The sequence below is a fragment of the Stegostoma tigrinum genome, chromosome 13 (assembly GCF_030684315.1).
Source record: "Stegostoma tigrinum isolate sSteTig4 chromosome 13, sSteTig4.hap1, whole genome shotgun sequence".
Taxonomy (NCBI): domain Eukaryota; kingdom Metazoa; phylum Chordata; class Chondrichthyes; order Orectolobiformes; family Stegostomatidae; genus Stegostoma; species Stegostoma tigrinum.
In genome coordinates this window covers 46048339-46192517 of record NC_081366.1, presented here as the reverse complement: position 1 = coordinate 46192517, position 144179 = coordinate 46048339, and the positions used below count along the sequence as shown (strand labels likewise).

At 42.3% G+C, this 144179-nt stretch overlaps 3 protein-coding genes across 7 annotated transcripts; 1 reads left to right on the top strand and 2 right to left on the bottom strand.

Moving 5' to 3' along the window:
• Positions 1–9151: 9151 nt before the first annotated feature.
• On the bottom strand, positions 9152–23701 carry thoc3 (THO complex 3). The gene is made up of 6 exons (XM_048542934.2): positions 23504–23701; positions 21973–22129; positions 15643–15847; positions 14419–14580; positions 13653–13753; positions 9152–9591 (listed from the first exon to the last, which is right to left on the bottom strand). Exons 1-6 carry the CDS (start codon positions 23684–23686, stop codon positions 9428–9430), a joined length of 972 nt encoding a protein of 323 aa, XP_048398891.1. The 5' UTR covers positions 23687–23701; the 3' UTR covers positions 9152–9427.
• A 13558-nt stretch (positions 23702–37259) lies between these two features.
• On the top strand, positions 37260–118448 carry simc1 (SUMO interacting motifs containing 1). 5 transcript variants are annotated; one of them, XM_048543815.2, is made up of 12 exons: positions 37260–37295; positions 38215–38286; positions 55779–55828; positions 86907–87923; positions 90320–90585; positions 95061–95130; positions 97267–97427; positions 110360–110476; positions 111327–111455; positions 111574–111730; positions 116328–116415; positions 118158–118448. In XM_048543815.2, the coding sequence occupies exons 3-12, from the start codon at positions 55826–55828 to the stop codon at positions 118379–118381; spliced, it is 2232 nt and encodes a 743-aa protein (XP_048399772.1). In that variant the 5' UTR covers positions 37260–37295; positions 38215–38286; positions 55779–55825; the 3' UTR covers positions 118382–118448. The 5 variants fall into 5 exon arrangements, with proteins under 5 accessions (XP_048399772.1, XP_059506707.1, XP_048399770.1 ...); XM_059650724.1 differs by lacking the exon at positions 37260–37295 and having other exon boundaries at positions 38168–38286; positions 86912–87923; XM_048543813.1 differs by lacking the exon at positions 37260–37295 and having other exon boundaries at positions 38168–38286.
• Positions 118449–130561: 12113 nt separating this feature from the next.
• Positions 130562–141724, bottom strand: kiaa1191 (KIAA1191 ortholog). The gene is made up of 8 exons (XM_048543789.2): positions 141469–141724; positions 141236–141318; positions 140523–140710; positions 138162–138279; positions 135943–136067; positions 135076–135185; positions 134045–134190; positions 130562–131929 (listed from the first exon to the last, which is right to left on the bottom strand). The coding sequence occupies exons 2-8, from the start codon at positions 141258–141260 to the stop codon at positions 131712–131714; spliced, it is 930 nt and encodes a 309-aa protein (XP_048399746.2). The 5' UTR covers positions 141261–141318; positions 141469–141724; the 3' UTR covers positions 130562–131711.
• Positions 141725–144179: the final 2455 nt, after the last annotated feature.

The following is a 144179-nucleotide window of genomic DNA, read 5'->3' as shown; positions in this document are numbered from 1 at the left end:
GCCGACGGAACCCCGCCCACGGCCGACGGAACCCCGCCCACGGCCGACGCCGGAGAAACCCCGCCCACGGCCGACGGAACCCCGCCCACGGCCGACGGTACCCCGCCCACAGCCGACGACCTCATCGCTCCGCCCACAACCTCCACAGCCAGCAACCCCAGAGGAGACAGCCACACTGAGCCCTGCCGCATCTTCACCATCCCCCCAGACCTCCCACTGACTGAGGACGAACGGTCAGTCCTTAGCAAGGGGCTCACCTTTGTCCCCCTACAACCACACATCAACGAATACCAGTCACGGTCGGACATAGAGCAGTTTTTCCGCCGTCTTCGCCTCCATGCCTACTTCTTCAACCGGGAACCTAACCCTCCTTCCACTGACCCCTTCACCCACTTCCAACACAAGTCCTCCTCCTGGACACCACCCCCAGGCCTCCTACCCTCCCTCGACCTCTTCATCTCCAACTGCCGTCGAGACATTAACCGCCTCAACCTCTCCACCCCTCTCACCCACTCCAACCTCTCCCCCGCAGAACGGGCAGCCCTCCGCTCCCTCCGCTCCAACCCCAACCTCACCATCAAACCCGCAGACAAGGGTGGCGCAGTGGTAGTATGGCGCACTGACCTCTACATCGCCGAGGCCAGACGCCAACTCTCCGACACCACCTCCTACCGCCTCCTCGATCATGACCCCACACCCGAGCACCAAACCATCATCTCCAACACCATTCACGACCTCATCACCTCAGGGGACCTCCCACCCACAGCCTCCAACCTCATTGTTCCCCAACCCCGCACTGCCCTCTGATGAAGGGTCCAGGCCCGAAACGTCAGCTTTTGTGCTCCTGAGATGCTGCTTGGCCTGCTGTGTTCATCCAGCTCCACACTTTGTTATCTTGGAATTCTCCAGCATCTGCAGTTCCCATTATTTCTGGCAGGTCAAACCTCTTTTTCAAAATATCATACCCATTTAACAGTGTTTATAGATAGTTTCTAATTAACCTGTTCAGTGATTGTTGTTACACAGCTCTGGCACAGGTAGGACTTGAATCCAAGCCTCCCAGTTCAAACATTGGCCCACAGAACACAGCATAATTATGATGCAGAAGGTGGCCATTCAGAACATTGTGCCTGCATTGGCTCCTCAAACAAGGATTATTACCAAGGTGCCAGTGTCCTGCATTTCCCCTATACCCTTGCACCCTACTCTATCTAAATGATCCTGCAATGCCCTCTAGAATGACTCAATTGACATTATCACTGTATCAGAGATAATAGGAACTGCAGCTGCTGGAGAATCCGAGATTCTGAAGTTTCTGATGAAGGGTCTAGGCCTGAAACATCAGCCTTCCTGATGGGCTTGCTGTGTTCATCCAGCTCTACACCCTGTTATCTCTGACATTACCACTGCGCCCACATGAGCCCCTCACAGTAAGGGTTATGTTCTTAATCAACTTTGTTAGTAGGAAAATAAATTGAAGAAATAGAAATCTTTGCTCTATCCAGCTCCATTATTGTTTTATCGACCTTGTGAAATAACTTGAAATATTAAAGTAGCATGGCGTGTCTCTTAACACATAATGGTTAATAGGCTAAGGAAAATGGCAGTAAATTGGGTATATAGTCTGTAGCAAGTAGTAACATTGTTATTATACATCCAGAGGACTAGGCTAAGGATTCAGTGACAGGATATTCGGAGAATTTAAATTCAATTAATTAAATTTGCAACAAAAAGCAAGTTTCACTAATTATGATCATGATTTGATCATCTTCACCTCTGCTTTCTGTGCAAAAAGCAAGTTTCACTAATTATGATCATGACACTGCTGATTGTCATTAAGATGCATCCAGCTTTGTCATCTGCAGCTAGTGGTAACATGGCTGATACTTAACTGAACTCGGAAATGACTTCTTGAGTCACTCAGCCATATAAAACTGCAACAGGAAAATAGAAGTCTGAACTTAGCAAAGAATCTAAAATCGATATGGGCACCAGAAGGGGCAGCAGTATTCTCTGCCAAATCTACCCTCCAAACATCTTTCTTACTAAAATCTGGGGATTTCAGCCAAAATTAAGAGAACTGTCCCATCATCAAGACACACCATGATATAATTATACTTAGTTGATCATACCTTCCAACCAATGACTCAGATTCCTCTATTATCACTCCTGCGTCAATTTGTTGTCACAGAGACAGGACAAACCCCAAGGTGCTGACACAATGCTGTCCGTTGAGATCGCTCAAGTTGAACTGAAGAGTCAGTTTCCATGCTGTACGACACTGTGACTCAAGTTTTACACTGGACACCATGTTATCTGGTCTGACAATGGCTAGGAAATTATCTGATGATTAGGAGCATAAAAAGTAAAAGCAGGAGTAGACAAGACAACTCTTGAGCCTGTTTTTCAATCAATACTATGCTGGCTATTCATCTGCCTCAATTCTATTTTCCCACTTGCTTGCCATTGCCATTGATTCTCTGAGAGATGATAAACAAGGAAAGCAAGTGCACTATTGCCACGTTTATGATGACACAAAAATTGATGGGAAGGCAAGTGCTAACCATGACACAGAGTCTACGGAGGGATGTAGACAAGTTTAGCAAGTGAGCAAAACGTTGGCAGATGGAATATATTGTGGGAAATTTTTAGGCTATGTACTTTGGCAGGAAGAAGAGGAACTGTATCATTTAAAAGGAGAATGACTGCAGAAAGCCACAGCATTGAGGGATTTGTGAGTCCTTATGCATAAAACATAAAAAGCTAGCATACAGGTTCAGCAAGTAGAAGGGAAGGCAAATGAAATGTTGCCCTTTATTTTAAAGGGAATGGAATATAAAAGTATGAATAATTTGCTAAAACTATACATGGCACAAGTCAGACCATAGCTGGAATACTGTGGTCAGTTTTAAACCTCATATCTAAGGAATGATGTACTGGCATTGGAGGCAATTTCGAGAAGATACGCTAGGCTGATCTCAGATATGAAGGGACTATCTTATGAGGAGAGGTTCAGTAGGTTGGCCAGTACTTACTGGAGCTTACAAGAATGAGAGATGACTGGCTTGAAACATTTCTCATAGGACATGAGACAGCAGATGAGGAAAAGTTCTTTTTCCCCAGTCACCCATTTACAACTGAGACGGAAGTATTTCTTCTCTCATTGTGGAGTGTATCTGTGGAATTCTTTACACAGAGCTTTCAAAGCTTGGTCATTAAGTGCACTCAATGCTGACATAGATTTTTTTAATTACAGTAGTAACAGAATCAAGGAATATGGGGAAAAGGCAGGAAAGCAGAGGTGAAGATGATCAGATCAAATGGTGAAGCAGGCTCAGTGGGCTGAAAAGTCTACTTCTGCTCCTATATCTTATAGTCCACAGCCTATAGATAAACATGTCAAACGTGGAGCTTGTTTTTGCCAAGTGATCGACAATGTCATCACTCAATATGGTGCTGTTCGAAAGGATGCATCCATAGCAACAGAACTTCAGTATTGAGTCAAAGGGTGTATTGCTGATGTTGTATGGGATCCTGAGTTTTATGGCCAAAGCAAATTGGTACAAAATTCAGAGAAAACACCGTGTGGAGCTGGAGGAACACAGCAAGCCAGGCAGCATCAGAGGAGCAGGAAAGCTGACATTTGGAGTTGGGACCCTTCTTCAGAAATGGACCCCAAACATCAATTTTCCTGCTCCTCTGATGCTGCCTGGCCTGCTGTGTTCCTCCGGCTCCACACTTATCTCTAGCTCCAGTATTTGCTGTCTTTACTATCTCTTGGTACAAAGTCTGTCTTTTTCATATTTACAATAAGCGTAAGGCTTTCTGAGGTTTAAACAACAAGCGGTTGGATGTTGTCCAGGAGTATGTGAGCCAATCGCACCATTATCAGAAAACAAGGGTTCACTTAATAGCTGATGTAATGGTAACCATCAGCATTTTGGACTGGACAAAGATACACAGTAAGGTCCTCTAGGAGTCAATGTTAAGACAGTGCTTATCTTAACTTGTGTTAAAGGCCGAGACTTTGATGCATAGAGCACAATTTCTAACACTGCAGGTGGCAAACTTAGAAGTATATTGAACTCTGTATATGAGAGCATTGGACATGGAGGATTAGTGGAGTAGAAAGCTATGTGGCAGACAAAACTTAATACAGAGAAGTGTGAAGAGGTTCTTTTTTTGAGGAAGCAGAAGCAATATACAATTCTAAAATTCTAGGAACAAAAAGGCCTAGGGATCGGTGCATACAAATCATAAAAGGCAAAAGGGAAGGTTGAGAAAGTGGTTAACAAATAAGTCATATACACTATGTTTAAGAGACAGAACAAAAAAGGAAGGTATGGCAAATCTTTATAAAGTACTGACTCTGTCTTAAATGGAATATTGTCCAACTCTGAGCATTATATTTTAGGAAGATGTAGAGAATCAGACAGGGTGCAAAAAAGATTTATGAGAATGTTTCCAGAGGAAGTTCCCAGGAAGGATCACTCGACCTGAAATGTTAACTCGATTTTTCTCCAAAGATGTTGCCAAATCTGCTGAGCTTTTTCTAGCAATTTCTGTTCTTGTCTGAGATAGTCAAGTGAGTTAGTGCAGTGGTAATGCCACAGCATTTGTAATTCAGACCCTAAAGTAATGGTTTGGCTGATGGTGCAATTTGAATTCAACTAAAAGTTGGTCCAATGGCAATCATTTGCCAACTGTTGTAAAAATAGCCTTAAACTTTCATCACCAAGTCATGTGGTACCTCATCAAATGCCTTCTGGAAATTCATATTTGCAGAATATCCACCCATTGCCTTTAGTTTTATGCTATACTATGCTCTCTTTAACAATTCACTGGTTTAAAGCCACAGGAATATCAACCGCTAGTCTGTCTTTAATTGATTTTAGCCCCACTGCAAAGCCTCTTCTAAGGATGCTTACCTTGAACAAGTTACCCTCCTCCCTCTTTTCCACCTACCCACTCCTTTATCCATCTTCCATCCGCCTCCCCTACTCTCTACTTATTTCAGAATCACATTCCCCTTCCCCATTTCTGAAGAAGAGTCCAGACACAAAACGTCAGCTTTCCTGATCTTTTGATGCTGCTTGGCCTGTTGTGTTCATTCAACTCTACACCTTGTTATCTCAGATTCTCCAGCACCAGCAGTTCCTACTGTCTCTGTCTTTCCAAGTTCTCTTTAATACTTTTGAAATATTTTCTTTCTTATAACCAATCTTAAACATGTGCCTGCTTAAAACCCATTTATCCTGGAGTTCCAAACTTTGGCATACATGCATGCTCCCAGTTGGCACATATTTCACATGCACCTCTGATAGCATCTTTACATAGTCCCATTCAGCTGGGGTGATATTATTCCAACAAATTCATTTGTGTACAGTCCACTTTGCTTTCAGTAAAATAAGTCGAAATCCAGACACTTCCATTGTTCAATGGGAGTATACCACATCATGAGTTCAGCTTAACCAAAGCTCAGAGTTTACAATCATCAAACACATTTTGGTAAGTAGACTCAAAGTCACCAAAAAGCACTATAACTGAATTTAACTAAAATTTAGCTCAAGCAACTCTGTAAACATTATTTAACCCAAAAATAACTAATAAACCAAATACCTACAAGTAAACTCATATCTATAAATAAAACAAATGGAAAGGAAAGAGAGTTTGAGGTTTTTGTCTTAAGTGTGGTATGATGTATGCGTCAGCCAATATCTCCAATAGAGTCCAATGCAACTAATAAACAGTTATTTAGTAGTCCAGAACTTGAACATTTTTGCAAAGCTTTTTATCTTATACTGATCAGGACAATTCATAAAACTATCAATTTAAGGGGAAATACATTTATACTGTATGATAGTGCATTGATTTGGTTGGCTAGTGGGCATGCAGACATGAAGAATGCACCAGTTAATAATGGCTGACAATTAACTGTAAGGCTTTATCTAAATTTTAAACCAAACACGTTGAGTCAGATTGGTCAAGGCACTGCACTTGAAAATGAACAGAAAAAAAATGGCTGTCACCTATTTTGTTCAGGTGGAACAGGTGCAGTGTGTGTACATGTTGTGTCTACAAAGATCAGGGCCCACTACGCAAGCAGTTTTTACTACACAGAAGTGTACCACTTCAATCCAGCCCAACAACATTGGTTCTCAGCATAGCTGTTTGCACACTCAGAATTATCCAATAAATGTTACCAAGCTGCAGAATATTTAATATTGAACACTTACCATTATGGGCTAGCTGGCTATGGTCAGTATCTTAATAAAGGCAAAATACTGTAGATGCTGAAGACCTGAAACAAACAGTTCTTAAGAGTCATATCTTCTTTGGAAAGATTTTCAAACATTAACTCTGTTTCCCTCCCCATAGATGCTGTGACTGTTGAATTTCTCCAGCATTGTTTGTGCGATGGTCAGTGCCTTCCTTGCTGGGAAGAGCCAAGAGAATATGTTTATACTGTTTGATGTAATCCACCAGACTTTGAGATGTATGGTTTTACCTGATATAACACCAGCATGGAAGTGCATATTTCACATTACTTACTTTTGTGATAGGCAGAATGCAGTTTTGGATTCATGGCAGCGTCCTGTTAGCAGCACACACCATTCAAGTTACTATTAAAGTGTGAAACAATTAGCTTCACCTTTTGGTGAGACATTCGAGATATATTAGCCTGGATGGATAAAGTACAGTTAGACATTTTGCAGAATCAAAATTGATGCTCTTTGAGTCATATCAATTTGTGCAAAATACAGTGAGAAATAATCTGATCAGGGTAGCTTTAATTTCAGCATCAAGCTTTTATGGAGCCAACGGCTTGGGCCAAAGTTGCCAGTCTTATAATGCATGCATTGGTACAAATCCAATGTTTTTGTTGACCAGGTTTACTGTATTGAACTGTTCTTAAAATTTGCATATCTAATTTATCCAGATGTTACATGTACAGGAAGTTCAAACCAAAAATCCAATGATGTTCTGTTGAAGTCTAAATTACTTTTCCATTCCCTTTACATACAAGATTAATGGATTTTTTAAAATGCAGTAACTTTCCCTCAGCCAGCACATTGAACCAATGCACAAGGTGCAAATGAGATTGTCATTTTGCACTTAACTTTTGAACTTCTGTGATTCACTGCATCAGGTGGAATGTAGCATTTAACTTTGAAACTTGTTAACAACAAGTTTTGACCTTAGTTACGGCTGATAAGTAATGCAATTAAATTTTCAAAATTTGAGAAAGCTAATAGGCTTAGAAACTCCCCAACACTGATTATAGATAGGGCATGTGCAAAGAAAGTATGTTTATTTAATGGTTAACAGCTGTCAGAATTTCCAAATTGATTATCCAAGTGACAGTGTTGAACAATTCCTTCTACACTGTGCAGAATTCAGACACTGTAAGCAAACATTATAAATTTCAAAATGTTCTTAACATCATAAAAGGTTCATGCAACATAAGGGTCAAATATGCACACATCTAGGCGTTTGAACACAATTGTGATCCAACTTCAATGACTCATAATGCAGAAGCCTGTTTTGCAGAAGCCTGTTTTGTGAAGATAAGGTAAAAATCTGACATTTCTTTTGTACAGGACATAGCTGGTCATGGGCTCCCCACACTACCAATGTCACAGTTTCGTTAAAAAAGTCAAATCAAGGCCTTTTTTTTGCATTTATAATGTTCAACTCCACTTGATACATAATAGAGATTGTGGTTGTTAAGCAGGTTTATGAAAACCTTGTCTTTCACATCACTTCATTTTTAATTGCTTCGGAACTTTTTAAAAAATGTTGTGCAATGTGGTTATTTTTGAAGATTAGGGAACAAACTGAGATAAAACAATCATAAGCCTGGTTCGGCCACATCTGAAGTATTGTGTCCAGTTCTGGTTATCTCATTACAGGAAAGATGTGGAAGCATAGGAAAAGGTGCAGAGGAGATTTACCAGGATGTTGCCTGGAATGGTGGGAAGATCTTATGAGGAAAGGTTGCGAAAGCTAGGGCTTTTCTCTTTAGAGCGACGAAGGATGAGAGGTAACGTGATTGAGGCGTACAAAATGATCAGAGGTATAGGTAGAATAGACAGTCAGAGACTTTTTCCGAGGGTGGAGGTAGTTATTATGAGGAGAAATAGTTTTGAAGTGAGTGGAGGGAGATATAAGGGAGACATCACAAGTAGGTTCTTTACTCAGAGTGTGGTAGGGGCGTGGAATGCATTTCCAGACAGGGTAGTGGAGTTGGCCTCATTAGGGGCATTTAAGCGGCTATAAGATAGGCATATGGATGATAGTATAAAGGTAGGGGTGGAGGTTAAAAAATAGACCTTAGGATTAGGATAAAAGTTCGGCACAACGTTGTGGGCCGAAAGCCTATACTGTTCTAAGGCACAACATTTACCTTTAATGATGAGTCATGCCTGAAACTGCATTTGTTTGGCAATGATTCAAAAACTCTTGGCTTCTTAGGCCTACCATTCTAAGACATCTTAAGCAAAAAGCCCAAAATTATCACATCTGTAACTTTTACTTGCTATGCTGCTGATCTTGACATCATTGGCCATATTGTTTTTTTATTTCCCTTAAAATCTTGCTCACTTCTAAAGCTTGTGTCAATGCTCAAAATTTAAATTTTATTTCCCAAAAGAGGGGAGGCTTAAATTTACCCAAAATTAAAATAGCAAAAATGAACTAGGGATACAGATTCAGATAGAGAGACTCATTAATGACCTGAATCTGTTTCATAAAATAATTTAGATGCAAATACCTTGATTTCACGTTAAACAACTACAGTGAGACAAGACGTCATAAGTGCCAACTATTTTTTAGGTAAGTACAATACTGATGTCAGAAGCAATTCTTCCCAGTCAACAATATCTAGAATGGTCTCCTATGTAACAAAATATAAAACTGTGTAGTGACTTAACATACAGCTCCATACACTGTTCCATACACAGAGGAACCCATTGTGTTAAAAACTGATAAGTTAGGAGGACCAAAGCCTGTACATACGTTTTTATGAAATTACTGTTTAGATATAAAAGTATTTGACAATTAAATATGAAACTTATAAATCAATTACATATTAAAGGCATGTATTACGCATATGCAAGTATCATTCCAAATGGAATAAACATTAAATAAGTAATCCCAAATTTCAAGCCTTTTTATTAATCAAATGCAAAACCTGTAGAGGTTACATTCATACAATGTTTGTCTAAATATATTTTTAAACAAAACATTTCAAATTTAATTGATTAGCTGGTTTCGGTTTTCCATCAGTTGAAGTTCAAATTACAGGGTACAAATGTAAAAATAATTTCCTACAAAGGATCTCTAAGAATGGAATTCATACTGTCTTGGTCCATAACGAAAGCCATTGTTAATGCACACTGCAGCTGAACATACTTTCCGTCTCATATTAAGAGTCATTAGGAAGACCAAAGAGTTTAACTGTTCCAGCTTCCCGACTGCTATCATACTTGCCATCTTTATCATCACAAGCAAAAGCTAAGAGTGGTCGTTTCGGATGCCATGCTACAGTGAAAGTAGGTGAGTCACACTGCACCTCCCATAGTTTCTCACCTATGAGAAGAAAAATAACAAAATAAGCAACAAAACAAAATGAAATACAGTTTTACTTTTTGTAAATGAGACATTATTGGTGGAACAAGTAATCCAGAGAAAAATAATTAGCCAATTATCTACTACCGTTATGACCATATACTAAAACAAAGGATTTGCAAGAAACCAAAGTGTAATCTACACACCAAAGGACATTCAAAACTGAATAACCTGTACACATGAGAATCCTTTAATTGTAGATGAAGTGCACCTTCACATCCCCACCCTATGGCTAAATTCATTTCTTAAAAGAAAGTGACTGGTTGAAGTTTAAAAACTAAAATTCTTTGTAATCGTTATTTTGGACATACAATATGCATTTAATTCCAATTAACAATGATCCAGTAAAAGCAAAATGTGATTCATATGGCTAAGATTTATATCATCAACCTAAATAAAGCTAAAAACAAGATGAAATTTAAAATAAATTGGAGAGGTATTTCTGCAAAATCTTTATCCACACAGTACAAGATGTTCTAAAGCCTATGATTTCAATTTTTCCATTTTCACAATTCTTCCATAAAAAAGTTACTGCTGATAAGTTTATAGTATTTTTAAAAAGTACTATGATTCATTACCAAAGTTTGAACACTAATCAGCCTCCTATGCCAAAAGCCTGAAATTTATTAAGTCCTTCCGAGAGAAGCAAACCAACAAGCTAAAGATGTTCAAACATCTAACTGAGGAAAAGCAGAGGCCACAAAGATTATTGTTTTGTCTTACATCAGTCAAGAAAGCGCGAGACAAACATTACTGAGATGATAGATGAAACACGAAGATAAATCCCCTTAGAGAAGTACGAATCAAGAGGAAAGAAAAGTTTCTGATGTGTAAGCTGGCCAGAAAGTTCTCATGACACCATGAATCATAATTTCAACTATATACCTACCAAAAAAGGAGGTTGCTTCAGAAAGAGTTCAACATGAAAATATATGCCCTTTCACTTTGGCCAGAAATTAAGAGTGAATTGGACCATGAACCAGAGACAGAAAGATACCAGTTAGAAGACAAAGACAACAAAAAGGCTCACCAAAATTAAACAACTTCAGAAAGTACCAGGAAGTTAAATAGAAGTTTATAAACCCCCAATCCCAATCCAACAGTTTTGAAGAAGCAGTTGTTGAAGAGTAAAAGATCCAAGATTAAGAGTTGTTAACAGAAACTTTGAGCTGCAACACCATGGTCATGAATTACTCGAGATAGAACATACAGATGAAGTAATACAAAAATAACATACTTGCAAGATTAGTTTTGAGTGCAGACTTTAGCTTTGCTAAAACAAGAATGAAACATATTTTGCCCGCATTGAAATCAATAGCACTACTTCAGCTCTTCAAGCTGAAAACAAAATCTTGTCTGTTCCTGTAACTTAGTTGAGGTATTGTTTCAGAGGTTAGGCAATGCATTATCACATTGCCCTTAAAAACATTTTACAGCCTGGCTTTAGACTTTCATCCAGGCAAAAGGAATAAAGTAATAAAATGTGAGGCTGGATGAACACAGCAGGCCAAGCAGCATCTCAGGAGCACAAAAGCTGACGTTTCGGGCCTAGACCCTTCATCAGAGAGGGGGATGGGGAGAGGGAACTGGAATAAATAGGGAGAGAGGGGGAGGCGGACCGAAGATGGAGAGTAAAGAAGATAGGTGGAGAGAGTATAGGTGGGGAGGTAGGGAGGGGATAGGTCAGTCCAGGGAAGACGGACAGGTCAAGGAGGTGGGATGAGGTTAGTAGGTAGCTGGGGGTGCAGCTTGGTGTGGGAGGAAGGGATGGGTGAGAGGAAGAACCGGTTATGGAGGCAGAGACAGGTTGGACTGGTTTTGGGATGCAGTGGGTGGGGGGGGAAGAGCTGGGCTGGTTGTGTGGTGCAGTGGGGGGAGGGGACGAACTGGGCTGGTTTTGGGATGCAGTAGGGGAAGGGGAGATTTTGAAACTGGTGAAGTCCACATTGATACCATATGGCTTCAGGGTTCCCAGGCGGAATATGAGTTGCTGTTCCTGCAACCTTCGGGTGGCATCATTGTGGCAGTGCAGGAGGCCCATGATGGACATGTCATCTAGAGAATGGGAGGGGGAGTGGAAATGGTTTGCGACTGGGAGGTGCAGTTGTTTGTTGCGAACTGAGCGGAGGTGTTCTGCAAAGTGGTCCCCAAGCCTCCGCTTGGTTTCCCCAATGTAGAGGAAGCTGCACCGGGTACAGTGGATGCAGTATACCACATTGGCAGATGTGCAGGTGAACCTCTGCTTAATGTGAAATGTCATCTTGGGGCCTGGGATAGGGGTGAGGGAGGAGGTGTGGGGACAAGTGTAGCATTTCCTGCGGTTGCAGGGGAAGGTGCCGGGTGTGGTGGGGTTGGAGGGCAGTGTGGAGCGAACAAGGGAGTCACGGAGAGAGTGGTCTCTCCGGAAAGCAGACAGGGGTGGGGATGGATAAATGTCTTGGGTGGTGGGGTCGGATTGTAAATGGCGGAAGCGTCGGAGGATGATGCGTTGTATCCGGAGGTTGGTAGGGTGGTGTGTGAGAACGAGGGGGATCCTCTTAGGGCGGTTGTGGCGGGGGCGGGGTGTGAGGGATGTGTCGCGGGAAATACTGGAGACGCGGTCAAGGGCGTTCTCGATCACTGTGGGGGGAAAGTTGCGGTCCTTAAAGAACTTGGACATCTGGGATGTGCGGAAGTGGAATGTCTTATCGTGGGAGCAGATGCGGCGGAGGCGGAAGAATTGGGAATAGGGGATGGAATAGTTTCCTTGTGTTGGAGGTAAGGGCTCCACATAAGATGGATTTATCATGTCAACTTAGTTAATAGCGAACAATGAAACAAAACAAAATTAAATACACACTAAAATGAGCAATTTCACTCAAAGATTGAAAAATACACATAAATGCGAGAGTGGTTATTTCTAATTGCAGCAAACTTTGTTCTACACCTGCTGTATTGTACTTGGTCTAAGTCTTCTTCACATTAACAATCTAAAGTGGGTTATTTCTAAATATTGGTTGCACATCAACTTGGGCATACCATCCCCACCAGACCATGCGTTACATTCTCGCACCACCTAACAAAATCAGATCCTCTCGACCAGAGACACGTGCATGCATACTGCCTGGACGATTAAAACATTTTCTCTAAGGGACTGTATAAGACTTCCAATGAGTTAGACTGACCTATGATCAGCATTTAAATTGGCATAAAAAAATGACAGTGAAGTCTCCTCTATTTGCCGTGCACCCTATAGTACATGTGTCACAAAACCCAAAAGGACAACTTTTCAAAAATAGAAGGTCTCAAACATAAAACTGTTTCCCTGAGCTTAAATATCTGGGAAATGTTAAGACAAGTGCACAGGAAGTTTTAGTTTGTCAGGCCATTCAGCTCATCATTTGTGCACAAACTCTCCAAAAGAACAATTTTATTGACATTATACCAAACTGAAACTAAACAGCAAGCCACTCGCCTGAAAGAAACTTTGATCTTGCAAGATCTAAGTCAGTGTATGGGAATGGAGTGAAAAGAGAGATCGCACAGAGAAAAGTTGACCAAAGGATACGTAAAATCTTTATGTAAGCATGGCTCTGCACAGGAGTAAGTGAAGTTAGCCCAAAAGTGCAGCCAAGATCAGCTGACAGCCATTTTGCCTAAATATTTTCTCAACTTGAAACATTCACACTGCTTACCTCCCTGATGCTGCCTGTCCTGTTAAACAAAAAAATGTCAAGAATAAGAAGTGCTTCATTCCCTCCACCCCTAAGAATAATATTACTCAGCCCAAAGAGGAAACTAAACAAATTTTATGCATGCCAACACTTCACTCCAATTCAATTAGTTGGATTAGAATTTTACTGATGAAGGTTAACAAAGATATATATCTTGTGAACTGCCACTAGAACCTGAGTGTTGCGCAAATATTAATAAAGAAGTTTCCAAAGTCCTTCATTGCATTTAAGTGAAAATACTCAAGTTTACAGAAAGTTAAATGATTTGAGCAAAAGCAGTGACCACTAATTAAGATTGCATTTTCATACCAGTTTCTACTTCTGCAATGTCAATGAAGTGATCCTCTGAAGCAGATGCCAGCATTTTTCCATCATGGCTGAAGCTCAATGTTCTCACAGGCCAGTCAAGTCTGAAGAAAGCAGTGGACAAATGTAGACAAAATTTTACTACCCGATAACCGCAAAACTTCAACAGATCCCTATTTCTACCCTTCAACTGTTCCACTGAAACATGAGTAAAATTAATATTTTGGAAAATCTCTGCTTTCACTTTACTTGAAGAACAGTTATTTCATGTTTTTGTACATTTCATCTAATATGCCCATTTATCATTTCATTGTAGAACTCAGAATTCACATCACTGAAATCATTTTTATATCTAATTCTAAACTCATACAACATAAGATTTTGGTTTCATACAAGAATTTGAAATTTTTTTGACTTTATGAATTTTGAATTAACTTACTTAAATAGAATTAGAAATAAAAATTAATTTTAACTTAAATTTCAGCTAGATGCATCCAAAATAATGACTAACAAAATAACTTCAAGCAATCTGCAATAATAATTCTTTGTACGGTGCAAATACAAATGCACTGTGGATTCATGTATATGCGAAGTCAATAATGAACAGTAGTAACGAAAAATTTTGTCATTGGTAACCTAGTTTGAAATGTATTCAACATAACATGTGATCAGAAAATACAGTAATTATTTTGCACACTCAGCATCTTATCAATAGTCAAGAGTCTAAGCATGCCAATTCATAACACACAGTTCTTTTTTGGGCACGCACCTGGAGAAGCATCTTACACAGACGAGCTCATCCACACTCCAAAGACTAACCAGAGCATCAGCACTCCCTGTGGCAAAGTATTTGCCTGTTGGATCAAACTTAATACAGATGCAATTTGAAGGATGTGCGTTGATCGACTGAATCGGTTTCAACTCTGGATAACTAGAATGTAAATATAAAATGAAAGAAATACTCAGCAATTGCAACAAAAAAAATCACAATTTTACAATTGATGGCTACTGTATAAAGTTCACTACAGTGCTGTAGAGCATATCCACTGGGACAATAAACAGTTGTGGATAGCATTTTTATTCAACACCATGGATAAAGTTAAAATTACAAACAGCCCATTATTTGAGTTTATAATACAGAATGTACAACTTTGTAGAAAGATGCTGTGTATTCTGCATCTTATTCTTCTGACCTCAAATTTAACATAAGGTGACTTTCTCTGACCAACACTGAAAAAAAAAACACCGACATTATTTCCTTAATCCCAAACCCCAGCTTGGGCAATTCTCTCACTTTTGGGATTTTTCTCCTTGCCACAGGGTGGAAATTGGCATGTGAATAACAGTTCTTCATACATTACACACGTTACACATACACTATCTTTGGAACAGCATTTGGTCAGACCACAAAGTAATTGGATATTCTTTTGAAACCACAATTCCCAAGTAGTGAACTGTGCATCAAATGTGATTCCAGGAGAAATTGGAATTTCTGGTCTGTATTTATAATGGGGTATACCAAGTCATCCTGCTTATCTTTTGTACTTTGTAATACCAGAAAAAGTAGCAGTGAAACAAATATGGAATTTTTTGCGTAGTTACTCAGCCACAGAGGAAAAGGTTAGCCAGCTAGGAAGAAATAATTCAAGATTTGTAATTTTTTTTAAAAAACTAGTCAAAAATCCAACCAAAGCCAATAATGGGACTACATTCACGATTCTTAACTTTTTATAATGTCTAAGATAATGTCTACACCATAGATAATATTGAAATGAAGCCTCTCAAGCTAAGGCAAACAGCATTTTTTAAAATTAGCTGAGAATAAATTTTCCAATTTCTCAAACTCATTAAAACTAAGAAGATATACCTGTACATAAGAAATGTTCCATGTTTTGAAATAACTTATTGCAATAATGCTCTACCAAGTTAGGTACACATTTGTCTTCATTAGACCATCTTTAAGAAATTCAATGAACTTCAAAATATACACTACCTGAGTAAGTTGATGCAGCCATTGCCGTTGGTTAGAAAAAACATATCATTATCATTGTTCCAGGAGATCTCATTCACTTCAAACTTAAACTGTTCTTCAGCCTTTGATCGGTGTGATTTTGCATCAATAAAAGTCACCACATCATCTTTATTTCCCACAGCAATTGTTTGGCCATCAGGACTCCAGCATATATTAATGTTCTCACCTAAAAACAGACCAGTAACTATTTCTGTTTCAAGACCAAAAATAATGCACCCACTGCATTTTTTCATTATTATAAAAATGTAAAACGGGTATGGTAGAACAGTGACAAAGTTATTGGCTTCGTATCCAGGAACCTGTACCAGTGATTCAGACACAAGAGTTCAAACCTCACCTACAGCTGGAGATTTTAATTCAATTAAATGATACATACAGACTGCAGCAGTTCAAGAAGGCAGTTCACCACCACCTTCTCAAGGGCAACGAGGGACAGGCAATAAATGCTAGCCCAGCCTGTGACACCCACGTCCCACAAGTGAATAGAAGAAATGAAAAGGCTTTTGTCAGTAATGATAGCCATGAGATTACTGGATTGTTAGAAAAATTGGTTCTCTAAAGCATAGAGAAAGAAACCAGGCATTTACATCCACTCTGGTACATTCGGGGCTCTAGCACACAGCAATTTGACTGGCTCTACTGCTCTTTGAAATGGACTAACAGGATGCTTAATTGCATTGCTACAATTGAACTGTAGTTCAATGTGGCTCTCTACCATTTCAGTGGCAATTAAAGTTAAGCAATAGATACTGGTATTGCCAAGGACATCAAATTGTATGAATTATAAATAAGAAATTGAAATATCCCTAATATAAATTTGGTTCTTGTAGTATTTCAAATGATTTGTTACCAAAAATAAAAGGAAAATAAAAAGTTACATTATATAATATTTTCAATATAATTAATTGTCCCAAAAGACTTTACAGGGCTTTTTTCAGGCAAACTTGATCCACAGCATATGGTTATAAAAGTGAAGCAAAAGTTTGGTCAAAGAGATAGACTTCAAAGAGCGTCTGAAAGGAGACGACGCAGGTATAGAGATGAAGAAGCAATGAGAAGGAATTCTAAAACACTGAACCTTGGCAACTGAAGGCATAGCCCTCAACAATGGAGCAATTAAAATAGTCAATGTGCTAGAAGCCAGAATTGAAGGAACACAAAAACCCCGCAAGGTTGCAGGGCTGAAAAGGGAAGAGGTATTTGAAAAGATTTTTTTTTAAAATCAAAGCGTCACTAGACTGGAAGATTACGTTAGTAACCAACCACTGCGACTCAGCAAGACAGAAGATTAGGTGTGTTCATGTTCACATCAGAAGCAAAATGTGAGGCTGGCCAAGAAAATATAAGAACAGTCAAGTCTGGAGGTAGCAAAGGTAAAATGGTGATTTTAGCATGTGGGCCGGAGCAAGGAAGAGGTGGGGGCTGCTAGACTGTGAAAAGCAGGCAGTGTTGGGAAAGCAGGCAATTGGTCAAAAGTTCACATCAAGATTGAAGACAGCACCAAGACTGCAAGCAATCTGGTTCAACTTCAGACAGCTGACAAGAAGAAGGATGGAGTTAACAGTCACGGACTGAATTTTGACAGAGGCCAAAGGCAATGTTAGGTCTTCCCAATACCTAATTGAAGGAACACCATGCTGTTGGACAAACTGTGAAAAATATTAGCCAGTGAAGAGCAAGAGAGGTAGTGGGGCAGTAGAACTGGGTATCGTCAGTATGTTAGTAAAACATGATGCTGTATTTTTGGATTACGTTGCCAATGGACAACACACGGATGAGAAATTAGAGCAGGTCAAGTATAAATTCCTCTGGGAGCACAGAAGTAATATGGATGCAGGAACAAACACCATTGCTGATGATTCTCTGGTTATAACTTAAGAAAGAAGAATGAAACTAGGCCAGTCCCATCCAGCTGGACAAGGGACAACTGTCAGAAGAAGAATGATGTGAACAGTCATGTCAAAGACTACAAACAGGTTGAGGAGGATGAGTAAGGTGGTTTGCTTTTGTCACAGTCAAAGAATGCCACTTATGACTTTAACAGGCCTTTGAAACTCTGGGAGAGGTAGAAACCTGTTACATGTCAAAAATAGGGAAAGTGAGAACAGATTTTGAAGGCAATGTTATGTTCAAGAAATTTGAAAAGGAACGGTTGATTGGAGTTTAGATGCAAGGTTTGTAAGTACAGAAGAGTGAAGAATAGATTTTTATGGAGAAGGGTGAATATAGCAGATTTGAAGGGGATGGAACCACAACATTGGGGCCTGGAATAGAAGTTAAGTGGTTAACAGTTGATGGGAAATACAGTAACGGTGGGCATCATGAATAAAATAGTTTCAAGAAAACATGAGTGAAAATAGGAGAGAAACAACAGCAATTAGAAGTGGGCAAGAAATTGCACCTTGTTAATGATACCCACTTCAAGTGAAAGAATTCTGAACGAAAAAGAAAGAGGTCAAGGCCAGGGAAAATGAAGTCTGGCTTGCAGAAAGAAGGCAAGCAGCAGAGGCAGTTGATTAGATGTTCTCAACCTTAATAACCTACCTTAGGAAGCTCAAAAAAAAGAACATGGGCAAGGTATTTCAGACTCTTTCAAGGAGAATAGAAAAGATCATTGTTATATTATAGTATGATCAAGAATATATTATATTCTAGGATCATAGGATTATCTGGGAGAAGTAAGACGTTACATAGTCAATGATGCTATATAGGAGTTTCTGATCTTTGCACCCAATAATAAAGGAATGGCTAGAAATGCCCAATGCAGAATTGAACAACTTGGAATGAAGCTTAAAAGCTGATGGTGTTTTTGTGATATTACTGCTTAAGATTTTTGATGGTAGATTTTACTGGGCTAAGGGCATGATAAGTTCAAGAAGAATTTTTGCAGGACAGGATGTTGACTGTGCATTATACAGACCCAGTACAGGAGTGGTATTGAGAATAGCTATAAAATAATACAATCATTTCTACTGAACTAATTATACATTATCATAACATACCATACAAACTGAGGTTTTGAAAACAAATACCACATTTAGTCAACACGTGTGTAATACTCATCAGCAACACTGATCCCAACTTTCACCTGATTTACATATGATGTTCAAGCAGCTTGACACCATCCGAACTAAACTGCCCAACTGATTGGCAGTACTACTATAAAATTTAACTTCCCTATGCCAAAGTACACTACCAGTAACATGTACAATCTACACGATAAACTGAAGAAATTCACCAAGACTCCTTAGATAGTACCTTCAAACATTACCTCCAGAAGAACAAGGGCAGATTTATCAGAACACCACCTCTCCAAGTTCCTCTCCAAGCCATTCACCATCCTCACTTGGAAACATATTGCCATTCCATAAATGGAGTAAAATCCTGGAACTCCCACCCTAACAGCGTTGCAGGCGTACCTATACTAAATGAATAGCAGCAGTTCAAGACGACAGCTAACCATCACCTTTGGATGGCAATTAGATGTGGGCAATAAATACTAACCCAGCAGGTGAAGTCCACATCTCATGAATTAAAAGAATCCTCTTTGTTCCACCGTATTATCAGCCTATTCTGATGATGTAGGCCTTCACAACAAATATCTTTCCAATATGGTAGTAAACGGTGCTTCCTTTAAGCTGAGCAACAACTGAAAACGTCCACAGGCCACACACAAATCAACCTCATTTAGTTCCACACGTATGCAGTTGGGCAAAAGATTTTTCGAAAATCATGCAGTTAAATAAATTGCATGCCCATTCCAGAAAAAAAAAAGCACAAGGGTACCTTTGCAGCGATGTGACAACAATGTATACAAGGCTTCGCAGTGTGAAATATGAGCCAGCGGATGCGATTATTTAGATTTCCAGAGGCCTTCAGCAAGGCGTCGCGCAGAAGGCTTCTAAATAAGAAGAGCCCATGGTATTAGGGGTAAAATACTGGCATGGATAGAAGATTGGCTGACTGGGAGAGAATAGGAATAAAGGCATCTTTTTTCAGGATGGCAGCCCTCTGTGGAGTTCTGCAGGGTCCATGCTGGGACCACAGTTATTCACATTATACACTAATGAACTGGACAAAGGAACTGAGGTCATTGTTGCCAAAGTTTGCAGAGGACACAACAATAGGTGACATTGAGGAAGCAGGGAGGCTGCAGAAGGACTTGGACAGTAGTAATGAGAAGCAAAGAAATGGCAGTGGAACTGAATCGGTACTTTGCATCAGTTTTCATAGGTGGAAGATAGCAACAGCACACCAGAATCTCTAGAGAGAGTCAGGGGCAGAGAAGAGTTTGGTGGTCATTATTAGGGAGAAGGTGCTATGGAAGCTCAAAGGTCTGAAGGCAGATAAATCACCTAAACCAGATGGACTACAACACAAATAAGGTTTTGAATTAGATTTGTAGCTCAGGTTGGGGGTGTTGAGGTTGGTTGGCTCACCAAGCAGGTTTGTCGTTCCACAGATGTTTTGTTACCGTGATTGCTAACATCCTCAGTGCAGCCTCTGATGAAGCTTCAGTGTGTTTTCCCACCTGGCTTTTGAACTCAAGGGACCATTGTGATGGATTGCCTCACTTCCAAGTTTCCTCTGTAGTGGAATGTATATGAGGTTGAGTTCAATGTATTTATTAATAGCCTGCTTCATGGAGTGCCATGTTTCCAAGAATTCTCATGCTTTTTTCTGCCTAGCCTGTCCCAGGATCTTGGTGTTGTCCCAGTCGAAGTCGTGGTTCTCCATGTCCATGTGGATTGAGATGAGTGAGTATTGGTCGTGTCCTTTTGTAGCCAGTTGGTGTTCACGTACTCTTGTTGTTAGTTTCCTTCCTGTTTGTCTGATGTAGTGTTTCTCGCAGTTTCTGCAGGGGATCTTGTAGATGACATTGGTCCTATCTGTGGCAGGCAGTGGGTCTTTAGTTCGGGTGAGCACTTGTCATAGGATTGATGTGGGTTTGTGTGCCACTCTGATGCCCGGCGATCGTAGAAGTCTTGTGGTGAGTTCTGACGTGTTCCTGATGTAGGGTAGTGTGATGAGTGTGTCAGGGTGTGTAGAATCATTCTGATGCCGTTCCTGTAGGCATCTGCAATCCAACCCCACCAAAGACATTTTTCCCTCCCCACTCTTATATGCTTTCCAGAGGGACCACTCTGTCCGTGTCTCCCTTGTCCACTCCACACTCCCCTCCAGCCCCACCATCCCCGCACTTTTCCCTGCAACAGAAGCAAGTGCTACACCTGCCTCTATACGTCACCCTGGTCCCAGGCTCTCAGAAGACTTCTCACATATACTGTATCCGCTAATCCCTCTACATTGGGGAAACCAAACGGAGGCTTGGGGACTGCTTTGCGGAACACCTACGCTCTGTTCGCAACAAACAACTACACCTCCCAGTCGCGAACCATTTCAATTCCTCCCACCCCCCCGCCAACCCGACTCCTCAGACAACATGTCCATCCTGGGCCTCCTGCATTGCCACAAATGACGCTACCCGAAAGATGCAGGAACAGCATCTCATATTTCGCTTGGGAGCCCTGCAGCCGAAGGGTATCAATGTGGACTTCACAAGCTTCAAAATCTCCCCTCCCCCGACCACATGCCAAAACCAGCCCAGTTAGTCCCCGCCTCCCTAACCATTCCTCCCACCTCAAGCCCCACCCCCATCCCCTACCCACTAACCTCGTCCCGCTCCCACCATACCCCACCCGTCCATCCTTCCTGGACTGACCTATCCCCCCCTAACTCCCCACCTACATTTACCTTCATTGGCTCTAACCCCACCTCTTTGATCTGTCTATCTCCTCTCACCCAATCTTCTCCTTTATCCATCTTCTATCCGCCTCCCCCTGTTTCTCTCTGTTAACCTGTGGAACACGTTTGCTGTAGAGGGCTGTGGAGGCCAAGTTATTAAGTGTGCTTAAATAAGAGAAAGATTGGTTCTTGAATAGTAAGGGAATCGAGGGTTACAGGAAGAAGACAGGAGAATGCTGTTGAGAAACATATCAGCCATGATTGAATAGCACAGTAAACCTAATGGGTCAATTGGTCTAATTCTGCTCCTATATCTTACAGTCTTGAAATAACATACTAAGAAATGATAGTATATTTGTAGAGAACGATGATATGCAATCTTTGGTGACAAAAATCCTAAATATAGAGCATCTCAACTATTTAAGTTGGAAGCAGCATTTTCATACTGTAGTCAGTCAAGTCATTCCTAACCCTTCATTATATGAACAAAATTTTTATACATTAAGTCATATATTACAGTATCCAGGAAATTCCTCAATAACATACCTTTCGTGTTCACAGTAGCAACGCATTTTGCAGTTCGGACATCCCAGATTCTAACCGTTTTGTCACCAGAGGCAGTTACAAAGAGATCTGCATTGGTTGGGTGCCAACAAAGTTGATCCACACTGTCACCATGACCACGATAATTATTCTCCTTAACCTGAAATACGCAAAAATGTTACATAAAGAAATAAGTGAACTGAATGCGAAATAAAAATGTTATAGCTGTATGATCCACTTTCTGTAAAGAAAGGTGGACTATATTTGTTGGTGAGTGAGTAGCTTTCCTGGAAATGAGTGTCACATTGGTTATTTCCCTGTGATGATGGCAAGTACAGTTGAAAATTTCTTCAAAGCATAGAAAACCATTTCTCACTCAGCACATCAACAAAATAACTATGCAGTCACGGTTAGTAATGAACACAATTTTATATCATGCCTCAATGTGAGAAAGGCAAAAGTGCAAACATTACCTTGTTTCAAATAACTGGTAGACATACAAAAAATTTACAGTTCATTTGTGACTTCCGAAGGGTATCAATTGGCTGACCTCATTCTTCATGAAAATTAAGATTAAAAGAAAAAAAAAGTGAAAGTGTGTACCGAAAATTCTCAGGAGTTCAGTCTCTGCTGATCAATTTCAATTATATGAGGTTCCCAAAAATCATAGAATCTCTAAAGTCTGGAAAGAGACCATACAGCCCATCAAACGTGCACCACCCTCTGGAGAGCATCCCACTTTATCCATATAACTATGAATTGACTACAGCTAACCAACTTAGCCTGCACACCTTCGGGCTATGGGACAAAACCAGAGCACCCAGCAGAACCCCACACAGTCACCCAAGGTTGGCACCAAAACCGGTCCACTGGCACTGAGGCGGACGTGTTACCATGGAGCCAGCACTTACATCCATGTTAGGTGGATGGGCCATGCTAAATTACCCCATAGTATCCAGGGATGTGTAGGCTGGGTGGGTTAGTCATCGTAAATGTGGGATTACGGGGAACAAGTTTGGGGTCAAGGTGGGATTCCTTCAGAGGGCAGAATAGCCTTTTCCCGCAGTGTAGGGATTCCAGGAGTTAAGGTTACTAAGTAGTCATGACGGGGAGAGAGACAGAAGTCGTTGGAAAAGCTCAGCCGGTCTGGCAGCATCTGAGGAAGGGTCACCGGACCCGAAAAGTTAACTGATTTTTTTTTCTTCACAGATGTTGCCAGACCTGCTGAGTTTTTCTGTTTTGTTTCTGATTTACAACATCCGCAGCCCTTTCGGTTTTTATGACAGGGGGTGCGGGGGGAAAGTAGAAACAGAACACCGAACGAGCACGGGTACGGGTGTCGGGGGGAGTGGGAGCATTTTGGAGGGCTTGTATTGGGGGTACTTTATCAGGTGCTGGATACTTTAGTGACGGAGGCCGGACGGCTTGTGTGCTGTGTGTGTGTGTGTGTGTGTGTGTTGGGGCAAGAGGGAGATAAACCGAGTTGAAGGTTGATTCCCCTCTCATCCTCTCTCTGTTTCATCTCGCCACTGACCAGCCGATCCTTCTCTAGCACAAACACACTAGCTGTTTTGTCGAAGGAGCCAGACGCGAGCCTGCGTCCATCGCAGCTCCAAGCCACCGAGTGCACCTTGGCCGTATGGGCCGAGAATTCCTTGGTGCGGCCGTTATTTTTGAAATGCTCCTGGGATTCCAGCAAGTAACTGGCTGCCGCCATCTTGCCGGCTCGGTCCACTCCTCTCACAATCTGGATGGGGGAGGCGTGAGCGAATGGTCACAGGGATTACTTGGTGACTGCAGACCTCGGGCACAACTGATACTTATGTCGTTTTAAAAATCATGTTTTCTCTCTAAACATATTTGAAAATGCAACCAGTTTTCATTTTTGAAAAGTTTGTGCTCTAAAATCCATCCCTGGAAAGAAATGGTACGGTCAGATATCACTTACTACTGTCTTAAAGGGGTAATGACCCTTTCACTGCATCTCTGAGATAACAACGTGTGAAACTGGATGAACACAGCAGGCCGAGCAGCATCTCAGGAGCACAAAAGCTGACGTTTCGGGCCTAGACCCTTCATCAGAGAGGGGGATGGGGAGAGGGTTCTGGAATAGAGAGGGGGAGGCGGACCGAAGATGGGTAGAGGAGAAGATAGGTGGAGAGAAGAGTATAGGTGGGGATTTGCGTTCATCCAGCTACACACTTTGTTATCTTGGATTCTCCAGAATCTGCAGTTCCCATTATCTCTGTTCATGCATTTCTGTTTGGTTCTTTCACAGGAGAGGGCTGTACAATCCTCACTCATAGATTCATAGAGTCATACCGCACAGCAACAGACCCTTCGGTCTGACTCATCCATGCCGATCAGATATCCTAAACTGATCAAGTCCCATTTACCAGCATTTAGCCCATATCCCTCTAAACACTTCTTATTCATGTACACATCCAGATGTCTTTAAGATGTTGTAATTGTACCAGACTCCACCACCTCCTCTGGCAGTTCATTCCAAACATGCACCACCCTCTGTGTGAAAAAGTTACCCTTCAGGTCTGTTTTAAATCTTTCCTCTCTTACCTTAAACCTATGCCCTCTAGTTTTGGATAACAAAGTGTGTAGCTGGATGAACACAGCAGGCCAAGCAGCATCTCAGGAGCACAAAAACTGACATTTTGGCTCTAGTTTTGGTCTCTTCCACCCTGGGCAAAAGACCTTGGCTATCCACGCTATCATGATCTTATAAACCTCTATAAGGTTAGCTGTCAGCCTCTAATGCTCCAGGGTAAAGCTAGGTAGGGGAAACTAAACCAGGGTTTTCATTCACCAACATCTGCTGAAAGTACACAAGTGTATACTTTAGGTGAGAGTTATAAAATGTTTCAAGTACAGCAAATTTAGATTGAGTACTGGAGGATGTCTATAATCCATGGAACTTTATTCTAAAGAAAAGAGGGGGAAAGCAGGAAAAAAATAATGTTAATATCAAAATAATAAAGTAGAACCAGCCTTGGTCAGAAAGGTTTTTGACAGTATGGTAAGTTCCCCTTCAGCCGATCATACCATACTGGCCGTGAAACATCCATCTATTCTATACCATTTTCCAGCACTTGGCTCTTGGCTTCATATGCAATGGTGTTTCAAGTTCCCATCAAAATTGTTCTTAAATGTCTTGAGAGTTTCTACCTCTGACTGTACCTCTAGGCGGTGAGTCTGGATGTCCACAATTCTCTAACCCTCTGGGTGGTTGTTTTCTAACCCTCTGGGTGAATGTCAGATGTGTACATTTAGGGGCAAATGTAGGAGCAACAAGCACAGAGGACCCTAGATGACTAGGAATATTCAGTACAGGATAAGAAGGAAAAGAGAGACTTTTAACAGCTTCAAAGGGAGCATATGACCAGAAGCTTCATTGCCCTAGTGTAGGAAGCACAAAGGGGGGATCTTAAGAAAGTAATTGGGAAACTAAAGAAGGGGCATGAGAAAATACTGGCAAGTAAGATTAAGGAGAATCCCAAGATGCTCTATAAGTATATTAGGGGGCAGAGGATTACCATGGAAAATTCAAGCCTTGCGACGGACCAAGGGGGCAATCTATGTGTGGAGTCAGAGGACATCAAATGAGTTTATAATGTTAAACATGTTAAATGAGTACTTCACTTCTGTCTCCTGACTGATAGATCAGTCCATACTAATTTTAACGGATTGCAGAAGCAGTAACAAAAAATACAATGTGCCCCTACTGTTTTGGATATTTGTTTATGGTAGAGGAAAACAATGTTCATGAGTAAAATTTTGGAAATATGACGGGACAAATTGATAACACTAAGTTTTCAAAAAACTGTAGTTATATATCAGGTCCCAGATCATAAAATCATCGATGACAGCCTTCCACCCTTCAAGTCTGCACTGACAAAAAAACTACTGTCAATAATGATCCCACTTTCCAGCACATGGTCCATCGTTTTGAATTTTTTGGCAGTTCAAGTCCTCAACCAAGTATTTTTTTCAAGGTAATAAGGTTTCTGATTGATTTTTCGGAAAAGAGTCTGTAATGTTTTTGAGCAGTTTGGCATAGGGAGTGATGAGACATTAGAGATTTTGGGAAGCTTTAAAATGAAGATATCCCCAGGTCCAGATGATTTGTATCCCAGGCTGCTGTGGAAGACAAAAGAGGAAATTACATTAGCTCTGACCCAAATATTAATTCCTGTATGACCTCAGTAGAGGTGTCAGAGGATTAGAGAACAACTAATGAGGTTGCACTTTTCAGGATGAGTTGGAGAGATGAACCAGGGAATTATAGAACATTGAGTCTCACATTAATGGTAGGAAACTATTGGAAAAAATTCTGAAAGAGAGAATCAATGTCTACTTCAAAAGGCAAAGTTTGATCAGGGATAGTCGGCACTTTAGAGGGAGATTCATATCTAACAAAATTTGATTGAATTTTTCAAAGAGGTGACGAGATGTGCGGATAAGGGTAGTGCATTTGATGTTTATGTGGATTTTAGCAAAGGTTTTGACAAGGTACCATGTGGGAAATTAATAAAGAAAATGAAAGTACATGGAATACGGTGCCTCACGGGCGGCTGCTGAGCAAGGTGAGGGCCCATGGTGTTCGAGGTGAGCTACTGGCTTGGGTTGAGGATAGGCTGTCTTACAGAAGGCAGAGAGTTGGGATAAAAGGCTCTTTTTTGGAATGGCAACCGGTGATGAGTGGTGTCCCGCAGGGTTCAGTGTTGGGGCCACAGCTGTTCACCTTGTATATTAATGATCTGGATGAAGGGACTGGGGGCATTCTGGCGAAGTTTGCCGATGATACAAAGATAGGTGGACAGGCAGGTAGTACTGAGGAGGTGGGGAAGCTGCAGAAAGATTTAGACAGTTTAGGAGAGTGGTCCAGGAAATGGCTGATGAAATTCAATGTGAGTAAATGTGAGATTTTGCACTTTGGAAAAAAGAATACAGGCATGGACTATTTTCTAAATGGTGAGAAAATTCGTAAAGCAGAATTGCAAAGGGATCTGGGAGTGTTGGTCTAGGATTCTGTAAAGGTTAACTTGCAGGTGGAGTCCGTGATTAAGAAAGCGTATGTAATGTTTTTGTTTATCTCAAGAGGGTTGGAATATAAAAGCAGCGATGTGCTTCTGAGGCTTTATAAAGTTCTAGTTAGGCCTCATTTAGAATACTGTGTCCAATTTTGGGCCCCACACCTCAGGAAGGACATACTAGCCCTGGAGCGTGTCCAGCGGAGATTCACACACATGATCCCTGGAATGGTAGGTTTAACGTATGATGAACGGCTAAGGATCCTGGGATTGTACTCATTACAGTTTAGAAGGTTGAGGGGAGATCTAATAGAAATTTACAAGATAATGTATGGCTTAGAAGGGGTGGACGCTAGGAAGTTGTTTCTGTTAGGTGGGGAGACTAGGACCCGTGTGCACAGCCTTAAAATTAGAGGGGGTAAATTTAAAACTGAAATGAGACGACATTTCTTCAGCCAGAGAGTAGTGGGCTTGTGGAATTCATTGCCACGGAGTGCAGTGGAGGCCAAGACGTTAGATGCCTTCCAGGCAGAGATCGACAAATTCTTGATCTCACAGGGAATCAAGGGCTACGGGGAGAGTGCAGGGAAGTGGAGTTGAAATGCCCATCAGCCATGATTTAAATGGCGGAATGGACTTGATGGGCCGAACGGCCTTACTTTCACTCCTATGTCTTATGGTCTTATGGATCTATGTAACTTGGCAATTTGGATCCAAAATTGGCTCAGCGTTCGGAGACAGAGGATAATGGTAAAATGTTGTTTGTGTGTTTGGAGGCCAGTGTCCATAGGGATCAGTATGGATTCCTTATTGTTTGTTACATGTAGACATGAGAGAGGATAAATTGTGGAAGGGGTGATAAGTCAGTTGGCAGATGATATGTAGATTGGCCGGATAGTTGACAGTGAGGAAGCAGTTCTTCGGTTACAAGGGGATATAGATGTATTGGCCAGATGGTAAATCAGTGGAATATAAACTGGATATGTTTGAGGTGATGCCCTTTGGAAGGAAGTAACAAGACAAAGGAGTACTCAATGAATGGCAGCTCAGAAACAGGGTTTTTGGGGTGTTTTATCCACAGGTGGCAGGACAGGTTAGTAAGGTAGTTAAAGCAAGTGGGACAACAAAGTGTCGAGCTGAATGAACACAGCAGGCCAAGCAGTATCCTAGGAGCACAAAAGCTGCCACATTAGCTGAAACGTCAGCTTTTGTGCTCCTAAGATGCTGCTTGGCCTGCTGTGTTCATCCAGCTCTACACTTTATCTCGGATTCTCCAGCATCTGCAGTTCCCATTATCTCTGAAGCAAATGGGACTTGCCTTTATCAGTTGTGGCAAAGCATATAAAAGCAGGAAGATTATGTTAGAGCTGTGCAAAACTTTGGTTAGGCCACAGCTGGAGCACTGCGTGCAGTTCTGGTCACTGCACTATAGGAAGGTTGTGATTGATTTGGATGGGGTATAGAGGAGACTCACCAGGATGTTGCCTGAGATGGAACAGTTTGGCTATACTGAAAGGCTGGATAAGCTCGGGTTTCTTTCTTTACAGCAGAGAAGGCTGAGAAGGAACCTGCTATAGGTATGCAAGATTACGGGGGCATGAACAGGACAATTTGAAATCAGCTGTTCCCTTTAGTTGAAGAGTCAATAACAAGGGAACATAATTTTAGGGGGAAAAGCAGGAGGTTTAGAGAGGATTTTATGAAAATATTTTTTTCATCCAGAGTGAGGCAGAATTTGAGAAAATTTGTAGCTCAGGTTGAGTTTCTGGATGTGAGTTTGCTCGCTGAGCTGGAAGGTTAGTTTTCAGACATTTCGTCACCATTCTAGGTAACATCATCAGTGAGCCTTTCTATTTGAAAGCGGGACATAACACCAGCGCTTCATCGGAGGCTCACTGATGATGTTACCTAGAATGGTGACGAAACGTCTGAAAACTAACCTTCCAGCTCAGCGAGCAAACTCACATCCAGAGTGTGGCAGAAGTCTGAAATGCACTGCCTGGAAGGGAAGTTTAGGTCAGAAACCGTATAACCTTGAAAAAGTACTCGGTTGAGGACTTGAACTGCCAAAACATTCAAAGTTATGGACCAAGTGCTGGAAAGTGTGATTAATGTCAATTTAGTAGTTTTTTGTTAATACAGACTTGAGGAGTCAAAGGGCCTTGTCTGTACTGAATGATTCTATGATCTTGGAACTAATATATATAACTACAGTTACATAACCTGATCCATTTGTCCTGTCACATTTCCAACATTTTCAAAACTTTACTTTTGTGTTAAAGATCAATTTTACTCAGGACTATTGTTTTGCTCTGCTGCTTACCATAAACCAATATCTAAAACAGTATGGGCATATTGCATTTTTTGTTACTACTACTATAATCTGTTAAAATTAGTATGCACTTACAACAGAGATGTACAGCACAGAAACAGACCCTTGGGTCCAAGTTATGCATGCTGACCAGATAATCAGAATGTTTCACTGTAATGCTCAATAAATAGCTAATCTTACTTATGGGGTGGTTTTTCATAACACAACATGGCTACAATGCAGATCAGTGGGAGCAGAAGGGAAGGCCTGGATTGGGAGTGGGGTTGGGGGAGAGCTGAATTAGGAGCCTATGACTGCCACTTTGTATGACACATGGAACAGCCCCACTTCTGCTGCTACACTGGCCCCATCCCCCACCTCTTCCTCCATTGTATCAATGACTGCATCAGCACCGCCTCGTGCTCCCACGAGTAGCTCGAACAGTTCATCCACTTTACTAACACCTTCCAACCCAACCTTAAGTTCACCTGGACCAACTCCAATACCTCCTTCCTGGACCTCTGTTTCCATCTCCGGTAACCACTAGGAATCTGATGTCTATTTCAAGCCCACCGACTCCCATAGCTACCTAGACTACACCTCCTCTCACCAACCTTCCTGCAAGAATGTCATCCCCTATTCCCAATTCCTTCACCTCCACTGCATCAGTTCCCAAGATGAGGCATTCCACTCCTAGACATTCCAGATGTCCTCGTTTTTCAAGGACCACAATTTCCCTTCCACAGTGGTCGAAAACACCCTCAACTGCATCTCTCGCATTTCCCGCAACTCACATCCTCCCCACAATAACAACAAAGACGGAATTCCCCTCATCCTCACGTATCACCCCACCAAACTCCAGATTCAATGTATCATCCTCCATCACTTCCACCATCTACAATCTGACCCCACCACCAAGGACATTCTTCCCTCCCCACCCTTATCTGCCTTCCAGAGGGACCACTCTGCTGGTGGCTCCCTTGTCCGCTCCACACTCACCACTAGCCCCACCACCTCTGGCACTTTTCCCTGCAACCGCACAAAGTGCTACACCTGCCCCTACACCTCCTCCCTCACTCCCATTCCAGGCCCCAAGAAAGCCTTCCATATTAAACAGATGTTCACCTGCGCATCCACTAATGTGGTATATTGTATCCGCTGTTCCAATGTGGCCTCCTCTACATCGGGGAAACCAAGCAGAGGCTTGGAGACATCTTTGTGGAGCACCTATGCTTGGTTCATGACAAACAACTACACCTCCCAGTCACGATCCACTTCAACACCCCCTCCCACTCCTTAGACAACATGTCCATCCTAGGCCTCCTCCAGTGCCACAACAATGCCACGCAAAGGCTGGAGGAACAGCACCTCATATTTCGCTTGGAAACCCTGCAGCCCAATGGTCTCAATGTGGACTTCACAAGTTTCAAAATGTCCCCACCCCCAACCTCATCCCAAGACCAGCCCAACTCATCCTCGGCTCCTTGACATGTCCATCTTTTCTTCCACCTGTCCGCCTCTCCCACCTCACTGACCAACCCCCACCCCCACTTCCTACCTACTAGCCTCATTCCTGCCTCCTTGACCTGTCCATCTTCACTCCCACCTACCTACCATGCCCTCCCAACTGACCAACCTCCGTCCCAACTCCCAACCTACACTCACCTTTACTGACTCCATCCTCACTGCCTTGAACTGTCCATCTTCTCTCCACCTATCTGCTCCTGTATCCACCTCCCCCTCTCTATTTATTTCAGAGTCCCCTTCACCTCCCCCATTTCTGAAGAAGGGTCCTGACATCAGCTTTCCTGTTCCTCTGATCTGCCTGGCTTGCTGTGTTCATCCAGCTCTACACCTTGTTATCTCAAATTCCAGCATCAGCAGTTCTTACTATCTCTTAGGAGTTAGTTTCCTTTGTGCTTGGTAATGATGGTTGGGAGGCCTTTGGGAAATGGGAGAGAGAAGGATGCTGCGCAGATAAAATAAACTCCTTTTATTATCTCGTACAGCTACTTTATTTTGTATTCAGGCAGCACAATCATTAGATAGGCATCTGCTTCCATTGATTGAGGATGACCGATTTTCTTTGGTTTTTTGCAGCATTCGTGGAAATTCAGCCAATTATTCACCCTCACATCAGTACATTTCACAGTTACTAAGTGCAACCACAGCTACAATGCAGTTATTTTGTGTTTGTTCAAACGTGTTTGTGCACCATGTAGTGGGCAGAAGTGTCAGATACAAAATTTCAAAATTTTCAGTACAATTTCTGTGAAATGTCACACTTCATGAAAAGTTTTACTGGAATGTTATTGTTGACTCTGTAAAGACTGCTGTTGTAGATTTGAGATGCATACATTCTGTACAGTATCAAACACAGTTGCATTTCTGTTGCACATTAAATATACAAAATGGTGCTACATAGAAGAACAATTATAAAAGGAAATGAAGTGGAAAAATTTGTAGCGCTGTGAAGCAATGTCGAGTGAATGGACTAGTTTAATATCTCATTCAAATAGACATGATTGATAAACGTCCTCCTGAATGGCATTATTTTAAGAGACAAGGAATTAATCACAAGCATTAGAACAATTGTAAAATGAAGGAATGAAAACTTGGTGTGACCCCTCACCCCGATCCAAAATCCCTCATTCCAAACCTCCATTTCTGCCTAAGGTGTTAGAGCTCAATGAACACAGGAGGCCAAGCAGCATCACAGGACCAGGAAGGCTGACATTTCTGGCCAGACCCTTCTTCAGAAATGGGGGAGGAGAAGGATGTTCTGAAATAAATAGGGAGAGATGGAGAGGCAGATAGAAGATGGACAGAGGAGAAGATAGGTGGAGAAGAGACAGACAGGTCAAAGAGGCAGGGATGGAGCCAGTAGAGATGAGTGTAGGTGGGGAGGTAGGGAGGAGATAGGTCTGTCCAGGGAGGATGGACAGGTCAAGGGGGCAGGATGAGGTTAGTAGGTAGGAGATGAGGGTGGGGCTTGGGGTGGGAGGACGGGATAGGTGGGAGGAAGGACAGGTTAGGGAGGCAGGGACAAGCTGGGCTGGTTTTGGGATGCGGTAGGGGGAGGGGAGCTTTTGAGGCTTGTGAAGTCCACATTGATACCATTGGGCTGCAGGGTTCCCAAGCGGAATATGAGTTGCTGTTCCTGCAACCTTTGGGTAGCATCATTGTGGCACTGCAGGAGGCCCAGGATGGACATGTTGCCTGAGGAATGGGAGGGGGAGTTGAAATGGTTCGCGACTGGGAGGTGCAGTTGTTTTGTGCGAACCAAGCATAGATGCTCTGCAAAGCGCTCTCCAAGCCTCTGCCTGGTTTCGCCAATGCAGAGGAGGCCACAATAGGAACAGCGGATGCAGTATACCACATTAGTATGTGCAGGTGAACTTCTGCTTGATGTGGAAAGTCTTCTTCGTGCCTGGGGGTGGTGTAGGGGCAGGTGCAGCACTTCCTGTGGTTGCAGGGAAAAGTGTCGGGAATGGTGAGGCTGGAGGGGAGTGTGGAGTGGACAAAGGAGTCCCAGAGAGAGTGGACCCTCCAGAAAGCAGATAAGGGTGGGAGGGAAAAACGTCTTTCGTGGTGGGTTTGGATTGCAGATGACGGAAGTGTCAGAGGATGATGCATTGGATCGGAGGGTGGTGGGGTGGTACATGAGCATGAGGGGAATTCTGTTTTGGTTGTTATTGCTGGGAGACAGTGTTAGGGATGAGTTGCAGGAAATGCAGGAGACACAGTCGAGGGCGTTCTCGACCACTGAGGGGGGGAAGTTGCAGTCCTTGAAAAATGAGGACACCTGAGATGTACGGGAGTGGAATGCCTCATCCTGGGAGCAGATGCAGTGGAGGCGAAGGAATTGGGAATAGGGGATGGCATTCCGCCCACGGCCCCCACCCTCCCCCGCAGTGGTCAAGAGCACGAATACAATAAACCCACTTTCCTTTCCCAAGATGATAGCATGCATGTTCTCATCACTACTCATATTGTTGCTAGTCAATTAGCCAAACCAAATTTCCTACATTCATGCTGATGTGCAGTAGTCCAAAACTAACCTAGCAGGCTCTGAACAGTTTGAGAGGGTGCTGTAAGGTCAAGTGTAGACTCCATTCGTGAATCATAGCAGCATTCCATGAACTATTCTACCACACTGGGATAGACCTAGGAAATGTAAGCATACACGTTGGACAGACACTAAGATGGTACATAAGAATGAGTAGTTGATTTTTATATATGTATATCTGAAAGGATTTTTGGATAATGCCTTAATGTAGAGGTTTCTATTGGTGGCTTTTGTTGTTAGATGGCATTAAGGGAACGCTGAGTTGGGAAGTCTCCATTTCTTGTTCAAAAAGGGAAGTTGTATAACTGAAAACCAAGCCTGATGCTCAGCTCCTGACCATTCATCCAGTTACAAAGCATTCTGGTCACTTCCTCCCATCTGCATTCCATTCTTCCTCTTCCTCCCTTGTTGCAAATGTTCCCCTTTTTGCATTTGTTCTTGCTCTATTTATTGGTCCTGTTGCAAACCAAGAGGCACCACCCCCACATATCTTGGTCTAATATTCTTCTGTTCTTCCTGACTGTGGCACCAGCTCTCAGATAACAACTTCAAGACACTGCAGAGAATTTCCAGAACTTTGCAATAGCAGAGCTTCCTCACATTCACTTGTGAGCTGGATACCTAATTTTTTAAAAAAACAGTACTGCCAGGGCCTTCTTGTAGCTGAGAAATTGGTGCTTGGTGAGTACTTACAACACAGGTCCAGTTGACGAAATTGTATTAATTGGCTCAATTAGCTAGTTTTCTTTTAGTTTGTTGAAGGTGCATTGTGAATGAATGAATGATTTATAGTGCCACATGTATTTCATAGTGAGAAAAACAACAAAATACAGTGAAAAGCTTTTCTGTAGTCACCTATTCCTGCCCCATTTTGAATGTTGCAAAAAGATTATGATTTTTTTCAATGATTTCTAAACCAAAATATAAACATACACTGAATACTGGTTTAATAAAGTATTTTTACATTCTTCAGCTTTAACCAGGCTTGGGGCATTAGTAAAACTGCATCAATTGTTCATTGATGACTGTTCAGTGTTCAGCATCATTCATGACTCCTCAGATACTGGAGCAGCCCATGTTGAAATGCAACGATATCTGGACAATAGTAGGTTGACAAGTGGGAAGTATCATTAGTGCCACATAAATGACAGTCAATGACCATCTCCCATAAAAGGCAATCTAATCACCGCCTCTTGATCTTCAATGGTGTTGCAGCACTGAATCCCCAACTATCAACATCTTTAAGTTTACATTGACCAAAAACTCAACTAGATTCACCACATAAACACAATGGCCACACGAGCAGATCAGAGGCTAGAAATATTGCATTGAGTAACTTACCTTCTGACACCCCTAAGCCTGTACATCATCTACAAGGCACAAGTCAAGAGTGTTGTGGAATACTCTCCACTTGCCTGAATGGGTGCTGCTCCAATAACACTCAAGAAGATTAACACCACCCAGGAAAAAGCAAGCCCACTTAATTGGCACCAAATCCACAAACGTCCACTCCTTCCGACACTGTTACTTAGTAGCAGCTTTGTGTATTTTTGACACAATACACTGCAGACAGCACCTTCTAAACCCACAACCACTTCCATTGAGAAGGAAAAGGGCAGCAGATACATGGGAATAATGCCAAATGCAAATTCCCCTCCAAGCCACTCACCATTCTGACTCGGAAATATATCAGTGCTCCTTCACTGTTGTTGTGTCAAAATCCTGGAATTCCCTCCCTAACAGAATTGTGGGACTATCAACAGCACATGGACGACAGCGGTTCAAGAAAACAGCTCACCACCATCTTTCCAAGGGGCAACTAGACATAGGCAATAAATGCTGCCAGCTAGCAGTGCCCACGTCCCATAGTGAATTTAAAAGGTGCACTTGTAATGCCAAGGAATACAAAGCTATTGGCCAAGTGCTGGAAAATGGAATTAGAATAGGTAGTTGCTTGTTTTTGACCAGTGCAGATACAATGGGCTGAATGGCCTTTTTTCTGCACTGTAGATCTCTATGATTCAGTGAACCCAATTTGCAACATTCATCAAAACACTGTATAAGAATTAAAGGCCCATTGTTCTGTATATCAGAACCCACCGAAGTAACTTGAAACTAGCTTCTTATTATGTCATGGTGCTTTGCTTCTAAGCATGTAAGATTTGGAGCCATTCCCCTGTAAAAAATAATTATAGCACCTTTAAGAGATAGTAGGAACTGCTAATGTTGGAGAATCTGAGATATCAAGGTATAAAGCTGGATGAACACAGCAGGCCAAGCAGCATCGGAGGAGCAGGAAAGCTGACTTTTTGAGTCTGGACTCTTCTTCAGAAATGGGGGAGGGGAAGGGAATTCTGAAACAAATAGTGGGGGGAGGTGGATAGAAGTGGATAAAGGAGCAGATAGGTGGAGAGGACAGACAGGTCAAGGAGATGGAAGTTGGACAGGTCAAGGAGGTAGGGATGAGGCTGGTAGGTAGGAGGTGGGGATGGGGGATGAGATGGGAAGAGTGGATTGTTGGGAGAAAAGACAGACAGATCGGGGAGGCGGGGACATACCTAGCACCATCCAATCATCTCCGGAGACTGCACATTACTGGTTAAGAAGGCACAACCTGTCTGTATTATGGGGAATTTGCATAAACAGAATCAGTACGTTGTGAAACTAACAGCATAATCAGGAAGGTATAAATGAACATCAGAAAAACAGGAACAAACTGAACAAAACATTGTCTGTGCTTTGAATACTTCAACTAGTTTACATATTAAAAACAATATATCAAAGCACCTTTGTCAATGAGGCAGGCAAAGGGACACAGAATTTGGTTTTCAGTTAAATTAGATTTTATTAACAAAATATTCCTTAATAAAAACACCATATGAGTGTTTCCAAAATTCCCACACTGTATTTACTGTCTATCTAGCCTTATGTGTCTGAGAAACAATATTACCTGCAATGATCATGAGTTTGAGCTAGTCTGTTGGAATCACCTTCTCTTATGACATAGGGCTGGCTGTCTTTCATGAAGTTGGGTCTCGCAGGTCAGGGCAGATCTTCTCTAGAATCTTCTTGGGTTGACGCACAGTCTTCTGCCACAAGTCTTCACTGAGGGTTTGGCCTCCAAGTGTTGAGTTTTTATCCCCCTTTCAGAACCAGACATTTTACAATGTTCTGCAGCCTTTGGCAATGGGGTCATGAGCAGCATTCAAATCATACAATGGGGAGTGTGGCAACATTTCAGATCAGGACCCTTCTTCAGAAAAGCAAGTCAACTTTTCTGCTCCTCTGCTACCTAGCTCACTGCGTTCCTCCACCTCCAGCATCTGCAGTTCTTACTATCCCTCAGGCTGGTTGTAACCGGTTCCCTCTGAACCTTTATGACCTCTTTGACATTGTTTTCCATTGTTCTGTGTAGCTGACATCTGCTGGGTACTGTTTAATTTAGTTTGACCAGTTTTCTGTCAGTCCTAATTTCTCCGGCTGTGCGTCAAATTAGAATGTCCAAGTTTGGGCCCATGGTCATTTGACTATAATAAATCCAAGCTGAGGCATTTTTTTTTCGTACTGTCACAACTTATATAAGACCATAAGACATAGGAGTGGAAGTAAGGCCTTTCGGCCCATCGAGTCCACTTCGCCATTTAATCATGGCTGATGGGCATTTCAACTCCACTTCCCTGCACTCTCCCCAACATACCAAAAATTTTAGAAAGAACTTCTTGAAGTTCTGCCAATGAGGGGAGCTTGCTAATAAATAGTAGAGCTTCACTTAGTTTCCTGAGAATGATAACTTACTATTGCTTTGTTTTCTGCAGAAATACAACTCTGAAAGTTCTGCTGCAATGATAATTGATTCAAAAACCTGCTGTCAACCCATAAACCACTTCCTACATAACAGCAGGTAAATGTGTCTAACACAAACTGCACTGTTCCTGAGATAAATTAACCGAAATGTATTCTGAATTGTGTCTACTTGTCTTCCTCTCCCAGGGTAAGAACAACTAAAGAAACAGCCAAAGGAATTGTCAAGCCAAACAATCTGCTTTCTGTGTGATATAGTAACTGTCAGAAAGATTATCATGAAGAAAAGATTGAAGAATATTGGTCTTGCAATAAAATTGTAAAAGAACACCAACAGCAGGAAGTTATTTCTAACAGAAGTTTAAAGCAGAAAGCAAAAGAAAAAGACAAAAAAAAGTTACAATAGCAAATAATCAAAACATCTTTAAGAAGGAAATTCCCAGTAGCCAGATCAGCAAATCCCAGCAGAGCTTGTTCTTTGTGAGCACCAGTGGGAATTGGAGTTAGTGAGCAGATGATAAGGAATATTTGGAACTTTTATTTGCAAAGAGTTTTGTTTAATTTATAACTAATGAGGTTATTGAACTTCACACAAAAACAAGTTTTAAAAATCCTATTCAATGTGATTTCTGTGGATGTGCACTCTCGCCTGATTTTCAAAATCATTGAAACACAATCCAAAATGATTGTAGGGTGAAGTAAAACTGAATCAACTATGTCATCTACTTATTTAATTGTGCTAAATTTGTAATCAGTTTATACTTTATTTGAAGCAAAAGAATGTTTTATAGCTTGTTTTGTGTTTAGGGGTGAACTGCAGTCTAATGCCTTGAAAAGTAAAGCTTCTCTCATCACGGTTCGCTACATCCTGAACAAACATCCAAATTTAGTTGGTCATGTGACTAAGTACACATTTTCTTTCACTTTTGATGCTAGCTGAAAAACATCGTGTACTTGTTACAGGAAGTGGTAACAGTGGAGATGGTGAATTTAGTTTGTACTGTCTTGCATCATTGCAGATTTGCACCACGTCTGAACTGCAAGGTTGGGCCCCGAGCATCGTGCATTTGTCACCAATCTCCAGCACTAAGGTAATATTTTAAAATTATATTTATAAACTTTAGGAGACTTAGATACGTGCAGTGTATTAACAAAACACTGTTTATTAACTTCTGTCACACTGAGATACTGGTTGAAGTGGAAGGAATCACTGCTATTGGATTTTATGTTTCAAGCAATGCATGTGCAGACTTGAAGCAATGTCATAATTGGAAATACCTACTAAACTGAAAGTTAAAATGCTGTAGGCATAAATACAAACATGCATATATAAATATATATATAATGTTTCAGAATATTATACACTCCTGTTCTTTCTAATATTGTTTTGTTTTGCCTAATCTATCTGCCAACAAGTTTTGTTCTAGTTTTAGTTTTCAAAAGTTCTGGTATCAGATGCTTTAACTTGTTGAGTTAAAAATGTCTTTCTCTATGGACAGGATTATAAACATGCACCTCACAGAAAAATGTCACTTAATTACAACTTTACAAACTCGCTAAATCATTGACTACTTCTTTGAACAGATTATTATCTTATAGATTTTAGAGTTCTATTTAAACTGATTTGCAAATTGTCCTTTATTTAACCCTTCGCTGTTATCCCTATATCCATTAAGCAACACTCAAGCCTTCACCACCGATTAGGGCAATGTTTAGTAAAAGGGCTAAACAAGCAAATGAGCACATTATTTTCCTTCATGAATTTTATTTTGTCACTTTGTAACCAAACAATGCAAGAAGGGGAAATAATATTTTATTTACAGCATTAAATGTTAGGTTGAGCATCAATTAGTTTAGGTGATTTGTACAAAAGACAAAGCCTTTTGTTTTTCTCCAGGAGATAACCAAAAATGTAGACATCCTATAAAATGTAGAAAGCATCAGGGACAGTAGCTACAGTATTAAACCTCGGCACAGGCACAGTACCCTATTATAGAGCCATAGAGACCTTTCGGCCTATCTCATACATGCCAGCCAAGTTTCCCAGCTAAACCAGTCCCATTTATTTGTTTTTGGCCCATATCTGTCTCAGCCTTTCCTATTCATATAGCTATCCAAATGTCATAAAGTCATAGAGCCATACCTTTGGTTCAACCAGTCCATGCCAACATAATCCCAAACTAAACCAGCCCCACTTGCTTGCTCCTGGCCCATTCTCCTCCAAACCTTTCCTAATAATATATCCATCCAAATGTCTTTTAAACATTGTAATTGTGCCGTCATACACCACTTCATCAAGAAGTTCATTCCACATGCAAACTACCCTCTATGCAAAAGAATTGCCTCATGTCATACCTTTTATATGTTGTTATGGAACCTGTAACAGCCACTTCCTCCAGCATCTCATTCCACATACACACCACCTACTCTCTGAAAAAGTTGCCCCCATGTTCCCTTTTAAATCTTTCCCTCTCACCTTAAAATTATGCCTCCTAAGACAGTCATACCTAAATGGTAATGGCAGCAAAATGATAAGTATATTAAATATTTACATTGTCTCTATATTTATTAAGGAGAGTAATGTGGTTGACATGACTTTAAAAGAAATCAAAAATGGTAGAAAGGTATTTAAGATATATTGAGAGAAAATAATTTAAGAAGAGGAGATAATTTAAAATTTAGGGATGCTAAAATTCCTGGTCTGGATGAATTGAACCCAAGCTAGGACGGAGATGGCAAGGGCAGTATTACACATATACAAGTTTATCAGTTATGGGACTAATGCCAGGAATGATGCCAATGGCCCTCAAGGTGACTGCAATACTCAAACTTTCCATCAGTTATTGTCTCAACAGACTCCACAGGCAACATACATAATTTTCCAGTCTGCCAGACACAGGCGCTTAAAATAGGTGACCAATACCCTCTTCTGTTGTGGTAACAAATTCAATAATTAATCCAAAAATAAGGACAGCCAGGCAATGAATGTCATCATTCATTTCTCCAAAGTGCAAAGGGTTATCAACTGCACTAATATGATCATAACAGCTGCTAGGAACCAGCTTGCACCCTTTGAACACATGACATGTCTGCAATCACAGTCAGAGAATCATACATTTCTGTGCTCATTCTCCAGGAAGCTCTCATAACCCACCAGCTTTGCACAAATCATAATGTTCAGAGCTTTTTGACATTCCACTCCAGCTCGATAGGTGGATCCTGGGTGACAAGAGCAATTCTGCATCGTCCTTCCAAATGACATCAAGAGCAATCCCCCCAGCACAGTGGAAGAGTGGTACGATGTACCTCAAATATTCAACTGTGCTATCTTTCTTGAGACCACTGACTTTCTGATTAATGCGCTTCAGATCTCTTGATCATGTCTTCTTCTCTTTATTCATTACTGGGATGAGGGTGTCACTGGCTAGGCAGCATTTATTGCTCATCCCTAATTGCCAAAGGGCAGTGCAGAGTCAACCTAATTACTGTGGTTTTAGAGTCACATGTTGGCTAGACCAGGTAAGGATGGCAGTTTTCTTCCCTAAAGGACATTAGTGAACCAGATGGGTTTTTCTAACAATCAACATTGGATTCATCATCATCATTAGATTCTTAATTCCAGATATTTTATAGAATTCAAATTCCACCATCAGCTGTGGTGGGATTCGAACCTGGGTCTTCAAAGCCTTATCTGGGTCTCTGGATTAACAGCCCAGTGATAACATCTCTAGGCCATCACCTCCCCATTCTGAAGATGATCTGCATTATACATCACAGAGGGTATTACAAATAGCCAGTCTTCTGTGCACCGCACAACTTCATCAAGCTATGCAGACAACTATTGAAACAGATGACAGAGAGGAGGAGCACCTCTCCTCAGAGGAGAATAAATTGGATGGGCCTAGAGAAACCATGAATGTGCATGAACCTCTATCATCTGTAACTGATACCAGAAATGTTGCTTGGAAATGTTATCCTATATCAGTAACTGCCATGTAAACTAGATTGAATGAAAATTTGAGTTCAACATCAATATTTTGCAGCTGTTTACTTGATATTATTTTACATCTGTTTCCTGTGTAGAAGCTTCAATCATATTGCTCAGTGATTAGTGAACTGTAACTACATCTAAGATTATCAACGCAAGGAACTAAAGGAAACTTTAACAGGTCTTTTTTTCATGCCAAACAACCACAATGTCTGTTTGTACAATGCTTTTAAATTAGTAAAATATACTAAGTTACTGAATACAAGTAGAATGTTAGGATGTGGAATGCCTCCCTAGAAAGTGATGGAAGCCAAAGACATAAAACCTTTAAAATGAAAGTGGATAAATGTTTCAGAATGTATGAAAAACAAGTTAAGAGATGAATTTGACTATGGAGGGCAAAGCAATGAAAAGAGAACAAGCAGGAGCAGAGCAAGCAAATTTAGAGCAGAGGAATCAGGAGTAAGCAAGGTGAGAGCAAGCAGTCAAATAAAGTGGGAGTTCTGAGGCCTGAGGCCACAGGTCACAGTGTGCATGGGTGTTGCGGTTGGCATGGCTGAGGGCGAAGTGAGCCTTAAAGGGGAAAAAAAAAGAACAAAAGAGGGAAGAGGGACAAAGAGAGGACAGAGTGACAGAAAAGCGAGGAAAGTGGAATTGCAAAAGTGATTAGCTTGGCTGAAAATTCAAGAGACTTATTTTGAAGCTTTCAACAAAAGAATAATATATTGTATGAGCAATCTGCAACAAACACTGACAATTATGTCATTTAATACAAACAGTTTTATTTCATTAAAAATACACCCATGTATTATCACATCTCAGAGCATCGCACATACTATAAATTTCTTAAAATGCAGTCACTATGACTATGTTTAAGATGAATATGTAAATGACCCCCAAGTCTGTGGAAAGCATGTTTATCATGATAACTTTGTGAGTATTGGCATGTGTCAGTTTATTTTTGAATAATTTATGCTAAATTAAGCTGGTTATACTGTGCCAATTTAAATAACGCCGAGTCTTGAAATTAATGTATTCTTGTTTGTGCTATGTCTTTATGATTAATGGAGCAACGATGTTTGTTGAGGATATTGTTTAATTCTTCAAATTTTGCTTTTGTGTGAATCCAACTACCCATATGTCAAAGAAATACAGACAAAGGTTATCACATGACTGCATCACCTAATAAAGGAGCTGGTAAAAATGGATATCTAGCCATTGTGAAACAAAAATAGCCCTCAAGAAAATCTTAAGGAGTATCTAAAATATTTTGAACCCTGTCCCATGATTCACATACATGTTGGGAAATACTGATGCTTGGTTAGTGCAACTCAAATTAAATACTGAAAGTTCTCACTTCTGGTTTCAGGAGAAGATAGATCAAACAAGAAAGAAAGTGAATTTACACAGCAAGAGAATTCTAAGGTATTAGTCTAACCTACATAAATGGGAAACCTGACAAATCCTGACAAAGTGAAAGCATTGTTCCCTGCTGGGAGTGTAGGATTGTCCCTAACACATGAGCACTTCTGTGATGACAAATGCAATTTCCACACCTAGGTGGTTAGAGCAAGCAGAACACAAGGCAGAGATAATGGGAACTGCAGATGCTGGAGAATCCAAGATAACAAAATGTGAAGCTGGATGAACACAGCAGGCCAAGCAGCATCTTAGGAGCGCAAAAGCTGACGTTTCGGGCCTAGACCCTTCATCAGAGAACACAAGGCATATTGCCGTTGTATGCCTGAGCATTTTACAGCATATGCAAAAAAAATTATTTTTTGCCTCCCTAGCATCAATTCAAATGTATTCATCTTCAGGATTCAGAGAGCAGATTCTTACGGCTCAAGGTGGTAACAACCGTCTGTTTAGCTGGTGAGTCTGGTTCTGGACTCAGAAACCCATTTATAAAATACACTGAAGTGCTAGACTTCACCGCAGTGACTGTGATAACTCTATGGACATGTGCAGAGTAATCATAGAATCATACATGTTTCTGGTGAAGGCCACTCAACTCGATATGTCTGTGTCTACGCTTTGAGCATTCTGAAACCATACCATAGCCTTGCTCGCTGCCCACAGCCCTACACTTTTGTTACCATTTAACAAAAACCACAGAGAAAACAGATGTATAATAATGTCAAATAAATAGGTGTAAGTTGTTGTCGTTTACTTGGTAGTTACATATGATTACATTTCTGTACAATATCCTGGCTGAAAGTTGGAAAACGAGATAAACTAAAACAGTTTTGTTATCACTTCAATCCCTAAATGAAAATAGTTCTGCAGATTAAGTTGTGTGGGATGAAGCAAAGTAAATAAATGCCAATCCAAAACTTGCTTAATTTGGGTTTGAATGTATGGAAGCCAGAGCAGTAGATTAAGTATGTGAGACAAGAAGCCTACTGTCATGTTAAAGTATCCAAATCACTGAGAAATTCTATTGAATAGTTTCGTCTTTGCTTGATATAGACTGAATGGAAACACACCTTACTTACAAAGGAATTTTGGTGTGGTTTGCTGACAACAACGCCTCAGAAGTGAAGCTGGAATTTAACTAACTAAATACCATACGTTGGACGAAGGGTCTAGGCCCGAAATGTCAGCTTTTGTGCTCCTGAGATGCTGCTGGGCCTGCTGTGTTCATCCAGCCTCACATTTTATTGCCATATGTTGGACTATTGTTTTATAGTTTTTGTCTCCCTGTGATTTTTTTTCTCAGTGATCAGCACTAGTTTCAAAAATAACCTTATACTTTCCTATGAACCAAACCACAAACTTCTTTGCAAAATTCTAGACGGTAGCATGCCTGAAGTACATCTGTTGATAATTTCTAATCAACCTATTCAGAGATGTTAAATGAAAAACGAAAGAACTGCAGATGCTGTAAATCAGGAACAAACACAAAGTTACTGGAAAATCTCAGCAGGTGAAGGAGAAAACAGAGTTAACATTTCGGGTCCAGTGACCCTTCCTCAGAACCGTTTTGAGGAAGGGTTCTCGGAACCAAAACATTATCTCTGTTTTCTCTTTCACAGATGCTGCCAGACCTGCTGAGCTTTTCCAGCAACTTTGTTTTTATTCAGATGCTTATTGTACAACTCACATGGGACTTGAACACAGTCCTTCTGGCTTAGAGTTAGGGGCACTAAAACTACATAACAGGAGGGCCTAAAGTATGGACTGGAATATATCTTTATGTTTTGATAGCCTTACTGAACATAGAGTGAGCTACCTCACGTTCTGTAGCTGTTTAATATATTGGTAAATAAAGTGCTAACGGACAGTGTGATCATTTTTCTTGGCTGGTGACTACCAAGAGGTATGGTGTGCTGAACGTAACTGGCACAAATATCCACTGGCAAGTGGCACCAGGTGGAATGCATGCTTCTTGAAGGCTTTCATTAGAATGTTATTGTGCAAATGTGAAGGAGAATGATTAGGGACAGGACAGGATGTTAGGCCTGTCATAGAGGCTCAAAAACAGCACATTGAAGACAGGTATGGTAAAAAGCCCCATTCCAGAATTGGATAGACATATTTATTCTCTGCAGTCTATTGAAGCATTTTGTTTTAATAAGTACTTAGCTGCTTCTGAATAATTGGAAGTGTTACAGGCCATTATATCAACCAGACAAAAACTTCTGAAGATCAGGTAGCCCAGTGGCTCAGTTGGTTAGCACTGCAGCCTCACAGTGCCAGGGACGCAGGTTCGATTCCAGCCTCAGGTAACTGTTTGTGTGGAGTTTGCACATATTCCGCCCCTCCGCCGCGCAACCACCCCCCCGCCGTGTCTGCATGAGTTTCCCCCGGGTGCTCCAGTTTCCTCCCACAGTCCAAAGATGTGCAGGCTATGTGGATTGGCCATGCTAAATTGCCTGTGGTGTTCAGGGGTGTGTGGGTTATAGGGGGATGGGTCTGGGTGGGATGCTCCAAGGGGCAGTGTGGACTTGTTGGCCAAAGGGCCTGTTTCCACACTGTAGGGAATCTAACCTCTGCTGTTCCAGATTATCTTAATGTGCCTGGCTATGGTGTGAATACCTTCATGCTGTGATATCAAGTTGGGATGATGATACGATCACAAACATGAATTTGGCAACTGCCTTTTTGGAGGGAGCTAGTAAGAGGTTGGCTCTATAGTCCTGAGCAGTAAGTACAGGAACAAAGAAATTAAGTGCAGGTATAAAAAATGATGATGCCAGGCTAGGAGGAAAGTTTTGTTTTGCTTTGTGAGTTTTTTCAGTTCAGATGAAATGTAGTAGTTGTCTGAGGGAGGGAAGAGGGGATTTTACAGCTACAGGAGAATTGTTGAAACAGCAATTGAGAGGATTTCTAGTTGTCCTCTTCCTCTGCCTCAAACTAACTCACATTGCAACAAAGGGGTGTGTCCGTAAGGGTGGCTGTATCATTTATTTCTTCAAAAGTTAAAAATAATGAGCAGAATCTTACAGTGGACCAGACAATACAGACTACAGTGAGACATTTGACAGAATTTCACAAGAATCTAGTCAAGGCTTAGCTTGATTTTGGGAGCAACTCTCTGCATTGGACATTTGCCAAATTCTCAGGCTCCTCATGGCACCTTACTGAGCCACTAAGAAAGCACAAAGGAGGATTGCAGGGAGCATCACTTATTGGCATTTGAAAGTTGCTGCATGGGCATTTTCTGCAACGGAACAGGCACCCAGCTCACTGATTGGAGAAGCCTGTATTCTCGCTTACTCTTTTGGCACTCATCCACTTAGCCCCTGCCCTATCATACCCTGGGATCACTGCATAACTGGTTGGGAGATAAGATTGGGTGAAGGTATGTTTAGCAGTGGGGTCAAGTACAGTGATGGGTGTATCTCAAGGTACCTGTCGGGTAGGTGGTACTGCATCAAAGGCCATGGTTGGCTGTGGGTGGAGGGTCTGTTGGCAGAAACCTCTTCTGTGACTTCCACAGGAATAATGTACAGGACCATTGTGGGCATCATGAAGGTGTAATATCAGCAGTTTGTGATGAGGAATGACATTTGGAAACAAAATACCACATGATGGATCCCGACAAAGAAGAAATGAGTAGAAATGAGCTATTGGGGTAGTGCAAGGTTAAAAGGGACTTGGAGGCTTAGGTGGGAGAGGCAAGGAAAATGCATGAAGCAGACATTTGCAAACTCCGACCAGGTATCATTTGCATTCATTAGTTCACTCATTTAAAATATGTGCTGAGTGGATTGCTTAGAATTCAAATGCTGGTCAGAGGTGAGTTACACCACACCATTGATCCTTGAAATTTGAACATTACCATCTTAGTAATGCAGAAGTTAGCACCAATGACTTACAAAGACATGAAAGCTGGCCAAAAGCATCCTATCATCAGTGCAACCTTGAAGGGTGCTGTCGGAGGCAGGGAATATCACTTCATCATCATCTGTCATGTAGGTTTTACATGGTCTGTAGTGACTGCAGTGAAAAATTGAATGATTGATGTGGGTCTGAGATGGGAAAAGGGTCAGAGAACAGCAGGTACTCCTTTTTTGATGCAATGTGCCAGTTATGTGTCACCTTCACCAAGTTAGTGCTCATGCTGAGACTGAAGCTGAATAAATAATGGAGACATGGCCCTTGTTATAGGGTGCTTTATGTCTCATAACATGGAGGAGTGCAGCCCGCTATTGAAGGATTTGCTAGATCTAACTTTTCTGAGACTTAAGAACTGGTTTTGCTTCCTATGTTCCCAACATAGGTCATTTCTAGTAATTGTCTTGTGCCCAGGTGCTGGTGGGATACTGGCCAATGTAGCTGCCTTGCAAAGAAGGGAAGGTGGGTCAGGAGAACGAGAGCTGATGCAAAGCCCAGGGCAGGCCACCATGGAGGCTAAGGACAATACAGCTTAGGGAGAGGACGTAGTTGCAGGGCTCCTCAGTATGTGTGAAGTCCATAGAAGGACTAGTACTTTTCACCCCTTTCTCCATTTCCTAGGGATGAGCAAGACAAAGTGTCAATTGTGACTCTGTATGTCCTGGATACTGTTATAAAAACTATTTCAGATGCAAGCATGTGACCTGAGGGCTGTAACAGTGGGAGACCATCGTCTAAAGATGATAGTCATTCTGAAACTCTGTGCGACTGGCTATTTCCAGGGAATGACGGGTAACCTGTGTGGGATCTCTTAGTCGTGCACTCAGTGATTGATGCCATCTGCGCAAGATCACACAGGCCCATTTAATTTCCCAATGACAAGGTCAGTGCTGCAGCCCAGGCAGTAAGATTTGGCAATATAGCTAGCTTCCCCAGATGCAGAGTGCCATCAATTGCAGACACACACACACACACACACACACACACACATGACACTGACAGGGCTGTATCACACTGTAGGAGAACTTAGCAACAAGAAGGAGTTCCATCTGATTAATGTGCTGATGACCTGGGATCACTGCTACCACAACCTCAAGGTGTGTTCCCATTACCTTGACAGCTGCCGTGACTCCTACATCCTGGATCACTCTTGTGTTCCTGCTGCAATTGAGAGTCCAGGCACCTTAGAAGGCTGGCTACTGGAAGACATTGTGGCCACAGCTTTGGAAACCCTCTGACTGATTCAGAATGCAGATACAATGCTACTCATGCTTCAACCAGAGCTATAGTGGAGCAGACAAGCTGCTGATGATATTCTGCTTGGACTGTGATGGGTGTGCCTCTGGTATAGTCCAAACAGAGTGTACCACATCATCATGGCAAGCTGTGCTCTGCATAATTACAGTCGGCGATGGGATGATGTGATAAATACTGAGAAACTGGAGATTGTGAGCAATCTTCCTCTTCTGAGGAGGAAGCTATTCTTGCACTTGACAGAGCTCAACTGCATTGGAAATCACAAGGCAGACAGGATCTCCTTGGCACTCGCTTCCAGTAGATGAGAACTGGTTGCAGCAGACCCTCACAGAGTATGGAAGTCATTGGTCATAATAACAGCATTTGGTTTGTATTATAGGGCAAGCTGCAGCCTTCATTCATTTTGCTTGTATTCACTTTTGCTGGCTGTAAATAAAAGATCATCTTTGGATTTGTCTGCTTGTCTGTATGTAATATTACCTATTGAACAATGACAACCTGCATGTCTACAGTGGGGACAGAGTCGTGGTATGTTAGAAATGGTGTTTATATGATCCATCACTACAAACTGTGTGGTGCGGCAGTTAAACAGTGAAAGAATAGAATTATATGAGTAAGGGAGTGTGAGCCAAGAGCAACGTGTCTCTGAGGCTATTGTGCCATAATGTTGCTGGTAAGCATCACAGCCAGATTACCAACACTTGGCTGCAGGAATCAGACTTTCATTTGGAGCTGGTGCCAGGGATATCAGGCTTTCAGCAGATAACCACTGAGTGGCAAACTGTGCTGAGAACAGGATGTTATAAAGTGGGACTAGGATTAGATGAGGGGGACAACACAGGGGCAGATTGCATAGTGAGGAGAGTTTGGTAAGATACAGTGAGAAATCTTGTTAGACCTTGTGGAAAGATATCCTCCAGAATGACTCAGTACAACGGGCATTTAGTCAAAACATTCAGCCCAATTATATTTTCGCCAATTCCAGGCTACCCAAATGGCAATGCTGGAAGTAGTAACATCAATTTTCTTTTGCATTGGGCCAGCCTGTTCCTGATTTCAACATGTGCTACCAAAGACATTCATTTGTAAGTAATTGACATTGTTGTATCTTCTTCACATTTTATTAGGTCCTATTGGATTCCCATTGAAATCTGGGTTCCTAGGCAGAATCATAAATCAAGTAACTCAGAAAGGGTTTGGACTCCAAACAGTTTATAATTTACAGAAATAATGAATTGGGAGGCAACAGGATTACCACCATTGTAATATCACCAATGTGATAACCACATTGCTGTGGGTCAGAATCTTATGCAGGCAGGACCAGATAAGGATGGCAGTTTTCCACCTAAAGGGCGTTAGTGAACCAGATGGGTGTTTTCCTACAATCAACAACGGATTCATGATCATCATTAGACCCTTAATTCCAGACTTCCATTGAACTCAAATTCCACCATCTGCCATAGCAGTGTTCGAACGTGGGTTTCCTGGATTAACAGTCCAGCAATTATACGATCTTATGGCACGATGGTAATTATACCACATGAGGGGACCTGCAGGATAACCTGTGTGCAGTCTCTAATATTTTGAACTTGGGAGAACTCTAGGTTTGAAATATTTGGGTCCCATAGAGATGCTAACTGAAACCATCATGTTCACAATGATGATAATTGATCAAGCAGTCGAACTGTTGAAAATGTGGTCTGGTGCCTAAACTAGTCAGGTGATGCCCTGTGGTTCACTCCTGTAAGGATTTCATGTAAAGTGATGGTTTACTGTGCGCTCCACAACATGCCCCTTCAGAAAGGTATGAATTTTGAAGATAGTGAAGCCTGCAATGACACAACTAATTAAAGAAGGAGGAGGTTATGAGCAGGGTGAGGAAGGAGGAGGAAGATGCAGAGCAGCACGGTGAGGTTCTCCAATGTTGAGATGTCTGGATTCAATGCAGGACTCCAGGGTCTCATGGGAATGTCATCAACATTAGGTATCACCTGATCCAGGCAACTTGCAGATGAATCCTTCTGATGCGGGGTTGGTGGGGTGGGGTGGGGTGGGGTGGGGGGGGGGGGGGGATGGGGTGGGGGTCAAAGTCTTGAACTCATTTTGACCTGCCTGTGAGAACAGTTCCACTCAACTTTGGATAGATCGCTCTTAGTACATTTCTCTCCCAAAGTTGGGTGTCAATGTTTACATTTTGTTGAAAAACAGTAAAAAAGAGAAATTTCATATGAAACAAACACCAGCAACCAACTCAATATAATGACTGACAGTGGCCTCCAATTTCAGATACATCTGCAAACTTTCCCCAGCCCATCATTCCATCAGCCTCTCTAATGGTCTTGGATGAGGCAACCTGCTTACTTGTTTAAGTCAATGTACCTATTGGTCATCCAAATTATGAAGCTTCTAGTATAGCCATCTTCAGAGGCTGCTGCATCTACATAACTGCCTGTGTCTCTGCAACCTCAGTTAAAAGGAATAGCAAAAGCAATGGTTATGATGACATCCCAGAGTAGATGCCACCCTCACTCCTTTGACCACTGCCTCAGCCCTTCACTGGCACTCAGGATGTCTGAGGGGGAACCATCAATAGGGGCACAACTGGCATCATCTTCAAATATCCCTGCACCTTTAGTGCCATTGACTATACTATAGTGCAGAGTACGTCATGCATTCTGTGAATATCTGAGTGAGGATCCTAAATGCTGGCCATGGAGCTCATAACTCCAGATTGCCTCTGGGTACTCCAATATGACCAAGTTAACTTTTTGCTTCAGATCTCAGTAGGCCATCCTTTCTTGTAACTCTCAAGACTCTGCATCTGTGCCTAGCTAAGCATCATTGCCTTTTTCCTCGATCCTTCAACTGGGATTACTCATTATTGCATTTGCCTTCATCAACTACAACTCACCATATGTGATGTGCTCGTAGTAACTTGAACAAAGAATTATGAGTTTAAATGTGATGTGTCTAATGGATCAAACGTAAAATTTGTTTAGACCAGCTGAAGAATATAGTGACGAAGTGAAAAATTTAAAGAATATGCATGAACCCAAATGTTTGAACAATAAATTGGACAAGGGGACTTTCTCTTGTTCAAGAAAAACTTGTGGTTTGATTGTGTCTTCTATCTGGAATATTTTGCAGCTTTGGATCCTGTAGGGAGCTCTTCCTTTTCCAATGTTGCACTATTTTTCTTTCTAAACTAGTGATACTACAGGAGAGCCAATGGCATAATGATTATAAAATGTGAGGCTGGATGAACACAGCAGGCCGAGCTGCATCTCAGGAGCACAAAAGCTGACGTTTCGGGCCTAGACCCTTCATCAGAGAGGGGGATGGGGTGAGGGTTCTGGAATAAATAGGGACGGGGGGAGGCGGACCGAAGATGGAGAGAAAAGAAGATAGGTGGAGAGAGTATAGGTGGGGAGGTAGGGAGGGAATAGGTCAGTCTAGGGAAGACGGACAGGTCAAGGAGGTGGGATGAGGTTAGTAGGTAGATGGGGGTGCGGCTTGGGGTGGGAGGAAGGGATGGGTGAGAGGAAGAACAGGTTAGGGAGGCAGAGACAGGTTGGACTGGTTTTGGGATGCAGTGGGTGGAGGGGAAGAGCTGGGCTGGTTGTGTGGTGCAGTGGGGGGAGGGGACGAACTGGGCTGGTTTTGGGATGCAGTTGGGGAAGGGGAGATTTTGAAACTGGTGAAGTCCACATTGATACCATTAGGCTGCAGGGTTCCCAGGAGGAATATGAGTTGCTGTTCCTACAACCTACGGGTGGCATCATTGTGGCACTGCAGGAGGCCCATGATGGACATGTCATCTAAAGAATGGGAGGGGGAGTGGAAATGGTTTGCGACTGGGAGATGCAGTTGTTTGTTGCGAACTGAGCGGAGGTCCCCAAGCCTCCGCTTGGTTTCCCCAATGTAGAGGAAGCCACATCAGGTACAATGGATGCAGTATACCACATTGATGTGCAGATGTGCAGGTGAACCTCTGCTTAATATAGAAAGTCATCTTGGGGCCTGGGATAGGGGTGAGGGAGGAGGTGTGGGGGCAAGTGTAGCACTTCCTGCGGTTGCAGGGGAAGGTGCCGGGTGTGGTGGGGTTGGAGGGCAGTGTGGAGCGAACAATGGCCAACACCTGGGCCATCTCCAACACATCCCTCACCTTCCTGGACCTCTCAGTCTCCATCTCAGGCAACCAGCATGTAACTGATGTCCATTTCAAGCCCACCGACTCCCACAGCTACCTAGAATACACCTCCTCCCATCCACCCTCCTGCAAAAATTCCATCCTCTATTCCCAATTCCTCCGCCTCTGCCGCATCTGCTCCCAGGATGAGGCATTTCACTCCCGCACATCCCAGATGTTCAAGTTCTTCAAGGACCACAACTTTCCCCCCACAGTGGTCGAGAACGCCCTTGACCGCGTCTCCCGCATTTCCCACAACACATCCCTCACACCCCGCCCCCGCCACAACCGCCCAAAGAGGATCCCCCTCGTTCTCACACACCACCCCACCAACCTCCGGATACAACGCATCATCCTCCGACACTTCCGCCATCTACAATCCGACCCCACCACCCAAGACATTTTTCCATCCCCACCCTTGTCTGCTTTCCGGAGAGACCACTCTCTCCGTGACTCCCTTGTTCGCTCCCCACTGCCCTCCAACCCCACCACACCCGGCACCTTCCCCTGCAACCGCAGGAAGTGCTACACTTGCCCCCACACCTCCTCCCTCACCCCTATCCCAGGCCCAAGATGACTTTCCATATTAAGCAGAAGTTCACCTGCACATCTGCCAATGTGGTACACCTTCAATCTGCACTCTTTTTACCACTAATGCACAGTGTGTACTAGTTGAACAGAGGATGGCAGTGAGAAATGACCGAGGAGGACTCTGGGAAAAGTTGGCTCACTCACCACGACTGAGAAAGAGATTGCAGAGGACCCAATCTCAAAGAATGGTGATGCATCCTAGACGACTCAGCGAAGTAGATGAGCAAATTGCAGAGACATTGACAGAAGTTTTTTAGGCCTTTATGAGCATAGTGTTGTCCCAGGGACTGGACAATTGCAAATGTGATGCTGTTGTTTAACAAAGGGGCAAATGATAACCCAAGAAACTACAGACCTGACAGCTTGACAACAGTAGTAGGAAACTGATGAGGCCATAATATGGGTTAAGGTAAATATAAACTTACAGAAAAATAAGTTCATACCAGACAGTCAATATGGTTTTGTCAAGGGCAGGTTATATTTGACAAAATCTGATTGAATTCTTTGACAAGGTCACACAGACAATATGAAGGTAGTCCATGGATGTTGTATATTTTGACTTTAAGAAAGCATTTGATATGGTGCCACATGGCAGGTTGAATAGCAAATTAGAAATATTTGGGATTGATGGGTCCATGGCAGTTTGGATTAGATGTTGGTGAAAAGATAGGAAATAGTTGGTAGATATAGGTGGGCATTTCTCAGACTGGTGAAATTAGTGTTCCCCAGGGGTCAGTGTTGGGACCTGTGCTTTTTCTGATTTGGAGATATGTGTTGAAGGAGAAATCTCTAAATTTTCAGATGATAATAAACTAGGGGGAACAGTGAATTATGAGAATAACACTGAGCAACTTCAGAGGGATATTGCCAAGTTGGCCAAATGTGCAGACACCTGGCAGATTAAATTTAATGCAGGGAAATTTGAGGTAATGCATTTTGGTCGAAGAAGCATGAAGAGGCAAGACAGGCTGAATGCTACAGCATGGAGGGGAATGCAGGAACAGAGGGACCTCGGGGTTCAAGTGCATGATTTTCTGAAGGTAGCCAGGCAAGTCTTCTTCTGAATTTTGTTTCAATGGGTTTGTTATTACATATATTTTACAGTGAAATACAACAAAATATAAAATAGTAATAAAACAGTAAAACTGTGAAAAGCTTTCATTTGTTGCTATAATCCAGCACATTTTGATTGTTTAAAAATAAGAGGAAGTGAAAAGATATAGCTTAAAGAGAATCCCATCAATATATGAGTTCTGAGCTGGCTCATAACTATCACCACCTCACCAGACCCAATTAATATCAACATCGCCAATTCTCAAGCGCCATCTTTTGCTGCTGCGACAATTCACCTTTGCCACTGCTGGTGCCAGGTACACCGATGTTGCATGTGATCTCACGTGTGTGCCCTCACACCACTGCTTCACCACTGCCAGTGCCAGGCCCAGCCAGCAATGAAGTGGCCAATCCTCAGGCACCATCTTTTACTGCTTGACCAACCTCACTGAGATCAAATCAGGGCTCAATTTCCTGCGAGTTGGACTTGTTTTCTCCCTGTTGAAAACATTGTTAAGAAAGCTTATTGCATTCTTGGGTTTATAAATTGAGGCATAGATACCTCTTGCACGGCAAGTAGAGATGGTCAATTACACTGGTTTAATCAGCAACACCCACTTTTCAAGAAAGAATTTTTTTTAAACAACGTCAAATAAACGCCTGAGAATGAACTAAATGTAAATAATAACTAGAGTTTGTTGATCCCTAGAAAGACCAGTTCCTGTCTCACTGTGACCTACCTGGTTGAATATTTCTCCCCTCCCTTTCTACAACTCATTTAGTGACACTTGACCAACATGGGAAAAGGACACAGCATTAATAGTGGAACCGCAGGTCTATTACAGATAGGAAATTGTTGCCCTCTTTTCCAAACTATTTGTCTTTCAACACAAACACAATATTTTTTGTTTAGGATAATAAAATGTGAGGCTGGATGAACACAGCAGGCCAAGCAGCATCCCAGGAGCACAAAAGCTGACGTTTCGGGCCTAGACCCTTCATAAGAGTCTAGGCCCGAAACGTCAGCTTTTGTGCTCCTGGGATGCTGCTTGGCCTGCTGTGTTCATCCAGCCTCACATTTTATTATCTTGGAATTCTCCAGCATCTGCAGTTCCCATTATCTCTGATACAATATTTTTTGTGATGTGCTAAGTGTTTGAAAGCTTGGGTGTAGTAGTCTAATTTTTGATAAATATACAATTTAACAACAAAGATATCGCTTTGAAATCAGTGGTAACAAAAAATCATGGATGAATATCACAAAATATTATTTGCTATTCCGTCTGAAAGCATTGGTATTTGTGATGTAGTTACTTGTGCAATTAGGTTGGAAAATGCTTTTAAATTGGTCAAAACAGCTATTAATTATGTCATAAAATTTTTGGAACAAGCAAACTGTTTTAATTTACCATAGCTGCAGGGATTTATGATCCATCGATTTCAAGTATTTCAGTGAAAGATACACTGAAGTCAGCGGTGGGAAAAGGCATGAAACAAAGCACAGAAACCCAAAAAAAGAAAAATAATTTGTCTACAAGAAACATTGCCAAAACTATCAGTTTAGTGATATTTAGTTTTCCTGTGAGTCAAAATTTTTATGTTTGCTTCTCTTGTTAAAAAAAACTCACATATTTAAACAAATTTTAACAAAATTAAATATCAAACCATCAGCATATTCCTTGGGTACAAGTTACTGTGCAGGAAGTTTCAGCAACCTGTTCTGATCTGACTGTACTGAGGTAATGTCAGGACCTGCTGACTGCCATTATAAACTGTCAGGACTTGTTTTACACTAATGCAACATACTAAAGGATAAATGAAAGAGGCCATCAATGACTAGAAATTATTAGAGCTCTTGGACTGGATTTTGGACAGTGTCTAGTTTTGACCCCAAGTCTGGCAACATGTGAGTTGTATACACCTGCAACAAGAGACCTAAGAATGGAAAGAAGTTTGTCTATACGGCTCGTCAACATTCCGGCTGCAAATCCTGTGGAGGTTAGTAATCTATTTATGACTGCATTTAGAAAACAATTAAAGTGTTTACAATTTACAATGAAAAGATATTTGTCTTTAGAATGTGTGTCAAATATAAACTAACCTTGTGCATTGATACTTAAATGACTCATTAGTTGATATATACCACTTCCTTTTCAACATAGAACTCTGAAGAAGTGTGAACTTCAAAGCTGCAGCCTTTAAACATCCAATGGTGAGTGTATTTTATAATATCTAAAGCATGCAAATCTTTTTTAAATGCATCAAGCAATGAAGCAATTTTCATTTAAATTCTTCAAAGGCAATAACCATATTCTTGTTGTTCTTTGCAATAATAGTTTGCAGCACAGAATCAATTGTTAACTTTCAGGTTTTTGCAACATAGAATTACTCACGGAGTCCTGCAGCTAGGCGTAACAAAGAGCCCAGTGACTGTGGGGAGGGATCATTATTTTAGTTCATAACAACCTTAATCACTTCAAGCTTATTTTGATTTCTCTTTACTTTACCATGTGAATTGACATTGTTCCAAATGCCACACCATGAAATTTGAGCACCTAACACATTTATTTGAATAAAAATGTAGGAATGTCAAGCAAGTTACAAAAGACTGTTTTGTTTAGATGGAAAAGATAACCGCAGCAGAGTATTTCTGCACCTCCATTTTCTTCTCCACATTCTAAAATAATCTGCTGTAAAGTCAGACACTGCAACACTCCTGTTGTCAGCACACAGGTGCCTTGACTCATGAAAATGTTAGCCAACATCTGGCACAGCCTGCCCAACCACCATGCTTGGACATGCACTAACACGGAGATAGAATCATACGGCATGGAAACAGACCTTTCGGTCCGACCAGTCCATGTTGATCATAATCCCAAACTAATCTAGTCCCACTGGCCTGATCCTGGCCCATATCCCTCCAAACCTTTCCTACTGATGTACTTCATCCAAATATCTTGTAAAGGTTGTAATTGTACCCACATCTACCACTTCTCAGGAAGTTCCTTCCACATGCAAAGCACTCTGAGAGAAAAAAATTGCCCCTCATGTCTTTTTTAAATCTCTCTCCTGTCACCTTAAAAACGTGCCCCTAGTCTTGAAATCTGCCATCCAATGGAAAAGACAACCACTATTAACTCTATCTATGTTCCTCATCATTTTATGAACTTCTATAGGGTCACTTCTCAACTTCCTATGCTCCAGTGAAAAACAGTCCTAGCCTATTCAGCCTTTGGTGGACAAATATTTTATTCTGGTGTTGGGGATTGTAATTTGTATTTGTAGAGACTGTTCCTCAATTTCTGAACCTCTTCAGTCTCTCACAATTCTGACTGTTGGTGCCCATCTCTCCACTAGACCATAAGACTTAAGGAGCAAGGGTGGCCCATTCAGATCATTGCATGCTTCACCAGTCAACAAGATTACAGCTGACTTGAGAATCCTCAACTCCTCTTTCCTGCCTTTTCCTCATAACATAGAACATTACAGCACAGTACAGGCCCTTCGGGCCTCGATGTTGTGCTGACCTGTCGTACCGATCTCAAGCCCATCTAACCTACACTATTCCATGTAGGTCCATATGCTTATCCAATGACGACTTAAAAGTACCTAAAGTTGGCAAATCTACTACCGTTGCAGGCAAAGCATTCCATTCCCATTCTACTCTCTGAGTAAAGAAACTACCTCTGACATCTGTCCTATATCTTTCACCCCTCAATTTAAAGCTATGCCCCCTCATGCTCGCCGTCACCATCCTAGGAAAAAGGCTCTCCCTATCCACCCTATCTAACCCTCTGATTATTTTCTATGTTTCAATTAAGTAACCTTTGACTCCTTGATTGATCAAAAGTCTCTCTAACTTGGTCTGGGATATACTCAATAGCCCAGACTCAATAGTCCTCTCTAGCAAAGAACTCCACAAATTCACCACCCTCTGAGAGAATAAATTGCTCATTATCTCTGTCTGAAATGTGTGACACTTTCTGCTGAGATTATGTCCTCTTGCCCTAAACTCTCCCATAAGGGGAAACAAAATTTTCCATGTCTACCCTATCAAGTTCCCCAAGAATCTTGTATGTTTTAATAAGGTCTCCTTTTACTCCTCAATGTTCGAATGAGTACAGACCCAATCTGCTCCTTCTCTCCTCACAAAACAGTCTCTCCAAGTCTGGTATTAGCTTAGAGAACCTTCCCTGGAATACCTCCAATACCAGAAAACCTTTCCTAAGATAAGGGGCCCAAAACTGTTCATAGTATTCCAGCTGTGGTCTGTTAAAGACATCAATGTGGGATTTACAGTTCATGTTTTTATGACTTCTGCTGCCTCAGTAATTGTAGAAGTACAATGTTTAGAAAGAGTTTCCAAAGTTGTTTGAGTCAGAATGGAGTGGTGCTGTACTTCTCCAAGGAGTTCAGTGACTGTGAAGGCCTCTCAGTTGAAATGATATGTCACCAATGGGACAGTCCTTCTTGGGCCACAGCACACTAGGAATTTGCAGCACAAGCAATAAAGAAGGGAAGCAGAGGGAGGAGAGCTGTCAAAATAACCTTCTGCCTCGACTGGACCCAGATTTATATCGAGTCATGGCGACTCTGTATCTTAGCCAAAATAGCAACCCTGGATCTATATGTTCTGCTTCCATTTCCAACACCTGCTATTTTCATGGGGCAAGGAAATGGTAAGAAAGGCATGGAAAGGGATTCAAGCAAGTGGGAAATGCAAACCCAGTAAGGTAATTTTAACAGTGCTGCTTTCATACAGACTCCACTTTGCTAAATAAAGGTCTGTTTTCCAGTATGTGTCTTAAGATGGGATATCTCCGAGGATCATCATTATTATATTATAACTACTTGACTGCTAGGAATTAGCTATCTTTGAAGTGGTGTTATGAATATGTTTTTATAAGATATTAATTGCTGAAGGGATTAAATGAGCTTTTATTACTTAGTGCTTTTGTAATATATTGATATTTGTAATAGATGCTTAGAAATTTATTTTATTTCATTTCAATCTAGCTCCTGCTTATTGCCCATGGTAGATGTTGGATGAGGTGGTACAGAAAATTTAAGGTTTAAAAATGGTAGTTTGGCAAGAGTGGTCATGTTTGGCAAATGTTGGCATTAGTTTGACATAGTGACAGTAAGGAGCCATGGAGATGAGTGATATGTGTCATGTGTGGCCTTGAATTGGCAATGGGGCAGATGAAGGGCAGGGTTGGCATGGATGGAATGTGAGATCATACAGTTGGAGGAAATGGATGAAGCTATGCGTTAGCATGGCTGGGCATGGAGAGAGTGAGTGGAGGGGATCAGGAACACATTTTTTTCCACTAGGACGAAGTCCAAGGAAGCTAAGCTGAATATTTTCGATAGACCACATCAGCATTCAACTGTACGTATTGCTGACTCCAACTGTTTCCAGCAATTACTCCAGCACACACTTGCTCTTAGAATCATAGAATCCCTACAGTGTGGAAGCAGGCCATTTGGCCTAATGAGTCCACACTGCCCCTCCAATGACCATCCCATCAAGACTCAGCTCCCTACCCTGTCCTTGCATTTTCCATGGCTAATCCATCTACCCTGCACACCCTGGACACTATGGGCAACTTAGCATGAACAATCCTGCACATCGTTGGAGTGTGGGTGGAAACCAGACTACCTGGAAGAAATCAATTCAGTCATGGGGAAAATGTGCAAACTCCACAAAGACAGTCACCTGAGGGTAGAATTGAACCTGGGTCTCTGGAACAGTGGTGCTACCCACTGAGCCACTGTGCCATCAATCTTCCACACTGAAGATCTTTCTTCCGAGGCACTGTATTGAGCCAGAAAAGTTCCTGATTCTGCATAATCACCTCAAAAGTAAAATTCCAGACCAATGTCTTCAGAGAATACTTCTACCTCCATCTCAGGGAAGAGCAGAATCTGAACTGGCTGCAGTTCCACCAGGACTCTTTAAACTATGCCACTTCCTCCAATTGAAACTGAAGATACAAAGTAAGGTAAATCAGAAACAAAAACAGAAATTGCTGGAAAAGGTCAGCTGGTCTGGCAGCATTTGTGAAGGGCAATCAGAGTTCACGTTTCGGATCTGGTGACCCTTCCTCAGAATGACGATGCTTCTGGCTGAGATTATCACTATGGCTGCAAACTGTGTTGTTCTTGATCTTTATTACCTGCTTCAAGATCCTTCAAATCAAAAATCAGTGATAGCAGCAACATTTTCACAGGTTGCTATGTATCAGTGAGGTACCGGAGCCTGTGTTTGCAAAAGAGGGAAATTTCTTGATCGCCTCTCTAACAACAGTAAAGCAGGATACATGAGCATGAATCTTTGCCAAGAAAGCAGGGTTCTGAACAGCTCAAGGACTTGTTTACTGCATTCATGTCATTGTGCAGACACTTCATCTCAATGGCATTGTGCCCTACCACAAATGGTGTCATTCTCTTGGCATGTAGTTAATGTGTAGCTGTGAACAGAGCATCATTCTGATGAATGCCAATTCTCCTGGAACAAGTTCTTATTCTGTCAGCCAATCCTGGCAGATATGAGCTGTACTAACAAACTGGGAATGGGAAGGCTTGGTATCAAGGGATATCCACTGCATACAAGTGACACCTCTGTGTTACCTGCCCACACATAGGCGGCATGTTTCCACCGAGAATAAAATGAAGCACTGCAGCCAGGCCTTTGGGACCACACTACTTACTTAGTTACTTGCACATGGCTACTTACTCTGATCCCCTTTGCTGTGTGCCTAGCATAGATTAATTACTTCTCAACTCCTTTCCACGTTCTGGACAAATCTTGCCATAGACCATGTTGCTCAGATCCCTGAATGAAAACTGAAAGAACCGCAGATGCTTTAAATTAAGCACAAAAACAGAAGTTGCTGGAAAAGCTCAGCAGGTCTGGCAGCATCAGTGAAAAAAAATCAGAATTAACATTTTGGGTCCAGTGATCCTTCCTCAGAACTGGTGGTAGCTAAGAAAATGTCAGTTTATATGCAGAAGATAAGTAGTAGGAGGGGTTGGGAGTAAACTATAGGTGGGGATAGATGCCAAAGAGAGAGAAGAGCATTTGGATGGATAAAGAGTTGATAACGATCTGGCTAGAAGGTTGAATAGCTGTTAATGGGGAATGTTAGCGACTAACAGTAGATAGTGTGTAACAGCAGGATATGTGACAACAATGCGTGCAGCGTGGGGTAGGGGCTAGGACATGGGAGACTTCGGGCACTAAAATTATTGAACTCAATATTGAGTCCAGAGGGCTGCAGGAAAATGAGGTGTTGTTCTCCCAGCTTGTGTTGAGCTTCACTGGAACACTGCAGCAAGCCTGAGACAGAGATGTTGGCTAGGAAACAGGATGGTGTGTTAAAGTGGCAGGCAACAGGTAGCTCATGGTCTTTTTTTGAGGGCAGAACATAGATATTCTGCGGAGCAGTTATCCGGTCTATGCTTCATTTTCCTAATGTAGAGGAGACCATGTTGTGAGCAGCGAATACAGTAGACTAGATTGTGAGAAGTGCAGGTGAAGTGTTGCTTCACCTGGAAGTTATGTTTAGGCCCTTGGACACTGGGGAGGGTGAACGTAAATGGGCAGGTGTTACACCTTCGCCGGTTGCAGGGGAAGGTGCCCTGGGGCTGTGGTGGGGGGGAGGGGTGGTGGTGGTTAGGAGGTTGGGAGTGAAGGATGAGTGGACCAGGATGACCCAAAGGGAACAGTCTCTGTGAAAGGCGGACAAGGGAAGGGAGGAGAATATGTGTCTGATGGTGGCATCTTGTTAGAGGTGGTGGAAATAGCGTCTGATGATCTTCGGGATTTAGATGCTCGTGGGATGGTAGGTAAGGACAAGGGGAATGCTATCGCTGTTACAGGTAGGAAGAGAGGGGTTGAGGGCAGAAGTGCAGGAGATGACTTGGGCCAGGTTGAGGGCCCTGTTGACAACGGTGCTGGGAAATCCTTGGTTGAGGAACAAGTTGGACATATTGGAGTCTCCTTTGTCCAAGTTAGCCTCATCTGAACATATACAATGGAGAAGGAGGAACTGAGAGAATGGAATGGAGTCTTTACAGGAATCAGGGTGCGAGGATGTATAGTCCAGGTAGCTGTGGGATTCACTGGGTTTATAGTAGATATTAGTGGCCAGTCTATCCCCAGAAATGGAAACAATGGGTGTTATCTCTGACTCCAGCATCTGTAGTTCTTACTATCTCTAGTATATTGTAATTATGTTTCTAATTGCTCGCTATGCCTACATGCTCATTTCATCTGAAATATGGGTGGACCCAAGCCTCTCTGAGTATCAACATTTACACATTACATATATTTATAAGAAATATTCTGCTTTTCTATTCTTACTCCTACAGTGAATAATCTCAGTTGCACAAATTATCCTTGATCTGCCAATTTGTTGCCCACTCCTTTAACCTGTTTATGTCTTCTTGCAGCTTCTCCTCGTCCTCCTTACAGCTATCAATCCCATCCAATGTTGCAGTGTCAGAAAACTCTCAGTCTCTTCACTTAAGCCATCAATATAAATTGTAAATAGCTGAGGCCTAGCATCGATCCTTGAGGCACTCCATTAGCTATAGTTGTTCAAATTGGAAATGTCCATTTTCCATGATATTTTACAGTTCTTTATTCAACTGGCTCAAAGATGTTGTTACATACCTCTAGAGCAAATGGGTTTTGAACCTAGGCCTCCTGGCTTAGAGATAGGAACACTACTGCTGCCCCACTAGATTTCAATTCTATTCTTGATACTATCTTACTCCAGTTTCATGATTTGAATTATGCTGGGCACGAATGGAAGGAAAGTATGTGGATTGACCTGTAAGTTAGGATGTTACATCATTAGCAGCACACTCACCTTTGCCTCATGGCAATTCTATGAGTGATGTTGGAAGCATCAGTGGTTCAATCGCCTGTGGTCCAATTGAGGCAACTGTGGTCCAATCATCCCACTGCTACTCTGATTTAATGGGCAGTGGGAGAATTTGGTGCTCAATATGCAGCCCAGCAAGTTGGCATGTGTAGATCGTTAGCCAACTAACTCCTTTCTCTCATATCAATGCTACCTTTCCAGTTCGCTGGAACTGTTCCAGAAACTAGGGAATTTTGAAAAATGTTTTACTTTATTTCTGCAGATACCACTTTTAAAACTTAGGGTGCAGGCTGTCTGATCCCTTAATTTTATTTCAGTATTTTATTCCTCTGCTGATTTTAATTATATCAGTTCCTTCATTCTTATTTTTTCCTAGGGTACTGCCAGTGTCCTGTATGCAATGTGAGTCTTCTACTGTGAAGACAGATATACTGTAAAATATTGTTTAACATCTCAGCCATTTCCTCAACCCTCATAATTTCTTTTGCCTCTAACAGACCAATGTTTACTTTAGCTACCCTTTTCCTTTTCATTTCCTTGTGAAAGGTCCAAAATCTGTTCTTATATCCTTGGCTAGTTTACTTTTATATTCTATGTTTGCCTTTTAAATCAACTTTTACTAGCTGATTTCTGGGTGGGAGCCTACAGCCCAATGGCCTAAGTGTGGATTTTACCCGTTTCAAAACCTTCCCACCCCCACAGCCTCATCCCACGAGCAACCCTCCCTGTCATCCCTGCCCCCTTGACCTGACACAACCTATCTATCCTCTCTCCCATGTATCGGCCCCTTTCATCTCACTGACCAATCCCCATCACTCCCTACCTGCAGTCCCCTATCACCATTCCACCCACCTTCCCCAGCCCCACCTCTCCTCTCTCTATTTATTTCTGAGCTCCCTTCCCCCTTCCCCCTATCTAAAGAAGGGTCCTAACCCAAAATGTCAACTTTCCTGCTCCTCTGATGCTGCCTGGCCTGCTGTGGTCCTCCAGCTCCACACTATATAATGTATTAGCCCTTATTGCAGTTGGATTGGAGTATAAAAATACAAGGTTTTGCTATGATTTTTCATGGCTTTGGTGAGAACTTTGGAAGACCTAGGACATAAGGCCCTAGTCTCAGACTAGAGGTCAGTCATTTAATTGATCTCTGATAAGATCAATTTCTTCATTCTAAGGGCTGTGAAGTTTTGGAATTCATTGGGTCTGGATGTTCCATCATTACATATATTAAGGTTGAAACAGTGAGATTTTTAGTCTCTTAGGATAGTTGTGAACAAGGATAAGGATGCACCAGTAATAACAGTTTTACACCAGGGAGAGGTTAAATTTACTCAGATAAGATACAATTTGCCCCAAGTAGACTGGAAGCAGCTACTTGGAGGTAAAACAGTATCAAAGCAGTGGGACACATTCAACGAGGAAATAGTGAGAATACATGGCAAATGTATGTTCCTATAAAGATGAAGGATGGGATCAAGACCAGTCAACCCTGGATGCCAAGGGATATAAAGGTTAAGATTAAGAAAAAAAGAAACGTTTATGACAGATATTGAGGGCTCAGTACAACACAGTGTATTGAGTAATCCTGTAACCCTTACCCCCAACCTCACCAGCTCATCCCCATCAGTCTAACCCAAAAAGCAACCATTAAACACCATATTTGGCTTTGTTTAATGGGGAGGGGGTGGGGCAGGGAAGACAACAGTACAACTGCACCTCCCAGTCGCGAACCATTTCAACTCCCCCTCCCATTCCTTAGACGACATGTCCATCCTGGGCCTCCTGCAGTGCCGTAATGATGCTACCTGTAGGTTGCAGGAGCAGGAACAGCAACTCATATTCCGCTTGGGAACCCTGCCGCCCAATGGTATCAATGTGGATTTCACCACCTTCAAAATCTCCCCTTCCCCCTCTGCATCCCAAAAACAGCCCAGCTCGTCCCAGCCTCCCTAACCTGTTCTTCCTCTCACCTATCCCCTCCTCCCACCTCAAGCTGAACCTCCGTTTCCTACCTACTAACCTCATCCAGTCCCCTTGACCTGTCCGTCCTCCCCGGACTGACCTATCCCCTCCCTACCTCCCCACCCATACTCTCCTCTCCACCTATCTTCTCCTCTATCCATCTTCAGTCCGCCTCCCCGTCTCTCCCTATTTATTTCAGAATCCTCTCCCCATCCCCTTTTTTCTGATGAATGGTCTTGGCCAGAAATGTCAGCTTTTGTGCTCCTAAGATGCTGCTTGGCCTGCTGTGTTCATCCAACTCCACATTTTGTTATCTCAGTGTTTAAACAATACTGTTGAAAGTTTTGTTTTACCATCTTTTTCTTAAGTGAAGTATTAGATTTTAATTGTCACTTTGAAACAATTAGATGAGTGACTTAATATTTGTATTGATCTTTCTTTGCTGTTTACCACAAGCTATTGTTGTCGATAAATCACCAAAAGATACGTTTAATTTGGCTACTTAAGAAATCTCACAATCAGGTACTGAAACAATAATTCAAACTTGATTACATGTAGCAGCTGAATACTAGACCCCTTAAGTAAGCAAATATAAGCCTGCAACCCAACTTAGCTATTACCCGATTAATGATAAAATCTGGCCAGGACTTCAATTAACAGTGATCTGTCTCTGGAAGTTCCCAGGGTTCAGTCCTTCTGCAGCATTATCCTTCGAAGTTCTGCTGTTGAGTTGTTATGGTGTTGTATTCTTATATTGTTTTTTGTCCTTTGGTCTCTGAGATGGCTTATTCATGACTCCTTTCATTCTTTCATCTGAAATACTGTAAGACTGCAGCTAGCTTTCTTAACAAAACTAATTTATTTATTTCTTGTTACATTTGGCATTGACTATCTTGTGGAGACATAGTTTTCCTGAGGTTAATTCCTTCAGTTCTTCTGCAGACCAATCCTTGTTCTTTGGGGCAATAAAGTATCCACTTTATCAAGCAAGTGTCAAAGCAGTTTTGTTTATGTAATCTTGCCAAGACGTAGCTTAACAGTTCTCGTTGTGTGTAATAAATTGTTGATTCATTCAGTCCATGAACAGTTACTAAAATTCTGGTCTACAATACCACGTGATTTATGTCCTATCACTGGCTAAAAATTGCTGTTTTTAGAGAAGGAAATGTGCTTTCTGAAATGGTTATTCTGCTGATATAACTCTCAGAATATATTCAATATATACAGAAATCATTGTAATACTGTGTAAAATGTGAGCGGTGCTGTGCAACCGCTACAACATTTTGTGTAATCTAGAACATTTCACGTAAGATGTGATGTTAAATCAGTATGCTGGTATTTTACTTCATTTACCTTTGAAATAAAAGGGGAATTGGAAAATTGATTAAGAAATGTTGCTCTATCCTGCAGTCTATTCAGTTGGCGGAGCTATGGAAAGATGAAGCAGCAGATTAAATTATTTCATTGGTCCCTATACTTTGCTTCAGGATTTCAGACGAATCCTGGAGAGGGCACATTTCTCGAATAAATGTATGAACAGTACAATCCTGAAAATAAGGTGCAAGTTGTCATTTCATTATGAGGAATGGCTACTTTTCCTGAGTCTTCTTTAAAAAAGTTAGACTTAAGCAATGCGCTTGATGCTCTCTCCGTCCAGAATCTAGAAGATTCAGTCTAGACAGCAAGGCATATTGGAGGCCTGCAAAACTAAGCTGTCCACGCTTTTCCAAACATTGGGCTTGGTTTGTCAGTCTCCAGCCATGCCTATCTTCTAATCCCTATCCCTACTCCCCTAATGGGTTTAGGCCTGCAGCAGAATTGCCACATACAAATCTATCAAATTCAGCCTGAATGTGTGTAGTGCTTATTACACTGCATCTCTGTTACATGCGTAGAATTTCCACGATTGTTCAATCTGGCAACTGAATATAAATTGTACTTGGAAATCCACTGATTTGACTACATTTCAATTTGCTGCTGAAATGACACAATGTAAACTATTCCACAAACCTGAGTAATTCGACAACATGATAGAACTTTTTTTTGCATTAGTGATATTCCTCGATGTACTTAAGTGATGACCTAGAAAAATTTTATTAATACAGTTGAATATTGAATTATCACAAAAAGTAAATATTTTTAATAGAACTACGTGAGTAACATTGCAGCTGGCTAAAATGAAATAACAACTAACTAGTTTCTTTGATAATGATTGTTCATAATCTACACTACGGCCAGTTCGGCATTCATGGAGAGATATTAAATGAAGACTTTTTTTCCACTGGTTTGGAAGGACATGACACTGTAATGGTACTGTCAGAAGAACAGGGGGTTCTTCCAGTGACCTCAACATTCCTTTCTCAACCATGTGAAGCACTTTATCTCTCAAATCTCTTTAGGTTCTTCATATCCTCAGGACATCACATTGCAACTGAAATATGTAGCTGTATTTTACCAGCCCTTTGACAGGAGGATATTATGGCATTTCTAGAGGTCATAAGGGAAACCCAGTGTCTTCCTGCCACAGCATAATTATAGCAAGGCCCCACTATTCACTCTCGCTGGCATTTTATTAGTGTCAGGTAGAGACTGTCAAGTAAACCCAGGCAGCTTTCCCAATTACATTACAGTCGTTCCATGGCCGACAGAGGGAGCTCTGGCAGCAATAACTGTCTTTGGGGCTTCAGCAGCACCATTGAAAAATGCACCTCTCTGGCCCACCAAGGTCTGCCTGCCTGATTCAAAGTTGGTAAATAAATAAAAATACATTGCCCTGTGGTTCGTCAGCATGTTGGAACCTCAGCAGTACCTTGTTAAGGGCAATTAGGAATGAGCAACGATTGTTGGGTCTATCTAGTGAAAGAATTCTTCAGAGAATATAGGCTCAACCTGCTTAACCTTTCCTCATAAGACAAACCTTTGACTAAAGAATCAATCTCGAGAAGCTTCTGTCAATTGGCTCCAATGAAAGTACATCTCTCCTTAAAGAAATGAAACCAAAGCTGTTCTCTAGCTGTCATTTTACCAAAACCCTGCACAGTTGTAGCAAGAATATTTTATACACTCCCTCTAATATACTCATATCCTTCCTAAAGATGTAATATTTCAGTTGAGGCTGAATGACAAACATAACATCACTGTTTCTAAACTCCAGGGCCCTGATATAAAATCCAGGATACAGTAAGTTTTTTTTTAAAACCATTCCTTCAACCTGTCTTGCCACCTTCAATGGCTTCTGCATGTGTTCTAAGTCCCTCTGCTCTGCCTTCTCTTTAAAATTGTTCGCTTCACTTAATACTGATATTTCCATTCCTTCTCCAATAATGAATCACTTCACCCTTCTCTACATTAAATTTAATTTCATCTGACTGTCTGACCATTTCACTGACCTTTTTAAATTTAATACTGTTATCCTCACAGTTCGTAATGCTTCCAAGATTCCTGTCATCTGCAAATTTTAAAATGGTGACCTGAACAACAAAGTCTAATATCAAGTAGACCAAATGGCCTAACACCATATTGCTGCAGCCTCAGCGGTGGCCCATTACCGATCCTGTTAGTGAACAAGCAGATCATGGAGGTGGGCCTCAATTGAGCAGCAGGCACGGAAGTCTTCTCTTCACTTGCCACCGTTAATAAATTGATACTCTGTTATGGCTAGATCAAACTCCCTCAAATATATTAAGAAGGTAGCCTAGACCCTAACTTTTTCTTATTTTAAAAGGTAAATATTAGATGCTGTGTTCCAAATGCAATTTGATTAGTCAAACTACTTGATGTTAAGTAAAACACAATTTATTCAAGCACTGTTGTTAAACTACAACGAAGGAAAGAAGAACATGGAATAACAACTCTGTTGGAAAACTTAATTAGTAATAGTTTGTGTATCTATTGCTCTGTTAACTTCCAATCAAGGAACATCCCATAAACATATTCTTGGAAAAAGACAAATTTAGAAAACAGATTGTCTCATGAACAGTTCCCCAATCCAGAAGGAAAGAACATCAGAAGACAATTCTGAGAGAAAACTCAGAGAGACAGAATATAGCAGCCAGGACAGATTCACTACCTTCAACCCTGCTGAGACCCTAGCACCAATGCCAAAAGCTAACTAAAACTCCTGACCACACCCACTCAGGCTGTTTCTATTGTTTCAGTTTTAAAAATAAAAACTCCAAGGCCTCACATGTTGTTTACCTTCTCAAAGACTGCTCAGAACCTGTCCCCCAGTCTCTCTCTAAAAGAAACGAGAACAAAACACACCTGGTATTGCCACAGCATCATCACAAAGATTCCAGCACCTGTCTGCATGGGATAAGATCCTGTTTATGGTCCCAATGTAGGGCAAATACTTTATCTTTGAAAGAATTCCAGTTATGGCTACTATTATAATACAGTAAATGCAACAGCCAATTAAACACAAATACTTTGCAGACAGTAGCAATAATGAACAAACAATTTGAGTGACAAATAGTATCAAGATATCAGTGGCAGATCTGAGCTGGGAGTCTGGAGCAGCAGCAGTGAGGTTTAAAGGAGTAGCAATGAGAGCAGTGAGGTCCCAGAGGCAGGCAGACTAGCTATGAGCTGCTTTGGCAAAATCAAAGCACGACCTCACAGGAGAGCAGAATTGGGGTTTCTTTCGTTCTTGCCTCTTGTGGCTGGGTATTGTTTTAAGGCTGTAAGTGTACCTTTAAAACCTTACACATATAAGTAATATTTTAGAACTTCAAAACTAAATTTTGCCACTTGATAGAGTTAAGGAATCTGGTTATAGAGTCATACAGCACAAAATCAGGCCCTTTGGGCCAATACGTCCAAGCCAACCAATTATCCCAAACTAAACTAGTCCCACATGCCTGCATTTGGCCCATATCCCTCCTACACTTTCCTATTCATGTACCTGTCCAAATATCTTTTAAATGTGGTAACTGTACCTGCATCTACCACTTTCCCCTGGGATTTCATTCCACATACGAACCATCCTTTGTGTGAAAAGTTTGTGCCTCAGGTCGCTTTTAAATCGTTCGCCTCTCACCTCAAAAATATGCCACCTAGGTTTTGAACTACCACACCCTAAAGAAAAGACCTTTGCTATTCACCTTATCTATGCCCCTCATGATTTTATAAACCTCAATAAGGTCACCTCTCAATCTCCTACACTCAACAATAGTAAGATTTTTCTAGTCTATACTGTAGGAGTAAGGGTACAATAAGAGTAAGAGTTTTCGTTAAGATATGTCTGGGCAACTGAGGCGTATGATTTGCTCTTTGTGGGAGATCCTAGATGCTCCTGGCAGTCTGGCTGACTATATACACTGGATATGCCTCTGACAGGAGCAACTCAAGCCGTGGGTTTTGGAGCAGAAGCGGCAGCTCGGAGCACTCCTGTGAAATCATGAAGCTTTCAGAACTGCAGGCAGGGAGGGACTGAGTGACCACCAACAGAAGAAGAGGACCACACAGGTAGTGAGGGGAACCCTGGAGGGCATTTTGCTTGCAAATTGTTTTATGACATTGGAAACCAGTCAGAGTGGAGTTTCCTGAACAGAATACAACCAAAGCCAGAGCAGACCACAAGGTTGGTCCAGCTGCTTAGCTTGGAGGGAGGGAGATGGGGTGGGAAGAAGTGTAATGTTGTAGGGGAGGGTGAACAGCCAGAGGTTATGGCTGAAACTAAATTTGCGGGGGAATGGAATCCTGAAAAATCATTCAGAAGAAAGAGAAATTGAGATGGAATTAAAGCTAGTAAAATGAGTCTAGAAGGCAGAGGAAATATAGATTAGATAAGAAAGGAATGAGATAAGCAAGGCTAAATGAAATATATTTGATTGCAAGGAACCTATGGAACCTAGCTGAGAGCACAGTTAGGCACCTGAGAGTGTGACATCATTTCTATAAGCAAGACTTGTCTGAAAAATATTCAGGATTGGCAATTCAATATTCCTGGATATAGGAGATATATATACAGACAAGAGAGTGGGGTAAATGGAAGAAGAGGGAAGTTGCAATACAGATCAAAGAATCAATTACAGCAGCGAGGAGGAAGCATCATGAAGCTACACGAATATGAGTAAAAAATACAAAAGGGGCATGCATACTGTTGGGTGCATACTAAAGGCCCACAACCAGAGCAAGATAGTGGATCCAACGTGAATTGCAATTTCAGAGAAGTGTAATGATATGCTTTAATAGTAGGGACATTCAACGAATCGAATATTAAGTAGAATTGTTTCAGTGGGCAAGGTAAGGAGGAAAGTTTTAAATTGCAGCCTGAGAACTTCTTTACTCAATAAGATCCAAAACAAATGGGCCGGGGTGCAATGCTCGACCTAATATTTGAAATGAACCCAAATGTGGTCAAAAGCATATCAGTAGGGGAGTAATTTGGAGATAGTGACTATAATTCAGTTAGATTTATGATAGTTCTGAAAGAATGGCCAGAAATTCAAGTTCTAAACTGGAGAAAGGCTAATTTTATTACAACAAGGCGTCACTTGGACTGGGATAAACTACTTTCAGATAAAAATGTGTCAAAGCAGTGGGAGGCGTTTGAGGAAGAAATAGCAAAGGTACAGGGCAAATATGCTCCCATAAAGACAAAGGCTGGGGCTAAGGACAAAGAACCCAGGATGACTGGCTCGTAAAGATTCTGTTTACGAAGAAAAGAAATATTATGGCAGATTCAAGGGCTCAAGATGGCAGAGCCCTTACAGAAGTACAAAAAGTGTAGGGGCAGCTTAAAAAGGAAAATCAGAAGGCTAAGAGTGTAATATGAATAGAATAAATGAAAATGCAAATTTTATTTTAAATGGAAAAACAGCAAGAGAATAATTAATAAAGGAGTAGGGCTCATTAGGAACCATAGAAGTAATCAGTGTGTGGCTCCAGAGGATGCAGGCACAGTTCTTAATGAGAACTTTGTGTGGGCGTTCACGATAGAAAAGGGCAACAAAGATATAGACATGAAGGTGGAGACTGGAAAATATTGGAAGAAATTAAAACAGACAGGAGACACTAGTGACTTTAGAAGCCTTACAAGAGTATAGATTCAGATGTCTGCATGAAGTATTTCCTCACCTGTTAAGGGTAGCAAGAGAGAACCTATCGGAGAGCTTCTCGGTAACTTTCAAATTTTCTCCGGCACGGATGAGGTACCACAGGACTGGAGAACTGCTAGCATTGTTCCATTACTTTAAAAAAAATGATCATGAATTTACAGACCATTCACTTTAACCTCGAATGGGGAAGTTATTAGAGAAAATTTTGACAAACGGAATGTATCTGTACTTGGAGACATGAATTAATCAGGGATAATCAGCATGTTTCTTTTAAGGAAAAGCCATGCTTCACAAATTTAATCAGAATTTTTGGGAAAGAGACGAAGAGCGTTGATGAGGGTAGTGCATTATATGTAGTCTAAATAGACTTTAAAAGAGCTGTTGATAAGGTCACTCATGGTTAACTGGTCCAGAAAGTAATAGCCCATGGGAACCCCAAGGCAAAGTGACACATAGGATCCAAAACTAGCTGAGAAGCAGAGAGCAGAGGTTGATGCTAGATGGATGTTTCTGCAACTGGAAGTCTGCTTCCAGTCGAATTTTTTGCATTCCTGGGCCCTTGATGTTTGTGGTGTACATTAATGATTTAGACTTAAATGTAGGAAGTATGATCAAGAAGTTCAGAGATGACACAAAAACTGATAGGGTGGTAAAAAGTGAAGAGGATAGCTGTAAACTGCAGAAGGATGTCAACAGATTGGTCAGGTGGGCAGATCAGAGCAAATGGAATTCGACCCAGAGAAGTGTGAGATATTGCGCATGAGGACTGCTAAGACAACGAATTAGACTATGAATGGTAAGAGGCTGGAAAATAATGAAGATCAGAGGGATGTTGGTGTGCATCTCAACAGAACACTGAAGATAGCAGGGGAGATAAACAAACTGGCTAGGAAGGCATTTGGGATTCTTACCAATATTAGCCAAGGCAAAGAATACAAGTACAAGGGCGTTAGCCTAGAACTTTATAAAATGCTGCGAATGCTACAACTGGAGAATTGTGTGCAGTTCTGTTCAGCAGATAATAGGAAGGACGGTTCTTGTGGCGTAGTGGTCTTTTTTTTTCCCTATTACTGAATCAGGAGACCTGGGTTCAAGTCCCATCTGTTCCAGAAATGTAATGAAAGTTGAGCGGGATCCTGATAGAGGGGTATAAAATTTATGAGAAACACATACAGGATTCTTTCCTGTTTATACAGGAGTCGATAACTATAGAGGGCAGAGACCGAAGGTAAGTGGTAGAAGGCTAGGAGGAGAGTTAACAATTTTATTTTGTCCAAGTGATAGAAGTCTGGAACTTACAATCTGAAAGGATGGGTTGAGCCAGAAATTCTTATAATATTAAAAGTATTCACTTGTATTGCCATAGCCTCCAGGGCAATGGGTCAAGAGAAGGAAAGTGGTAATAGTAAGATCTGTGTCAACATACATGGACACAGTCGGTTGAATGGCTGAATCTTTTGCGCTGTAAAGATCCGTGAGCCAATGCTGAAGAATGCCTTTGTTTAATATCTCATCCAGAAATGCGGATTTGGAATTTAGTGCAGATTATGATCAATCATTACCAGCTAGACTTGTAATTGTAAACTGTAAATCTTTGAATAATGCCTTGGAATGTCTCATATCCACCTGTGAAGGCAAATGTGATCTAAGGACAAAACAAAAGCAAAATATTGCAGGCACTGGAAATCCAAATTTAAAACAGAAAATGCTGAAAGTATTAAGTACTTGCAGCATTTGTGGACACAGTTATTGTTTCAGCTCAATGAATGATCGTTCATCTAATGATCTAAAACATTACTAGCACTTTCCGCAATTGCTGTCTGACCCAAGATGACATTCCACATCAAGCAGAGGTTCACCTGCACATCTACCAATGTGGTACCCAAGATGACATTCCACATCAAGCAGAGGTTCACCTGCACATCTACCAATGTGGTATACTGCATCCACTGTACCCGGTGCGGCTTCCTCTACATTGGGGAAACCAAGCGGAGGCTTGGGGACCGCTTTGCAGAACACCTCCGCTCAGTTCGCAAAAAACAACTGCACCTCCCAGTCGCAAACCATTTCCACTCCCCCTCCCATTCTCTTGATGACATGTCCATCATGGGCCTCCTGCACTGCCACAATGATGCCACCCGAAGGTTGCAGGAACAGCAACTCATATTCCGCCTGGGAACCCTGCAGCCATATGGTATCAATGTGGACTTCACCAGTTTCAAAATCTCCCCTTCCCCTACTGCATCCCTCAACCAGCCCAGTTCGTCCCCTCCCCCCACTGCACCACACAACCAGCCCAGCTTTTCCCCCCCACCCACTGCATCCCAAAACCAGTCCAACCTGTCTCTGCCTCCCTAACCGGTTCTTCCTCTCACCCATCCCTTCCTCCCACCCCAAGCCGCACCCCCCGCTACCTACTAACCTCATCCCACCTCCTTGACCTGTCCGTCTTCCCTGGACTGACCTATCCCCTCCCTACCTCCCCACCTACACTCTCTCCACCTATCTTCTTTACTCTCCATCTTCGGTCCGCCTCCCCCTCTCTCCCTATTTATTCCAGTTCCCTCCCCCCATCCCCGTCTCTGATGAGGGGTCTAGGCCCGAAACGTCAGCTTTTGTGCTCCTGAGATGCTGCTTGGCCTGCTGTGTTCATCCAGCCTCACATTTTATTATCTTGGAATCTCCAGCATCTGCAGTTCCCATTATCTCTGCTGTCTGACCAGGTCTGACCTTGTCTATCATCTGAAAGACAAGAGGCAATTTTTGTGATGGTAATAATGGTAAACTGTCAGTAGTTGTCAGTATCATTCAACAAAAACTCCAGAAGTGTGCTCATAGACAGATTTACGTGAAAATCCAGAGGTTGTTCTTAGTGATTCCTCGCTCCTCCAGAGGTAGTGTGACTATCTCTCAAACTACAATCAATAAAAAATCAATTGAATTGACAAGAATTTCCACTCAAATGATATTTGTTACGCTGTAAATACATGGTTCAATGAGATGTAGAAGGATCCTTAATGGTGTGCCAGATCCATAATCGCAACTAAGCACCTTCACCAGGCTAGAGAAGCTTAACTTAAATTTTCTACAAGCCAATATTCTTCACAATGAAACATTGTTTACATTTAGTTAAAGTCTAACTTAACCCATTCACAATTGATTTCACTTCCGAAAAGTTTATAAACCAGATCCCCTTGACTTGGTGCCAGACTCAGTCAGGAAAAGGGAAACTCACATCAAAGATGCTAGAGATAATGGGAACTGCAGGTGCTGGAGAATCCGAGATAACAAGTTGTGGAGCTGGATGAACACAGCAGGCCAAGCAGTATCTTAGGAGCACAAAACCTGATGTTTTGGGCTGAGACCCTTGTGCTGCTAGGCCTGCTGTGTTCATCCAGCTCCATACTTTGTTATCTCACAGATGCTAGATTAGATTCCCTTCAATGTGGAAACAGGCCCTTCAGCCCAACAAGTCCACACCGCCCCTTGAAGCATCCCACCCAGACCCATCACCCTATAACCCACACACCCCTGAACACTATGGGCAATTTAGCATGGCCAATCCACCTAGCCTGCACATCTTTGGACTGTGGGAGGAAACCGGAGCACCTGGAGGAAACCCACGCAGACATGGGCAAAATGTGCAAACTCCACACAGACAGTCGCCCGAGGCGGGAATTGAACCCGGGTCCCTGGTGCTGAGAGGCTGCAGTGGTAACCACTGAGCCACCGTGCCGGATCTAGCTTTCGTGAAAGACAAGACCACGTACCCAACTTTGATACAAAATCTGGGCCAATATTTTTAATATTGCCACTTCTGTTTTAGCCAAGAGAAAAAAAACAAAGAACACAGGGTATTGAAGGTGTTTGGTACACTTGCCTTTATTGGTCAGTATATTGAGTATAGGATTCAAGAGTGAAGACAGCATGCAGTAGCTGTACAGGACATTGGTTCAGCCACTTTGGAATACCGTGCTCAATTCTGGTCTCCCTGCAGTAGGAAATGTGTTGCTAAACTTGAAAGGGCTCAGAAAATATTGACAAGGATGTTGCCAGGGTTCCAAGGTTTGAGCTATTGGCAGAGGCTGAATAGACTAGGGCTATTTTCTCTGCAGTACTGAAGGCCTAGGCATGACCTTATAGAAGTTTATAAAGTCATGAGGGGCATGGGTAAGGTGAATAGTCAAGGTCTTTCCCCTAGGGCAGGCGAATCAAAAACTAGAGGGCATAGGTTTCAGGTGAGGGGGAAAGAATTAAAAGGGACAACCTTTTCACGTAGGGGATGGTGCATGAATGGAATGAACTGCCGGAGGAAGTGGTGGAGGCTGATGTAATTACAACTTTTAAAAGGCATCGGGATATGAAAAGGAAGGGTTTAGAGGAATATGGGTCAAATGCTGACAAATGGGACTAATTAATTTACGATATCTGGTCCGCATGGATGTGTTGGGCAAAAGTGTCTGTTTCCGTGCTGTACATCTCTAACTGTGGATGCTGGAAATCAGAAACAAAAAAACATACAGAAATTGCTGGAAAACTCAACAGGTCTGGCAACATTTGTGGAGAAAAAGTAGTTAGTGTTTCTTCCATTTTGAAGACTATCACTGGACCTGCAACGTTAACTCTGCTTTCTCTCCACAACTGCTGCCAGACATGCGGAGCTTTTCAAAACAATTTCTGTTTCTGTTTTAGCCGGGATTGTGTACTGAATTCTTTAGAGTGGTGCTGAAACACGCGAACTCACTGAAGGGAGATTGACCACTGGGTCAAGATGAACAATGAAGTCAAACATAGCTAACTCTTTGATAATGGGAACTGCAGATGCTGGAGAATTCCAAGATAATAAAATGTGAGGCTGGATGAACACAGCAGGCCAAGCAGCATCTCAGGAGCACAAAAGCTGACGTTTCGGGCCTAGACCCTTCATCATAGAGGGGGATGGGGTGAGGGTTCTGGAATAAATAGGGAGAGAGGGGGAGGCGGACCGAAGATGGAGAGTAAAGAAGATAGGTGGAGAGAGTATAGGTGGGGAGGTAGGGAGGGGATAGGTCAGTCCAGGGAAGACGGACAGGTCAAGGAGGTGGGATGAGGTTAGTAGGTAGCTGGGGGTGCGGCTTGGTGTGGGAGGAAGGGATGGGTGAGAGGAAGAACCGGTTAGGGAGGCAGAAACAGGTTGGACTGGTTTTGGGATGCAGTGGGTGGAGGGGAAGAGCTGGGCTGGTTGTGTGGTGCAGTGGGGGGAGGGGACGAACTAGGCTGGTTTAGGGATGCAGTAGGGGAAGGGGAGATTTTGAAACTGGTGAAGTCCACATTGATACCATATGGCTGCAGGGTTCCCAGGAGGAATATGAGTTGCTATTCCTGCAACCTTCGGGTGGCATCATTGTGGCAGTGCAGGAGGCCCATGATGGACATGTCATCTAGAGAATGGGAGGGCGAGTGGAAATGGTTTGCGACTGGGAGGTGCAGTTGTTTGTTGCGAACTGAGCGGAGGTGTTCTGCAAAGCGGTCCCCAAGCCTCCGCTTGGTTTCCCCAATGTAGAGGAAGCCACACGGGGTACAGTGGATGCAGTATACCACATTGGCGGATGTGCAGGTGAACCTCTGCTTAATGTGGAATGTCATCTTGGGGCCTGGGATAGGGGTGAGGGAGGAGGTGTAGGGACAAGTGTAGCATTTCCTGCGGTTGCAGGGGAAGGTGCCGGGTGTGGTGGGGTTGGAGGGCAGTGTAGAGCGAACAAGGGAGTCACGGGGAGAGTGATCTCTCCGGAAAGCAGACAGGGGAGGGGATGGAAAAATGTCTTGGGTGGTGGGGTCGGATTGTAAATGGCGGAAGTGTCGGAGGATGATGCGTTGTATCCGGAGGTTGGTAGGGTGGTGTGTGAGAACGAGGGGGATCCTCTTAGGGCGGTTGTGGCGGGGGCGGGGTGTGAGGGATGTGTTGCGGGAAATACGGGAGACGCGGTCAAGGGCGTTCTCGATCACTGTGGGGGGAAAGTTGCGGTCCTTAAAGAACTTGGACATCTGGGATGTGCGGGAGTGGAATGTCTTATCGTGGGAGCAGATGCGGCGGAGGCGGAGGCGGAGGAATTGGGAATAGGGGATGGAATTTTTGCAGGAGGGTGGGTGGGAGGAGGTGTATTCTAGGTAGCTGTGGGAGTCGGTGGGCTTGAAATGGACATCAGTTACAAGCTGGTTGCCTGAGATGGAGACTGAGAGGTCCAGGAAGGTGAGGGATGTGCTGGAGATGGCCCAGGTGAACTGAAGGTTGGGGTGGAAGGTGTTGGTGAAGTGGATGAACTGTTCGAGCTCCTCTGGGGAGCAAGAGGCGGCGCCGATACAGTCATCAATGTACCGGAGGAAGAGGTGGGGTTTGGGGCCTGTGTAGGTGCGGAAGAGGGACTGTTCCACGTAACCTACAAAGAGGCAGGCATATCTGGGGCCCATGCGGGTGCCCATACAGTCATCAATGTAGACTAAGGGGGTGGCCATGGGCACCTACACAGGCCCCAAACCCCATCTCTTCCTCTACATTGGGGAAACCAAGCGGAGGCTTGGGGACCGCTTTGCAGAACACCTCCGCTCAGTTCGCAACAAACAACTGCACCTCCCAGTCGCAAACCATTTCCACTCCCCTCGCATTCTCTAGATGACATGTCCATCATGGGCCTCCTGCACTGCCACGTTGATGCCACCCGAAGGTTGCAGGAACAGCAACTCATATTCCTCCTGGGAACCCTGCAGCCATATGGTATCAATGTGGACTTCACCAGTTTCAAAATCTCCCCTTCCCCTACTGCATCCCTAAACCAGCCCAGTTCGTCCCCTCCCCCCACTGCACCACACAACCAGCCCAGCTCTTCCCCTCCACCCACTGCATCCCAAAACCAGTCCAACCTGTTTCTGCCTCCCTAACCGGTTCTTCCTCTCACCCATCCCTTCCTCCCACACCAAGCTGCACCCCCAGCTACCTACTAACCTCATCCCACCTCCTTGACCTGTCCGTCTTCCCTGGACTGACCTATCCCCTCCCTACCTCCCCACCTATACTCTCTCCACCTATCTTCTTTACTCTCCATCTTCGGTCCGCCTCCCCCTCTCTCCCTATTTATTCCAGAACCCTCACCCCATCCCCCTCTATGATGAAGGGTCTAGGCCCGAAACGTCAGCTTTTGTGCTCCTGAGATGCTGCTTGGCCTGCTGTGTTCATCCAGCCTCACATTTTATTATCATAGCTAACTCTTTAACTGGTTATGGTGTGGAGTTGATGGTGAGTAGGACGGACTGGGGGCACCTCTTCACTGAGGTGCACCATAACGCCTGCTGCAGCAGGGGGCAGCACAGAGCGGCCATCACCCCGCGCTTGTGCCGTGCCAAAGATGGCGGCTGATACCTGGGTCGTTTGCGGCCGCGCTGCTGATTCCCTCCCCTTGAGACGGTCGTGGACGAACCGGGCAACCGGAGCCTTAACCGAGCCCCGTTAGGGAATATCTCGTAACGTCAAGGAAGCGGAGCCATGGCTGACGTGATCGAGATCACCTCAGAAGAGGAGTCAGACTCGGACGTTGAGTTTGTTGGAGAGACGGCAGCACCAGCGAGCCTTCGCTGCCAGGACTCCTGCTCGTCCTGTGCTCGCTATCAGCGGATCAAACGGATCCTGTTCTCTCACTGGGTGAGTGCGGGCAGCTTTTACAGCGCAGTGTTTTGATTATAAACAGGAAGTCGCGGATTGCGCAGGACCGTTGCAACGAAACGGGGGGGCTTTGCCACCATCTTTGATCCTGGCATTTGTCCCTTGTATGACGCCATAAAGATGCGTTCTTGTGGGTTGAAATGATAACTTTGGGAAATCTTCGACCGCCGTGGTTCCTGAGCCGAAAACAGCTTAGGCTCGTATCTTACTGACTTATCACTTCTTAGCTCTGAAGACATACATAGCATTCCCGCTTTCTTTAAATCACAATTCCTCCATTGTCACAACAGTTCCGGTCATTAGTGTAGAAAATAAATAAAGATTTCTTCTATTGGAATGAACTGAATCGTCTTTTCTCAGCATTTTTATAGCATCTAACTGCAACAACTCCACACAACCAGCCCAGCTCTTCCCCTCCACCCACTGCATCCCAATACCAGTCCAACCTGTCTCTGCTTCCCTAACCTGTTCTTCTTCTCCTCACCCATCCCTTCCTCCCACCCCAAGCCGCACCTCCATCTCCTACCTACTAACCTCATCCCACCTCCTTGACCTGTCCGTCTTCCCTGGACTGACCTATCCCCTCCCTACCTCCTCACCTATACCCTCCCTACCTCCTCACCTATACTCTCCTCTCCACCTATCTTCTTTTCTCTCCATCTTCGGTCCGCCTCCCCCTCTCTCCCTATTTATTCCAGAACCCTCACCCCATCCCCCTCTCTGACAAAGGGTCTAGGCCCAAAACATCAGCTTTTGTGCTCCTGAGCCTGCTGTGTTCATCCAGCCTCACATTTTATTGTCTAGCATCCTCAACACTGTTTCGACTCCAGGGCAAGCAGAGCCCCTGCCACATTTGTTTTTATCTGTCAGACAGGGCTCCCTGATTGGATGTGATTAACAGCCCAAATCAGTAAACGCTTTAAGGTCTACCTGCTGACTTCGTTACAATCACCACATCCCTCCCTCTCTGAGTCCCAAGAGCGTAGATTGCGTCATTTTCCTTTGCAGCTTCTCCTAGGGCGTTTTAGCACCTGGCCATGTGCTTGCAACTCTGCTTCTGATACGGGCAGTGTGTAACACACAGTAGCTCGCCTCTTGCAAAAAGACCATCTCAGAAAAAAATTCATTCTCTTCTTCAGGCAACAAAGGCATCAAGATGGTGACATCCGCCATATCCATTTCAGATTCCGAGGTATCTTCCTTGCTTGACAAAGAAGAAGAACCCACAGGTTGTAAAAGAGTCAGAAAGGCTGTTAAAGAGCCAGGCTCCCGCACCATTTGTGAATTTGCAGCTTTCATTTGGCCCACATGCTTGTTCAGGACTGTAACACCTTTCCAAACTTTATATGTCACTAGACCTGACCTCATATCAACCATGGCTATAGAAATATTGAAAGATAGAAAATAGGTACAGGACCAGAGTTGATCGTGCAATCTCAGCAAACCATTCCCACTTGCTCCCCATACCCCTCAATATCTTTCGCCTCAAGGGCCACGTCCAGCTCCCTCTTGAATATATCTAATGAACTGGTCCCAACTGTTTCCTGTGGCAGACAATTCCATAGGTTCATAACTCTGTAAATGAAAAAATTCTTCCTCATCTCAGTCCTGAATGGCTTACCCCTTATTCTTGGACTGTGACCTCTTGTTCTAGATTTCCCCAATATTAGTAACATTCTTCTCACATTTAGCCCATCCAGTGACATGAGGATTTTGTATGTTTCTGGGAGATCCCCTGTCATTCTTCTAAATTCTAGTGAAATCAAGCCCAGTCAATCTAATCTTTCCTCATCACACTCCTGCCATCCCTGGAATCAGTCTGGTGAACCCTCGCTGGACTCCCTCAATTGCAAGAATGTCCTTCCTCAGATTAGGAGACCAAAACTGAAAACAATACTCAAGATGTGACACCGCCAAGGCCCTTAATAGTTGCAGTTAGACATCTTTACTCCGATACTCAAATCCGCTCGCTATGAAGGCCAGCATGCCATTAGCTTTCCGCACTGCCTGCTGCAGCTGCATGCCAGCCTTCGGCGATAGTTCCACCATGACACCCAGATCTCATTGCACCTCACCTTTTCCTAAACTGCCAATATTCAGATAGTAATACACCTTCCTGTTTTTATAAGCAAAGTGGATAACCTCACATTTATCGACACTATATTGCATTTGCCAAGTATTTGTCCACTTAGCTAGTCTGTCCAAGTCACCCTGCAGCCTCTGAGCATCCTCCTCCCAGTATGCACTGCCACCATGCTTACTGTCATCTGCAAATTTGGACATATGGCATTCAGTTCCTTTTTCAGATTGTTAATACATATTGTGAACAGCTGAGGTCCCAACACTGAATCCTGCAGCACCCCACTCATCACTGCCTGCCATTCTGAAAAGACCCGTTTATTCAAACTGTCTACTTCCTGTCAATACATTACCTCTGAGTTTTAATTGTCTTGACTAATCTCTTGAGTAGAGCCTTGTCAAAAGCCTTTTGAAAATCCAGATACACAACATGTACTGATTCACCATTGTCTACACGACTGGTCGCATCCTCAAAAAATTCCAGAAGATTTGTCAAGCGTGATTTCCCTTTTGTAAATCCATGCTGACAATGACCGATTCTGTCACTGCTTTCCAAATGCTCAGTTATAACAACCTTAATGACTGACGCCAGCATTTTTCCCACCACCGATGTCAGGCTAACTGGCATATAATTCCCCATTTTCTCTCTTCCTCCTTTTTTAAAAGAGTGGAGTCCGGTTAATTGGAACTCTTCCAGAGTCTCCAGAATGCTGAAAAATGATCATCAATGCATCTGCTATTTCTAGGGTCACTTCCTTAAGCACTCTGGGATGGATAGCATCAGGCCCTGCAGAACTATTGACTTTTAATCCCATCAATTTCCCCAATGCCATTTCCTTACTAATAACAATTTCCTTCAGTTCCTCCTTGATGCCTGATCCTCTATCCCGTGGCACTTCCTGAAGATTATTTGTGTCCTCCTTAGTGAAGGCACCCATGGTATTTGTTCAGCTGGTCAGCCATATTTTGTTGTCCATTATGAATTCACCTAATTCTAACTGCAAGGGACCTACACTTGTCTTCACCAGTCTTTTTCTCTTCACGCAGCTGTAAATGCTTTTGCAGTCAGTTTATGTATTTTCCACAAGCTTATTTTCATATTCTATTTTCCCTTTCTGAATTAATTCCTTTGTCATCCTCTGCTGAATTTTAAATTTCTCACAGTCCTTGGGTTTTCGGCTTTTTCTAGCCAATTTATCACCTCCTATTTGGCTTTAATACTTTTCTTGATTTTCCTTGTTAGCCATGGCTGAGGCACTTTCCCTGTCTTACTCTTATGCTAGACGGATGTATAATTGTTGAAGTTCTTCCATGTGTTCTTTAAATGTCTTCCATTGCCTATCTACCATCAATTCCTTAAGTACCCCTGTCCAGATTATCCTAGCCAATGCATGCCTCATACCATCAAAGTTAGCTTTCATTTAAGTTCAGACTAAATAAAAATCAAAAGAACTGCAGATGCTGTAAATCAGGAACAAAAACAAAGTTGCTGGAAAAGCTCAGCAGGCCTGTCAGCATCTGTGAAGGAGAAAACAGAGTTAATGTTTTGGGTCCAGTGCCCCTTCCTCAAAAATGTTTCCTCCTTCACAGATGCTGCCAGATCTGCTGAGCTTTTCCAGAAACTTTGTTCTTTTAAATTCAGGACCAAGTGACCATTTAACCAGACGTTTATTTTGATTGGTTCTGATTTGGATGTTATTAAGCAATTTAACTGTTCCAAACTAGATGTAAGTGGATTTTCCAGAGTGGATACCAGCCTATGAATTTTCTTACTCCATTTAGGTCAAGGGTGCCTGGGTTGCTCTCTCGAGACTGCGTACCACCAGCAACTACAATGGCTTGCCAGCCTGATCCTGAAAATAATTTAAACCGTTTGGCCAGGGCTTGGCCTTGTTTTGGATTTTTGCTGTTGGCTAATCTAGAGTTCCTCTGTTCAGGATATGTCCTAAGTGGGGCTTCACTGAATTGGTGTTTCCCAAGCTCAGTTGGACTGGGGACTGGCAAGGGTATCAATATTCATTGAATACCCTGCCATTCATATGCTCCATTTGTGGCATTTTCCAACAACAAAGCCAGTTGTAGTGCCTGTTTTGAAGTCCAGTTGGGCTTTAGCTTGTCGATGCTTTTGCATGGTTTCCTCAGTAATCCTACATACCAAACAAGTCTCTCATCATCTCATTAAGGGTTGAACCAAAGTCACGTGTGTATGCCAGTCATCATAACCTAGTCAAAAATCCAGACACGGATTCCCTTGGTTCTCAAATTGCCGAGTAAATAGCAGAGGAAGCTTGTGGTTGTAATACACCTGAACTAAATCCTTCAACTGTTGAAAGATCTTAGTATCTGTTGCCTCAAGGAAAGCTAGGCTCCTAATAACTGAAAAAGCTGCGGATCCACAAGCTGTCAGGAGAATTACTACTGCTTTTCATCTGCCCCAATATCAATTGTCTGGAAAAAAAAACACATTCTTTCCACATACTGGGCCATGTCTTCGACACACGGTCAAATGAGTCAAGCTTCCCAAATAATGGCATGATACCAGAAATGCTTACCCCAACTTAAAACTGTCTGATGTGAGTGAATTTCTTCAAGAGCAGGCTTTTCTCTCATTTGCCACCTAAATAACTCAACAGAGGCTGATGTCCTCTTATTTACACATGGAGAGTCCTTGACACTGATCCAGCTCTCAGTGAGCAGAACCTCTGATGCTCCTGTTTATTAACTGTTGGCCAGGTGTCCCTGATTGGACCAGAGTAACAGCCCTAATCAGGAAACTCATTTTCTGTGGGTCCACCTGGCAAATCTAGTTACAGTCACTGTAGTGACCCTGCCTAAAAGTATCATTCACTGTATCATTTAGGTGGCATTATTCCTCCATCTTGTAGACTGGGCATTTGTTTGTGGTGAGTTGGCATTCTGCACCTGGTGTTACAGGAGTCATGTTTTCGATTGCCAGTGTTGTTTCACCACATAGTGACGTTTCTGGTGTTATTCATAATCTGTTCTATTTTTCCAGCTCATCTGTAGGTTGGTTATGGATTCTATTACTTCTCACATGCTAACTAGCTTTAGTCTCACTTAGCTTACATCAGCTTCAACAACAACTTTTGCTGGTTTCGGATTGCAATCTATACATTTATAGTTTGTCTTTCAAAACCTCAGGTAGGGATTTAGCTGTTTTTTATTCGTTTGCGGGATGTGGGTGGTACTGGCTGGGCCAACCTTTATTGCTTATCTGTAGTTGCCCTTGAGAATGTGGTAGTGAGCTACCTTCCTGAACGAGTGAATTCCACAATGCAGTAAACACACAAAGCCAGAAGAAGGGAGTTCTTGTTCAAATGGTGACCTCCTCTTTAGGGACTTATGGTGACAAAAGAGATAGGGTATCTAACAACATAATTTCTCTGAGGTGACTCTAATTGCATTCTGAAGAAGGGCCACTGGACTCAAAACTTTAATTCTGTTTTCTCTACCGACACTGCCAGTCCTGCTGAGTTTTTTCAGCAATTTCCATTTTTATATGTTTCAGATCTCCAGTGTCTGCAGTTCTTTGTTTTATTTTGTATAATTTCTCACCCTGGCTTGCATTTCAAGGTGAAATTGTAACTCTGAGGACTCAAGAATAACTCCAGTAATCTTCCTGGTGCTTTACCCAGATTCTTCTTGTACATCTGCTCTAGTGGGCAATGATCACTCCCCATGGTGAACTTTGTCACATAGATATATGTATGGAATGTCTTACCTCCACTGTCCACTTGACTGCCAAAAGCTCTCTTTCTATTTTGGGGTATCTGTTCTCAGCAGATAGTCACAGTTTTGACACGAATGCCATTGACTTTCTTGTTGCAGCAGGACTGCTTCCTTCCTTTTGTAGAAGCAACTACTTGCAAAGTGATAGGTTTCTTTACATTGTAGTGTGACAGATTTCTGCCCTTGCATATTAATATTTTGAGTTTGTTGAAACTCCAGTCAGCTGATTCTGACCACTTGTACCCTATGGCTTCTTTTGCTTCCCAATTCTGCCCTATGTGGTCTGAAGAAGCTCATTTATTGGATCAAGCCCAGGAAGCCCCTCAACGTTCTCTTATCTCTTGCTGTATTTGTGGCTTCCATCCCAGAAATAGCCATGATTCTTCTAGGATTTAGCTTCTTTCCATCCAGTGCATACCATTCTGACGAATTTCTTTTTCACCGGGATGAAGTTCACTCAATCTGTAAGGTCTGTGATCTGGCAATCATTTTTTCTTCCATCTCTTGGAACTCTCTTGCGAGCTTTTATTTTAGTTCTGTTGTTACTTTTTATTTACTTTCATTGCTAGATTAACAATGATATGATACTCAAAATCTTCAAAGCATCCAAACATTTCATTGAAACACTATGTACTTTTGCACGAGACCTTTATATCTGAAAGGAGAGCATCTCTCATTAGTTATATTGCCTTTGAGCCTCAGGGCAGCCTTAATGAACTTATAGTTTGCTGAAATGATCTGCAGTCCTCACATGCTCAATCTCAGTTGAGCACGATGTTAAAGTGACATATAACGTTCAGTCAACATCTTTTCTTTTCTGTGCCCCTCTGATTTGGGTTGTCCGAATCTCAGTTTCCATTGTATGCTGTTAACATGTCATGGTTTGATCTCACAACCCTAGATCACCGTTTTCTTCCAGGTTTCCAAAAAATATTGTCTGGTATAATCTGAGCTAGGTCATGTTTACTCTATGCTTTGCTAGCAATCATCACCTTCAGGTTTATCATTGTGGACTGTTTTCTCACAGGGATGGATCTTCTGACCTTTCCATTAAGACCCCACTTGCCCCATTCCAGCCTTTTGGACTAAGTTGAATTTGAATTTATTATTTCCCCAGTGGGTTTGGTGATATACTGGATCACCCATCAGCAGCAAAAACATTACAGGAAATCTTTTAATTTCCTCTCTTTGCTTCTTTCTAATCTTCCTCATTTATAATACCAGTCTGTTAAATTGCAATCCATGATGCTAATTCATGGAATTAATTCCTAAATTCTGTAGCCTGAATTCAAAACAGCTGCAGGGAAAATGGTTTATGTTCTGACAATCCAGGAAACCTGGCAGTGGAGCAAATGATTGTGTTTTCATGTAATTGGTACTGACTAATAACATCATGTAACGGATTCAAGGAATTCTTGCTCGTTTTACAACATAAAAATCATCCAATTTGCATGCAGGTATAGATTGAACATAGCTTTGAAAAAGAGGTAACACAATAGCTAGATACCATAGTTGTTCAAAGGGAAGATTATTATAGGGCTGTGGGAAAATGTTGGGAAGGAGGGAGACACAGAGCTTGTGTGGATACGATGGGCCTACTTTTATGTTGTAACCAATCTCTGCTGGAAATTGGAAATAAAATCAGAAAATACTCATCAGATTCTGCAGAGAGGGGAAAACACAGAGTTAACCTTTCAGGTTATTGATGACCTGGTAGTGATGAAAGTTAACTCTGCTTTTCATTCCACAGAAGCAGCCTGATCTGTTGAGAATTTCTAGCGCTTTTTTATCTTGCAAAATGGCTTCTTCAACATAAAGTAAAATTCTTCAACATTTCACTTTATTTTTCAGGACAGTATTGATTTGACAGGAGATGACAATGAAATGCATAATCAAGTGAATAGTGCTGAAGAAGGCATGGGAAGTATGCAGGTCGGTTCAACTAATTGCACCCAGGCAGAAACAAGCCCATCTGTTCATTTTTCCAATAACCTGACTAGTGACAAACTCGATTCTGATGAAGATCTACCAAAGTTTAATGGGGGATGTCGGTTTCCTGGCTTACAAGCTGTTTGGACAATGGGCAAAGATGAACCTGACCTTGAAGCTCCACCTGTTTTGACAGTTGAAGTCACAACCGAGGCCACTTTGCTTGCAAATGTTTCCACTAAACTTATCAAAGAAGACCCATTACCTGAAATGGACTTCATCGGTCTTGATGAAAATCAAGATTCTCGTGTCACTGCAGAAAAAGTGGACTTGCTCACTACATCAAATCAAAAAGCTTACGATCCTGTCTGCAATGCAGAGTCTACTAGTAACACCAGTATAAATAGTGATTTGGAATCCTTGGAAACATTTTCACCAGATACATTCATCCCATTTTCCTCGCCAGATAGTGCTGGGGATCCTTTTGGAGATCTTTATAAAAGCACCTTTGAGGAGACAATTAATTATATAAATAAAGCTGGTTTAAGTCCAGATATTGAAGACATACCATCATTAATATCTCAGAACACTAAAAAGTTTGAACTGGAGCATGGTTGTGATCAGTCTCCTCCCAGTGTAAACATGCCATTGCTAGAACCTTGGGGGCAGCTGCAGGGTGACTATAAGAGTGATAGTGAATTAAATTGTTCTCTAATTAAAAACAAAGCACATGTTCCTGTACCGGTATTAGATCAATCTGAAGATCAAGATTTGCCATCAGAGGAAACTGAGGACCATGTGCTTACACCAAATGAAGCAAAGGAAGCAAGCCCTAATTGTTCAGTGGATAAAGAGACATTGCAGAGTTTTCAATACCTCGTTGGAGCACCAGTTCAACATGTGTTTGTTAAGCGACCTAGAAATGAAAAATGGCACAAGGTAAGATCTTGAAATATTTAATCCCAAAGAGATGGGAATTCATCAATGCAGAATACAAAACTGATGCTTCAGACTGCAATACAGATTTAAGTTAGCCTCTTGTGCTCCTTTTGCAGTGAATCTGCAGTTTCATCACACAAGCTGCTCAGATTGTAAGTGCTGCTGATTAATTCTACCTCTTTATGAAACCAAAGTAAATGCTCTTCTCCCACAACTTTACATTAAGTCTTGTGACAACAGTAGCTCTACAGCTAATGGTATCGCAGAGCACAGTAACAGGCTGTTCACCTCTTCCAACTTGTGTTGTCCTACCCTCACGTTTTTTTCCGAGTTGCCCTGAAAATGTCTCACCTTCAGGTTTTCTCCAATCCTTTTTAAAGTTTCTATTGAATCTGCTTGCACCACCCCTTCAGGTAGTACATTCTCTATCACACTTTGCTGTTTTTCAAAATAAAAACTGATTCTTTTTTCTGTTTTTGTTGGGAAGTGAAATTCATGGAGGATAGGTTGTTTAACAGTAATATACAATAAAGGTCTCAACTACATCCTCTGATCATGTAAGTTTGCTTTGTATATTGAAATATTTTGGAAGGTTTAATTCATTAACATTAGCTTCCGAATTTCTCAGGCAGAAAAACATACTTTCCCCTTCTTGCACTCCCATAAATATACAACTGGAATAGAAGGAACATCATAGCTTAATGAAGAAGTGTTTGAAATGAAAAACAAAATCTGAACAGCTCAACTGAATAGCTGAGCAAACAGTAGAATGCAGTAGAAAATTGTTACAGATGAAGATTCAATATCTCTCATCTGCGTTATTGACTGTAATCATTCATGTAAGGTGCATCATTGTTCTGAATACATAAATAGGGGGATTGACCGCACTCAAATGACATAGATGGAATCATACAGTCAAACTGATAAAACATTCACATAACAATTTATTTTGATTGACGGCACAACAGAGGCATTGGCAAATTGGCAGGCTCTTTATACTTGACTTCAAAGCAGCTAAGGTTAAACTTAATAAAACTCACGTAAGACCCTCACTCCTATTCAACCAGTGGAGACAAATGGAGTTGTCCTACGGGAAGCTTGAAAACTAAGCCCCTGTCAGATTTGCTTGTGGAGTCCCATGGGGTGGGTTGAGATTTGCTCCCCAGAGGAAGGCCCAAAACTGGCCACTTCAGAGCCTGATTTGACAGGCCATCCCCAACACATATGACACTGGCTCTTGTTGGCTATCCAGCCAATGGGTGAGCCCATGGTTAACTGAACTAAGTTTCACCCTGCCCTCCATTTACTGAACAAGTGTGGATCCAGTTAAATGCTTGTTTTAGAAATCTGCCTTGAAGTCTGAACCACATCCTGTCTGGCACCACTTCCAGCTCCCAATCTTCCCAGAGACTAGGGTAAATATAATGTGATCCATTTATCCTCTCACCTGGAACCCACTCCACAATGATGCCTCCCCCAAACATACCTCCCTCCCCACCCCCCTCCCTTTTCAGTATTCCAAAAGTATTGCACCCTCCACTTCCAACAATTCCATTCAACCACCCCCAACACTTCTTCCTCCCAGTAGTATATTTCAATTTAGATATCTGTCTATATACGAGTAGGAAATGCAACACCTATAATTTCACCTCCTTTCTTCTCCAAAACCAAAGTCCAAACACTCCTCCTCATTGAAGCAGCCGTTTACTTGTACTTCTTTCTAATTAGCACAAAATATTTGCTGTTCACAGCATGGTCATTTATACACTGGGAAGAGCAAACTCTGACTAGGTGACCACATTTTGTTCAATTCCCAAGTATGACCCTACATTCTTGTCACTTGTCATTTTGATTTTCCACTTTGTTTCATGCTAATCATTCTATCCATTGGCTGCTGCAGTGAACCTCAGTACAGTTTGGAGGAACAGCTCCTTGCCTTTGGACTCAGTACTCCCCAAACTTCTGTCTCAACATTGCATTCAACAAATTTAGATTTTAATATCTGTCATTCTTGTGCTTTTTAACTGGCTTGTTTCCCTCTCATCTTTTATGTTGCATTGAATTGAATGCCATACAGTCGTTCACATCTCATCTGGACATCATCTTTGTCCCTTTACTATTCCGATAACCACTTGCTTTGGTTTTTGCATTGTGAAATGTTTTGTCAGTCAATTTCTCCTGCCCTTTGCCCTATCACAACTTTCCTTTTTGATCTCCCCTTTTCTACTTCCTTAAACACATGTACATTTCTATCATCCTTCAGTTATGATTAAAGGTCACAGACCTGAAATGTTATCTCTGTTTCTGTCCACAGCTGCTGCCTGAGCTGCTGAGTGTTTCCACCGCTTTTTGTCTTTGTCATTTTGTATTATTATTTATCTTTTTCTTTGCTGCAGGCAAACCAACACTCTCATTCATCAACAACTCACCAACATAAGTCCAAGGAACCAGAGCTGATCTCCCAAAGACAGTGCAGTATGATAAACAGTACCATTGATGAAAACTTTCCTCAAGGGACTCTTCAGTTTCTGATGGATTTTGTATCTCCTCAACACTACCCACCTCATAAAATTGTGGAGTATATAATCAAGAAGATACTGTTGGGCAATGAATCCTCCAGCACCATTATGTCTGCTTACATGACCCTGATGAAAATCCAACAGTATGTACACATTAATGGAAGAGACACATAACATAACATAGTGTAACAGATCTGTTTAATGTTGACTGTTTGCAGAAAGTTCCACTCTTTAGTCACGTCAATAGCCTAGTTAAAGTTGTATTATTCATTCTGATTCAGTTGTCAGAATAGATACCATTTTTATAGCAACTTTGCTACATCTAATAATAGCCACACTAATCCATCAAAAAATCAGAAAATTGTGACCCTGTAATAGATGTTAGTGCTATGAAATACTTTGAGCAGTGTTTTCTGGAGGTTTCTTGTTGGCTGTGTTCCTTTTAATTGGTCAGACTGAGTAGTGGTTACAACTTGAGTGTGTTGGTCCCTGCAAGTGAGGAATGAATCAGAGTTGGCATACTTTTACCAGACTTATTCCTTGAAAGTAATTTCATGTATTAAGAAAACCTTTTAGCTGAGGCTATTACACATGGGACTGCTATTATGATGGAATAACTGCATTGTAACCTGAATATCTGTCAGCTCAGCTCCCCCCTCATCCTGAACTTTAAAACACAAATCACCTTGCTGCTTTGCTGGAGTACCTCTTCACATGTCCTCAGTTCATCTTCACTCACATAACTGAAATGTGTTAAACAAATTAACAAGGTCCTTTTTAGTATGGTGTTCTGAGTTTACCAGTCAAAAAGTATTTCAAAAGTCAAATTGTACTTCTGAATTTTAAGGCTGTTGTATGTCAAATTAGTGTGGATGAGCTGTAAGCATTCCCATTGTTGGGATTTGTACTACTTGTCAATTAAAACATGTAGAATTTTATGCGAATTACCTTCACACAGCCCATAGTCTGAGCATTTCATTCGCCCTCGCCACCACTCCCACCAATGGCCAGATACTCATTTCCTTCCTGCCCAGCTGGTATCTTCCTGAAACCTTCCCAATCCCCATCTTGCTGACTCAAACTCAAAGGTCTAGGCCTTGGGCTGAGTGAAACCACTCATGTTGCTGTGCTCTTCCAGTCAGAGGCTCTCCCATCTTTGCTGACAGGCTGAGTCATGAAGCAGACTCTGATTGGAGGTGCAACTCCCTTGCAAAAATTTGCACTTAACTGTATTGAGAATAACGGCTTGACAAGCACTCTTCTGCAGGCCATATTATGGCCCATAGGCTGTCTGTTGTACAAGTCATTTCTACAAATGTTGCGCATTCCCTTATGTTGTCAACTAACTCAACACTGACCAGAGATATCCATCCATCTCTAGAGTGATCTCCATTTGCCAGTGTTCCATGTTGTTGAATGATTCACTGATAGCTTTCTGATATTAGCTTAATATATACAGATCGAATTTTCAGTCTTCCAGTTTTTCCCTTCTTATCCTAAATGCACCAGTTGATGTTTTGCTTCCTAAGTTACTGAGAACCTTTTGGTTTATCACCCAATATCTGTTTCTTGTTAGTTCCATAGAACGCCTACAGTGTGGTAACAGGCCATTCAACCTAACAAGTCCACAACAACCCTCCAAAGAGCATTTCACCCAAACCCATCTCTCTACTCTTTCCCTGTAACACTGCATTTCCCATTGCTAACACACCTAACTTATACATCCCTGAACACTATGGGTAATTTAGTATGGGCAGTCCTCCTAACTTGCACATCTTTGGACTGTGGGAGGAAACTGGCACCTGGCAAAACCCCACACAGACACAGAGAGAACATGCAAACTCCACACAGACAGTTGCCCCAAGGGTGGATTCGAGCCCCAGGTCCCTGGCACTGTGAGACAGTAGTGCTAACCACCTGAGCTGCTGAGTTGCCTGTTCTTCTGGTTTTCTGTCTGGCACAGCACAGTTGATCCCAAATCTGTTTTACTCAAAGTCCGTAAATATATAATTCTTACTTGTTCTCATTTGCTAATCAGTGAGAGCAATCCTGTGAGTATTGCACCTCAACTGCTGCCTTTATGTCTGCAGTCAACTAACTCAACAATCACCAGAGATTCAAACTAAGTTGAATCTTTTCTGTGTCGTTCAACAACAGCTTTTTGCATTAGTTCTACGTTGAACCCATAACATACGTGAAACATTAACTTGATTTCTAATTCCATAAATACTGCTAGATCTGTTGAGTTTCTCCAGCATTGTGTTTTTACTTAAGCAGTCTTAAGGAACAAGATTGTCCATGTGCGGAACCACAGGAGATGGAAGAGATTGTAAACAAATATTTCACGTCAGTATTTACTGTGGAAAAGGACATGGAAGCTCGGGAACTTGAGCAAATAAATAGTGTTGTCTTGAAAAGTGTCCAAATTACAGAAGGGGAGGTGCGAGAGTTCTTAATACACATAAAGGTAGATAAATTCCTAGGACCTGCTCAGGTGTATGCCAGAACTTTGTGGGAAGCTAGGGAGGAGATTGCTGGGTCTCTTGCTGAGATATTTGTATCATCAATGGCCACAGGTGATGTGCTGAAAAGCTGGAGGTGGTTAATGTGGTGCCACTGTTTAAGAAAGTTGGTCAGGAAAAGCTAAGTAACTATAGATTGGTGACTGTGATGTCAGTGGTGACTGAGTTGTTGGAGGGGGTTCTGAGGGACAGGATTTACGTGCACTTGAAAAGGCAGGGTCTGATTAGGGATAGCCACCATGGTTTTGTGCATGGGAAATCGTGATCGCTAACTGGATTAAGTTTTTTGAAGAGGTGAAAAAGAAGGCAGCACAGTTGACGTCTGTATGGACTTTAGCAGGGCTTTGGACAAGGTTCCGCATGGTAGACTGGTTAGGAAAGTTACATCACATGGAATCCGGGGGGAGCTAGCCAACTGGATACAAAATTAGCTGGAAGACAGAGGGTACTGGTGGTGTCACTTCTCAGACTTGAGGCCTGTGACCAGCGGTGTGCCACAAAGAATGGTGCTAGGCCCACTGCTTTTCACCATTTATGTAAATGATTTGGATGTGAATATAGCAGGTATGATGAGTAAGTTTGCAAATGATACAAAAATTGGGGGTGCAGTGGACAGTGAAGAAGCCTGTCTGAGAGTACAATGGGGCCTTGATCAGCTGAGCTGATGAGCAACAGATGGAGTTTAATTCAGATAAATGTGAGGTGTTGCATTTTGGGAAGGAAAACCAGGGCAGGACTTATACGGTTAATGGTAGGACCTGAGGAAATGTTGCTGAACAAAAAGACCTGAAGTGCAGCTCCATTGCTCTTTGAAAGTGGGGTTACAGGTAGACAGGGTGGTGGAAAAGCATTTGGTTCGCTTGCCTTCATTGGTCAGTGCATTGAGTAAAAGAGTTTGGATATCTTGCTGGAGCTATACAGGACATTGGTGAGGTCTCTTTTAGAATACTGCATTCAATTCTGGTCTACCTATTACAGGAAAGATGTTATTAAATATGAAAGAGTTCAGAAAAGATTTATAAGTATGTTGCCAGGATTGAAGGGTTTGAGCTATAGAGCTAAAGAGAGAGACTGAACAGACTGAGGCTGTTTTCCCTGGAGCATCAGAAGAGTGACCCTATACGGGTTTATAAAATCATGAGGAGGTTGGACAGAGTAAATTGCCAATGCCTTTTTCCCAGGGTAGGGGAGTCCAAATCTGGGGGGATAAGTTTAAGATGAGAGGGGAACGATTTAACAGGGAACTGAGAGACAACTTTTTCACACAGAGGGTGGCACGTGGGCTGCAGGAGGAGGTAGTGAAGGCGGGTACAAGTACGATATTTAAAAGGCATCTGGACGGGTACATGAAAGGGAAGGGTTTGGAGGGATGTGGGCTAAATGCTGGCAAATGGGATTAGATCAGCTTAGAATATCTGGTTGGCATGGACGGGTTGAGCCGAATTTGCAATTTTGTATGTCATCCATGCGATATGACGTGTTCAACAATATAAACTTTAACAACAACTTGCATTCATAAAGCACCTTTAACATAACAAGTCATCATAACAAGAACCTTACGAAGTAAAATTTGACACCAAGCCACATAAGATGAAATTGGTAGGTTTTAAGGAGCGTATTAAAGGTAAGGAAGAAGAATAGAAGGGCAGGAAGATATTTCTGGAGTTTACACTATAGGCAGGTGAAATATGGCTGCAAATAGTTGCTCAGTTAAAAGCAGGAATGTCCCAGACAGCAGAATTAAATGAGTGTGATTGTCTTCCATGATTATGGTGCTAGTGGAGATTACAGAGATAATGAAGCTCTTAAAAAAACAGGATGTAGAGAAGCATGAGGACTTAGTTTCAGCATACACCAGACATGTATTCGTCCATTAAACCATTAGACAAAAAGCCCATCTCTTTCAACAGGTTTCACTGTTTGGTCCATTCTTCAATATTTGTGTGAAGAAATGTGTTAAATTCCATTTTTGAATTCTGTAAGCTATTGCTGAGCTACTCGCTGTGTTGTGTTATTTGTGAGTTGTTGTTTGTATCTGTTGACACGTAAACTGACTTGTAAAATAAACTAATAAGTATTTAACTATATTTAAATAGGCTTCATCCTGCAAATATTTCTACTGTGCAGTGGGACTGGAACCTCTTAGCTTATCATGTGGAGAGCAAGGTAACAGGAATCCATCTTTTGTAAAGACAATCACTGTAAGTTTCTTTTAGAGGTGCTAGAAAAAAGGAGAGCTCAGCAATTCCTTTAGGATTGTCATATAAGATCATTTACTTATTTGTTACACACTTCCATAGTTGAAAATATTATTCTTTCATTTGTATTTCTTTATGCATCCTTCAGTTTTTTTACACTTATTACTTCTGTCCTGAGGAGTAATGTAATTGATTGCAGTATTCCTCCTAAATGTTGAGCATATAACATACTTTAATGACTTAAATGATGTTACACAGGAGCAAGGGCTTGGGGGCATGTGAGCAGGAGATGATAAAGCCTCAGGTGAGCAGAGGTGCAATGAGTGTGCAACAATTCCACGTTGTGGTGGTAACTGGCGTGGTTCTTGATCAATAGACGAATCAAGGTTTATGTGGATAGGGTGGGCAAGTGGATGTGAATAATGTTGGATCAACCTTGATCCTATTAAGTGGTGCAGTAGGCTCGATGGGGCAAATGGCCTTCCCCTATTCTTATTTATTATGGTCATGTGCTCCAGTCCAGTTAGTGGCACTGAGCGGGCTTAGCAACAATTCCTTTGTGGCAGCAGAAGTTACTGTGTACTTAAAGAATAATAACATCCCGAGGCAACGTAGAACCATCAAACGCAAACAAACATAACATTCACAAACTGCCCAAATAGTGGCATGTGTAGTAGAAACGCTGAAGCCCCAAATGAGATGGAAAGGTCTATTAATAATCATAAATGACCTGTTAACATGGTTTGGTGGTGTTTTAAGAGGGACAGATATTCATCTTGTGGAAACAAACCTTGAAAGTATCTAGTGGGCACAGTTCATTATATTATAATTCATAACATTCACACTGATCCAACAAAAGGGTCATTTTTGACTTCTTCCTGATGGGAGTGAGTGACCACGGGTAAATATATGGAAAGTGTAATTTTGAAGTAAAAAGATAAAATCCACATTGGATTAATTAATCATTAGGATTTCCTCAGAAATGAACCATTATTTCTCCTTATAAACATAGTAGAAGCTGTATAAATCTGACTCTGGGCTGTTAAAGTGCAAGAATTAATTTGGTTCGAAATTAATTTCGTTTTTAAAAACTGATGCAAGAATGGAAATTCTGAACAGAATATTTTCAGCATGTTTGACTTGGAAATCCGACAATTGCGGCCTCAATATGTTGTGTTTTTCTCCAAATCCAGTTACTTAAGTAGTCCAGTATAAAGGTACATATGACATATCCCTATGAATTACAAAATGGCCCTCGATCTGGTCTTTAGTCATCTTCACTCCCAGCAGCCTCGAGGGCATTAATACCACTGAGCATATATGTATAGTAAATGTCTACCACAAACTCCAAAATAGAATGTATAATTTGAGCATTGGGCCACAAGAATTTTGTGCAAATTCATTATGTCCACTTTATTAGAATCCTAACTTGTTCATTAGAATGTTTCAGAAAATACATCTGATTGTAGTTATCTCAAATTTAGGTAATATATTTGTTATGCTGATTGTTGAGTTGGTATCCTGAGAATTGAAGGATTGCTGCCAGTGTGAAGAATGATTTGTTTCTTTTTTATTTGTTTTGTGGGATGTGGGTGTAACCGACAAGACCAGCATTCATCGCCCGTCCTTAATGAGCCTAGATCTTACTGGATTGCTTGGCTGTTTCACAAGGCAGTCAAAAATCAGCCATATTGATGCAGGTCTGAAGTCATTTGTAGGCAAGACCTGGTAAGGATGCAGACTTTCTTCCCTAATGTGAACAACTTCTTACAACTTGCTGATTGATAGTTCTCAGGGTTACCATTTGTGAGATTAGCTTTATATTCTAAGTATACTCATTGAGCTGAAGTTCCCATTGGAAGTCATGTCCCCAAGAACATTAGATTACTTTTCCAGTGATATTACTCTATGCCACCATCTCCTAATATATCTGATTACTGGAAAGGAGCTGACCAAAACTGGATTATTAAACATAATAACATCCTAATAATTAATGAAACAGCAGTGGAAAGTTTTGTACTGTGCCATTTTACTGTCAATGAGCTGTGCTGTTTTTCTTATGGTAATCTAATTTTATATTACCTATGTGTTTGTGCACCTCAAGGATCCTCACAGGAAGCATTCTGTGACCAAGAATGATCGACTGTTGTTCCTGCAGTATGTTGTTCAAACACTTGAAGATGATTTTCAGTTGAAACGTGATATGCCACATAAAACCATAGCCAAAGCAGTACTGTCTTGTGATGACAAATTTTCAAATGTAAGGTATGGAGATCTAAACCTCATTAAATCTGCAGTGTTCTGTTGCAGTAAATGGAAAAGTCTTTTCTGATTTGTTGATGAATGAGCGTTTTTTAAGTACTCTAAATGAGCTCAGTTAAAGCTTTGGTACCAATATACCATTTGGCTCTGTGATATTCATCTTACCTTTGAGTGAATGTTTCAAAATGAAATGTGATCTTTTGACATTACTGTATGTTGCAGTAAATTGTTTGGAGGCACTGTCTTTGGATGGATTGAGAGAGTGTCAGGAGCGCACAAGCCGTTTATGGTTTTTGTTAGCACCTCTTGAAAGTTTGTTGCTCCATTGTCTAGATGTCAATAGTGACTGTTGCTTAAAACATATAATTAATATTCTCGAGAGCACCAGGAAAATGTGATGATATTTAAAATCATACATAAAAACACAGGGTAGTTCCACGTTATATGTCAAAAATATTACAAAATATCTCCTACCACTTTGTACCAGAAGTTGGTGATATTGTCACCATTGATGTGCGTCCGGAATAGGAAATTGGCACATCCTTGACAGATAGGTATTTGCAGTTGTGCTTGCAGTGCCACTTGCTGTCCTGCTCAGCTCACTGTCTCTCTCAGTGCTTGGCTTACTGTCTCACTGCGTACCCAACCCATTGTGGCACTCAGCTTGCTGCTTCACCACCCTGATAGCCTTTGTAAATACTACAGAAACATTTGAAAAAGAACACATTTTGTTGATTCTGCAGTTGTTAAAATATGGATGTGAGTTTGGTCGCTGAGCTGGAAGGTTTGTTTTCAGACGTTTCATCACATTTTTTTATTTGAAAAAATATACTTTATTCATAGTATATATAAAATAAAACACTTATACACCTACCCAGTCATGCAAGCCGCTCCAGGTTACCCAGGGGGTACGTACACCAACTAAAGGAAAAAACAAAACAAAGAAGAAAAAAAACAAAGCAAAGAAAATACCCCGGCAGTCGTCTTCCCCGCACAGTCCCCGTTGGCCCCCTGACCAGTTGGGGAAGGCGCCAGCTGGGCCCAGTTACCAGATAGGGCCCTTTTTTCTATTCTGGACAAGGGGTTTCATACGGTGGTCTTTCCCCACTGCGCCTTGGCGGCGGCTGCCCCAAGCTTTAGCGCGTCTCTCAGCACGTAGTCCTGGACCTTGGAGTGCGCCAGTCTGCAACACTCAGTCGGGGTCAGTTCTTTCAGCTGGCAGACCAGCAAGTTGCAGGCAGATCAAAGAGCGTCTTTCACCACATTGATGGTCCTCCAGGCGCAGTTGATGTTGGTCTCGGTGTGTGTCCTGGGAAACAGCCCGTAGAGCACAGAGTCCCGTGTCACAGAGCTGCTCAGGATGAATCTCAACAAATACCACTGCATCCCCCTCCAGACCTCCTGCGCATAGGCACACTCCAGAAGGAGGTGATCGACAGTCTCGTCCCCCCCGCAGCCACCTCGAGGGCAGCGTGCGGTGGCGCAGAGATTCCGGGCATGCATAAAGGATCTCACTGGCAGAGCCCCTCTCACCGCCAGCCAAGCAATGTCCTTGTGCTTGTTTGAAAGTTTTGGCGATGAGGCATTCTGCCAAACGACTTTTGCAGTCTGCGTGGGGAACCACACGACGGGATCCACCTTCTCCTTTTCCCGAAGGGTCCCGAGGATACTACGTGCTGACCACTGCCTGACGGCCTTGTGGTCAAAGGTGTTTCCTTTCAAAAATTTCTCCACGAAGGACAGGTAGTACGGAACGGTCCAACTACTCGGAGCGTTCCGCGGCAACGAGGCCAGGCCCATCCTTCGCAACACCGGGGACAGGTAGAACCTCAGTAAGTAGTGACACTTGGTGTTTGCGTACTGAGGATCTACACACAGCTTGATGCAGCCGCACACAAAGGTAGCCGTCAGGGCGAGGGTGGCGTTCGGTACGCCCTTTCCCCCATTTTCCAGGTCTTTGTACATGGTGTCCCTGCGGACCCGGTCCATCCTCGACCCCCAAATGAAGTGGAAGATGGCCCGGGTGACTGCAGCGGCGCAGGTCCAGGGAATAGGCCAGGCCTGCGCCACATACAACAGTACCGAAAGCCCCTCGCACCTGACAACCAGGTTCTTATCCGCGATGGAGATGGACCGGAGCGTCCACCTGCCCAGCTTCTGCTTCAATTTGGTGATACGCTCCTCCCAAGTCTTAGTGCACGCCCCAGCTCCACCAAACCAAACGGTCGTCCCAGTTCCCGAAGAACATGACCTCGCTCTTACCCCTATTGACTTTGGCACCCGAGGCCCGTTCAAACTGGCCGCAGATGTCCAACGGCCTACTCACCGGCCAATGATCGGTGCAGAAGACGGCGACATCGTCCATGTACAGGGAGGTCTTGACCTGAAGGCCTCCGCTGCCTGGGATAGTCACGCCCTTCAGGATCACATCCTTCCTGATGGATGCGGTGAAGGGCTCCACACAGCACACGAACAAGGCAGGAGAGAGCGGGCAGCCCTGCCTGACTCCAGATCTAACAGGAAAACTGTCTGATTCCCACCCGTTGATTGAGACTGCGCTAACGATGTTGGCGTAGAGCAGCCGGATCCAATTGCGGATGCCCTCCCCGAACCCCAATTTGGAGAGGACGTCCCTCATGTAAGCATGAGAGACCCTGTCGAAGGCCTTCTCCTGGTCCAGGCTGACGAGGCAGGTATCCACCCGCCTGTCCTGTACGTAGGCGATCGTATCCCTGATGAGCGCGAGGCTCTCGGCGATCTTCCTGCCCGGCACAGCACAGGTTTGGTCAGGGTGAATCACCGACTCCAGGACAGACCTGACCCGGTTGGCTATGACCTTGGCCAGGATTTTGTAGTCCACGTTCAATAGTGAAATGGGACGCCAATTCTTAATTTCTTCCCTCTCCCCCTTCCTCTTGTAAATGAGGGTGATGTTGCCCTTCCTCATGGACTTGCACATTTCCCCTGCCCGAAGCGCACTATCATACACCTCCAGCAGGTCCTGGCCGACCAGGTCCCACAGAGCGGAATACAGCTCGACCGGTAAGCCGTCACTTTCGGGAGTCCTATTCCTCTCCAAGGACTTGAGGGCTCTGGTCAGCTCGTCCAGGGATATCGGCCGGTACAGCCACTCCCTCGTGCCGTCGTCTAAGACCTCTGTGATAGATGACAGGAACGACTCGAAGGCCATGCTGTCCGTGGGCTTCATGTCGTACAGTCTGGCATAGAAGGATCTGCTGATCCTCAAAATGTCGGGCCAAGACGATGTCACCGAGCCGTCGTCCTCCTTCAGCCAGCTAAGCACAGAGCTCTCTTTGTGCACCTTCTGAAAGAAGAAACGCGAGCACGTCTCGTCCTGCTCCACGGAGCGGACCCTGGACCGGAAGATTATCCTGGAGGCCTCCGCGGCGAAGAGCGAGGCTTGCTGGCCCCTCACCTCGCGGAGGTCCTCCGTGACATCGACCCCCATCAACTGCAAAAGGAGCAGGTTCTGCACCTTTTTCTGGAGTCGCGACAGCTTTCCCCGCCTCTCTCTCGCCTTCCGAACACCCTTGAGGACAAAGAACCTCTTGATGTTCTCCTTCACCGTCTCCCACCAGTCGTCTGGAGACTCAAAGAGGGGTTTCACGTTTCTCCAACCGGCGTACTCCCTCTTAAGCTCGTCGACGTTCTCTGGGGTCAACAGAGTCGTGTTGAGCTTCCACGTCCCCTTGCCGGCCGGCTGGTCGTCCTGTAAGTGACAGTCGGCCAGCAGGAGGCAGTGGTCAGAGAAGAACACCGGCTCGACGCCGGTGCACCTGACCGAGAACACCCGTGACACAAACAGCAGATAGACCCGTCTGGCCGCGACCAGGTGTATCTCCGCTGCGCTCCGTCTGCAGGGGTGCTGAAGACGTCGAGCAGCATGGCGTCCTTCACTGTGCCCATCAGGAATCTGGACGTGACATCCAATTGACTCCCCACACCCTCTGTCCCCACACCGGATCTTCCATCTGCATCGATGATGCAATTGAAGTCTCCACCTAGGATGACCGGCCTGGACGTAGCCAGCAGGGGTGGAAGCTGCTGCAGGACGGCCAACCGCTCACTCCGTGCCACTGGGGCGTACACGTTGATCAGCCTCAGGGGAGCTTACCTGTAGGTGACAGCCACTAGGAGGCGGCCCCCCACCACCTCCTGAACTTGAGAGATGGTGAAGTTGCGCCCCCGCAGCAGAATAGCCAGGCCCGAGGAGCGACAGTCGTTAACCCCCGACCTGATCGAAGGCCCACAGGTCCAGGCGCCGGACCATTGCCCGTACCTGCTGAGGTGCGGTATTCCGCACTCCTGCAGAAACAGGAGGTCTGCCTTGACGGTGGTCAGGTCGGCCACGTGGACACACATCTTGCAGTGGACTTGACGCTGCGCACATTAATGTTCGCAACTCGTACCCCCATTGTGGGCAGTGACTTGCAGACCCTCCTCGAGTCCATGGTCCAGCCCCTCCATCTGTCCCTTCATGCCCATTGCCCGGGCGAACTGCTGGATGCTCTCCGGGCTCAGGAAACCGTCCGTGCTGCCTTCCAGGTGGCAGCCCCCATCGGGGCTACGGAGGCAGGAGAGTCCGGCTCTGGGTCAGGCTGGGGACACGCTGTTTCCTCCTTCCTGCCTGAAAGTTCCGGGGGGCCCTCCAGGGCCCCAACGGCACATGACTGGGTGTCAGAGGGAGCCTCAGGACGCCTCCCGTCACCTGGAAGCAGGGTGCTGCTTTCCTTCTCCCTGGAGATCTTTAGTTTCTGCTTTGGGCGGGCCTCCTCCGAATCCCCCTCGTCTGACGAACTCTTATTCCCCCCCCCCCCCCCCCCCCCCCCCCCCCGTAGCTGCCTCTTCCCGCCTGATGGTTGCGGTGCCTGGGCCCGCCAGCGCGCCTTCCTCCTCGCTTTCCGGACCGTCGTCCATTCCCCTGGGTCACCTGTCGCCTCCTCCATCAACTCCGGGTTGTCGGGGGGAGCGGAGCCTGCAGGGGTGCTTTGCTGGCCTCGGATCCTTCCTGCGGGGCTGGGCCCTCCTGCATGACTTGGCCCTCCTGCACGTTAGGGGGGTCCTTGCAGGGCCCTGGTGCCTTCCTCTCGTCCGGGGGGGGCTTGCCCCGCATTGCCCCTGCTGGCGACCTGGGCATAGGTGGTCCCCCGCCGCGGGTATGCCCTATAGAGGTGGCCCACTTCCCTGCAAAGGTTGCAGCTTTTTTCTTGTGGGCAATCCTTTGCAAGGTGTCCCTCCTCCCTGCAGTTCCTGCAGATGGTGGCTTTGCAGTCAGCCGCCACGTGACCTGACCTACCACAGGCATGGCAGACTTTAGGTTGCCCTGCGTAGGTCAGGTAGCCCTTGCTCCCGCCGATCGCGAAGCTGGACGGTGGGTGTACGATGTTCCCGTCTGCGCCCGTCCTCAGCATCACCCTGACCTGCCTCTTACTGCTCCAGATCCCGAAGGGGTCCATGATGTTGGTTAGGTCCCCTTCCACCTTCACATACCTTCCAAGGAAGGTCAGGACATCAACTGCTGGCACATGCAGGTTGTACATGTGTACAGTCACCATACAGCTCCTCTGCGCTGGCATCACAAACAGCAGGACAGCAGTCAATACAGAGAGGGGGCCGTCACCTCCTTTCTCCTTGAAAACCTCCAGGAAGCGCTCGCAAAGCTTGGCACTCCTGAAGGTTACATTGTAAAAACCTCCTCCGGGGAAATCCTGCAGGCAGTAAATGTCCGCAGCAGCGAACCCACAACAGTTCAACAGGACCCTCTTCACGAAGGTGCGGTCCACAGGTGCACCTTCATCCACCTTCTTCACAGAAACACGGATGGTTCCGGACACCCTGACCTGGGGCACAAGCACTCACCGCACCCATTGTTGCAGGTTGGCTGCTCCCCTGAACCAGTGTTAGGCCGAAGCCAGCATTGAGATCCACCGGTTGCAAGGGTGCACAGCCAACCCGACGTCTTCCTTTCACCTCCAAGACAGTCGTGCTCTCCTCTTCTCGGTCCACAAAAGAGTGGGTCTTTATTTTGTTCCAGATGTAAGCTGGTTCACTGAGCTGGAGGGTTAGTTTTCAGACGTTGCGTCACCATTCTAGGTAACATCATCAGTGAGCCTCCGGTGAAGCGCTGGTGTTATGTCCCGCTTTCTATTTATCTGTTTAGGTTTCCTTGGGTTGGTGATGTCATTTTCTGTTCTTTTTCTCAGAGGATGGTAGATTGGCTCCAAATCAATGTGTTTGTTGATGGAGCCCACTTCTTCGGAGGCTCACTGATGATGTTACCTAGTATGGTGACAAAACGTCTGAAAACGAACCTTCCAGCTCAGCGAGCAAACTCACATCCAGAAACTCAACCTGAGCTACAAATCTTCTCAAAACTCGCTAGTTGTTAAAAAAGCTTTAAATTACTGCATGTTATTCAAGGCCTTAATGTTTAATCTTCAATGGCATCTCTGGCTGTGAGGTCACAGGAACTGTAATGACCTAGGTGCTGACTGTGCCCCTTGCAGCTGCAGTGACAGCTAGCACAACCTGTTTATTTACATCAGTACTGTTTACAATTGTCAGTCTGCTGCTTGCTTGATACTTTAATCATTCAAACAACTTGTGTAATACCTTTAACATGATAAAACATCAAAAGCACTTACAAGGGCATTACAAAATGAAGTGTGACTGCAAGCTACATGAAGCGATAATAGGTTAAATGACCAAATTGGTATACTTTGCGGAGTGTCTTAAAAGAGAAAAGCAGAGAGGTAGAGAAGTGTAGAGCAGAAATTCCACAAATTAGGACCCAGGCAAGTAAATCATAGCCACCAGTAATGGATTAAAATCAGGACTGCGCAAGAAACCAGACTTGGAGAAGCATAACTACCTTGGAGGTTGTGGGGCTAGACGTCATTACATGGCCTGGTACCAAAAATAGACAATAGGTGCTGGAGTAGGCCATTTGTCCCTTCGTGCCAGCACTGCCATTTATTATGATCATGGCTGATCATCCACAATCAGTATCCTGTTCCTGCCTTATCCTCATAACCCTTGATTCCTCTATCTTTAAGAGCTCTATCTATCTCCTTCTTAAAAGTATCCATAGAAAAGTATAATAGAAAGTACTAGCACTTATTATGAAGGGGATGGTTATAGTAAAATCACAGTACAGTTATAATAGAATCCTACAGTGTGGAAACAGGCCCGAACAAGTCCACAACAACTCTCTGAAGAGCATCCCACCCAAACCCATCTCCCACACCTTTTCCCAATGACCCTCCTAATCTATACATCCCTGAACACTATGAGTAATTTAGCATGGCCAATCCACCAAACCTATACATCATTGGACTGTGGGAGGAAACCAGAGTGCCTAGCAGAAACCCACGCAGACACAGGGAGCATGTGCAAACTCCACACAGACAGTCACCGAAGGGATGGAATCGAATCCAGTTCCCTGGCGCTGTGAGGTGGCAGTGCTAATCACTGAGCCACTGTGCCACACAGTCAATACAGCTGTTATGAAAAGGGATTGTATTTGACAGATCTATTAGAATATTTTCAGCATGTAACTACTGGGGTAGATATGGGGGAACTATTAGATATAGCATGTTTGTACTCTCAGAAGACTTTCAATTTGGTGCTGCACATGTTGTTACACATGATTAAGGCTTGTAGGCTTGGATCTGATAGCATGAATTGAGTGTTGGTTAAAAGACAGAATACAGAAATGCACAATTTTCTCCTTCCTTAAAGTGACAAGAATTTGGAAAAGACAAATAATTGGATTGTTGAGTGAGAGATTCTCAGAATCATAAAATTGTTACAATACAGAAAGTGACCACTCAGCTTACCATGTCCAATTGTTTTCCAAACGTACACCATGACATAGTATCAATCTGCTGTCTTTTCCCTGTATTCTAGCTCATTGCTTCTATTTGCACAATCCTTGAATGTCTTCTTGAATATAGCATTTTAAACTGCTCACACCACACTTCCAGGCAATGCATTCCTAATTCAAACTACCTGCTATGTACATTTTCTCCTTGCATTGCATTTGCTTACTTTGTAAATCAGACCTCTCATTCTCAATATAACAAAGTGTGTAGCTGGAATAACACAGCAGGCCAAGCAGCATCTCAGGAGCACAAAAGCTGACGTTTCGGGCCTAGACCCTTCATCAGAGAGGGGGATGGGGAGAGGATTCTGAAATAAATAGGGAGAGAGGGGGAGGCAGACCGAAGATGGATAGAGGAGAAGATAGGTGGGAGGAGAGTGGAGGTGGGGAGGAGACAGGTCAGTCCGGGGAGGACGGACAGGTCAAGGAGGCGGGATGGGGGTTGGTAGGTGGGAAATGGAGGTGCGTCTTGAGGTGGGAGGAGGGGATAGGTGAGAGGAAGAACAGGTTAGGGAGGCGGGGACGAGCTGGGCAGGTTTTGGGATGCAGTGGGGGAGGGGGAGATTTTGTAGCTTGTGAAGTCCACATTGATACCATTGGGCTGCAGGGTTCCCAAGCTGAATATGAGTTGCTCTTCCTGCAACCTACGGGTGGCATCATTACGGCACTGCAGGAGGCCCATGATGGACTCGTCTAAGGAATGGGAGGGGGAGTTAAAACGGTTCGCGACTGGGAGGTGCAGTAGTTTATTGTGAACCGAGCGGAGGTGTTCTGCAAAGTGGTCCCCAAGCCTCTGCTTGGTTTCCCCAATGTAGAGGAAGCCACACCGGGTACAATGGATAGAGTATACCACATTGGCAGATGTGCAGGTGAACAGCTGCTTAATAGGGAAAGTCATCTTGGAGCCTGGGATAGGGGTGAGGGAGGAGGTGTGGGGGCAAGTGTAGCACTTCCTGCGGTTGCAGGGGAAGGTGCCGGGTGTGGTGGGGTTGGAGGGTAGTGTGGAGCGAACAAGGGAGTCACGGAGAGAGTGGTCTCTCCGGAAGGCAGACCAGGGTGGGGATGGACAAATGTCTTGGGTGGTGGGGTCGGATTGCAGATGGCGGAAGTGTCGGAGGATGATGCGTTGTATCTGGAGGTTGGTGGGGTGGTGTGCGAGAACGAGGGGGATTCTCTTAGGGCGGTTATTGCGGGGGCAGGTTGTGAGGGATGTGCTGCGGCAAATGTGGGAGACACAGTCAAGGGCGTGCTCGACCACTGCGGGGGGGAAGTTGCGGTCCTTGAAGAACGCGGACATCTGGGATGTGCGGGAGTGGAATGCCTCATCCTGGGAGGGGAGCAGATGCGGCAGAGGCGAAGGAATTGGGAGTGGGAACAGTTTTAACCTGTCTACTTTGTCCAGCTTCTTCCTGATTTTTGGAATCTCTGTCAAATCTCTTCTTAGATGTCTCCTTTCCAAAGAGAAAGGTCCCAACCTCTGCAGTTCACTTCATAACTGAAGACTGTCATTCCTATAGCCATTCTTGTGAACAGCGTATGCACTGTCTCCAAACTGTTCACATTCTTCTCAAAGTATGGTGCCCAATACTCTACATAGTACTCCAGCTAACTCATGATTTACACAAGTTCAATATAACTTCCTTGCTTTGTACTCTGTGCCCCTAATATTAAAGCCCAGGACACTATATATTTGATGAACTGGTCTTTCTGTCTGCTCCTGCACCTCTTTAGAATTGTATCCTTTATATTATGTTGTCTGTGCCCTTCCTACCAAAATTAATCCCCTCACACTTCTTTTCATTGAACTTCGTCTCCCACCTATCTGCCCACTGGCGTGTCTATGTCCCTTTTAATTCCTACACTGTATTTTTCATGGCTTACAGTGCTTTCAAGTTTCATAGTATCCTCAAACTTCTTAATTGTCCGTGCACAACAAGACCTAGGTTATGAATATACATCAAAAAAAGCAAAGAACCTAATACTGACCCCTGGCGAACTCCACTAAAACCTTCCTGCCTGAAAAATATCCATTAATGATTACTTTATATTTTCTACTACTCTGTCAATTTTTAACTACTTTTCCAAGTTGTTACTGTCCACTTCCCTTCATGAGCTAGAGCATTGCAGTCAAGTATTTTTGTAGCACTGAATTGCCTTTGGAAATCCATTTACCTAACATTACCTTCATCAAGCCTTTCTTGCATCGTTTAAAAAACCCCAAGTTAGTTCAACATGATTTTCAGATAGGAAATTCAACTTCAGTCTTCCTAATCCATCCACATTTTTCCATGTGACTGTTAATTCTAATCCTAATAATTATTTCTAGAAACTTGCCCACCACCAAAAATAAATTGACTGGTATGTAATCTCAGGAGCTATCTCTCCAACCTTTTAAACAAGGGCAGGATGTTTACAACTTTACAGTCCTCTGACACCACTCCTAAGTCTGGGAAGGACTGAAAGATTATGGTCAGTGTCCCCCCAGTTTCCATTCTCAGTTTCTTCAATATCCCTGATTCAGACTTCATTACTTTTCTCATTAGTACAACTTTGCCTGTTAACTTGGTTTTCTGTATTAAGGTGCCATCTGTTCCCCCAGTATTTTGTGCAACCTGATATTCCTCCCTAATATCCTTTCCTGATTCCTGCCCCACTGTCAAATTAATTTAAAGCTGTCGCCACCTCACAGCACGAGCAAAATTTCCTGCAAGGAACTCGGTTCTGGCTCTGTTCATGTGAAAGCTGTCTGATTGAACAGAAGTCACCTTCCCCAGAGCAGGTCCAAAGATCTCAGAAATTTAAAGCCTCACCTCCTGGACCACTGCACCATCTTTCCAGCTCAATCTCTTAACTACCTTATCCTCCTATTTCTATGCTCAGTTGCACATTGTACTGGAGAATTACTTTTGAAGTTCTGCTTGCTAATTTTCAATGTAGTTCCCTAAACTTTGACTGCAGAACTACATCTTCCGTCTGGCTTAAGTATTGATAACACCGTGGACCACCATATCTGGCTGTTTATGCTCCCTCAGAAAAATGCCTCACAGCTGACCTGTGACATCCTTGACCTAAAAGCTGGAAGGGAACATACTATCCGGGAGTCATGGCTACAGTCCCAGAAATGCTTGGCCGTTTCCATCACTAACAGAACCCTTCCACTATCACTCTTCGTTTCTGTTTCCTCCCCTCCTATACAGCTAACCCTCCCCATGGTGCCACAAACCTGGTTCTGACTGCACTCTTCTGAGGAATGAATGGCCTTACCAATATCTAAATGGAAAGCCAAATAGTCCTACTCCATTGTGACTCCTGCATGACCTGCCTGGTTTTTTTCAGTTGGTCTGTCTGCCAGTCACCCGTTCCTGGTATGCCTACATATCCCTAAAGTGCTGTGTGTCCAACTCTCTGACCGTGCTATCCATGTGATATGCAACCCTGTGGATGTGCCACAATCACTGCAATCTCACTGAAGGTCCGAAATTCGGAGCTCAGGTTTGTTGCCAGGGCCAAAGCTTCTCATCGCTACCTCCCTGGTTCTTTACCTAGCCTAAGGGATGTGGCAACCCCTTGATGAAAAGTGACTAGATAACTTGCCCCCCTCGATGCATCACAGTGTCCGAATCTCAGGGTTTACCTCATCAATGTCTGATGTCTACGGAAATACATGCTCCAGCTGCAACATATAACCTCCCCTACCAGAGATATTGGTACACACCGCTGGTGCAGATGAGACTTGATCTTGGGCCTCCTGGCTCAGAGGTGGAGGCATACTACCACACCACAAGAGACTGTGAACCTCCCCTTCCATCTACATTGTATTCAATTTAACTAAGTAGGTTTCAAGTTTAGAACCAATACTCGGTTCTTACCTGTAGTTATATTAAGTAGCTTACCTAGTTGGGCTAAAAGTTTAATGCCATACTCATATCTCTCAAGTACTGATTTGAGCTACTGCTGCTGTTTGGAGAGGTGAAATCTTAAAATCCACCAACTAATCACCAACCTGCATAACTCTTTAATGCTTTTCAAACCTGCAAGTTTCTGGACCTGGAAAAGAAATCCCATCTGCACTAATTTCCCAGATTAACGCTTGTATTTCAGAGTAGTCTGACCTCAGCATGTCTGTGTGCAATGAGAAGAGATGCCAATGAAACATACAATGTCTTTGGAGCGCTAGGGTTGGTAGGACTTGAGAGAATCTGCTTTCCCTGGCTGGCTGAGCAGTTTTGAATGTGATATAAAGTCTTAGGATTTGGCTTGAATTAATGAATGAGCAAATGACTCATTGTCACATATCTTTAAGATATAGTAAAAAGTGTTTTGTTGCCACAATCCTACGCATTTGAATTACAGGCAGAATAAAAAGAAATTATTCGAATAAAAGTTCAACTTCTGTTTGGATTGGGATTTCATGCACAGCGTCATGACTTCTGCAAGGTCTGTGCAAGGTGGCCCTCAAGGAGACATGCTCTGGGAACAGCAATGACAATGCTGATGCACCAGGATACCCTGGCTCTGCTGCCACTGCCTTATCGACATCGGCAAGAGACCAGGTTCCGGGCCGACCGCAGCCAGGAGTCCCTGCTCCAGGGCTACCACTGGCAAGAGTTCAGGCTCCAGGCCTACTACCACCAAGAGTACAAGCTCTGGGCCTAGTGCTGCCAGGCATCCCCGTTCACACCGCCAACACTGCAGCCGCCACCCTGCCAACACCACTCCAGCCTCTGTCACATAGAACTGAAATTATGAAAGAATCATACGATTTTGTTTCTTTGGAATTATCAACCTTTGAAAGCATTGAATGTTCCCTCATTGATTATTTTCAAGGTCAATGTTGATAAGTGCATAGGCAGTAAGGGAAGCAATGGTTACAGAGATTGAGGTGGGAAAGTAGAGATGATGTAAAAGTTCTACCATCATCCTGCGGAATGATGCAGCAGGTTAGAGGGGCTTTATGGCCTAATGTTGCACCTGTTTTCTATTTTTTATTGCTATTTTCTATTTCTATTTATAATATTAATTTCTATTGCAGAAGTGTCATCAAGTGGCTTATTGACATCATCTCCAAGGACTCTGATGATGTACAGCAGAAAAATGGACCCACGTCATTGTCTGATAATCCTCAGGTACTGGATTCTAGGATTTCAAGGTAAATTCCCCAGAACAACAGTGCATTTGTTTTTTTGGCAACAGATGTAGAGTATATATTTGTGACATTTACACTGCTGAGCACATAGCTCTATGTATGTACATGTATGGAATGTACTGTTTTATTCACCAGCTATGTTGGATTAGAATAAAGCGTAGCAATTCATTTTTTATTTGATCTGTATTAAGAAACCATAAGTTGAGAAATAAAGGCTCTGTGATGTCAGTTTGACAGTGACAATAACTTGGAACAGTTGTTTAATTTTATCTGTTAGGTCCAAGAAAGCAGTGAGTAGCATTTCAAAATCTATTCAGAATATTCTATTCAGTTTCATTTTCCAACCATTCATAATATTCTAGCCCCTTCAATGCATATTTTGGATTACACGTGTGGAAAAATCAAGATTGGTCTGTAATACCTGGCTAATGTGCTTTCAGTGTTATTCCCATGATTTAAATGAACAAGACTTTGTCACTTGCACATTGAATATGAATTTTTAAAATCCAGTGATGTCCTAACTGAAAAATCAGCATATTGTTTTGAGTCATTTTCTGATCCCCATTCATTTGATGTTGACCTTACATTTGACTGTGTAGGATCCTTTTGCTACAGGAACATTGTTTGACTTTAAAATAAATATTAATTATTAATCAAGTGTGCGTTCATAACTTCTCAAGGCACACCCTCTTCTGCACTGAGGAGTTCAGCAGTTTGTGTTATTTCAGTATTTGTAGCTTTTGTAATGTCATCATTAAGAGATGCTGAGGAAAGCGTTTCAGTTGTGTCACAGTCCCTGTGTATTGTATAAAATCTAATGGTTACTTCTCACTTGTTCTGCTTTGCCCTGTAGAGTTATTTGTCTCCTTCAGAAGATGCTGACCTTAGCTGTAGAAGTGGACCGGTCCCCAGTGTGCAGCTCAAATAAAATTGCAGAAGCAATGCTTCAAGACTTTCTGTGTATTTCAAAAAGATCACAGAGGTGAGATAAGAATTTCCGAGGTTAAGTTATGCTTCGAAATTACGCACAATGTTGTTCCTTGTAGCCTGAATATGTTGGTTACTGAAACGTATTTCAATTTTTCCTGACAACTTTAAAGATTAAAAGTATTAAGAAGTACGGAGAGTCAACTCCTGCGCTGCAAGTTACTTGAATTTTCCTTCCAACATTGCACCAAGAAACAAAATGCAATGCCTATGTCATTGGGAAAAGTGCTACATTTCCTTAAATATGCTAAATTTCCCTTAGAAAATGACGTAAGTACATTTTTTTCCTCTGCCTATAAGGTGGCTTAATTTACTTTGAGCTCAACATGTTCGAATTTTATTCTGTATATGTGTTATAAACAGTAAATAATGTAATTAATGCAAATGTTTAAATTAATAATGCGTATACTTTTAGTGCTTAAGGCTATAGATCTTTATAAAAATTGTGTTAAATAAGAAGGGACAGAGCAGGAATTTATCGTTGCTTGTAGATGGGGAAGCACATATAGTAATCATCACCTTCTCTCCTATTCGTGACCTGCCTGCAATTGTATAGGATGCGGGTGAAATCACCTTTCCAGATCAGTCATCTCGCCCCTAATAAGATTCCCTCGCCACTGCCACCTCCACCTCCAGGCGTCCCAGTGGTCCTTTCCTTCCTGGCCTCTGTCTCAAGACCCCAAATATCTCTATACATCTTCCCAACATCCCCAAACTTCTCCACATGTTTCCATCACTAAACCCTCACACCTACCTGTTCCTGTGGGTACTGGCACTAAAGATTCTGGAGACTGCTCATAGCCTAGCCAATAGCGGTTTCTTCCAGTGGCATTGGCTGGAACTAGAAAGCTACTGGCTGAACAGATTGGCCAGCAAGTCTCTGAGGTATGACTTCCTCACATTTTAGAGGCAGAAATTGCCCCTTCAGCCATTGAAAGGCCCGTGGGGTGTCTGACATTGGCTGCGAGGCATTCGGTGAAGAACGTCCCTCTTGTAAAATTATGTCCATGGTGTTTTGTTATCTGTTTTAGTAGATCAAGGAATAAACACAGCTTGTTAAAAGTTAAAAGTTGTTGCTAAAACCTGACCACACCAAATTAGAAAAGGACAGGAAGTAATGCACTTGAGAGCTGAGAATTGCAAAATGATATAGACAGAATTTAATGTGTTCCCCAAGGGGGAGAGTTTGATGGTGGGAGACAGTGTTTGGCTCCATTCCTAACTTTGCCTCGATTAAGTTTGCAACAGGAAGGCTCACGGATGGGCTTCTCACCCTGTTGCCAACGAGACTCATGTTTGCAATTAATGCCCAGTCAAGGGCCTCACACTTCCACGAGGGAACCTTCCATGGCCAAAATCTGAATTCAAAGGGAGGTGAATTGCCTGCTGTATACATTTAACTGTATATAGCTCAATATAAGAAACAAGTCAGTGAGATTCTTTCAAGTTAACAAATAAAATGTGAAGTTTTATCAGAAAAAGGTATGCAAGCAAAGATGCAAAAAGTATTAATACAAGGCTTAAAATGTACAGTATATGCCACTACCCTTCTTGAAAATTAAGACATATGTACGCAACCCCCTCCAAGCTTGGGAAAATTATAAAACTCCACAGAGTATTCCCTTTAAAAACTTTGGCAAAGTGACAGTTAAATTTTTTAAAAATTGTTCACAGACTTTCAAAATACTCTACTGCAGCCAAAGTCATTTCCCACACAAGCTATTGGTATTGCGGTTTCTTCCTGGATCAGTTATTGCAGAAATCTCAGATAACACAGTGTGGAGCTGGATGAACACAGCAGGCCAAGCAGCATCATAGGAGCAGGAAAGCTGATGTTTCGGGCCTAGACCCTTCTTCAGAACTGGGGGAGGGGAAGGGGGTTCTGAAATAAATAGGGAGAGGGGGAGGCGGATATAAGATGGGTAGAGGAGAAGATAGGTGGAGAGGAGACAGACTGGTCAAAGAGGTGGGGATGGAGCCAGTAAAGGTGAGTGTAGGTGTGGAGGTAGGGAGAAGATAGGTCAGTCCAGGGAGGACGGACAGGTCAAGGGGGCAGGATGACGTTAGTAGGTAGGAGATAGGGGTGGGGCTTGAGGTGGGAGGAGGGACTAGGTGGGAGGAAGGACAGGTTAGGGAGGTGAGGATGAGCTGGGCTGGTTTCGGGAGGTGGTAGGGGGAGGGGAGATTTTGAAGCTTGTGAAGCGCACATTGATACCATTGGGCTGCAGGGTTCCCAAGCAGAATATGAGTTGCTGTTCCTGCAACCTTCGGGTGGCATCATTATGGCACTGCAGGAGGCCCGTGGTGGACATGTCGTCTGCGGAGTGGGAGAGGGAGTTGAAATGGTTTGTGACTTGGAGGTGCAGTTGTTTAGTGTGAACCGAGCGTCGGTGTTCTGCAAAGTGGTCCCCAAGCCTCTGCTTGGTTTCCCCGATGTAGAGGTCACAACGGGTACAGCGGATGCAGTGTGCCACATTAGCAGATGTGCAGGTGAACATCTGCTTGATGTGGAAAGTCTTCTTGGGGCCTGGGATGGGGGTGAGGGGGGAGGTGTAGGAGCAGGTGTAGCACTTCCTGCGGTTCCAGGGAAAAGTGTCGGGTGTGGTGGGGCTGGAGGAGAGTGTGGAGCGGACAAGGAGAGAGTGGTTCCTCCAGAAGGCAAATAAGGGTGGGCAGGGAAACATGTCTTTGGTGGTGGGGTCGGATTGCAGTTGGCGGAAGTGTCAGAGGATGATGCATTAGATCCGGAGGTTGGTAGGTTGTTACTTGAGGATGAGGAGGATTCTGTTTATGTTTTTATTGCAGGGAGGGGATGTGAGGGATGAGTTGCGGGAAATGTGGGACACACAGTCAAGGGCGTTCTCGAACATTGATGGGGAAGTTGCAGTCCTTGAAAAACGAGGACATCTGAGATGTTCGGAAGTGGAATGCCCCATCCTGGGAGCAGATGCGGCAGAGGGGAAGGAATTGGGAATAGGGATGGCATTTTTGCAGGAAGGTGGGTAGGAGGAGGCATATTCTAGGTAGCTGTGGGAGTTAGTGGACTTGAAATGGATATTGGTTTCTAGGTGGTTGCTGGGGATGGAGACAGAGAGGTCTGGGAGGGAGAGAGAGAGGTATTTGAGATGATCCAGGTGAACTTAAGGTCGGGGTGAAATACGTTGGTGAAGCGGATGAACTGTTTGAACTCCTCGGAGCACGAGGCGGCGCCAGCTCACCGCCGACTCTGACGCAACTCCGCCCACTGCCAATGCCAACACAACTCCAACTACAGCCACCACATTGCAGAAATCTCCTCTTTTTCTGGAGACAATAGCAGTTTCTTTCTGGCTGTGTTCAAAGCCAATATATTTTACACCTGCACACTGGCTCATGCAACCTCTTTATGAAAGTGTTAGAGTCTTGGTGAATCCACTTAATCAGCTTGTGTTCTTTGTAATGCAACATTTTTTGCTGCTGAAAGCAATGTCCTCTGCTCTGAAGTGTTACACAGACGGAGAGAACTTGCCACAGGGTTAATAGCTGTTGACTTCTCTATCTTTCTTTGAAATCCCTCTCATCACAGTTTGAAAATCTGTGTTAAGACCTCGTTGCCATAACTGGATGGTTCTTAAAAGAGAAGTCTGAATCAACGTCACTGTCTCTAGAAAAAGAAAATTCCACGATAAATGATCCAGAAAGAAACCCCAGTCTTTTCAAAACATTATATTTGTGCAGTCAAATACATTATAAATTAATGTATTGAACAACATGTCAATACAATAGGTTATCAGAGACTGAAGACAATCTCTCTTCCCATTACCCTGCTACTAATCTCCCTCATCCATGAACCTCCAAACCTGTGATCTCTCTCCTGCCTTCATTCACGTGCAAACTAGATGCCTCAACACTCCTGGACATTGGGGTAATTTCCTCACTAGCAACAACTACCACGTCACTGGTGGCATTGCCATGTTGTGATTGGCAGCTCTCAGCAAGCAGAACATCTATCCCTGAGTCCTTGATTCTGGGGAGACTTGCCAGTGCCTACATAAGTGCCTCAGTTGCACTTAGTTCAACAAGCCTTCCTTAACAGAATAGAATTAGTGAGAGCCTGGTTTTAAAACCAAACATATATTCATGCGTTAATTCTTGCCACAGCAGAAAAAAGATCAATGAAAGCCAACAGCCACATATAGAAAGCAATCAGAAAGTCTAACAGAATGTTGACATTTATATTAAGGATGGGGAGGTCAAGAAATTGCTGCTCATTTGTGGCACTTTGATCTTGATGCAGTCCAAAGTTACGTATTGGTTTTGGATACCACATATCTGAAAGAGTATGTAGGATTTGGAAAAGATGTAAGGAAAATTAAATAGAATGATAAAGAGCTTAAAGGGATACATTATGAAAACAAATTGTTTAACTCTAGTTTTTATTCCCTTGAGTATTGAAGGTTATGGGATGATCCACTAAAGGGTGAAGACCCATTTCCTGGGGAGATGAAATCAAAATCCGGGAGACATGATCTGAAAATTTGGTTCAGATCAAAAGCAATATCAGGAAGCACTTCTTTCAAACAAAGGTTAATAGAAATTTGGAACTAACCTTCCCTGTCATTACATAGATAGAGACAATTGGAGCTTTCATGACTGGAATGGATAGATTTTTGTTGGCATCAAGGAATTCTGAAGCAAAGTCAGGTAAATGGAGTTGAGACGTAGGTCAATCATGATCTGATTGATTGGCAGAGCACATCTAAGGGGCGAACTTGACTATTCTTATGCTTAATGTCCCTGTTAATTGGAAAGAGCTGTTGGAGATGTGCAAGTGATAGGTAACTGTCCAGTGTGACTGTTATATTTTCAATGTTATTTATTTTCTCAGGAGTGTAATTCAAGCAAATGGCAGTATTGGGAGGAACTTGTCAAACTTCTCTGTTTACTGCTTCTGAGCTACCAAGAGGTGACTAAACGTAAGTCTAGAAAATACCTCTGAGAGTTTCCTTTTTATGTCTTCTAATATTGCTATTAATAACTGTCTCAAGGCACCAGAGGTCACATCCTTTGTTGAATAATACACAATTCAAGAGAACAAAATATCTGAGGCAGATATAGAATATGGTTCTCCTGCAGAACTTACATCAAGGTGATGTGCCTATTTTTACATGAAATAAACAGAAGGGACAAAGTTTATACTAAGTTCATATTCTGATTCCAGAGCTGGAACTTTCGTGCAACCAGCCAAATCAGTGTAAAGTGTGAAGATAGGTGATCTGGTAAAGGTCGTCAGGATTTGGTATGGTAGACATAGACGTAGAGAAGATGTTTCCACTTGTGAAGGAGACTGAAACTCATTCACATTTTAATTTTTTACATGGCTTTGTATGATTAACCAACCGGAAAATAATAGACACAATCCCCTCATCCAAGTCATTGATCGAGCTTATGAATTATTGTGATACATGCATTGATCCCTATGGTACTACAGTAGTTAGAGCCTGTGATCCGGAATTGTGACGTGTTGGTTTCTACTCAATTTTTTGCTCATTGATCTTTCCTGAATCCCTTGAGCCCTAATCTCATGTGATACTTGATCAAATGTCTCCTGAAATTATAAATAAATTAACTAACTAGTTCCAGTATTCATCCTGCTTGTTTCCCCTTATTGCATTTTTCATAATACTATAAGACTACTGTCTTAATCTACTACATTAATATTATCTGTACCTTTTCCAATTAGCAATTCTTTTTCCACTTTTCCAATAAAACTTTGGTTCCTCCAAAGAATATGCATTTGGTAAGAATTAGGAATTATTTATTTAAACACAACTCCTGTAGCAAAGCAAAATTCTGAGATTGCAGTCACCAAGGAAATAAGTCATTGCAATGCAGCTCTGACTGAATGCGAACAACAGGGAAGCCGTTTAAACCTTTGCATGTTTTTAAGTAATGCGCACTGTCTAACTGGTTAATCTTCGAAGCCTGTTTCTGGGTTTTGAAAAACCCCATGAAAAGGATGTTTTTAAAAAATTTAAAGCACTGCAGTCTAACGAATTCACAGCCGTCCATTTTCTGGGGTCATGGCAGCTTCCAAGCTTCAAATATGGTCACAATGGAAAAAACATTTGGGAAACACTGCTTTAACTGCTTGCCATTCCCTATTTACCATGGCATATCTTCGCCAAACTTTGTATTCTACACCACCAGCTCACCTTACGTACTTCGTTAATTGACTTTGTTTAAAATTTAGACACTCATTTCAGTTATACCTTCATCTATTTCAATATTATTGAGTTCCTGCATGTTAAGAATACTTCTTTAGAGAGGATGCTTTACTATGAGATTACTAGTCATCACACAGTAATTGATGTGGTAGCCTGTTCCCTAGGTAGTTCCACAACATATTATTCAAGATATGTCTCACAGGCAGAATCTGAACTCGTTCTCCAATTAACTTTCACCAATTTGTTTTAATCAGTTTTTAATTTTTTTTATGTTAGGGTATAAGTTCACTGGCATTATTGGGTTTTCCACATTTAGGGCTCGTCTCATTCCTGATTTATGTTCCAGTCCAAGCTGCGTGATTACTATTAGCAGGCCAATGTTCAGATTCTGTCTTTTGTTATTTCTTAGCTGCACACATAATGATTTGATATCTGGATTTCAGGACTAAGGTCCTCTCTCATGACTTTCTTTTTCTTAATATATTCTTTAGGTTACTTGAGGTTTTCAATCACAGAGCGGTTAAAGTATGTTCTAGCTGATGCTCCTCCTGTGCTCACCACACATGATGAGATCACTGTTGAAGAAGTTCAGTCGGATATGGAAATATTCTACAATCGCGCGCTCAATGATTTGGGAACCCCATTGAATCCACAACTAGAAGAACAGATCAGTTTACTGAAAGCTCTGCTCCTTTGTGCAGCAACCAGAACATAGCTGTTTTAGAGATAACACGGTGTAGAGCTGGATGAATACAGCAGGCCAAGCAGCATCAGGGGAGCAGGAAGGCTCAAATTTCGGGCCTAGACCCTTCTCCAGAAAATTTCTTCAGAAAAGGGTCTAGGCCCACAAACATCAGCCTTCCTGCTCCTCTGATGCTGCTTGGCCTGCTGTGTTCATCCAGCTCTACACCTTGTTATCTCAGATTCTCCAGCATCTGCAGTTCCTACTATCTGTGAAACATAGCTGCTTTAATTTATTTTAAACAGATCATTTTGTATATATTGACGTAAGACTTTCATTCAATGAGCATCTTTGCACTAAGCACATTATCTGAAACTTGAACAGCATTTCAAGCACTGTTTCTGCGACTAATGTGTAAAGTGTGGTATTAGGATTTCTGCCATCGTAAGGCAGCCAAACAAACCTGATGGTAAACGCAAAAACTCTTATTGTGACTTTATTATTTTATGTTGAACTATCCTACACAGAGGAGTGTTTCCACTGAATGTATTTTGTTTTGCCTTGGTGCTTTTCTGCTGAATACAGAAATTAAGACACCAGATGAATTGTCAATTATCTTTGGTCTTCAGAAGAGTATTTGAAGTAAAACTCTGGACATTATGGAATGCGCCCATAATGGGCTACAGCTATATTTCTTGGAATAGAATTTGGATGGCCTTTTATCTTCATTCAATCGGTGCATGTAAATTGAGTTTATCTGAGTTTATAACAGTGGAAATTTACAGCACATACACCTTCTATTGCTTTGGAATCCCGGACTTCTGATTGCAATATTAGTCAATTCTCGTATATTGGGAAAGTTTCTTTTTAAGTATTTTACTTAAAGTTTAATGTAATCAAATTTCTCTAATGGGAGTGAGTGACCCAGAATTTTAAGCTTTCAAAATGTTCCTCCTATCCAATTAATTTAAATATGGTTTTATTGTTTTCTCTGATGTTGCTTTATAAAATTGATTTTCACGATGTATCAGTTCTGCAAGTTTACTGTGCAGTAATGGAACTTCCAGTGCCTGTTATTATCCCGTGGCATTTTCTGTAGACAAGACCTTGAATTGAATATCATCTCACTGTATCACCTCTTTTGCTATTTCATCTTTTCATAATGAATGAAGCTTCATGATGTTGCTTTTAATACTTCCATTAGGATACTGCAGTCAGAATGAAGTATAGGGATGGTTAATTGTTCACTGCCTTCCATTGTCTGGCAAGGAGAAGGTGACAGATAATGATGGTTCTCCTGCAAGATAATATTGCACTGTGACTTTTTCAAATTAGATGAATCTCAACTAATTTGATGAAATAGTTAACAGAATTCTGAATAATGTATTTTTCATACTTGTTTGTGTAATTTCATGTATATATTTCCTAATAATGCATGTATCTTTAAGGCTATACATTTTCATTAACATTCAGTACTGTTGGACATTTTCACAAGATATTGAAAATTTTACTGTTCATAATCCACTGGTTTGATATCAAGTAAGCCCGACACCACAGTAACTTATAGTACAATGGCCATGCAGACATTCTTCTAAGAGGAGCATCAGTAAATCACACAGCTGGATGGTATAGGAACAGGAGGAAGGAGAGTGCATTTACAGGCAAATTTGGTTCAGATTTGTTGCATGGGTCCTTGCTGCCCATTTCTGTCTGCTGAAGCTTCATCTAGGTTCAGTAAAGCACAAAATTAAATACATCATAGGGAATACATTTGACAGCTAAGCAGAGACATGAGGTGAGAATCCTGTCTCAAATCAGAGCCACTGAAGTATCCTGCTCCTAAACGGGATAGATTTTGACCTATGACTCCAAGATATGCTACAAGACTTAGCTGACAAAGCAGTTAATTAATTAATCTAAAGTTCACCTATTCCTGTTGGTCAGAAATGACAAAAATAATTCATTTGCACCCAAAGTCTGACAAATTGTCATTTTTTTTAAGTTTCCTGGAAACACATACCTAGTATTGGCACTGTTTATTTGGATGGTACGAAGTTGACACCTTACTGAAATTCCATAGGACTGAGAACATCTAGGTCTCTGGCCAACAGCACGCACGTGCAGAGAAAAGTGGGATTATCTTATTTGAGGCCTTGAGTGGTTTGAAACTTTCTGGACTTTTGGTTTTATTATTTTGGGGCTGCTAAAACAGCTCAAAAAACTTCCTTTCAGCTCCAATAGTCTGGAAACTACAAAAGTGTCCTCCTTGTTGGTATGGATCCTTTCTTCTGAACTGAACCTGTCTAGCCCTTCTTTCTGTTTGGTGTATGTTGTAAAAGCTCAACTTACTAAGCATTTCAGTAACTTGTCGTGCACCAGACTAAATCCTCTCAAAATATTCAGAAGATAGTGTAGACCCTAACTTTTTCTTTAAAACATGAAAAAGGTGCTGAGTACCAGATGCAATTCAATTGGTCAAACTACTTAACATTAAGCAAAATATGCATCATTTTTACACTACAGTTAAAATAGACAAAATAAAAGAAGGATCGGCTTTACTGTAACTATTGAAATGTTTAACAAAGTATATGTATTAACTACTACTAATTAACTGTTTCAAATTGTAACATCCCATAAAAACACCCTTGGCAAAGGAAAATTCAGTAAAAATAGATTGTCTCACAGGCAATTCTCCAGGAGCAGGAGGCAAAACATCAAGAGAAAACACTGAGCGAGAATAGCAGGGAAAGAGGTCCTGCAGCTCCCAAACCTAGCTTCCAAACCCCAGCAACTGCTACTGACAAACTAAAACTAAAAATTATAGCTCCAGGAGAACTTGACCCACCTATTTCAGCTGCTCCTATTGTTCTAACTTTTTAAAGAAAAACCCAAGACCTCACAAACTGTTTACTTTATTGGATTCAAATAGACAACTCAGTATCTCTATCTTAAAACCTCTCCAAAAAAAAAAGACAAAAACTATATCTTTAGATAACTTGTCAAGTAATTTAGCTTACAGTGCATAATTTCTTGGAAATGCTATTTGGTCCACTGCTAAAAGAATGAGTTCCTGACTATTAACTACTGAGTCACCAGAACTAAAAGCCAAAACCTATTTACCACTATTTTAAAATTCCAAATAATAATATATTGTAAACCTCAATCACACCTTAAAAAAAAGGCTGTAACAGAAATTAAAATTTGAAATTTTCTGACAGCTTTTGATATCAATCATTGTGCTGAAGATTGAAGGCTCAAGAGGTAGCCCAGGTCTTGCAGGGGGGTTGGGGGGGAAATGCATCTTTAACAAAATGTCAAAACTGAATCACAGATGGGGAGATTCAGATGAAGTAGTTAAGCCTAAGACATTACCATGACGAATTTCTGCAGGTTGAGATGTTAGACCGCAGCAGCTGCAATCATCCTCTTCTGTGCTAAGTAAAAAGCTAACCAATAGGAGACTTTACCCTGTTTCCATTGGTTTTAGTTTTGCAAGGGCCATTGGAGGTCTAATGTTGCATGAAATGGTCAAGAATGTTTGGGACTATGATTTTAAGTCAACTCTATTGCTCAATTAATGAGGTTTACATGCAGCATTTTGTGGTAATGGATGTCTTTTTGATGTTATTATCCTTCGAAAGTCCTCATATCACACGAAAGTTCACCCTCTTCCTTCCTCGCACTTAGTCCACCCACTCAAAGTTTGGTGGCAGCCATGTTCATCTCTATAACATTCAGTATGATACAGTGTTTAATCTTCACAAAATGAGTCACAGACTCACTCTAGGTGGCTCCCCAAAACTTCTTACTCCCTTTCTGGTTGCCTTCTTCCATTGACCCATCAGGTTAAGTATTCCCCACATTCCTATCAACCTGTTTATTTCCTCACTTTACCCCTGAAACTCAAACATTTTATCATACTAAACATGGTAGTACATTGTTGGGGTGGTGACAAAGTCAGGGTGGTGCTCACAATCAAGGGCGCTCTGTCCCATATTATCCCTTTACCTTCCATATTGTTATCATCTCCTCTCTTACATGTCAAGTTGGTCCTGTTCACATTTGTTATCGCTTCTGTATCCCAGGATGGCGTCTCCAGTCTCCACAATAGGGTTCAACTTCTTTGTCACAGTAGTAGCCCTGATAATCATCCCCTCACCATGACTTTCAATGAACAGACCCACTGGAGTAATGGTGGTCCACCCTTTTTGCAAACTGGAAGTATAGCACCAATAGATAATTGACCAGAGCCCCGACTGATCTGTGAGCTGTTCCCTGACTAACTTACCGTGACATGCCTGATCTTGGTCCTAAGTGATCAACTGACTGTGTCCAAGTCCCAGAACTGATAGTAGATAGTATACTTGACTTGCTTTAGTGAGAGGTCCTGCTTGAAGGCTGTTTCTTTTGGGTTGATTAATGACTACTCCCCTTAGACTTTGAGATTTAACCATTTGATCAAAGCACATGCAGTGTTTATCTGGTGGTGTTCACTACTGATGTATGATGCCAGTGTGAGACTGATGTATGGTACTGTACAGCAACACATCCACTGCTATGACTGTTAACAACCATAACAAACTGGTTTGTTTGCATTAAAAGGCAAGACAAGATGGAATCATTCTGATCATTTAAGCTATGGCTGAGGCAAAAGACACAGAAAGCATAGTGATACAATGTGCAAAGTAGGCATAAAGTAATGATGCTCAGAGCAAATGAAAGGCCTCAAACTGAATTCTGACCAAATCCATGAAGCACATGTCTGTCCTTATGCATAAAGTAACCTGTCAGCAGAATTACAATTCAAGTTGCTACTATGCTCCAAAGTGTAGAATGGTATTGAAAGTGAATCAGATATATGCATTGAGGATTAACGAGGTACATGTCTGATGCAAACATCTGTGGAAAAAAGGGTACAGGCAATCACTACCCGTGAAGTGCATCTTAAGATATGGGTGACTGCCCTCTAAGAAGGGCACCCAAAGGAGCAAGCATTGAGCTGGAGTTACCAGGTACCTACTCTGACTTCTATGTCAGGAAATGCCACTGTAGTTTCTATTTGGACGGGTGGGAAAACTGCAAATCAATGAGGCAAAATTAGATAATAATGGCAAGTTAATGCATGCAAAAATGCCTCGCACTGCTCACAAGTGAGTTTCATAATTTAGAGAATCAGACTTTTCTTTCTCTATAGGTCAAGAATCTCATGTCTGCTGATCTTGCTCTATTTTCCCCAATTGACTTGCTCATGCCCATGTCATTCAGGAACTGGGAAGATTTTGCCCTTTGTGGCAGAGGTTTTGTCTCCTTAGTGTCCATCCCCTATGCCTTTTACAGCTGATGCGGCTGACAGGGGGGTGACAACGATGATGTTTATTAGTGTTTTATTACTTTGCATCTATGATGAATAGCTAGCAAGGTAGAACTGCAGAGCTTTGTTTAGAGTAGAGTATGGAAGAAGCTTAACAACAGGATCATTCAGCCTGAAGAAAAATGCATTGCAAACAGGTGAATTGACTTATAAAAAGTCAAGAATCACTTGTCACACATTGAAAAGAACAAAGTTTTTTTGGTGAACAGTAACCTTTCATATGACTGTGACTGCAGAACTAGTACTCATCTTGGGCAACCCTGGTGAGAGTTGCTAAGAGCAAGGGAAAGTGACTATAAACATCCAACAGACCTGAACGCTTAGATAAAGCAGAAAGTGACTTATCAGGCCCCCCCACTTGTCACATTTAGGGAATTTAGCTAGCCACAAGCACCCAAATTCACTGCCCTGTACTTGTAAAAATCCAACTGGTTATAAAATTTAAATTTAGCAACTAAAATTCTTAAATCTCTATTTTTCCTCTCCCCATCCTGGTGTGAGTTGCACGAAACTTTTCATTAGGTCAGAAAAGGGAAAACAAAGTAAACTGCACCACCCCAGGTAAATGTGAATATAATGCAGGCTAGATCAGTTCTTTTACTGACAATAAAATAACAATAATGGCCATTTAAATAGCACTTTTATTATAGTGAAATTTGAGAAGCTTCCCAGAACATAAAGTATGACAACAAGCCACGTAAAGAGAGGAATGTCAGATGCCCAATAGTGTGATCAAAGCTGAGACTTTAAGAAATACCTTAAAAAGGGAGGAAAGCAAAAGTAGACCTTCAAGCTGTGGAGGAGGGAATTTGAACGCATGGAGCCTGGCCTGAAGGCACTGTCACCAATGGAAATATACTGAAGGCAAGAATTAGTGGACTGCCATGACATTGGCATCAAAGACACAGAAAAGCAAAACTACGGAGGGGTTTGGAAATAAGGATGAGAACTTCAAAGTCAAGAGGTTTTTGACCTCGGATCTAATGAAGGTCAGCAAGTAGGGGGATTGTAGAACAGGGCTTGCCCAGAGTTTAGGGATAGTCAGCAGTGTTTGGATGACTCACATTTAGAGGGTAAACTGTTAGTTACTACACAGGAATGCACTGGGATAGTCAAATTTAGAGACATGAATGAGGGTTGCAGCAGCAAATAGTTTAAGGCAGAGGCAAAAGAAGGCAAAATTACAAAAGTAGAAAATACAAAATGTCAGATGCTATATCACATTTTTGTCCTGTGTTCCTAATGTTGTTATATTAAGCTTGCAAACAGACTGATTAATCACAGACTGTTGCCAGGGAAAGGAGTACAGTAGGTGATTCAAGAATGGAATTTAAACTAGGGACTGGAAACAATAGCTTCTGTCTTGCCAATACTTAATTGGAGGAAATTTATGCTTATTCAGTACTAGATGTAAGTTAAGCAGTCTAATAATGAAACTGAGACAACAGCAGATTTTCAACTAATGTACATTTGGTACTATTTGTTTTGAGGATAATGTGAATTCAGCAGTAAACAGGTACTGAAATTGGGCTAAGGCTTCAAAACTAAGTCAATAGATAACTTTTTTAAAACCAGCTCAGCAGGCTTTAGGTCAGTAGGTTACAGATGCCAAAACATTTCATGCCAAGTCACAGCAGAAATGGGTTACTGATTGTATTTGCAGATCATTTCACAACTTCAACTCGTAAAGCTGACATTTCCCAGTTCGAACATTGAAGTATTTTCCACAGAAGAACATGTTAGATATATTGAAGTGAAGTCACAATATACTTTTAGCTTAATTGTGCAGAATGGATCCAGAACTGAATTCAGAAGGTGCTTCCTGTCAAAAGAGTAAAGTCACTAGAGTCCAACTGGGCAACTAATTAGAGACAGCTGATCCTGGTTTAACCTAAGAGTCACCACACCTGAGGTGAGGGGAGAGATTGAGGAGCAGACTTCATCATGGTAACTTAAGTTGATGCAGAAATTGAATGCACACTGTTGACAGTACTCTGCATCACAAAACAGCTGTCTACACAACAAAACTAACCAACCCTGACTCAAAAGCATAAAAAATATTCCTCCTACAAGGTGATGAATGTTTCTAAGTTTGGACTTCTAGAAATAAACCAAAAAGTGGTCTTTTAAAAAAAAAATTGTGAAGCCAGTCATCTCAGCTCCAGGGGTTTCTTTTTCTTGGGGTTGGGAGTTCTTAGACCAACCTTCTTCCTTCCATCACTGGGTTAGAAATAGGAATGCTCGCTGACGATTGCACATTCACAATTCCTTTAGACACTGAAGCAGTGTACAAATGCAGTAAAATCTGGAGAACATTAGCCTGGGAGTGATAATTGGCAAGAAGCATTCACAATGCCAGGCAAAGACCATCTCCAATGAGAGAATCTAACCATTAACCCTTGAACTCCACCCATCATCAAAATCATCCTGAAATTTTCAAATTTAGTTTTTGGTCACTTGTATTGAACAAGCCCGCATCTGCCAACCATCTACACAACATATCAGAAGTGTGATGGAATATCCCTACATGCCTAGATGAGTGTGGCTCTGACAGCACCTCAAAGTCTGACATCATCCAGGACAAAGCTGACATATCAGCATCTTATCCACCAGCCTCAAAATACACTGCTTTCACCACTGATGCACAGTAGCAGCAGCATTTACCATCTACAATATGCTCTGCACAAATTCACCAAGGCTCCTTCAACAGCAACTTTCAAACCCACAACCATGTAGAAGCACCAGGCAACAGACGCATGAGAACACTGCCACCTGTAAGTCTCCCCTAAACCATTCATTCTAATTCTGGTTCAGTTGTTAGATTTAAAACCTGAGATGAGAATTTAAGAAATTTTATTAGGGGATCCTTGAAAATAAGAGACAGAGCTAGACTAGATTGAGAAGATGGCGTTTGGTATACTTGCCTTTATTGCTCAGTGTACTAAGCATAGGATTTGAGAGGTCATGTTGCAGCAGTACAGGACATTGGTTAGGCCAGTTTGGGAATACTGCATTCAATTCTGGTCTCCCAGCTATGGGAAGGATACTGTGATTCGAGGATTTAAGCCAAAAAAAGGTAGAAACTGAATAGGCTGGGGCTATTTTCCCTGGTAACCTTTCAAATGTTTATAAAATTGTTACCCTGGGGAAAAGGGTAACGGAGTCCAAAACTAGAGAGCACAGGTTTAAAGGTGAGAGGAGAAAGATTTAAAAGGCACCTAAGGGGCAACTTCTTTCATGCAGAGGGTGACGTGTGTGTATATAATGAGCAGTCAGAGGAAGGGGAGGAGGCTGGTACAATTACAACATTTAAAAAAGGCATCTGAATGGATGTGTAGGAAGTGTCACTAGTTGCAGCAGTTTGAGCCCCAAATTTCAGAACTTAAAAACAGACGCTGGTGTTACTGTAGGATATCCATGAGGCTGATATTGATAATGATTGCACATTTGTAGATATGGTTAAATATATACAGTCAAAATGAATTAGTATTACTTGCCTGAGTTGTTCATATATCTCACTCTCCAACCAGTGTTCATAGAATCCCTACTGTAGAAGCAAGCCATTTGTCCTACCAAGTCAACACTAACTTTCTGAAGAACATTCCATCCAGACCTACTGTATGCCTACAGCCCCACATTTCCATGTCAAATCTACCTAAACAGCCCTGGACTCCATAGGCAATTTAGCATGGCCAGTCCACTTAATTGGATGAAACCCAGGCAGACAGGAGGAAGTGTGTGCAAATGCCAGTTGCCAGAGAGTGGAACCAAATCCAGGTCTTTGGTATGGAGGTAGCAGTGCTAAGCACTGAGCCAAATTCAGGTCTGTTTGCTGAACAGAGTGGTGGTTCAGCTGGACAGCACAGCTAAAGCCAAGTCCTGTCTGTGTAGCTGGGTCACTTTTGGTAATAAAGTGGAAGGAAGTGTGGAAGAATCATTAGTAAAACAGAATAATTTTAGTTTAACGTACATGTGAGCCTAGAAATAGAAGTCAGATGGCATGTTGATGCAAAGGGTCCCTGCATGGTAATTTGCTGGGGGAGAAGCTTTAAATCAATTTGATAGACATGTAGGAACCAAGCAATCACATCAAAAGTGAAAAGTTGCAAAAAAAAAATTGGGGAGACACAGGGCCAAAAGAATAATAAAATAAATAGTTGGGGTTAAAAAAATGAATGTTAAAATCAGGTTAGTGTACACTTTTGTAAATGGATGGGGTATGGGGAATAAAATTAGTAACTGCAAATGCAGATTGCCATGTGGAATAGGATGGCGCATCGAAAAGAGATATGCCACAAGAAAGGGCAGGGTTGGATGTTAAAGATTCCCAGATACAAGATGTTGCTGAAAGACAAGAAAAAAAAAAGATAGGTGACACTTAAGGACAACAAGGTAGTACTGGAGAATGTCTTTGCCTACTTTGGGCAATTCTACGATTTTGGCTTGGAGATAGGAACGAAAAAAGGTGCAATTTCATAACTCAGTATAGCCTTTAGACTCCTTTATCCTTCCCATTAGTTGGCAAACAGGAAAGAATCAAAAACTGAAAGCACAGATTTAAAGTAATAAAAGAGATTAAAGTTAGGAAAATCTTTCATGTAGTGAGTAGAAGATGGTTCAATTGAGGCAATGGGTGATTTTGACAGTTCATTGAAATTGGTACAAGTGTGGATTGTGGAGAAGAGGCAAGTGAAGGGTCCTGGGTGATATGTTCAATTTTTAAAACTGGTACGATGGGCCAAATGGCACGTTTCCACATCAGTAATTCTGTGGAAGATTTTGGCAGTTAGTTCAAGGTACAACTCTTGCATCAAGTCAAATGATACTTAAAATTTACATGCTTCCACATCTGTACCCAAAAGCACAGCCTTGTCAGATGTTCCACATTAGTGTCTGGAGATATACATAGCCCTTATCAGAAACAGATCCTAGACAGATTAGAAAGAAATGGAGTAAAGAGCAGGATTGAAAGAACAGAGTAGTATTCAGTAAGTGTGAAGGCAGGCAAAGAGACATGATAAAGGGATAAATAAGGAAGTTCTATGGAGCAAGAACACAACGACAAAGCACTTGGCAAATAGTCATACATCCATTGGCTGGAAAACAAAATTCAATTGATTGTAAACACAGATCTTACCATACAAATGGGCTCCTACATCATGTAGAAAATAAATGAATGTGTTTTCCCTATTTCTTTTTGGGGTAACATTCCAGAGGGCAAAGTTAGTAAAGATAAAGTGCCCAGAAAGAGCTAAATACATCATATGGTCCGATTGGATTTAGTATTTCACTTCAAGCAAGGCAGATTATTCATTCTGTTGCAAAGCCCAGGGTTCCCCAAACATAACCAGAGTACTGTCTATAGTGGTCATCTTACTCTAATGAGAATGTGGCCAGGGCACATTTGGAATTTACATTCAGTTAAGTAAACCTAGTAACTTTCTATTCTGTCAATAACATTGACGATGCAATCACAGGATTATCACAATAAACCACATGGTTTACTCAGATCCTTTAAGAAAAGCTGATCTTTACCTATTTGGCTATTTGTGATTCCAGGCTTCCAGAAATGTGGTTTATTTTTAATTACCTTCTGAAATAACCTCAAGCCACTGTGTTGCAGGACATTCCCATCACCAAACTGAACAGAATCAGTCATGTACTATAGCTACACAGTCAAAAGTTGAGTGTTCTGCAGCAACTTCTCTCAATTTGCCAAAACCTGCCCACCATTAACAAGATACAATTCAGGAGGGCAACGGATTACCATGTCTAAAATAGACTACAATAATTTGACCAAACACAAGACAAAGCAGCCCATTTACCATTGTAAAAATTCACTCATTCTGCCACCAACACTTTGGCTGCAGTATGTGTAAACAATGAAATACACTGCAGCAACTTGACAAGACTTAGACAGCACATTCCAAACCTGCAATTTCTATCCCTAGGTGCGGGATGGCAATGACATCAGTAGAAGCATCCAGTCACATTGCACTGACTTGAAAATTTATACATCTTTGCTGGATTCTTGGAACCTGTAGTAATTTCCATGCATTGGTTGCAGCATTTCAGGGCAGTAACTCACCATCACTTTCTCCTGGGGAGTTAGCAATGCATAATACAATCCTGCCAGCATTATCCATGTTCTACAAATTTAAAAAGACTTGTGGTGCCATCAGTGCTCATCTAGATCACCGATTAGAAGTTAGACAAATGCCATCTTTTGGTATATTTCTATTGTTAATTTCAAAATTTTCTTAAAGTCATACACAGTATGAAATGCTTAAGTTTAACAGTGCAGGCGGTCAGAGAGATCAACTGTAGTAGTGGGAAAGAGGATTAAAAGTGGCAAATTTGATCAGCAAATCACTCTTTAATGAAAGGACTGCTTGATGTCTGAGAGGAAAATGGAAGGAGGAGTGAAAGGCCAGTGTTTGAACATGATCAGGCAAAAATAGTGATGCTTGTGTGGTGTTACAAGTGTGAACATTAGAATTAAATGGTTTGGTCCTTTTTTTAAAAAAGCTTATGCGCTTATGACTGACTCCCATATTAGAAAGCTTCCAACAATAAAAGTTAGGATTCATGCACCACAGAATTAGTTGCGAATAAATTCCTCAAGACCAGAAATGCAATAAAAAAGTTTTCAATTAAAAACTTCAATTGCCATTTTAATACTGATAATTCACTTGTTTCAAGGGATTAAAATCTAAGCTTCAAAATTTTAAATAACCAGTTTAACTATTTAAATTTTAAAAAGTCACAATATCTTGGTATCTAGATTCTACAGTTCAGACTGAAGACAACTAAAAAAGTTAATACACTAGCAGAAATACTGATAAATAATAAAAATGTGACCTTTTATGGCAGTTTCAAAAGCAGTTACAAAGTTTTCTTGGTATCGATGGAGAAATGTCAAGACTTCAAACGGCAATTTAAAAACCAACCCATGAGAAAGGAACACATCAATCGTCTCTTGAAAAAAAAAAATGAACAAATCAAATGCACAATATTACAAAAACCTTTAGCAACACATCTGGATACAAAAGGAAAATCAAGTCAATTTGTACCAGTTATTTAAAAAACTAGATTTGCAATTTACAGTTTCTGCCTGATTTGTATAAAGTTATTCATTCTTAATGTCTTTTAAAAATGCATTAAATTATAAAGGCTGACCATAATACACCTTTGGTCAGCAAATCTGTTTAGTCTCCATTACAAAATGGTTCACAACATATGCCAAATTGAAAAAAGAGAAGCCTGAAATATAGTCACAGAATTAGGTACATGAGTTTATTTAACTATGGTACAATTCCATAAATAGAGGTATACACGTGGCTCTTTAGTATTATGTGCTCTCTCAATGTTTCTCCTGACCTCAGGAACAGGAGTACATTCCCTAACACTTTGTTAGTCACATCTCTACAACAAGGCTATATGAAATCAATACCAATAGAATGGTGAATGCAGTAAATCAGCAACAAAAACAAAGTGAAGGAGGGTCTCCAGAGCCAAAAAACATTAAGTCCGATTTCTCTTCAGATGCTGGCAGCCTTGCTGAGTTTTTCCAGCACCGTGTTTTTGCATACAAAACCAAGCTTGCGAGAGAGTGTGGATCTTAACCAGAAACCTCAGCACACGGATCTTAACCAGAAACCTCAGCACACATCACAACACCAAGGCTTTTTCCCCAACTTGGCTGCAAGTGTTTTTTTTTGCTGTGGGGCAGTAAAGATGGTAAAGGCTACAGAAATGTCGCAACCCAAGCTTTTTTGGTGCAAATGAGCATTGCAAATTTTAAGTATTCCAAACAGGCTCTGATTCTACAACAGAACTCAAACTTCTCTTCCTTCTCTGCTAATTTCTTCCCTCATTTTAAAAGTAAAATCTTAAGAATAAGGGTAGTGAGACAGGATAAAGATCTCATGGATAAGGAGGAAGTTAAAGGTTCTCAAACAGCCAACGCTAAAGAAAAAATGGTACAATGTATTAAAAGCCTATAGGAGCAAAGACGTTCACATCTCTGGGCTTCACAACATGGGTACGCACAGACTGCTTTTTCTGTCCTTCAGGCACAGGTATTTCCATATTGGGGGGTTTTAAATTTGCATGATCTTCTGCTATCTGAGTAGCAGTGCCCTGAGTGCGCATGATGTCCATAGGGGAAGGTTTTTGCAAGCCTTTGTAACTTTGAATAGCAAAGGCACCTGGAAAAAAAATAATCCCTTTGTTAGCATTAAAACAGAAATTTTAAACTATTATGTAAATAAATTAGAGAGTACAAATTTCAAAACACCAGTAATGAAAGCTTACAAGATATTTACACTTTTGAAGCGTTAAAATAAAAATTATTCTTCAACATCACTATTAGGAGGTTTGAAGTCCAAATTTAAAACAGGAAAGCTTTTTAAAATAAAAATCGTAGCTAGAATGTATATTATTGGAGCCGTGGGATAAAAAAGGTCACTCTTAAACCAAATAGCTGAAAAATTGTACTGTTTTGGTAAAATGATTATAACGCATGTATGAAGTAGAAAACTAAAATTTGAATTGGACTTCTTTTCAACGAAAGATTTGTCAGCAAAATAATGTTTTGAACAAACATAGAATTAAGATAGCTTCATGATTTATAGAAACGTTTAATAGCAGATTAAATAAATTAGCATCTATACTGTGATAGTAAGAGTGATACCATAAACCTTGCTCCACATACCAAAGGCAACCTATAATCATGGCGCAACCACTACTTAAATTGATATAGAGCCTAATGGTTTTCTGGTTAAGAACATTGGAAACTGTAAGATACAGCATAATGGACAACTCAGTATATAGGCTTAGTGAGTTTTGAGAAGATTTGTAGCTCAGGTTGAGGTTCTGGATGTGAGTTTACTTGCTGAGCTGGAAGGTTAGTTTTCAGACATTTCGTCACCATTCTAGGTAACATCATCAGTGAGCCTCCGACGAAGCGCTGGTGTTATGTCCCACTTTATTTCTGTTTAGGTTTCCTTGGGTTGGTGATGTCATTTCCTGTTCTTTCTCAGATGGTGGTAGATTGATTTGGAGCCAATGTGTTTGTTGATGGAGTTGGAATGTCATGCTTCTAGGAATTCTCGTGCGTGTCTCTGTTTGGCTTGTCCCAGGATGGATGTGTTGTCCCTCCTCATCTGTATGTAAGGATACGAGTGATAGTGGGTCATGTCGTTTTGTGGCTAGTTGATGTTCATGTGTCCTAGTGGCTAGCTTTCTGCCTGTTTGTCCAATGTAGTGTTTGTCACAGTTCTTGCAAGGTATTTTGTAGATGACGTTTGTTTTGCTTGTTGTCTGTATAGGGTCTGGGTCTCTAAGACCCTATGCAGACAACAAGCAAAACGAACGTCATCTACACAATACCTTGCAAGAACTGTGACAAACACTACATTGGACAAACAGGCAGAAAGCTAGCCACTAGGACACATGAACATCAACTAGCCACAAAACGACATGACCCACTATCACTCGTATCCTTACATACAGATGAGGAGGGACAACACATCCATCCTGGGACAAGCCAAACAGAGACACGCACGAGAATTCCTAGAAGCATGACATTCCAACCGGAACTCCATCAACAAACACATTGGCTCCAAATCAATCTACCACCATCTGAGAAAGAACAGGAAATGACATCACCAACCCAAGGAAACCTAAACAGAAATAGAAAGTGGGACATAACACCAGCGCTTCGTCGGAGGCTCACTGATGATGTTACCTCGAATGGTGACGAAATGTCTGAAAACTAACCTTCCAGCTCAGCAAGTAAACTCACTTCCATAGGCTTAGTATTTTTCATGTTCATGCAGTCCAACTGGAAGGCTTGGTGATTTGGAAGCTACACAAGGTCTTAAAAACAGTTGTTTGCTGCTTGAGAACTGCAGGATGCAGACCATTGCACTAAGGTCAGAACTTACCAGCATAACACCTCTATTCAAAAGATAAGGACATTGGTCTGCAGTTACCAGATTTGTCATTTAATTTCAGTAACAAGCAAGCTTTCAGAAGGTGGTAATGCAAGCATGATTCAATATTCTTTGCACAGGATAAAACTAATACTGAACTGAAAAGACAAGGATCTTTGTACACGAATACACCGTGTTTGACAGTTCTCATGGAATGCAACAGACTATTTTGAGGACATAATGAAACCTACCAATGCCTTGCATATTTCATAGGATTTTCAAAACAGCACCTGATTACAAGACATGTTCACAACTCAAGGCAATAGCAGAAGGTTAGGACTGAAGTAGTGCTAAGCATGCTCAAGTAACAAATGTTGAACTTCCCACCTGATTCATTTGTTCTGAAATTCTGCGTAAGCATGAAAGGTCTCCATTTTTCAGCTGCAGTGGAGTCACTGGCAAATATAGAAGAATCTCCATCCAGACTCCTACTGCTCAAATCAGAAGTCGTCGCTCCTTGGCCAAACAAATATCTGAAACCACCAAAGGAGCAGTAAAAATACTTCTCCCACTGGATTACAAGGCATGAAATGACTTAAATATTTTTGGAAGTCTAGTTTCCTAATATTATGACTTTGATGTGACACTGTTTGTAAATGATTGGATGGCTAACTGGTATAACATTTATACAACATGTCATAACTGATAACAAAATGGGCAATTTCACCTTAACTAAGAATGCGCAAGATTTATAGCCAATTAGAAAAAGAGTACGCAGATGGCTAGGAATGCACAGAAGGACAATAACTGATGTGAATAGCATACTGTGTTTTGCTGGGGCTCTTATGGCTCAGTGGTAGTGTCCATACCTCTAGGTCAGAAGACCAGGTTCATGTCCTACCTTATCAAGAGGTGTGACACAAGCTGTTTGAATAAAGGTGATTAAGATACCTACTGTTTTGCCACAAGCTAGTCTGTATAAATATAGTTGTTCTGCATATTGGAAAATATAGCTATTAATCATATTTGAATTAAATTGAATTGATGTTCTCTGTTGGAATGTAGTTTGCATTTTCAAACTGATTACACACTTATTGGACAACAGTCGCAACATCTTGTCAGCATAAGAATGACTATTTAGAGGTTGCCCTTTAGTGCAATTTATCCAAATGTATCCTTCATGCTAAATTCTGTTTTCTTTGTCACTCGGTGGCAGTAATTCACTCATCTTCAGTATGGGCAAAAAACTGATCAAGTCAGTTACTAAAGTTTGGGAGGTGGGTGTTTTATGGTTAATATTTAGTTGGCCACGATGCAGTATTTTCGATTAAAATTGAATTACTAGCTAAAAGTATTGTAATTATTTGAGTTGGCCTAGATAGCAGATATTTTGCTAGTTTTTATAACTATTTCCATACCTGCGATTTGGCATTGGAGAGGCCTGTGGAGTCCCAGTGGGTGTTGACTGAGCTGAAGTGGATATCTGCTGCTCTTCTTTTTTTGATTCCACATTCTGTATTTTGAATTTCTGTTTCAACAACATTGCAAACACTAATATTAAAAGAGGCAGCCAGTGACCAGATAGATTAATCTTAATGGCAAGATATTTGTTTGATAAAGCTGCTATAATGTAACTTGGAAAAAGTGCTTTAAAAGCACAGTGCAAGCAGTTGCAGCATTAGTCCAAAAAAGTTGAGCTAGAAGACTGTTACACAAATGACTCAGTCTGCAGGGTTTTATGGCCCATTTCTAGTCTGTCCTCAATTTAGGAGTTTGGCAACAGGAACTGCTAATAAACCTGAAACATTATTCTCCAAAAAGATGCTGGCTGACCCGCTTCCAACATTTTTTATTTTGCTCTTAGGATGAGTTAGTCTTCAGCTTTGGCAAGAATGAAAAAATAAAAGTGCTTAATTGAAAGGGAACAAGGTTTTTTTTTAAAATTAGTTGAATAATCTGCTCATTATCTGACCTCAATGAAACATTGGCAATAGAAAAAGCTTACTGCAACAGACCAGGACTGACCCTTATCCATGATTTTCCTGTATGCTCAACATTTTGATTCAAACTTTTCATACATATATAAAATAATAATCATCCAACAATACAAAGGTGTTTAGTAATCTCAACACAGCTGGTCTGAGCTAAACAAATGAAAGCAAAAAAGGTGCTAACACATCCATTAGGATAACAGATGGTCATAATATGAAGAACTGAGTATCTGTCTTAATGAAAAGGTGGGACATGGACACAATTCATGGGTGTAACAACCACTCTACTCTCACCTGTAAAGCTTCCCCAACACGGTGATAGCTGGCTTCTTCTGCAACAAGGCCCTTGTGTGGTTGGTAACCAGCGTCTGTCAGACCAGCCTGCTTCTCAAATCGCTGTATGCTTTCCTGTGTCTGCTCTGGTAATTAAAGTGTTAGAAACAAAATTACTCAAAACGTAGAGGAAACATTACTTTGACTAGATAGTCAACAGCAAATGAAAATGTTAAGTGCAAGTTATAAAACAGCGATTGATAGAGCTGATATTTAATACATCCAAAGTTATTAACCAGAAGGCACCCAATAATTTTATTTACAAGACAGAATGCTGTCTAGAGAACTTCACAGAAAGCTGATAAAAATTACACAGCTTCAGAAAATCATAGAGTTGATTGAAACAGGGTCCCGAGTATGACGAGTAATCAAAATGGTTCCAGGTAACAGTTAAAAGCAGAATGGAAGCAGTAAGACAGAAGGAAGTTGGAGAAGGAACAGCACTGAAAGGTTGGTAAGGTGAAGGCTTGAGAATAAAATAAATGCTGGCTCCTTTATTGTTTGAACTTTGCCATTCTAATGTGGAGACTAAAAGAAGCAAGGAGTTAGGAGAGATGAGAAAGTAAACATTTTTGAAGAATACAAATCATGGAATTTATGCATAGTGTAATGAGCCAATGAAATGCAAAAATTATTTGTAGAATAGACATAGGGAACATGATCAGTTATTAAACTTGCTATTGATAACTGTACATCAGGACTTAAGGTTATAAATGTAACAGGTTTTAAAAAGCAAAAAAAGGGTTGAGTGGAAGGAGAAAAAGTCTGCCATCAAAGAGATGTTCTGTTGACTTCACTTTTCAGACATTTTAAAGGGCTATTCTTTAGTTAACATCTTAGTCTCACTTTAAACACCTGCATCCCTTCGCTAAGAAATCCTAATATCCCTACAGAATTAACCAGAGTCTCTGGATTACCAATCCAGTGACATTACTACATCTTTCATTCTCTTACCCTGCCTGACCGGCAGCACATTTCTTGTTTTTATTTCAAATAACCAGCATTTGCAGAATTTTGCCTTTGTAACAAAAAAGTGAACCAGGTGGGCATTGGAGAGAATCAAAAGAGCTGAGTATATTGTAAATCAGAAATGAAAACAGAAGTTGCTAGAAAAGCTCAGAAGGTCTGGCAGCATCTGTGAAGAAAAAGAAAGAAATCAGTTAACATTTCGGGTCCGGTGACCTTTCCTCAGAATTTTGAGGGAGTTCTAAGCAAGGTTAGCTGGACACAAAATGTGAACAATTCCCCCCCCCCACCTCTCAGATGCTGCCAGACCTGCTGAGCTTTTCCAGCAAATTTTGATGAGCATTAAGAGAAAACCCATTATGAGGTGAGGAAACTAAACTGGAGTTGTGGCATTACTGGCAAGGGGCAGGTAATACAATGATGAAGCAGACAGCATGTATTCAGAAGCTTAGCTAAGAAGCAAAAAAAAAAGTTTTGGCTGTTGAGGCAGCTGAAGTAGCACAAATAAAAAAAGCATGAAAAGGATAGTTTTAACTTTTGGTTACACCAAGTTAAAGGAAATTTTGGTCAATTGTTTAGGAAAGGCAGTCTGGGAGAAAACCAAGAAAATACATGCACCACTTATTAGATATGGTAAAATGGAACCAGTAGAACACATTACTATAAGAGAGACAGATTATATCCTTCCCCAATGTGACTGCTTGCTGATGATAGACATGGTTAATGGAAGTAGTGGTTAGAGAGTGAAGTGAAAATGATCTGTACTACAGTCACAAAAAGAGACCATTTATTACTGACCAGGATTGTCTGGGTTGGCCAGAATGCGAGTCACAAACAAAGAGATGGTGTTAGGTGGGTTTGCAGTTGAAAGGCAGAAATATTTCAGACGTTTGAAGGCAATGCTCATTTGAGACAACTGGGGAGAAAATGCTGGACAGCTTCATATCAGCAAGCTGAAATGCTGACCCAAATCTAATTAGGGCAGTAATTTGTACTAAGTAGACTTAGTTATCTGGGATTAAATGGCCAGAGTCTGGAATGGATGGAAGGCGGAAGCATAGCTACAACTAGTATTATTACTATGTGTATTATTCCATTATTTTAGATGTTTTAATTAGGAGCTTGATAACATTTCCAAAAGTCTGTACATCTTAATGCAATAGTAAAATCATGCTTGGCTCAGCAAATCTTAGTGGCTTAAACTATCATCTTACTTGTCATAAGGGAGTTCATGATGACAGAAGTTGCTTTGGCTTTCACCACATTGACTTTGCTCTGGCTTTCAGCTGATGGAGCGGTGATTGAAGATGAAACATTTTCTCCATCTTCCACCTGGAAAGGAGCATGAAACAGTGACATTCGTTGAATACTTAAATCATAATACAATTTCTTCTTACTTTACAAATCAAAAAGTATGCACAAGTATTTGCATAATCTTGGGAGCCAAAATCTACATTTGTTGCATAAATAACAGCTGTAAAATTAAGTTTCCCTGTGTCTGGGCAAGGTATTTTTCCTTATTTAATAGATACACTTTACAGTACAGAACTATGCATTAAGTTCAAAAGGCTGCACTGATTAAAACAATTGCCACAAATCGTTGCATTGCTATTGCAAATTAGTACCATTCACTTCTATGCCTGTTCATTAACTGTAATAGTTATTTAAGATGTTATAAACAAGCTGAATTGAGATGTTCTTCACATTTGGACTAATTAAAAAAGGGCTAATCTCGTAAAAGAAACTTTCACTACAAAAATAACCAAATTAGAAATATTGCACAGTTCTGTGTGCAAAACAGCTCCAAGAGGAGGCTAGTAGAATATCTGCATGGACCACTGTTGACTGATATGTAATTCTCCAAGTAATTTGTACATTCTCCAAATTCACAGCCTCAGAGCTTAACCCTTCAGAATATATGCCCCAAAATTGAAACAAACAAACCTGTAAGGTTATTTTTAAAAACTATCAAAAAGAACATTGCATTTTTGTTTCTGTCACGATCTGAAGACACTCCAGTGATTTATAGAAAGTAAAGTCTGGTCAGCAGCAAAACAATTTCCTACAGTCATAAGTGTAGGAAACATGCCAGTGCCTACATGTGTCAGGAATTTATGGTATAGTTGAAAGAAAAGAAACAAACTGGAAGTCTACTTTCATTAGGTGCATGCCCCTATTAGAAGTACTAAATTTTAAAAATCAAAGTGGAGTTCATTATGATCAAAAAATTGCCAGCCAGCACAATGCTCTTTGATAGGATTGCAAAGGCCTCTGTTGAGGAAAACTTGTGATGGTGGTAATGAGCCACCTTCTGGGACAGAAAATCTAGGTTCAAGTCAAAGTGAGGATGTGATGTAGAGGCATGCCATAACAAAAATAACGACTAACCTTTACAGAGATTACCCCCGTGCCAACAAGCTGTTTTTACACGGCTATTTTAATCATGTTTAAAATAGCCAAGATACTTCAGAGGAACATTATAAACCAATAACATCAAGCAACATGAACAGACATGGAAGCACATAACCAGTGGCAGAGAATGACAATTCCAAACATTAGAGCCTTTGTAGCTGTGCCTTTGGTGGTGACAGCAGGAAGGACAGGCAGGGAAAGGAGACATATTTCCTAAATCTCCAAAACAGCAATTAGTTTAAGTAGAAATTTCCTCATTCAGTACTTGACACAGCTGAGGTTTTTTTTAAAAATTAAAGGCTCATGGGCCATAGGCTTCACTGACTGGCTATTGTTTATGGCCCATTCTTAATTGCCCTTGAGAAGGTGGCAGTGAGCTGTCTTCTCAAACTGCTATCCGAGAAATAAGATAGTGTTGGTGGTCATGAGATTTGGTCAGTTTTCAGGGTTACAACAGGCTGCATGTACCCAAGTAAAGTCAGAGGAATTTTCGATGCAGTCCTCCGTGCTGTTGGAAAATACTCCCCAACTGACCTACCAACACATACACATTCCAGCCAGAAGAAATAATCGCCTCGACAAGCTGAACACGGGGCATCGTAGCCCTGCATACAATGAGTCTTTGCTACTGTCTATGCAAACCAGAGAGTGCAGCAAGATTTATTTCATCAGGGACAAGATCAGGAAAATATCAAATCTCACTCGACAACTAAAAGCAACAGATGTAATTATGTTGTGTTCTGTTGGAGAATGCACTCTGCTTTTATTGGGGCAATTTCTGTTTCATTTGCTGCCACAGTCAGTAGAAATTGTCTTTTGACAAATTTTGCCTGCTTTTGTTTACTGAGTAAATACACCCAGGTCCCACCAGCTACCCTGCTTCCAGTATATTGACACCATTGTCAGTCGATAGACAGTTTGTACAATAGAAGAGAAAAATCACCTCAAAAAGTCAAAAATCTAGAAGTACGACAACAGTCTTGTGGAAAAATATTTCTGTAGGTAGCAGAGAGAAATCAGTAATCTGAAATGGATGTCAAACAAAAAGTGATACACCTACAAGAACAAACCTGCTCGGTTCCCAAAATTACACAAGAATATTTAGTTTTTATGGAAATAAAGACATTTAGATGTAATAGCTCTCATGATAAATAAAAGTATACCATTGCTAATTGTTGATATTTTCGCTCTGGAATAACAGGCTGTTTCCACAGTATATTGCTTCCCATATCAGGGGGAGGGGGTGTCACTGGCGCTATATCTTCTAAGGCGTCATCATAACTGAATGCCCTACGGTGCATCCCAATGGGCAGGGACAGCTTTCCCAGTAAGCTCGAAGGATGCTCGATAGCTGCAAAAGGCATAGACAGCACATTTCGATGTAACGAGATCACATCTTTGTGTTAACGGCAACAGCGGTATTCAGTCGTCAATAAACAACGCCATGTTCAAGTGCACTTAAAGTAATATTTCAATTTCTGCTGAATACAATTTGGACTATTACATTCGACGCACATTAAAGCGGTGCATCGGCTGAGCAACTCCATCTTAATGCACAAACAACCCGACACAGCAAATGGATGAATTCAGGAAGGTCTGAGATAGCAAGGTGTAGAGCTGGATGAACACAGCAGGCCAAGCAGCAGAGGAGCAAGAAAGCTGACATTTCGGGCCTAGACCTTTTTTCCAGAAAACGGTTTTCTGGAAACGTCAGCTTTCCTGTTCCTCTGATGCTGCTTGGCCTGCTGTGTTCATCCAGCTTCACACCTTGTTATCTCAGATTCTCCAGCATCTGCAGTTCCTACTACTTCAGGAAGGTCTGTTGTGCCTTTAAAAAAGGGAGGAAAGTGCAGCGGGAGAAACGAGCCTAAATTACCAGGATTATGTTCATTCGAAGCCATCACAGCGATTTGACCATGAGCTTCCCAGCCTCAAGGAAACGTTTTAGATTCGCTTCACCTATTAGAACAAAATATAAAGGAATCAGACAGTAGACGCCGCAGTGCGCCCCTCTGCCCTGCATTCACTGAGACATGATGCTCACGTCCCCAAGCGATGACACAAACACTCTCTCTCTCTCTCTCTCGGGTGATGGGTGCGAAGACCTACCGCAGCAACAGCATCACTGGGTGCAGGCCTCCCCAGGCCTTAAGCCTATTACATTGAAACATACTGCGGCTTTCAGCGCCTGAGGGGCTCACATGAAACGGCGGAGATCGGGGTGGGGGTTGTGCTGCCTTGTGTGTGCCAGAGGTATTTTTTTTGTCCTCCGCCCGCAGCACGTCTTCAACGAAACAAAAACAACTCCACCACGAATCACGGCACAAAGAGCACCTTGACCCGGCCTTTTATAATGTTACGCCCGCCGCCGGCTGTGACGTACACCTCTACAAAGGGGGGGCCCGACCATCCAATCAGAAGGGGAACTGGCCACCAGCCCCCCGGCTACCATGGAAATAGATGACATCACCCATACCACCGCTCGGAACGTGCGTCTCCTGATTTGGAACAAAAACAAAATTTGCTGGAAAGGGTCGGCCGGTCTGGCAGCAACTGTGGGGGAGAAGTTGGAGTTAACGTCTCGGTGGTTAAAAACAAGGTTACTTTTTAATGCAGAAAACAGGATAGGGGCAAGGAGTGAACCGTAGTTGAAGATAGAGACCAGAGGAGAAGAACAGTTGGACAAACAGAGAAATGGAAACAATCAGCCCACGAGAGTGAATAGGTACTAATGGGGACTATTAGTGGCTAATAATGGATGGTGTGTAGTTACAGCGTAGGAGTTGCGGTAAGACACATGGGAGAAGGTGCCTCAGGCCATAAAATTATTGAACTCGATAGTGAGTCCAGAAGGCCGTAGAGTCCCAAAACGGAAATGAGGTGCTACTCTTCCAGCTTGCGCTGAGCTTCACTGGAACACCGCCGCAAGCCTGGACGCAGATGTTGGCCGGGTAACAAGGTGGAGTGTTGACATGGCAGGCAACTGGGAGCTCGGAGGTCTTTTTTCTTGCGGGCAGAGCGTAGGTGTTCTGTGAAGCGGTCACCCAGTGTACACTTCATTTACCCTCCATAGAGGAGAGACCACATTGTGAGCAGTGAATGCGGTAGATTAGATTGAGTGAAGTGCAGGTAAAGCATTGCTTCACCTGGAAGGTGTGTTTGGGCCCTTAGATACTGAAGGAGGAGGAAGTAAATGAACATGTGTTAGATCTTCTGCAGTTGTGGGGAAAGTGCTGGGCAGGGGGTGGTTGTTGGGAGTGAAGTCGGAGTGGATTACGGTGACCAGGAGTGAAAGATCCTTGTGGAAGGCTGGCAAAGGAGGATGTCTGGTGGTGGCATCCTGCTGGAGGCAACAAGAGCAACAAAGGATCCTTTGGATGTAGATGCTGGTGGGATAGTAAGTGAGGACAAAGGGACTGTTGTGGGAGGAAAGAGAGAAGGGATGAGGGCTGAAGTGTGGGAGGTGGATCGGGCCCTGTCAACTACAGTGCTGGAGAATCCTAGGTTGTGGAAGGAAGTGGACATTTCAGAGGCCCCTTGTTGAAGTTGTCATTATCATTAGAGTCATTGAATCACAGAGATGTCCAGCACTGAAACAGATCCTTCCGCTCAACACCTCCATGCTGACCAAATATTTTAAATAAATCTAGTCCCAATAGCCAATATTTGGTGTCTATCCCCCTAACTCTTCCTATTCATATACTCATTCAGATGCCTTTTAAATGTTGTAATTGCACCTGCCTCCATCACTTCCTCTGGCAGCTCATTCTGAACATGCACCACCTCTGCTTGAAAAAGTTGCCCCCAGAACCTTTTTAAATCTTGCCCCTCACACCTTAAACCTATGTCCTCTAGATTTGGACACCCTATTGTGGGGGAAAAAGACCTTGGCTATTTACCCTACCAATGGCCCTTGTGATTTTATAAACCTCTATAATGTCGCCCCTCAGCCTCCAATGCTCTGTGGAAAATAGCCCAAATCTATTCAGCCTCTCTCTATAGCTCAAACCCTCCAATTCTGGCAACATCCTTATAAATCTGGGGAAGGGTCACTGCACCCAAAATGTTAACTCTGTTTTTTCCCTCACAGATGCTGCCAGACCTGCTGAGCTTTTCCACCAACTTTGTTTTTGTATCTAAACAGCCACTTTTCCTAGTATTCTATGTGACCCCAACCTTCTAACCAGCCTGCCATGAGGAACCTAGTCAAACTTCTTGCTGAACTCCATATGGATAACGTCCAATGCTCTGCCCTCATCAATCCTCTTCATTACATCTTCAAAAACCTCAGTTAAGTTAGTGAGACACAATTTCCCACGCAGAAAGCCATGTTGACTATTCCTAATCAGTTCTTACCTTTCCAAATATACATAAATCCAGATTTTCAGGATTCCTTCCAACAACTTGCCCACCACTAATGGCAGGCTCACCAGCCTTTGGTTCCCTGGCTTTTCCTTACCACATTTCTTAAATAGTGGCACCATGTTAGCCAACTTCCTGCCAACCTCATCTGTGGCTATTGATGATACAAGTATCTCAGCAGGGGGCCCTGCAATCATTTCCCTAGCTTCCCACAGAGTTCTAGGGTACACCTGATCAGGTCCCAGGGATTTATCCACTTATGCATTTTAAGCCATCTGGCACCACCTCCTCTGTAATATGGACATATTTCAAAATGTCGTTATTTATTTCCCCATGTTCTGTATCTTCCAGATCCCTCTCCACAGTAAACACTAATGCAAAATACTCATTGTTTTTTATTTTCCCCATCTCCTTGCCATTCCACACCTAGGCGGCCTTGCTGATCTTTAAGGGGTCAT

Bases quoted from the DNA above. Each gene is read 5' to 3' on its own strand.
- simc1 (XM_048543812.2), top strand. From the start codon at position 79,050: ATGGCTGACGTGATCGAGATCACCTCAGAAGAGGAGTCAGACTCGGAC. The intron at 111,731-116,327 runs GTAAGTACATTT...TTATTTTCTCAG, and splicing joins AATTTCCCTTAGAAAATGAC to GAGTGTAATTCAAGCAAATG. The intron at 116,416-118,157 runs GTAAGTCTAGAA...TATATTCTTTAG, and splicing joins CTACCAAGAGGTGACTAAAC to GTTACTTGAGGTTTTCAATC.
- kiaa1191 (XM_048543789.2), bottom strand. From the start codon at position 141,260: ATGGCTTCGAATGAACATAATCCTG. The intron at 136,068-138,161 runs GTAAGATGATAG...TTTAATTACCAG, and splicing joins CATGAACTCCCTTATGACAA to AGCAGACACAGGAAAGCATA. The intron at 135,186-135,942 runs GTGAGAGTAGAG...TTGTTGAAACAG, and splicing joins GTGTTGGGGAAGCTTTACAG to AAATTCAAAATACAGAATGT.
- thoc3 (XM_048542934.2), bottom strand. From the start codon at position 23,686: ATGGCGGCAGCCAGTTACTTGCTGGAATCCCAGGAGCATTTCAAAAAT. The intron at 22,130-23,503 runs GTCAGTGGCGAG...TGCGTATTTCAG, and splicing joins TGCTAGAGAAGGATCGGCTG to GTTAAGGAGAATAATTATCG. The intron at 13,754-14,418 runs GTGCGTGCCCAA...TGCTTTCTTCAG, and splicing joins TGTGTAAGATGCTTCTCCAG to ACTTGACTGGCCTGTGAGAA.